Below are 144,179 nucleotides of genomic sequence, written 5' to 3'. Positions count from 1 at the left end.
CTTCATTGCTTTACTTCTAGACAATCAGCCTTTTTATTGCTGGGCTAGTGAAGAACAGAGCTGATAGGAGTGTTGGAGTGCAGAAGAAGCAGACAGAATCATAAGTTTAGGCAGAAACAAAAGACTTCCTTTTGCTGACTAAAGATTGAAGAAAGTGCTATTTGGGTAATCTCAAGGGCTGTTTGTGAGAGCAGCTGGGATATATTCCAGGTGGGAAGGATGCTGTTTTTCTCCCAATAGTTGGAAAGTGCTCCCCTGGTGAGGACACTCTCCCAATCTCACCCTCTTCTCAATATCCCCTCCTTTCTGGTGGATGACCTATGTTGTTGAGCTCTTTGGAGCTCAAGAAGACTAATTGCCTAGATGTTACCTCCTTTAAGAGGCCTTTCCTGATTTCCTTATTGTGTTTTTCTATTTTTCCTATGTACTATCTGTACACATATTTTATCTCCCCACCATGACCAGGAGAAGATAAACTTCATGAGAATAAAGAATGTTTCATTTTTGACTTTGAATCTCCTGCCCTTGTCACAGTACTTAACACACAGTAAGCACTCAATAGGGGCATAGCAGTGGCCTGGTAAATAAAATGAGGGATCCATTGTCAGGAAGATTAATATTCCTGAGTTCAAATCTGGCTTCAGATACTTACTTACTTGGTATAAGACTATGGGCAAGTTACTAAACCCTGTTTGCCTCCGTTTCCCCATTTGTAAGGTGAGATGGAAAAGAAAATGGCAAACCTCTAGTATCTTTGCCAAGAAAACCCCAAATAGGGTCACAAAGAATTAGATATGCCTGAACAACAATAATAAGCAGTTAATAAATCTTGTTAAATTAAATTGAATTTAATAAGCCTTTATATCTGTGAAGATGTAAATTCCATTCTTACTTGGGTTACAAGTAAAAGCGTCCAATCACTTGGACATTTAGTACAAACCAAAACAAGGAAATATGATGCCTCAGGGCACATTTGAACTGGTCATCTGTGAAAAACATTAGGAAGGCCATGTGAACATGAATAGAGAAACTTATTTCCCTTGGGCTGAGGCTCACCAAGGTTATAACGATTCATATATCCATTCATTAACATGAGATTAGCTCATAAAAAAATTAACATCCACATTCATATGCCTGAATTTATTTTTTTCTTCTTAATGGAATAGTGAATAGTGAGCATAAGCAGACTGCAATAATTGCATCGAAGGAATTTTCCAGAAATGGTGTTAAGGATTTCATCAGAGAAATGCATGACCTCCCTCTCCTTCTGTCAGATATGAGTCTCTCATAGTGAAAGCTATATACAACTGATGGATAAATTGCCTGTTCTGTATGTATCTGTGCAATGTCAGAGAAATATGAGGAATTTCCCTGCTTTGATGACTGGATTTCTTGGCGAAAATTTATGAGTTGGGAGATAGGGGGCACCTAAGTGGCTCAGTGGATTGAACGCCAAGCCTAAAGACAGGAGATCCTGGGTTCAAATTTGACCTCAGATACTTCCTAGATTTGTGATCCTATGTCAGTCTTTAACTTACCCCTCATTGCTTAGCCTTTACCACTCTTCTGCCTTGAAACCAATATACAATATTTATTCTAAGACAGAAGTAAAGGTTTAAGAAAATTAATGAGGGGACATGGATAAGAATCTCACATGATCAAGACAGATTGATAAATGGTTGATATCTACACTAAGCAAAGGAATACCTAAATTGACAAGATCACAGATCCTCTGGATTTTTGGAATTTACATGAGACTATGACCACACTGAGGCAAGTAGGGACCATATCCTACTTGAAGAAAATGTAAGAGAGAAAGGGGTGTGAGCAGAGGAAATAGTCAGAGCCTCAACAACCTCCTGTGCTGGAGCCCTAGCAAAGACCCCAAAAAAAGTCCTGACCAGTGTGGGATCAGTAAATTTATAGACCAGCCCACACCAGGACATAACACAGGGACACAAGAAAAGGGAACCCTGGGAGGAGCAAAGAACTCTGGGAAATTAAGTCCCCAGAGCACAAATCCCCAAAACACACATTCCCCCATGAGATTTGTTGGGAGACCAGTCACCACGATGGGTCCTGTGAACAACCAAACTTATAACTTCAACTAAAGATATATACAATATAGCAGTTTCCAAGGGGAAATTAGAACTATCTGGGGACAAAAGGAAACAAAAGAGAAGATGAAATAAAACCAATATTAGGTGCTTTGGTACACACAAACAAACAAAAAACAATTGGGTGCAATCCCTTTTAGTATAAAAGTATATGTTTTTTAAAAATGAAATGCATTCAACCCCCCATGGTTCAATTCAGCACATTTAAAAATTCACTCAAGATCTTTTGGTGCAGCATATCGTCTCTGCAGGCATCTTCAAAGCACCTTCTGCAAGCAGTTCACTTTTCTGGACTCTGGGAGGTAGAAAGTTTCTTATTCTAAAATTTACTCTCAAAAGAAATTAAAGTTTACAAAATAGGATAATAAAACATTTCCCCCTGAAGAGGATATTGAAAAACACAGAGATAACACAGGGATACATGGCAAGGTTATGAGTTATATGAATCATTTGCTAAAAAATATCAAAGACATTACAAAAATCCAAATAAAAGAGAAAAAAGTAACTACTGAATAAATACAAAATACCTAAGTCTTATATGTAAAAGTCCTAAGTAAGGAAAAATAAAATTATAAAAGGTCCTTGAATCAGGACCCAATAAAAGTTATTAATGTCAGATAACATTATAATAACAATCATGCACTTACTTGCTCAGCAGCCAGTATTACAATAAATTGCTACAGTATGAAAGGCAGGAACTAGATTTTTTGAACCAGATGGGAAATATCATTCCCTGGTCTGATCTTTCCTTATCTCTAAGGGATAGGGGAGCCAGAACAGCCAATATTAAGTACTTGATAAAAAGTGTGGTACAAGGAATATAGTATGAGGAGTCCTGCATCTAACATATGTCAAATAGCTGCAACTTTGAGTCTCACACAAGGTTCAAGTCCTCTTGTATTGATGCAGAATCTCATTAATCCCACCAGAACTGTTTTGTCTCTTTGACTTGTGTACTCATTTGGCACTATGCAGGTTAAGTCTATATTCCTTTGTGATCTCTTTTCCTGGAATCAGACATATTCAGCAAGCAAATCCCCATAATATTTAAACAACCAGTGACAAGTTTCCACAATCTAAAGCTATTGGGTGTAAAGATTAAAATTTAGGGGAGACTGAGGCAGGTAGAAATTAGTTTCTCTCTGCAAGGAGTATTATATTTTATGAGGTTTATTAAAGGTTGAGAATTTAAGAATATACAAGTAAGAAAAAACACATGCCTAGGCCAGAGGCCTAGACAAGACCTCACCTACATTATGGAAAGAGCCATGTCTGCCCCAAAACGGAAGTCCAAAAGAGCCCCAAAAGCTTTTGCAATCAGATTAAATACCTTCTCGATCTTGGTCCAGGTGAGATTACAAAGCATTCTGGGGAAGTGGAGCAAGGAATTGTGGGGATTGTAGACCTGTATTCAAGTCTATTTTTTTAAATGGGTATGCATTTACATTTAGGGCTAATGGACATTCTAAACCTATGCTAGTGTAAAATCAAAAAATATTTTAATACTGGTGACATGTGCTTCAAGTACAAAAAAAATGGGAGAAAGAAAAAAAGAAAAAACTTAAATTCTATATTGCACAAGCAAAAGAAAAACAATAATAATAATATTTTAAAAATCAAAAATATATTGTTCCAATCAGTGACACACTGTATCAGTCAAGCAAAGGTGGAACACAAAGGTTTCTCACGCAAAAAAATGAGATCCATTTCCTTTTTAACTTAGCCATGACGTACAGTGTGAGGGCAAATGATTTTTTTACAAAGTAACAGCTTTATAAAACAGTAGTACAACAGGTAATGCACATTCAAAGAAAGTACCAAAATTCTCAAAATACATAATAATCACATCAACTTATCTAAAGGCTACTAATACAAGTTTTGTCTAACTAGTTTATGGACTTTTATAAAGGTATTTTCTCAGGTTCAAGTTTAGAATGGTACAAATAAAGAAAGTACAACAGAACATATATACAATAGCAAAAATACGATATCTGAAAATAACATAGAATAACAGCAATATATAATAGTAGTCTCTCGGTAACCAAGGATGATGATTGTCTTTGTGCATTTTTGTGCACAAAAACATTTGTGCGTGAAGGAGATTTAAGTGGAAAAGCCGATGCACAGAGACAGTCCCACTCTCTGGCGTTGGAAATCTGGGTCCAGTGGCACGAAAAATTGTTACACCTGGAGACTTCCTCAGCTGCATTGGATGGCCGTGTTGTCTTTTGTGCTCCATCACGCCCTAAGCACTCCACAGTGCTTTGCTGCATCATCCTCTCAGCCGTTGAACCTTCTTATTGCCTTCTTATTGGTTTCTTCTGTCTGTTCCACCGAAGCAGTCTTCACATGCTGGGTGAGCAAAGCCTTAGTTCACCATGGGTTGATGACCCAATGGCTACCCTCACAAGGTTTAGCCGGCCTGTCGAAGCCGTTGCCCGGGGTGTGGCCGCTGCCGCATGCTAGCAGCTACTGGGAGCCACAAGTGAGAGCTGGGTGTCAGGTGAGGGTCAGAGGCTGGAGAGCTGCCCTAGGAGGGCACGACAAGCCCTCCATACCAGAGATACTACTCCTCCCTGAGCACCCCATACACCCCAATATATATTATATATATACTATATAACAGCAATATATATAAATTTAAAAACAAAATTAAATCTCAAAGCAAACAATCAGTAATTATTATAGGATATAGTTACTCATCATCTATAGAAGGTGCTCTCTTTACATGAGAGCAATGGATCCAATTTTCTTCAATTTTAATAGCTGCTGGAATCATTAACAGGACTTGGAATGGATTGTCATAGGCAGGTTGAATTGTCCCAGTATGCTGGAAGTTCTTTATGTAAACTTTGTTACCTGGGTGCAAAGACCCAAATAAAAAGCCCCTCCCAGCATGGGATCAGTAAATTTATAGACCCACACCAGGATGTAACACAGGGACACAAATAAAGAGAACCCTGGGAAGAGCAAAGCATTCTGGGAAATGAAGTCCCCAGAGCACAAATCCTCAAAACACACAATACCAATCTTCTAGGTTTGTGTTGGCAAACCTATGGCACATGCGCCAGAGGGGGCTTCTCCCTTCCTTGTTTCTAAACACACCTAAGGACATTTTTCTCATTATCAGCACCTCTGCCCAATAGCCCAATAGGAGCACTTCCTCCCTCTCTTGTATGGGGTAAGAGGAAAGTCTCACATGGGGCATGAGGGTTGTAGTTTGGGCACTCTGTATCTAAAAGGTTTGCCATCACTGCTCTAGGTAAAGGTTTCTCACTGGTCCCATAGAAAATTGTATTTTTTTTAAATATTTAAATATTTGGGGAATGGAATTTATAGCTTAGGTTACCCAATACTGTTTCTGAGACCTCAAGAGTATAACTTCTGTGTATAGTTTTGGGTTGACATGGACAATACTGAGTATTCAAATAAATTCAAAGAAAATTCTTTAAATTTAGTAGTTTGATATTTTGATTAAACTGCCAAACAAATCTGTAAACAGGTATTAAAATATCTCCAGGAGGATTGGAAACTACATTTGGAATCCTACCTCAGGCAAGCTTCTCTTAGAGTTGTGTGCAAGCCTAACTTGCCAAAGCTGTGTTCACCTCTGCATCAGCAATCAAAGGCACCAATCTGCTCTGCAAAGCCACGAGTTCTCAGGCTATTACTGAGAAGGGGCAAACCTACAATTATGACATTCATAGTTCAGAAAAAAGCAAGGTGCAGGAACAACACTGATGAGCATTCATGGCGCCAGATGGCACTCTGTGTCAGAAAAATCTATTGGAGTCTTTGTGTTCTTGCATTAGAGCCAACAGATTCTTAACCAGAGCAAAGGACAGAAAATGTACTTTCTTATCTGACCTTGTCTGGAGAAACATATCCAGGACCCAGGGATCCAAATAGTGATTGACTTCCTAATCTAGGTTTTTGCTTTGTTTTGCAATGGGACATGTCAATCACTGAAAATTGGAAATACTGCCAAACTTGCTGCAACAATTTGGTAGGTATGCTTGAAAGTCGTGCAATCAGAAAGACTGCTATGACATTTATTTGCCTGTTTAGTCTCGCAACATTTTGAAGATATTTGAGGAAAATTTCTTCAAATAATTAGGAAAATCCTTTTATTTAAGAGGTGGGGCATTGGGTGTGTTCCCTAGTCTGATAGTCCCATAACAATTAGACATCACTGATGTCTCAATCCTTTGGATGATTATCTTTTTCTTTGTTATATGGGAAGGTTGGAATGGTGGAGTATATCTGAAAATGATTGTGTCACAAAAACAAAAGGCAAAAGCAACAATAAAACACTTTTGGAAAAAAGTAACAAAGGGGGCTGCCGGGTAGCTCAGTGGATTGAGAGGCTACCTAGAGATGCTCTCACCTCTGTCCTGGGTTCAAATTTGGCCTCAGACACTTCCTAGCTGTGTGACTTTGGGCACATCACTTAGCACACATTGCCTAGCCCTTATTGCTCTTTTGCCTTGGAACCAATACACAGTATTTATTCTAAGACGGAAGATAAGGGTTTAAAAAAAAAAGTAACATCCAAGGTATAAATCGAAAGTGAAAAATATTTAGCACATTCTAGGAAAAATTGCTGTGATGGGTTATGTTGTGGATACAATCAAGAATCAAATCTGCCCTCTGCCCTTAAGGAGCTTATTGACTGATCCAAGAGTCAATACAAATATGTGAAATACTAAATATAGGAAGTCTCCTTGCTGAGAGGCAGCATGTCATAGTAGACAGAGCAGGCATCTCAATAAAATCTTCAATACAATTCCTATCTCTGATATATACTGGCAAATCACTTCACTGGGGGGGGGGGGGCATAGCAATTTTTTTACTTTATATGATAGTTATAATATATCTATATAATATATAGTATATATATGATTTATATTACAAATTATAAAGTGGAAGACTGAATTGGTAGAGGGAGCTATCTTACTGGAAATTCCCTATACCAATGAAATTACAGGTCTAGTCCCTATCTCTTTCCCTTTTATCATTGCACATTTCATTTATCCTTTCATATGATTCTGCTAACATGACTTTAATAGTAGGATTTTGAGTTTAATCCAGATTAAGAGGGAAAGCAAACTTATTCTGAGTAAAAGACTAGTTCTACTGTTTTTCTCAGTTTTCTAACTCATCAAAATCAAATTTTCTAGGCTTAATTATATATTAAGTGCCTTCTAATGAGTTCATTGTTTATCTTGCCATGTTTATTTGAAAATGATTTTTATCTCTTCTTTACCCATTCACTTTATGGCAAACCAATACATGTGTGTGCCATCTTGTGGCAATGGTTCACCACTGCAAGAGTTTTTAAAAGGAAGGATGCCAGTTTGGGGTGTGACTGTTTAGGTCTGTGAAACTGATTTTGAATACCTTTGCTTGATTCAGGGAAATTTATGAACTCTGTCTCAGGTTTTCACAAGTTCATAAGGCCTAGTTTAATCTTACCAAACAAACAGTGCTTATATTGACTCAATATTATAAACAAGCAAGAGATAAAGGAGAAAAAGTCTAAAACAAGGGATGGGGGAGTTCTGACATTTCAGCGCCTCTTTAGAGTCTATATATTATAAAACCAACTTGATACTGGGGGAAAGTAAACTGAACCAAGAGTAAGAGAGCTTGAGCTTCAGTCCTTAGCTCTGATGCTAAGTGCATGATTTGGGGTGAGTTCTTCCACCTGACTGGGGTCTCAGCTTTCTCATTTGTAAAATAAAAGAGTTGGCTGGAGATAATGTCTAAGGTCTCCTTTGTCTTTAATACTGTTTATTATTAGCTATGCTATGCGAAGGGATATATTTAAAAAAAAAAAACAAAAATAGGGTCTGCTTTCAAGGAACTTTCATTGGAATGGGGGAAATAGTACCTGCACACAAAAGACATACAGAGTAGGAAAAAAAAAAGGTAATCTTAAAGGGCAGATAATAGGACCTGCAGAGAAGTGTGATAAAGGCTGATTTGAGAAAGGCCTTTTGCAAAAGGTAATAATTGAGCTGAATCAAATGAAATTAGAGATATTTAAGTGTTGATGTTAGGAAGGAAAGCAATCTAGGTTTAGGAGGACAGCCTGTAGCAGCGATGGTGAACTTTTTAGAGACCAAGTGCCTAAACTGCACCCTCACACTGCATGTGAGTCCCCTCCTTTTATCCCAGACAGGGGAGGGAGGAAGTGCTCCCATTAGGCTGCTGGACAGAGGGGCAGGTCATGTAAGAAATATCCTCAGGCATATATAGAGGGGGAAGGTCAGATGTGGCTCAGAGGTATGATGGTAAATATTTAACAATTGGCACTCTGGAAAACAATGTACAAGACACTCTTTTAAATTTAATCTACATTATTAACATTTTCTCTATAATTTTCTTAAGTCTAATCAACAAAATAATAAATCAAGCTCTGATTTGTAGCTTTTGATGATTTCCATGGTATAAGCACTCAAAATGAAAATTTAACCATGTCTCTCATGGATCTATTGAGTTGCCTTCAGCACAAAAAACAGAATGAGAAAAGAGCAATATGGGAGAAGCCTAGAAAAATGGGGAGGGTCCAGGTTGTGAAGAACATTAAATGCTACGCAGAGCAATTTATATTTGATCCTTGAGGAAAATTGGGATTTATGTATATATATATATATATATATATAGAGAGAGAGAGAGAGAGAGAGAGAGAGAGAGAGAGAGAGAGAGAGTAGAGGGGGATCTGCTATGGTCAAAATTACATTTAGAAAAATAATTTTTTTACATGTAATTGGGGAAAACAAAAACATTTTTTAAAAAAGAAACAAAATCACTTTGGTAGCTCATGTAGTGGATGGATTGGAGAAGGGGCAGACAATTCAGGAAACCCAACTAGATGAGTAGTAACTAGTGGTGGTAGTGTGAGTGGAGAGAAAGGAATGTTTGTGAGAGATATTATAGAGAAATCTGCAATGACAACATTTAGTCACTGATATAGAGCAGGGGCAAATCAGGATGAGGAGTTGAAGATAACCAGTTGAATATCATTATTTGACTGAATAGCTAGAGATGGGGGGGGGAGCTGTTGCCTTGACAGCAAATTATTTTAAATATTGGAAAAACAATTATGTCACAAGATTATCATCATTGGGCAATTTTGCTCACAGTCCCATATTATATACTCTTTATATCCCCTTATTTCTCTGTTCCTTGATACCCTACTCATCTTTCAAGGTCCAGCTCCAATATAACATCTCAAAGCAGCTTTCCCTCTTTCCTCTCTTAGGGGCAATTTCTACCTTTTCCAGTCTCATAGTATTTCTATCTTTCCTCTGGTCAAATTATTTTGTATTCTTTATATGGTCCTATCCCTTTTACAAGATGGCAAATTCCCTGACCCCAGTGACTCATCACTGAATCATCTAGTGCCAACCACAGTGCAATACCCATTATTGGTGCTGAATTCATATTTTTGAATTATATTAAATGTATATGCATAAATGACTATCAAGTAGTGATAATGAGGCAAATTGAATATCTATGCTCTTTCATTCATTTCCCCTTTTGATTAATTGCACTCTGATCTATAAATAAAGTTTGTTGACTGACTGAATGCCTATAAAGATGGTTGAGTTTAAGGATGCTATTTTTTGTTATGAAAGAGCTATTTTTCTCTCCTGAATGGAATTAACTCCATAGCTTTGCAAACTGAGAGATCTGAATAGAACAAATTTGTTAATTAATAATCATATAGAATCTAAAACTGAGGAAAGAATATACTGCAACACCTGAAGTCTTTATTTTTTAATTGTATTTAATTAGTTAATTTAGAATATTTTTCCATGGTTACAAGATTCATGTTCTTCCCTTCCTTCCCCCCATCCCCCTCCCATAGCTAACTAGCAATTCCACTGGGTTTTACATGTGTCATTGATCAAGACCTGTTTCCATATTATTGATATTTGCACTAGGGTGATCATTTAGAGTCTATATTCCCAATCATATTCCCATTGACCCATGTGATCAAGCAATTGTTTTTCTTCTGTGTTTCTATTCCCACAATTCTTCCTCTGAATGTGACAGTGATCTTTCTCATAAATCCCTCCAAATTGTCCTGGATCATTGCATTGCTGCTAGTAGAGAAGTCCATTATGTTTGATTGTACCACAGTGTATCAGTCTCTGTGTACAATGTTCTCTTGGTTCTGCTCCTTTCACTCTGCATCAATTCCTGGAGGTTATTCACACCCGAAGTCTTTAAAAGGATATAATGGGGGCAGCTGGGTGCCTCAGTGAATTGAGAGCCAGGCCTAGACAGGAAGTCCTGGGTTCAAATATGGCCTTAGACACTTCCTAGATATGTGACCCTGGGCAAGTCACTTGACCCCCATTGCCTAGCCTTACTATTCTTCTGCCTTGGAACCAATACAGAGTATTGATTCTAAGACAGAAGGTAAGGGTTTAAAAAAAAAAAAAGGATAATTGCTTGGGGGTGAGGAAGGGAGTGGAAGGGGTAAAGGGTGGAGGCAGAGCAAAATCAGTCAGACTAGTTAGTTGAAGAGATCCCAAACATTCTCCTGGAAACCTGCTGCTTGCTGACAGATTTTAAACTCAACCATATATTTTGGCTAGCATCTCACAGTAGACCCCAGCACAAATAGGACAGTTTTGTTCATAGTTTTAAGCTGGGACTTTTGCTACCTCTGAGTAGCTTGGATTCTATGTGGTGGGTCACACTTGTACTCTCTAGGCTTAGGAGAGATTTGGAATAATGGATCACTAAAACCTCTCCCTTCTTAGGCATATTTCTATCCTAGAGAAAAAGAAGTAAATAACTTCAAAAAATATTTTGACATTTTTGAGGAAAGAGAGGAACTCATGAATTGTTGGTGAACCTGTAAAATGGTACAACTATTCTAGAAAGCAATTTTGGATCATGTAAATGTATTGGCTAAAATTTTTCCATACCCTTTGTTAAGAGATTTCACTGCTACCCATCCACTTCAAGGAGGTCATTAACAAAAAGAGAGGTTCAATATATACTAAAATAGTTGTAGTGGTAGCAAAAAACTGGAAACAAAGTACGTACTCATCTATTAGGAAATAGTAAAAGAATATGTCCTATAAGAATGCACTCAAATACTGTTATAAGAATTGATGAATACAGAAAAGCATACAAAGATCTATATGAACTGATACAAAATGAAGTAATAAGGTGTTGTTAGGGATTTTAGCAGGAGCTAAATTCCAGAATGCTCAGGAGACTATCTCTCTGGAGGACAGTTGGTGGAGTTGCTCTGAAGAAGGAGATTTTTGAAGCTTCCAAGAGACTGGGACTTTCCTTCAAGCAAAATCATCTTCTGGAAGTGGTAGAGAGAGTGGTAACACTCCACACAGGTGGACTGTGTAGGTGAAGCCATTTATCCTCGTCCTGATCCTGTGTGCTGCTAGTGATTTTCTACTGGGATATCTCCAGACACAAGAGGACATCAGTTGAGAGACTGCCTTTGGCCTTGTTCCTCTACCCACAAGCCCTCCCCTAAATTTAAGTAGTAATTAAGGAATACATTAGAATAGTAGAGAAAGTAGTTAGTGGGTTTAGTACACTGACTTTGGGGGTTAAGATTACATCTTTCCAATTCCCTTATTTTAAATAAAGTTAGTTTAATATAATTACTAATTCTACCTGGTGTTTTAATTATAGTTATTTCAAAAGTGAGTTAATTCAACTGGTCAGATAATATTTATTAAGTACATCCTCTGTACCAGGCATTGTGCTATATATTTGTGATGCAAAGAAAGGCAAAACAGACCCTCCTCTCAGAGAACTCAGTCTAATGGGTGAAACAACATGCAAACAATTATGTATAAATAAGATATACACAGAACATACTGGAGATAATATTCAGAAGTAAGAAGCTAAAATAAGAACCCAGTATACCCAATGACTACAACAATGAAAATGGAAACAACTACCACAAAATAATCTAAAATAAATGTTAGGAAATTGTGTTTTTTTTTTTAATTTGGCCTCCAAAAAGACATATAAAAAACACCTTCCCTGATTCCTTTTGAAAAGTGAGAGTCTACAGGTGTGGAACACTATATAATATCATGTTAGTTTTCCTCAGAAAATTTTTCTCTTAAAAAACCCTTTGTTATAAATTATACTATTTATTTCTTCTAAAAACATTATGAATCTTCATAATTGTTTTTTTCTGTGTGTCTCAAAGGAATAAATATATTCTTGGGCATTTAGGTGGCTCAGTGGACAGAAAGCCAGGCCTAGAGACAGGAAGTCCTGGGTTCAAATTTGGCCTCTGACACTTCCTACCTTTGTGACTCTGGGCAAGTCACTTAATCCAGTTGTCTAGCTCTTACTACTCTTCTGCCTTGAAACTGATATTATATATCAATTCTAAGACATAAAATAAGAGTATTTACTTTGGAAAAGAAAGAAAGAAAGAAAGAAAGAAAGAAAGAAAGAAAGAAAGAAAGAAAGAAAGAAAGAAGAAAGAAAGAAAGAAAGAAAGAAAGAAAGAAAGAAAGAAAGAAAGAAAGAAAGAAAGAAAGAAAGAAAGAAAGAAAGAAGAAAGAAAGAAAGAAAGGCAGGAAGGCAGGAAGGCAGGAAGAAAGAGAAAGAGAGAGAAAGAAAGAAAGGAAGGAAGAAAGAAAGAAGAAGAAAGAAAGGAAGAAGAAAGAAGAAAGAAAGAAAGAAGGAAGGAAGAAGAAGAAAGAAAGAAAGAAGAAGAAAGAAAGAAAGAAAGAAAGAAAGAAAGAAAGAAAGAAAGAAAGAAAGAAAGAAAGAAAGAAAGAAAGAAAGAAAGAAAGAAAGAAAGAAAGAAAGAAAGAAAGAAAGAAAGAAAAGAAAGAAAAGAAAGAAAGAAAGAAAGGAAGGAAGGAAGGAAGGAAGAAAGAAAGAAAGAAAGAAAGAAAGAAAGAAAGAAAGAAAGAAAGAAAGAAAGAAAGAAAGAAAGAAAGACAGGAAGGAAGAAAGAAAGAAAGGAAGGAAGAAAGAAAGAAAGAAAGAAGAAGAAAGAAAGAAAGAAAGAAAGAAAGAAAGAAGAAGAAAGAAAGAAAGAAAGAAAGAAAGAAAGAAAGAAAGAAAGAAGAAGAAAGAAAGAAAGAAAGAAAGAAAGAAAGAAAGAAAGAAAGAAAGAAAGAAAGAAAGAAAGGAAGGAAGGAAGGAAGGAAGGAAGGAAGGAAGGAAGAATGAAAGAAAGAAAGAAAGAAAGAAAGAAAGAAAGAAAGAAAGAAAGAAAGAAAGAAAGAAAGAAAGAAAGGCAGGAAGGAAGGAAGGAAGGAAGAAAGAGAAAGAGAGAGAAAGAAAGAAAGGAAGAAAGAAAGGAAGAAAGAAAGAAAGAAAGAAAGAAAGAAAGAAAGAAAAGAAAGAAAGGAAAGAAAGAAAGAAAGAAAGAAGGAAGGAAGGAAGGAAGGAAGGAAGGAAGGAAGGAAGGAAGGAAGGAAGGAAGGAAGGAAGGAAGGAAGGAAGGAAGGAAGGAAGGAAGGAAGGAAGGAAGGAAAAAAGAGAGAGAAAGAGAGTGAGATAGAGACAGAGCAGAGACAAAGAGAAAGAGCACAGGGTAGAGGAAGGGAGGAAAAAAGAAGTAGATGCCTATAATACTAAGACTGTGTCTAAAAAAGCCTTCCATGACTAATTTGTACTAATTCTTCAACTTATGCTGATTTAGCTAAATATACATTTTTTCTTTAGTATTATCTTTGCAAGGCTTTTAGTATTCAAAGTGACAAAATTATTCCCTTAAGCAATTGTTACTGATGAATAGAAGTGTGGGTAAGTTCAAATAAAATGTTCTTGAAATGGAGTGAATGAGCCCATCCAATGTTTATTATTCTAATCTAAACCAAGATGCAATGTTGTCACATGACTTTGTCCTTAACCACATTTCTTCATATAGATCACAAGAAGCTGATGAGTTGTAGGGTATCAGTAGAATGTAAACTCCTTAAGGACAGAGCTTGTCTCGGTTTTGTGTTTGAATTAAGAGTTTTTCGTATAGTGCTTGGCACATAGTAGTTGCTTTAAAAATACTTGTTAAATGACTTGGTTACAAGTAAAATCCCACTATTACATATTCTGCCCTGATACTGAGATTGTTTCTTTATAGCAGAATTTTGTTAAGAATAGAATTAGTTTATCAAGAAGTAAGCCTTTATACCTTATAAAAATATAATTATATCTGAGAGAAAGCATGAAATAGGAAGAAGAGAGTAGAAAACTAGAGAAGGAAGGAAGGAAGGAAGGAAGGAAGGAAGGAAGGAAGGAAGGAAGGAAGGAAGGAAGGAAGGAAGGAAGGAAGGAAGGAAGGAAGGAAGGAAGGAAGGAAGGAAGGAAGGAAGGAAGGAAGGAAGGAAGGAAGGAAGGAAGAATGAGAGAGAGAGAGAGAGAGAGAGAGAGAGAGAGAGAGAGAGAGAGAGAGAGAGAAAGAGAGAGAGAGAAGTTGAATTTTGAACTCTGACATGTTCCTGGACTAATTACTTAAGTACTAATAATAACAATAGCAGCAACAGCAACAATAATTGTTAACATTTATATAGCAGTTACTATGTGTCAAGCACTCTTCTAAGTGCTTTATAATTATTATCTCATTTGATCCTCAAAAGAACTCTGGGATGTAGGTACTTTTATAGATGAGGAAATTAAGTTGAATAGAGGTTAAATAACTTCCTTTCAAATAGCTGGTAAATATCTTAGGCTGGATTTGAACTCAGGCCTTCATGGCTCCAGGCCCAATGCCACCTGTAGTTGTGATAAGAAGAAACAATACATAGCTTGTTTAGATTGGCCTTTTCTTTTCCCAACTTTTTTCTTCCCCACTCCCTCCATTTTTTTTTTGCTCAGTCATTAATGGATTGTTAATAAAAGTCTACAGGGGAATACACTTGTCAACATGGAATCTAGGAACCTCAAACTTATGGCCCCGTGGGATCTGATGAACCCCAAGTTTCAGGATTAGCTTATAGGTTGGAGACCCCAAAGTTTGTACTTGTTCCCTTTTCCAATGGGAATCCCAGGCTGGCAGTTTCAGACTGCGTGGGAGGGACTAAGCATATGCTATTGTATCAGACCCTTTCCTAGGAAGATTCACACCTGGGCAGGAACCGTCCTTGAGTATCTTTGTAAGTAGCCCCTCCTCTTCCATCCTAGCCTCTAGCCATGAGTCCTTTCCCCAGCTTGATTGTATCCAGTCAACACTCCCATTTCCTTTATAGCTATAGTGATGTCCATCATCTTTCCCTGCCCCTGGACTCCCCAAATGGTATAGAGGGTCCCCAAATTCTTTTGTTCCCTGGAGTCCATCTAGCCTGGTGGCACCCCCAGGGGTCAGTGACCAGAGCAGCCAGAGTTCAATCCTCCGCCTCTGTGCAGCAGCTTTGTTGTTGAGGTCTACCAGTGCGGAACCCCTTTTTGCCCTTGATTAAAGAATGATTTTGACTATTTAATAGTTCTGTGCTTTTTCCAGTTAACACACTTAAGGGGAAATTTTCAGAATAGCAACTTAGCCCAGGACCGTTTTTATCCCTTCCAGTTCTTTCTATGATCCTATTTGCTCCATTTAAAAAGATGAACAAAATCAGATGAATTCCAATAATAGCTCAAACTTATATTGTAGTTTAAGGTATACAAAGCACTCCATAGGCATTATTTCACATGATTCCTTAACGCCACTGTTCCCATGCCTTTTGGGAGTGCCATCACTCTCCTGAGTTTGCTCTCTCACTTATTCCCTGATGGTGTTGTTCCCTCCTGGACAGGAAGTGCATGGCCTTAAGGTTTAAGATTTGTTGCTGTTTCACTCCCTTCAGCACCTAGGATACTTCTAATTGAGTGTGTGGGGAAGAGCCGGGAGGGGGAAGCTGCTCAAGAGCTCTTTTTGGCAGCTGGATCATTGAGAGAGGAGAAGGAAAGTGTACTCTGGAGATGATTAGGGGGTGTCTAGTTTGGGTATGTAGCATGAGTTGAATTTGTAAGAAAACTTGGGAATCATGTCGTAGAAGGGTTCTTAACCATTTTTTTTTTCTGTCATGGAGCCCTTGCCAATCTGATAAAACCTGTGGACATCTTCTGAGAATCATGTTTTTAAGTGTATCAGGTAAAAGAATATGAAGGAAAACAATATATTGAAATAGAGCTATCTCTACATGTATGTATGTATGTATACATGTTTGTGTGTACACATACCTGATCTCAGAACCACCAGCTGAGAAGCCCAAATGTGGTCTATACTCCTCATTTTGTACATAAGGTAACTGAAATCTAAAGAAATCAAGAGACTCGTCTCAGCAAGTGAGTGGCAAAACCTGAATGCTCAGTTTAGCAACCACATCAGTTCCTCAGCTCTGGCAACCAGAAGGACTGTGTGTTTGCCCAATTAAAACCTTTTGGACATAGTAGACATGTTCCCACATATTCCAGAGTTTATGTGAAAGCATCATTTGACACTGGCTGTCTCTAGTTAGAATATATTTTCTTCTGTCTCCCAACCCTGGACTCTTCAATCATAAATCTTCAGTTTGGGGCTGAAGCCTAAATCAGGGCAAGATATGTTGGGTCAAACTCCTATGACGGGTAACATATCACTGGGCAGTTTCCAAGGGTCCTAGTTCTCATTTTTTAGCAGCTCTACAAATATGTACTGTTAGATTGCTGATTGTGAAATTCCTCTTATTACTGCCAACATTTTTAATGAATACAAATACTGTTTTTTTTTTTTAAAGAAACACTGATTCATATTGTAAATACCTTTTTCCTGCTATATTAAGCTGTCATAATTTTCCTTTGGCATCAGATTCTAGGGAGTAGATGTTCAGCTGATATTTATCAGATGATACATTTAGCTAGTTGATTAAATTAAATGTATACGAATAAAAAGTAAAGGAGTCAATGTCATAGAATATGATGTTATTTATTCTTTTATTTCTTGTATTTGTAATGTGGAACATTAGTTCTTAAAAGTTTGGAAGTCTACTGAGAATTGTTTATTCTTGTCAGTTGACTAGTTTATACACTGAGGGAGTGGTTATTAGTCTTATAAATTTGTGTTAGTTCCCTATGTCATGGATGTCATACACTTATCAGAAAAATATGATAAAAATATTTCCCTATATCAATGGCTGCCTTATCTTAGCGAAATTGTTTATGTCTGCACAAAAGTGTATCAATTTCATATGATCAAAATTGTTTGTTTAATTTTTTTCTATCTTTTCTTTGGTTAAGAACTCCTTCCCTATCTCATGCTGCCCGAGGCATAAATGTGAAAGATACCTGAATTCCTTTTGATATTTTTAATGGTGTGACCATAAAATGGTGTGCTATATAAGATGTCCCCAAAGCTTTAATGAATTTTTAAAGATATTATGGCTTAAAATGGCTTAAATTTGCACTAAAACTGTTAGGACAAATTTTATTTAGCTTGTATGATCATTTTAAATTTATTGTGGTGTATGGTATAAAGTGAAAGTCTAAACTTTATGCCATTAAAAAAAAGAACACCAACGTGATTTTCTAAGAACAGTTTTTTTCTTCTAATTACTAGGGAAGAAGGAGGAAGGTGATTACTTCTTTTGTATCTTATTATTCGCTTCTCTATGTCATAATGAAATATAAAATGATTCTTTTGGAAGCAGAGATTCAGTTATACTCTACATCCAACTGAAATAAAATGAATAGAATGAAAAAAAGAACACACACACACTCTTCTCTCAACTTTTAGTATGAGAAAAGTATTTCTAACAGAATCCCCCTAGCAATTTGCATCTGCATGTAAATAAACAATAAGGACAAAAGCAGATTCTTTCATTATGGACAGCGACCATTTCATGTCAAATAGAGAATCTGGATGGTAGCAGGACAAGCCAAGTGAAGCTTGGTTGGTGTGTAAACATTGGACAAATCTAAGGATAAAGGCAGGTGACTTAGAAAAAATCATGTGAATAATAGGAGAAATTCTGAAATGTGAGTAAATATTTGGGGTAGTTTTATGGCAGGACTAGACATGAAGGCACTCAGTATCAGAGAGGGAAATTTAGAGGGAAATTAAGGGAAACCCACACCAATAAAACCATAGATCTTGGAAATATGCATGTAAGTGTTTTCTCTACAGAAGATGTAGATGGATAGTTATATCCACTTTATAGGGGAAGAAACTGAAATTCAGAGAGGTTTATTCACTTCCCAAAGTCACACATAGCAAGTGTCAGTATAGTACTTGAACCCAAGATTTGTCTTCTGATTCCAAAGTCAGCATTCTTTTGAGTGATCCATACCATTTACCTGGCATTATTAAAAAGGACATCTAGATCAGTGTCTTTATCTTAGACTGGGAGGTCCTAGCAGCTAGAATTGGGACTCTGTGCACTTTTGTGTATTGGTCAATTCTTGCCTATTCTCACTGCCACCACTTTTCTTCAGACTTTTGATATTTCATGCCTGGCCATTATAAAAGCATCCTCAATAGTTTTCTGAATCTAGAATTAGTACCCTTCATTCCAATGTGCAGAACCACCAGATCAATTTTCCGAAAACACTGTAATTATCATGTCACTCTGTTGCTTAAGAACCGTGACAAACATATTCTTCACTTTTATAATGAAACAAAAGAGAAAATATAATTTTGCTTAGAGACAACTATTCAGGGTCATATTTCATAAAATCATAATAGCTAGCATTTATGTAATTTTGAGGTTGGCAAAATGCTTCAAAAATCTTGTCAGATTTAGTTCTCACAATAACCCTGAGAGATAGGTGATATAACTCCAATTTTACAGATGAAGAATCAAAAGCCTAGCTAGGTCAAGTGACTTGTCTAGGGTCACACAGGTTAGTGTTTGAAACAGAAGTTGAAGAACATTTGGAGACTATTTTTAAGGATTATATATTTTTATAAGGATATTAGAAATAGGTTTATATAGATAGAAGTCAGGGTTTAAAGCTAGGTCCAGCACTCCATCTGCTGTGTCATCCCAAGACACCCTTGCCATTTTCCTTCTGCCAAATTTTCTGTTACATTATAAGAACAAAAATTACTTTCATAATTTTAGTTCTTTGTTGGCTGGGGTTTTTTTGGTATTTGAGTTTTCCCCCACTTAACCTTTTTTCCCCCTCTCTCTGCTGAAGGTCAAGTAATAGTTTCTTCCTTTTTTTTTTTAATACATCCTCTTCTAATTGTCAATTCAATCATTATGAGATATATGGATGTATGCTCTCCTAAAGATAGATCACTTGGGTACAATAAAACCCAGTCCTAACATAAAATGTTAGTATGTACACCTTTAGAGTTTCTTCTTTTGTGCCTTGACAGCTATATATGTTCAGAAACAGGATTGAGAAAAAAAAATGAAATAAGATTGAGTCTACACTATTACCATACCAGAATTGTGAAAAGATTGAGCAATTTGATCATGTGGTTTTAAATTTTATAAGAGAATCTTTATAGGATCCTTATCCTGTGACCTCTGAAGAATAATCTACTGTTATCATTTTGTATCTATTAGCCTCTTTATTTTATTTTATTTTATTTTTTAATAAACCCTTACCTTCTGTTCTGGAATGATTCCAAAGCAGAAGAGGGGTAAAGCCTAGTCAATAGAGGTCAAGTGACTTGCCCAGGGTCACACAGCTAGGAAATACATTAGCCTATTTAAATTATTCCACTGGCCTCTTTTCCCTCTCTGAGGAATATAATATTATGCTTTAGAAGGTATACATAGCCTTTGTCTCTGTTAGTGGAAAATATTATTTCTTACTTAAAATTCTTTGAAAATTATTCTCAAAGTAATAGATAAAATATCATAGAAACTAAATTAAAACAAACTCTACATGAATTTCCTGATTAACTTTGCGTAACTAAGATTTTAATGTCTTTGTGTCGTTGGGAATATTATTGGTTTGGAGTTTTAATTAAGAGATGGGTGACTGAGGACAGAAGGAGAGATACTGCCAGACCAGTCTGAGGCCCAGCTTAGAACCAATGAGCAAAGGTTCCTCCTGGAATTCTGAGGCACTGAAAAGGGTTGGATTTGCCAACTGTCACTGTCTCTCTGGATCTTACCTTGGGTCCTGGAGGCTGACTTTTTCCTGGCTCTTCTTGTGTTTCCTGTGAAAACTTGGGAATTCCAGATTGGCAGTTGGGAAAGTGAGAACATGACTATTTTGCAGTGGCTGGAGAGAGGAGACTGATAGAAAGAAGAAAGAAGACTTTTTCTCTGATCTTTGTAAGACAGCAGAGTGAAGACAGGCTCTGGGCCTATCCAGGCTGGGAGGCCATCCCTGCCTCAACTAGACCCAACCTTAACTAGGCCCGCAATGTAGTAGTGACTGGAAGAACATTTGGAGACAGTATTTTTAGGATTATACATTTTTATAAGGATATTAGACATAGGTTTACATAGATAGAAATTTGGTTTATTTAGAGTTAAGGAGAGAGCGAGCAGTCTAGGATTCCCAGATGGAAGGGGTTCTCGTGAGAGGCCTTGAGTTGGGTGTGTTTTGAGTTAGTGCCCCTGTTTAGACTCAGGGACTCCTATCCTTTTCCTGTTACAACTATCCTTCTATTTCTTCAAAACTTTAAGATATTAAATAGAGGTTTACTTTGTACATCTGTCTACTAGACTTTTTTACTGCCAGCCAATTTTACTAGGCCCACAACCTCTGCCCTCAGCTTATAAGGCCTCAACTTCAATAGAAGGCCAGCTGGCCCCTTTCCTTATCAACAACAACTTACAGAGACAAATAAATAGTTTTAAATTATTCTCAACAGTCTGTGTTAAAAAAAATATCCATAAGAGTATCTCATTTTCAGAATTTAGATATAATTAATCAGAAAGATTTTTAATTTTTGAGGTTAATGGATATATGCACTTATTCCAAGCAATAAATCATATTCAATATCCTTTTCTGTCCTTTAACACTTGAAACACAATTTCTCAACACCAACACCAGGAAGGAAGTCCGGTTGGCAGGAAGGAAGTGCTAGTCACAAGACCCAACTGCCACTCCCAGTTGCCCCTTCCCCCACCAACTGTCAGTCTTGTTTCCTTTCCACAGTATAGATGCCCTAATACAACTCTCTCCTACACACATTATTCTTCTCAGAACAACCTCTATACTGATCTATTTTCTAATATCTGTAGAAATATCTAGTATCTCACAGTTTTATCCTCATTTCAGAAACTAAGATCCTTCATCATTTCTCTATAGACTGAGTATGACTTGCTTCATGCAGATACATTTATGCTTTTCTCTTTTTTCACAGTTCAGTGAACTTCTCATCTCTTATATGGTATGTTCTTGCCATAGCATCCTATTTGCCTCCATTCAAAAGAAAATGTGAGGCTTTATCCAGACTTCATTTGTGGGTATCCCAACAGATAATGTTTTCTCTTCTTCCCATTTTATCTATTAATAGATCAGAAATTAGCATTGTAAGCCTTAGTGGTCTGAGAATTCTTGTTTTGTGTTTGACTATCCTGTTTCTTGTGACCCAAGTTTTAAAAGGCAAAACACATTTCTACATTTATTGTAAATTAATCTAGTACCTTGGGATAATTTTTTTATGAAATTTCAAAGTGCTATGTAAACATGAAATGCTTATGATAATGATGTGGCTAATTATGATGATAATGATGTGATGATTAAACTCTTTCCCTCATAGACATTATTGATCTATGAAATTAAAATGTGATTTCCACGCTATCTTGAGTAGCCACTATAAGGATACACAATGAATAATTATATTACTAGAATTTAATCATTTTCTGAGGAAAAACAATGTAGTATATAGAGATGAATAGATTAGAACCATACTGGCAAACCTATGGCACATATCCCAGAGCATGATGGAGGGGGCTGCTTCCTTCCCTCTGACCACAGTCTGCCTGACCCACTCCTCTGTCCAGCAGTCCAATAAGAGTGTTTCCTTCCTCTCTTTTCTGGGGTAAGGTGGGGGGGGGTTATATATGGTATGAGGGTTGTAGTTTGGGCACTCAGTCTCTAGAAGGTATAATAAAGGGGAGAAGTAAAATTATAGACTGAGGAAAAGTAGCAGATTCCTTTTAATTTTCAGCAATTGCTTGTTTTTTGTGTACAAGGTCTATCACAAGTTTTGTAGATTTGCACGCTATTATTTTTTCACTGATACCTTATTTAACAATGCTAACTTGTGTTTAACTTTCTTGAAGTTCTAATTCATATTTAAGCATATTTCTATGTTTTTAACTTTCTCTAGTTCTTGGTATTTCTAAAAGCTTATCTAAGGTATTTTATTTCTCTTTCCCTTGCAGATTTAAAATAAGGGAAATATTTCTCCCCCTGTAGTATTGACAAATGTCTTTATTCATTTAATTGGAAATCACTTTAAATAGTTCTTTTAGAATTAAAATTTGTGGGGTTGTTTCATAGTTCATTTGTTTTGACAAATAATATACTCCTTATGCTTGACTCTATAAACTATCCATGTTATCTGTATTAATCAGAGGTAGACTTTTCAATTATTTTTCATAAATTCTTGACAACTAGCAGTTCCAAATTATTCTTTTTTGGTGGGGCTTTCAGAAGATAACTTTATATTAAAAGTTCAGTGTGGTTTGGGGAAACCAACCGTTCATGGCTTTTTTTTTAAAGTAGGTAGTAACACCAGTCTTTTTGAAAATCTACCAATAGGATAAAAAATGTCCACATTAAAAATGTAGAATCAATGTTTTCAGACATTTGGGGAAGCCAAATCAGATTGTTGTGACAAGGAAATCACTTTAAAAGACTGATATATATTAATTTAAGGTCGCCAAGGAATTCAGCTATGTAATTCCTTAATGAAAACTCAAGTCTGCAGTCAATCTTTTATGGAGTTTAATTACAATAGGAGGAAGAAAGGAATTAGAGATAGAGAGAGAGAAAAGGGAGAGAAGAGAATAGGGCTTAAATACCCCTTCTGTTTAGGCTGGGCCAAAAGGCCCAAGCCCTTAGATAGCTGGGGCAAAGAAAGGAGATCAGTCCCTATTACTCATGTGACCAAAAATGGAGAAACAGTCTCAGGGCCCCCACCTTCAGCTTCCTTCAGCGCAAGCTTCTCAGAGCACACTGCAACCACTCCGGCAAACTCCTCAACCCCCTCAGTCCTCACATCTACCAATCACGTGTCCATCAATTTCCCTGTGCCAATGGAGGCTCTAGCTTAACCCAGGACCGCCCAGAGGTCTGGCTTTGCACATGTCTGTTGAAGGTCATATTTTCAAATAATTAAATCTTTGATCCTTTGCTACAGCCCTTTCTAAATCCTGTTAACCTGAGTAGGGTAGAGATTGGAATAATTTTGATCTAGGCTGCAGCCCTTACTCAATCCTGTTAGGACTGAATAGGGTGGAGATTGATTCCAAGTATCTCCATTGTATCAATTCTAAAATCAATCATGACTCAAAGAAATTCCTGTTCTATGCTTAAGCATAGGTCAAAGTCCTTTCCATTGTTCAGCAAAAGGTTTCTGTCCTAAAGTAATCTTAAGAAGGAAAGAGAAGGAACCTCCCATGCCAATGGGGTTCACATTCCAATAGTCAAGACCCACTATCAATAGGAAATTTTTCAAGTATGCAATTTCCCAATGGTGAAATTTCCAACATTTATAAGTCTAAGAAATTTTGAGGAATAGGGTGGAGATTGATTCCAAGTATCTCCATTGTATCAATTCTAAAATCAATCATGACTCAAAGAAATTCCTGTTCTATGCTTAAGCATAGGTCAAAGTCCTTTCCATTGTTCAGCAAAAGGTTTCTGTCCTAAAGTAATCTTAAGAAGGAAAGAGAAGGAACCTCCCATGCCAATGGGGTTCACATTCCAATAGTCAAGACCCACTATCAATAGGAAATTTTTCAAGTATGCAATTTCCCAATGGTGAAATTTCCAACATTTATAAGTCTAAGAAATTTTGAGGTTTACATTGTAAAACTCATTTTAGACAGTAAAATTACATGCCAATATATATCATTCATCTTCATGAAAATCTTGCTCTGATGATTCATTGGAAGATGGAGATAGCCTTGTATTTTCAAAAGCAATGAAAGTAGATGTCAAAGCTGGTTCTACCAACCCAGGAAGGTATCAAATGTGGTCCCTGGTTACAGAGTTAGATGTGGCTAAGGAGATTCATTACTTACTATGTAAGAGATCATCTAGCCACCACAACCCATAAAATAAAGAAAAAATATAAATTGACACTCAATTCCATGTACTGTGTCAGAGCTACAGCAACAGGAGCAGATTAATGGAAAGCAGAGAAGATGGAATTAAGAATTAAACCGTTTAGTCCATCAATATTTATTACTTTAAAAAGTTTTACTGATGTGTTTTGTTTTTTTTTTACAATACATGCATGATTAGATCACTCCTACTTGTAAGAGATCTCTTGTAACATTGTAAAAAGAAAAGTTAAGTAAAAGTAAAAATGAAATGGCCTCATCTGGACATGTATACAACCTTTCTCATTTGTAGCATCTCTCCACCTTTTAATTTAATTCTCTATTTTAAAAAAAAATCAGCAGAAATCTGTTTTCTCTTCCTCTTTCTCACTCCCAACCTCAATGAAAAGAAAAAAAAAACAAATTTCTTGTGACCCAAATACAGATTCAGACAAAACATTCCCTCAGTGATTGTATTAAAAATATATATCTTTCAATCTGCAACTTAAATTTAAATTTAACATGTCTCAGTAACGGGTAGAGTGCTTCATCATTCTCTGCAGATATGAAGAACCATTGCACTGATTATAGTTACAGCTTTCAAAGATATTTTTAATGTGATTTCATTATATCAGTTATTCTTAGTTCTGCTCATTTCATTCCTCATCAGCTTCTAAAAGCCTTCAAAATTATCCATCTTAAAAATACTGATGATGCATAAATTGTTCTTCTGGTTTTTGCTTACTTGACTCTGTATCAGTTCAGATAACTTTCTACATCTTTTTGAAATCATCTGTCTCTCAACTTCTTCCAGCACAGCTGTATTCCATCACTTTTGTATATCACAGCTTATTCAGTCATTCTTCAGTTTGTGAGGAGTAGGCTTTGTGTTACTCTCGGACTGTTTCTCAATCCCCCCACCCCAGCCCCCAGATGAGCACTGTGCTATTTCCAAGCATGCTGACAAGTGTGTCAACCCCAACAAAAGATGTGGGTTTGGCCACTCACAAAGGTTAGTAAAAGCAGAATGTTGTCTCTGCTTAGCTCAGGCTCATAGGGCAAAATGGCTACCTTCAGTCCTGGAAGCCTTACAAACACAATCTGACTGCTGTACAGCTGGCACAAAAACTGATTTAATGGATTAAAATTAAAACAAGGACTGGGTGTGGGATGGAGGGCCAAGGAGTTCCCTAAGCTAAGAAACTACACTTCACCCACAAACTAGGAGGCTTGCAAAAAGCCTGCCTTCTTTGTCTTCCAAGCTGTCTCACCCCCTGCCCTGACTGGGTTGTCACCCCCAAATCCCTGTCCTGGCTGCACTAATCTGTGGCCTATCCAAACCAGTCTTCAGAAAAAGTCACTGGATCAAGTTGGACAGGTTTTGATGACCAGGTTTAAGGGTCACCAGGGTCTAGACACATCAGTTCAGGTTCAAGCTGGGTTTCCCCTTCAGAGTCATACAGATAGATTTAAAACAAGACCAGGAACAGGCTGGAATAATGCAGGGACAAAGAGGACCCCAAAAGCAGGACCATACAAGGAACAACAAGCAGGATCACCTAGAGAGAAATAGTAGTCCCAAAGCTGGGACCTTCTCTCACTGCTCCTGAGGGCTGGCACTTAATTCCCAGAAGTCTCCTCGGAGTTCTAAGCGACCCACTGAGGAACTCTCCAGCTTCAGCTTCACCTCCCCTCTTTATCCTGGTTTTCCATTCTTTCCTAGAATCCTTCGCCTTTGCATTGCAGCCAAGAGCTGGCACTTTTCACACTGCACCTCTTTGCAATTTACCTTACCTCTCACTCTGCTCTCAACTCCTAAACATGGTCACACCCTCACTGCTTTTGCTAGGCTGTGCCCCTGAGTGTGCCCCAGCATGATACAGGTGTGGTTATACTATTTGCTAACTGGGTCAAGCTCCTATCCTAAGCTACAGGTGTGCAAAGGAAGTTTATCCTCGTCCCTTTCTGGAGTCCAGTGGGTGATGTCAACTACCTGTGAACCTCGGGTGCCTGAACTTGACCCAGAGGCAAGGACTGTGTGAAAGAAATCAGTGGGTGAATTGGGTCACTAGGAAAAAAATGGCGGGGCCAGGCAGCAATGGAGTCAAGAGATCACGAGACAGGGGGCAGGGTGGATGTCCCCTGCAATGTCCCCTAGACTGCCTCCCTGGGCAGCTCAAGCGAAATAGGAAGCCACAGTTGGCTCCCAAGTCTCAGAAGAGTGAGATTTAGTGGGCAGAAAAAAAGTTTGGTAAACTGAGGCAAGAGGGGATTTCCTGTGCTCTTTCTCCATGTTTGTGCTAGCTGGACTTCCTTGTGAGTGTGACTAGGGGGCCCTGATGGTGACCACAGAATAGCAAGATAAATGGAGCAGAAAGTAAAGTAATTATGTCTCTCTCTTATTTTTCCATCTTCTCCCCCACCCCCCACTACTTTTGATTTAATGCAATTATTAATTTACGGCCAGTCTCATATTTTCCCTCTTACACAGGTGTTATAAATTGTGGCTGTGCTATTTTCTGATTGGATAAAAGCTTAGATTGTAAATCTTGGCTCACCAGTGGGGCGGGGGGGGGGGGGGGGGGGGGAAGGAGGCAAGGAGGGGCAGACAGGGGAAGGAGGAGGGGAAGAGGGAGGGCTTGCGGTTAAAGCCTATAAAAGACTAGACTCAGCCAGAAGAGGGTACACTTGCCCTTGATCAGACCTAAAAGGTGGTGCCTTTTTTCATGAAAAAGAAATAAAAACTGCCTTTTCTGCCTATACCCTCTACCTCTGAATTTCCATTGTGAAAGGTGGTCTCCACCCTACCACACACAAGCTGTTGGCAAGCACAAAAACCTGTAAACTATAAAGATTAATTTAACTGTTGGTAGTTTAAATGTAAAATTCTGTTAAACCATAAAGAACACATATACTATAGGAGGAACTGAAGCATACCAATATTAACATTCTCATTATAAATGAAAAAATATAGGACACTGTAGCTAAATGGAAGAATGGTCCAAAGGCTGCCCTTAGGAAGTTAAATAAAGGAATTGTAGAATCAAAGTTTCATAACATCTAAACAATATGGGAAGCTGTCTCAGAGGTTGGCTAGTCTGAACAAAATCTGAACAAGATCCTTTCTACAGCTACCCTTTCCTGAATTTCCCATTGGTTTTCTAATTGCCAAATCTAATGGCCTTTTTTCAGTTCTAATTTTTTAAAAATTGTTTCTCCATTCTCATCTTTCCTCACCTCCCAAGAACGTGACTCTGTTAACAACTCTTTCCTTCTAGATAATCTCTCTCTTTTGGTTTTTATGACACAGTTACTTCTCTTCCTACTTCTCTGATTAATTCTTCTTAGACTCTTTTACTGAATCTTCATCCATAGTACACTTCCAAATTATGAGTAGTGGAAAAATTAAAATTAAATCTCAAATATTAAAATGTTATATTTTAAGGGATTTATTAGTGATCATTAGAAATAAAGGAATAAAAGGGAAACAAAATAAAGACAATGTGCCCATGGCACTCACCACCACCACCATGTTCCCCGACAAGGCCAAAAAGGGGGCAGGACCCTCCACATCCCTGCCTAATATCCCCTGTCTACCTACAGGAAATACATAAGGACAGAAAGTCAGTGGGCTCCCAGGAAATGTAGTTCTTTTTTAGGGTAACAGATTTTCAATTATACAGTAGAATCTCTTAGACTCTGCTCTCAGCTTTCTACTCTCTCTCTACAATTTTTTGGAGACCTCATCAGCACCTGTGATTTTCATTACCTATGCAGATAATTCTCAGATTTGCATATCCAGCCCTAGTTTCTTTCTTGGGTCTTAGTCTGACTCCTACCTATCCTCTTAGGAAGGCCATTACTCTTTTGGATAACTTTTATTGTGAGAAAGTTTTGTTTTGTTTCATCAAACTCAAATTAGTTTACCCAATTTTTACCTGCTGCTTCTAGTTCTTCTCCTCTAGGTCTAAGTTCAATATTATTCTCATATTATGGTTCTCAACATGTTGAAAACAGTTATCTTGTTCCCTCTCTGATTCTTTTCTTTTGTTGTTGTTCAGTCATGTTGGACTCTTCTTGAATCTACAGACTTGTTCATAGAGCTTTCTTGACAGAGATACTGGAGCGGTTAATGAATCACATTTTGTCTGAATTCTCCACCACAATCTGCCTTTAACCCTGCATGGCATAGCACATAGTTTCATTGAGCTAGGCAAGCTCTTCTTCCATGACAAGATGGTGATCTGGAAGGGACTAATTTTTCTCTTCTTCAGCCATCTATCTCCATATGACATGTTTTTCAGTCCTCACTCATTCTATCATAGTTACACTCTTCTGTGAAAACCCAGTTTATCTAGATCTTTTTAAAATGTGATACCCAGCACAGGGTACTCCACATGTGACCTGAAGAGAGAAACAATTATCTAACTCATTCTGAATGTCATTCTTCTCATAATGAAAGCTCATGATAGTGTTGGTTTTGCTGACTACCTTTTGAGCCGTCAGGCTGCTAAAACTGTCAGATAATTTTTGTAAGATAAAACTACTGTCTTTTTTAATCTCATATTTGAAAAATTGGATTTTTGAACCCCAATGCAGATACAATTCATCTTACTAGATCCTGTACAATGTTCTTGTCTATAAAGTTTATTTTTATTTTATTTTTTACATCTGGACTTTGGTATTCAATTCTTTAGCTTATGGTTTTCCAAGTCAATAGGAGTCCTGCAGAGGTCCATTTCTATTTGATCTCAGTACCACTGATTTAGTCCATATCTATCCATATTATCTATAAGCATAATATGACTTCTGATGACATCTTTACAAACTAGGTTTGTAGCATTCCTCTTGTCTGCCAGTCTAGTTACTCTATCAGAAAGGGAAATGAGATTTGTTTGGCATGGTCAGTAATTGGTGAAAGTGTTCTAGATTTCAGTGATCATGCCCTTCCCTTTCTGGGTGAACACTTGACAATGGCTAGACAACAACAAACTTTGGGTGGTATTAGTTTTGTCAGATCTAGGTAATGATATTTCTCCTTATCCCTTCCTTTTAAGCCTCCTTGATAGCATTTATATAAGATTCTAAACAAATACATATTTTACTGTTGGCTCTCTCACTGCATAAGAGCACATCTTTCCTATATGTTAAGCTATGATATGAAAGTCCAAATCCTGTTCTCAGATATTTTCTTGCTAGCTAGTCACTTCCCATATCCAACTCTTTCTTTTATCTTCTCTACCTTCAATTAGCAGCAATGAAGGCACCATCTGTTCCCTGAAGATTTTCAGGTTTGGGAGTTTATGATTCTTAGCTATGTTTTCTGATGGTTACCTTAGTGTTCATGGAGTCCGTTTGTTTTTTATCCAAAGAAAACAAAAACAAAATCCATGGTACTTTAGCTTCCTTCTTTGAACTGGTTATGATGAATAGAAGCAGAGGGAAAGACTACAATGGAGATAAGGATAGCTCATGTGCCAATTTGTTCTTACAAGATGAGATGATAAAGAGAGTCTATGAAGAACTCCAGGAGTCCCTTCAGACTAAGTCAACACTTAAAAAATAAAAAACCAAAACCTAGTGGCATCAATACAAAGATGGAAATAGGAGAAAGGAATGAAATATAAGTCATGAAAGTATGATTCAGCTTTACTAGAAGAAAAAGACAAAAGACATGAAGACTATATAGAAATCCCAGAAATATTTATCATACTTTCTTTGAGAAGCAAGATAGATGCTTACTTCCTGTCTAGCATTGAATATCACACATGTGCGTACACAGGAAACCTGATGAATCTTGACAGGAAACAGGTTGATTGCAAGTGTCATTTTGGAATCGATTATCTAGATGTAGTTAGACACTGACTTATAGCAAAGATCAAAATGATCATGAAATTATAAAAAAGAAACATTGATGAGAAAACAGTGGGTGCAATTTTAACTACTCTAACTTGACCTACTCAAATTGTACATTTTGACATTTATGAAGAAAAAGACAATCACAGGCTATCACCATTTTCTATAAAAATTTAATTGATATAAATAATTGTTGAAGTAAAGAGACTAAAAAAGCCTGGGAACCACATCAACCAGAAAACACACCATATTAGCTTAAAATGTAAATTCAACTGCCAAATGCTACAGAGAAAGGTCAATCTAAAAGCAAGTTTTTATTAAACATCTATATTTACCATGTATACTATATACCAGGCTCTATTAGAAGTAATAGCAGCACCAAAATAAAATAGTGCCTTCCCTGAGGAAGTTTATATTCTAGTGAGAGAGGCAACATGTATATATAGGTATATACAAGATAAATATAAAGAAGATGCACAAGTAGTCTTGAAAGAAAGGACAGTGTCCCCTGAGGGTTGACATGGGAGAATAGGAAAGATCATCCTCAGAAGAATGAGTCTGAGCAGAATCTTGAAGGATATCAGGGATTCTAAGAGGTAGTTATGAATAGGGAGAACAGAGTAATCAAGGCTTTTAAAGTTGTAGAGATTGTACTATGGGGTCCAGAAGAAAACAATATTGCTGATGTAGTCTTACAAGGACCTAAAATATGGGAAGAATGGAAATTACTGTTGGAAATTATACTTTTGTTAATGCAATGTTTTTTGGCTTGTCAAAACCCATTATTGACTCATGCTGTTAGAAACCCATTAAGATTTTTTTCAGAAAAACTCTGATTTAACTATCCCCTATCTTGTACTTTATTTAAAAAAACATTTTATGAATATCTTTTATTTTTAATCTTATTTTAATTTTTAATTAATTTGGAATATTTTTTCCATGGTTACATGACTCATGTTCTTTCCCCCCCCCTTCCTTCCCCCTTCCCGGAGCTGACAAGCAATTCTACTAGGTTATACATGAATCATTGTTCAAAACTTATTTCCATATTATTATTATTTGCATTAGAGTGTTCATTTAAAGTCAAAATCCCTAATCATATACCCATCAAACCACATGATCAATATGTTTTTCTTCTGTGTTTCTACTCCCACAGTTCTTCCTTTGGATATGGATAGCATCCCTTCTCATAAATCCCTCAGATTTGTCCTGGATCATTGCGTTGCTGCTAGTAGAGAAGTCCACTACATTCAGTTGTGCCACAGTGTACCCATCTCTGTGTATAAGGTTTTCCTAGTTCTCCTCCTTTCACTCTGCATCAATTTCTGGAGGTCTTTCCAGTTCACATGGAATTCCTCCAGTTCATTATTCCTTTCAGCACAATAGTATTCCATCACTATCAGATACCACAATTTTTTCAGCCATTCCCAGTCAATGGACACTCCCTCATTTTCCAATTTTTTTGCCACTACAAAGAACACGACTATGAATATTTTTGCTTGTACTTGATTTTTAAAAATCCAAGTATAAGGCATTTATCCCAATTGCATTTCATTAGCTTCAGCCTAATCTTTCATATCAAGATACTTTTGGATTCTGATTGCTATCCATTGTGTAAGCTATTCCACCCAATATGTTTTACTTGCTAATGTGAGAATTATATCTGAGTCACATTATCCAAATTTCCTACCCTATCCAGATCCTGGTGGTTATTATGTTTCAAGCCCCAGGACATATTCCTTTCCTCAACAAGTTTAGTGCCTAGATCAAAGTCTTTACTCTACAATTACTGCCTCATACTAGAGGTCTTCAGCACATGTCCTGGTCCTCCTTTAACTACCCTGATTTCCCAGTTCCTCAATCTACTCACTTCCCAATACCTACTCCTCTACTCAACCTCAGCAAAATACAAAGATGATTATATTCTTGATCTGACCCCAAGTGGTCCATTTCCATGTTCATGAATTCCACGATTAAATCCCTTTACCTGATCATAATATTTAATCATTTTATCTTTATTATGTATTAATGATAATAAAAGCAAGAATCCATTTAACATACATTATTATGAATACTAAGAACTAGAATTTATATATCAATTTAAGATTGTCAATGTGATTCACAAATATCTGATTTGATTCTCACAGCAAAAGTGGGGAGTTAGGTGCTATTATTATCCCTATTTTACAGAAGAGGAAACTGAGTCAGAGAAGACTTTCCCAGAGTTACACAGATAGTATCTGAGATTAGATTCGAACTGAGGTTCTCCTGACTCCAAATCCAGTACTTTATGCACTGTACCACCTACCTATATTTTATAACTTTCTTATCCCTACCTAATTTTGTCCTTCATTTTCACCATGACCTCCAATTTCTCCACCACTTGGTTCTTCCATAGATTATCTTCTCTGTACTGGTTACATTATTTTCCCTTCTTTATCTGTGACCTTAATTGAATCAATTCAATTCTACATTATCCTCTATAGTCTAGGATTACTCATTGTCCTATCCTTGCTTCTGCCTTTCCAAATATCCAACCCTGGACTATTGCTACTTTCTGTTTCTTCTTTCATTCTTATTTATTCACTGCTGAACAGAGCTGGGGAAAGTCATGAAGCTGCCTTTTCTGGGTCCATACATATTTAAGCTATATAATCTCAATTGGTACCTCACTTCAGCAAGTCAATCCTTTTCTACCTCACTAACTGATTCCTTGTTCCACTAACCCTCAAAACTTTTGTAAACCTTTTCATTTGCTCTCAAGCCCTCCAAGCCCTAGCCATTTGTATAGAGTTCCTCCTTTCCCCTACTACTTATCTCATATCATTTAGACTTTTGTCCCCATTACCTCCCATTTCCTGTCTCATATAAGGTTGCTTTCTCTTTGCCAAGGCAAACCTCTCTACATGCATGCCATCCCTACACCTACATTTTCTCTAGTAATTTGCCCCTATCATTCCCACATCTTTTATCTTCTTTCTCCATATTGACAATCTCCTTCCCTGCTGCCTACAAACACTGCCTCCTCATCTTAAAAAATCTTCATTTGACTCTACTATACCTTACATATTGTATTATATCCTTCCTTCTCTTCATGGCTAAACTTCTTAAGAAACTGATCTACATTCGGTACTTTCATCTTCTCTCAGGGAATCTGGCTTCTGATCTCATCATTCAGCTGACACCATCTCTATAAGCCAAGTTATCAGTGATCTCTGCCAATATTTCTCATTCCTCATCCTTTTGTCTTCTTTACAGTCTTTGACATTGTTGATTACTTTCTGCTTCTTGATACTCTCTTTACTTTAGTTTTTTGTGACATTGCTCTTTCCTGCTTTGTCTGTCTGTCTGACTGCCTGGCATAAAGTAAAATATTTGTTAACATAGCTTTTAGATTCTGACTCTATTATACACTGTGTTAGCTATCCCTCTCAGCTTTGTGTCATCTGTAGATGTAATAAATATACAATTTGTGCTCTTATTAAAATCATTGAACAAAAATAGCAAAGTTCAAATTTTCCCAAGCATTTGATACTTTTTAAAAAAATAAAGCAACTGAGCACTGATCCCAGAAGGGCCTTAAATTCATATTGTTTCCAGCATAGACATCTTTTCTGTATTTCAGCTTTAGAACTGCTTTTCCCATCTTTGTTTTCTTTGATGTAATTTCTTTTTTCTCATAAAATATAAATGAATGAATAAAGTATTTAGTAAACACTATGAACAAAGCACTGGACATATAAATAGAAAAGTGAAACAGCACTAGCTCTCAAAGAGCTCACATTCTGATGGAGGAAAGAACACATATAGAATCTAGGTACATCAAGGATGTCGATGTCAGGTTCCAAATGTGGTGACTCCAAAGTCACCACTGAAGAAAAGAATTTATTATTAAAATAATCTTAACAGATGTTTTCCATTTGTATCTGTTTGTTGTCTTTGTTCCAATTCCATCCATAAATTCTTTGGGATGACTCTACTTACTTGGGTGTATGTCTTGCCAAGCCTCTGGAAACTCACTTTTCCTTCCACTGCTTTTCAATGTTTCTTCTACCATCTTCTTCCATAAAATATTAAAAATGAATTTATAGTCTAAACCAATGTTGTCCTTGGCCACCACTTCTCTCTACTTGGTAAGGAGAGCAACTGCAATAGTATGTCCACTTGTGGAATACTAAACAAGGATTTCACATTTAGAGAACCAACAGCCAAGTTAATTTTTGTAGATGGTCAAGAAACTATGTGAATCTTAGAATCATCTTCCTTTTTTTCTTTCTTTGGACACAATCACTAGATTGGCAGAAGGAAGTGTCAGAGAACTGAGGGAAAGTTTGTATTTTTCTTTTTCATAAGTTGCTGTGGCCAAAGAATTCTTCAATAAATGGCCAGCATATTGGTTATGAATCTCTCCATATTTGTCTAAGTGGTCCTCAGAAATCAGACAGAGTCTCCCAGAGCTGTGCATCTTGGAGCCTTTTCTGCCTGACAGAACCACAGAGGATTTGGGGTCAATTGCCAAAACCTTCAAAAACCTAGTAACCTTCATACTTTGAAAATTAATAAGAATAGAAACTTGTATATTTATGATTATGTAAAGCCATGAAGGAAAATTATTCCTTGAACGTTGGGAGATCTGAGGATGATTAATTGTTGCTTAATCTGGATATCCATTTCCTAGTAAAATAAAATAATGATTACAATGCTGGAAAGTCCAAACTCCAATTTTTAAGAATAACTTCCAAATTTTAAAAAGGAAACAATCAAAAGTGGGATTAACATGTTCTATTTTGCTAGAAATCACAAACAATAGTTTTTTATTGTTGTTGAAACTTTTATATTTCAGGGCTAGAAGACAGGATTAATGCCATCTGTAAAACATGTGAGGACTCTATATATAACACTGATCGAGATAATGATTTGGTCTGTAGCTAAACCACCACAGAACAATGAGGAATTTTTTTAAACCACCTTCTTAATTTAAATTCCATTTAAATCCATTGGTAATGACCACTGAAACATCATGACTGTGGTATGACGGGAAAGTGAAAAAGAATAAGATTAGTCAAGTATGTGAATTTTTTCCCAAATAAGGGTCTCTTCATACATTTCCATTACTCCATGTTCCTGAAAACTAGGAACCTTAAATTTCATTATGTGAACCAGGGTATTCATTAACCTTGGAAGTCAAACTTATATTAAACTAAAGAATCCTATTGTTAACAGCTATTTTTCCAGTTTAAATTTTGGGTTGGTTTTTCCTAAAGTGAAGTATAAAATACTGAAATCAGAGAATTGAGAAGACCAACTATATAATTAGACTCTGACCTGAACAACTATACTTTGGTTTTTCACATGAACAAATATTTATTCAATACCTACTTTGTGGCAAATACTGACAGAAAAAAAAGGAAATTATTCTTATCATCAGAAAATTTCCGTTTTCCTAGAGGGATGGTTTCTGAGATGGCTTCTCATTCTAGATCTATGATCTTAAATCTAGGATAATGAACATACAAAATTACATATGAAGGAAGAATGATCTGAGGAGAGGGAGGAGAAAGGGAGATAAGGGAAATATTCATGCACTACTACTGTAGCAGTGAGATGTCTTGAAAGTTTTTAAGGATTCCAAAAGGTCAAGGGTAGTTGTATAGGGAATACATTGGAGGTGTGGGAAAGTCCATGTTACAATACAGAAGCAGAAGATAGAATGCTGGGTTGAGGGAAGAGCGCGTTATCCAGTTTGTCTGGAGTACAGAGTGTGTGTGAAGTCAAGTCATGAGAAATGAGGCTAGAAAGGGGAAGGAAAGCTTCAAGAGACATTGAGAGTAGTAGGGATAGAGGGGAAACAGTATCCAATAAAGCACAGGTTATCTTGTAGCTTGGTGTCCCTCCCTATCATTTTTCTATGGATTCATGTCTTTGTTACTCTGGCCTATTTCAATCTATCTACATTCTTTCTATGTTACTATATCTTTCTTCCTATGACTTAAGAAGCTGAATGTAAGAAAGTACTTTACAAAACGTTAGAGCCACATAAATTCATTATTACTTGTTTTTCAGTTTTAGTGGTAGCTTTCCTTCCTCCTCCCAGTTCCTTTCCTTCTGAATCTCCTTATATCTTGAGACATGGCAAATATTCTTTGAAGCATTCAGCATAGATGGATGTATAGCCATTAAATGGGATAACAAAGGACAAAACACTGGCTATTACACCCTCTCAATAAATGTTTAATGTTCTTCCAGTAGTAGTCAGTAGCCAAAATGATCATTTACATAAAACGGATTGAAACAGAAAGGTCATACAACATTTTTCAAGGTCTCTGAGTCTGAATATACCTCTTTTGAAATAAGCATTTAGATTATAATTTACCAGTTTAGCAAAATAAGACTGTCTCATTGCAAAGAGTTTGAAATCTGGCCCTCTCTCACCCATGAATTCTGTACAATATTGTAACAATTGGAATATTTTTTTAAATCAATTACCCTTGTAATATACTCAAAACAATTTCTTTGGGTGTCTTTTTCTGAAACATGAAAATACATTTCTAAAAGTTCACCATCCAATAATGCAGTTGCCAAAAAGAAAACTAAGTATAATATCCAAACTTCATAAGCAGTCATAACCGCCCCCCCTTCTTTTAACAACATGCTTAGTCAAATGCAATTTATGTTAGGGAACTTGTTACATCAAAATGTCTAATTAATTAGAACAGAGTCATAGAGTTGGAATATAGCTTCAACACATCATTCAATTTCCTTTATTTTAGAAACAAAAAAAATCAAACCCCAGAGTGGTAATTTTCTCCGAGTCAAATAGAAAATTAGTGGTACAGTACAAAAGAATTATATTCTCTAGACTCCCAGTTCAATATTCTTTAGTTCAAGCTAAGATCCAAATGACTTAACTAATAATATTCTGAAAATAGCAGTTAATTTCTCAAACTTACATTATGGATGTTAAATATGTATTTTGTATTGTGACAATTTGTTATTTATTCTGTTTACTGTAGCCCAATAAAATACCCTTTATGCACTGTACCAAAAATATCTTGGAAATTATATACATTTTTATACCAATAATTAGTTCTTAAAGTCCTAAATATAAAAAAGCTCAGATCAAAGGCTTTATTTCATTTTGTAGATGTTGGCTTCTGAAAGTCAATTATTTTATAGGTTGAATGCTTCAACTATCTTAAAATTAGATATCGTTTCTTCATTATACATGTGTGTATGTACATGTTTATGTGTATATGCCAAGCACTGCAGAAATGTAAGGAGTAAGCTGACATTATAAAAAGACCATTGGCTTTTTGTAATTAAATAGTCATTTGTGACACTGGATGAATTGTGTATATGTGTAGATACATCCTATATGTATGTGCACACACACACACACACACACACACACACACACACACACACACACAATTCATCCAGTGTCATCCAAAGTCATAAAAATGACTTTTTATTGTAAAAAAAAATCATTGGGTCTTTGCAATTAAAATTAAATTGAAATTGACTTTTAAACAGAAAAGTCCATTAGGTTTCTGCAATTAAGAAGTTATTTGTGACACTAGTGAATTGTGTGTCTGTGTATGTATATATAGACTTGAAGAAAGCCAAGGAAACCAAGAGGCTGAAGTGAAGAGAAAGGCCTTTCCAGGACAGCCAGTATAATGGAATGGAGATGGGATATGAGAGTTCTGTTTCAGGAAGAGTAAGTAGGTCCATGTATGTGGATCACGAGATAGTGGATAAAGAGGGATAAATGTTAAGTAGGCTTCAGAGGGCTACAAAGGGGCTAGCATATGGAGGCCTTTAAATACTAAGTGAAGTTCATATTTGATCCTGGAAATAATAGGGAGCTGTGGGGGATTTCTTGGGTAGAAACATGGAGGAGAATGTGGTCAGACATTTGGTTTAAAAGAATAATTTTAAAAGATGAGAATATATTAAAGTGGGATAGGGCCTGAGGAAAGAAAAACCTTTAGAAGGCTATTTCAGGCTAGGTGAGAGGCTTTGAGGACCTGCTACAGAGTGGTAGCTATATGAGTAGTTAGAAGGAAACATACAGGAGATGGGAAGGTAGAAACAATAAGATTTCACAACAAAGTGGATATGTGGGATGAGTGAGATTAAAGAGCTGAGAACAACACCTAAGATGACTAGGAGGATAATGGTGCCCTCAGTACCAGCGTTGGTGAAGGTGTGGCATGTGTGCAGAGCTGGCATTGGAGTAGCTGCTCCATTCCCCCTCTTCCTAGAATCTGAGGACATTTTTGCATGTCTTGCCCCTCTGTCTAGCCACCCAAAGTGAGCCCTTCCTCCTTCCTCTCTAGAGTAATGCCACGGTTGGCTCACAGGCAGCCTGAAGTTACAGTCTGGGCATCCAAAATCGAAAACCTTCACCAACACTGCTCCATACTCAAAGGAAATTTGGGAAGAGGGCTGGGGTTTAGGGGGAAAATAGTAAAAAAAAATCACTGGATATATTGCATTTGAGATATTAGTAGAACTCCAGATTACATAATTCAAGAGGTAACAGAGATGCAAGACTGGAGATCAAGAGAGAGATATTAGAGATGGATATTTAGATCTAGGAAGTATCTGCTTAGAAATGAAAAATTAACTGGTAGGAGCTGCTGGTATTATCATAAAATATGAAAGTATAGATCCAAAGAAGAATAGGATCCAGGATAGAGCCTTGGGAAATGCTCACTAAATGTTAAGATGGCATGTATAAAGAATGAGCAAGTGGGAATGAGGAGTGGTCAGACAGGTAGGAGGAAAACCCACTGAGAATATTGTCACAGAGACCCAGAGGAGAAAGTATATGCGAGAATGTGGTCAACAGTATCAAATGTTGAAGAGAGGTTAATAAGGATGAGAATTTTTAAAAGATTATTAGATTTGGAAATTAAGACACAACTGGTAACTTTAAAGAAAATAGTTTCAGTTGAATAATGAGGTCAGAAGCCTTATAAAAGAAAATACTATAAAGAGAAGAAATAGAGGCACCTCATTTAGATTACTTTCCCCAGAAGTGTATCTATAAAGGGGGAGGATATAGGTTGATAGCTAGAGAGTAGAGTGGGATCAAGAGAGAATTAATAAGGGAGAATGGGGAAAATAGTGGTTAAGGAAAGATTGAAGATAAGAGACGTGGAGATAATGATTAGGGCAATCAGCTGGAGAAGATGGGAAGAGATCAACGATGTGTGAAGAGGAACATCCCTCTGTAAGAAGGCAATTGCAAAACTTTTTTTTAAACCCTTACCTTCCATCTTGGAGTCAATACTGTATATTGGCTCCAAGGCAGAAGAGTGGTAAGGGCTAGGCAATGGGAGTCAAGTGACTTGCCCAGGGTCACACAGCTGGGAAGTGTCTCAGGTCAGATTTGAACCTAGGACCTCCTGTCTAGGCCTGGCTCTCAATTCACTGAGCTATCCACCTGCCCTCCAAAACTTTTAATCTAAAACTAGAATGAAGGAGATTAGTTGGAGAATATGTCTGAACAATGTGAAATGAGGAGGAGGGGACATGGTGCTCTCTTGAGAGGAATGAAATATAAAGCAAAGTCCTCAGCTGAAGGTAGGAAGAGGATATATTTAGCAGCATGAAGGAGGCAAATGGTGGGAATAATCCAGCATTGAAGGTTTGCTATGATGATAGGGCAAGGGATCAAGGGGCTCAAGGGTAGAGGAAAAAGCAGAGTTGAATTGGTTTCCCATCCTAGAATTCAGATATATTTACAATGCCTTACATGCTTCTTTTACATCTTAGAGCTAAGTGTACAGCATTACTGATAATCAGCCTATTCAGCATCATGAGAAGAAATCTTCATTGTCCTGGTGGCAGTAGTCATAAATAAGACAAGTAGCATCTGTGGACAGCTAATTGGATTGTAGGCCAGCTCACAGTTACAGAAGTCGCTTGTTAAAGGAGTTAGCAATAATATCATAGAGCTGAGCTTACTGCTGTTCACATTGGAATGGGCAGTACTGCAGTGGTTCCTCGGTTGAGGACGTTCAGTGACAAAATTAACACAGGAATTGGGCCAGTCAAACTAAGTTTAGCTCCTGAATTAAATGACAATATGCTAAAAGACCAATGCTAAATTTTGCACTTGCTAAAGAAATAAGGATTTTCAACATGACACCTATTAATAGCTATTCATTTTAAGGACATCCAAGTCACATTTATAAGTGAAAATAACTATGAAAAGTTTCTAAGAATCAAGAAATTTAGATTCTATTCCAAGAACAATGAGTTTGTATTTTTGTGACCCTAGGCAAGCGATATAACTCCTCTAGGCTTGAAAGTCCTTACCTGTAAAATAAAGAGGCTAAACTAAATGATCTTTAAAATCCTTTTGGCTCTAATATTCTAGTTCTAGAATCCTCACCAATATATTTTTAATCTTTTACATTTTATTTTCAACTTCATCTTTGATACAATAAAGCTCTATTCAGATACTTCTGATACCTATGCTAACAATAAGTCAAGAGGCATTTAGGAAGCTATGTTGTAAGGTAAGTTAGGAAACTGAATCTGGAAAATTTAACTTCCAATCCTACCTCACATTTTCCCTAGCTCTGTAGTCTTGGACAAGTCAGTTTCCTCATCTATAAAATAGTTTTAATAGTGCTTATCTCCAATGATTGTTGTATGAATCAAATGAGATAACCTACATAAAACACTCTGAAAATCTTAAAGAACTACATAAATACTAAATATTATTTTGAATTAAACTTTATTTCACCTAATTACATGTAAAACGTTTTTAACATTTTAATAAAAATAATGAGTTCCATATGCCCAAAGGGCGACAAAAGAATGTCTACCCTTTGACCCAGCCATAGCACTGCTGGGTTTGTACCCCAAAGAGATAATGGGGGAAAAGACTTGTACAAAAATATTCATAGCTGCGCTCTTTGTGGTGGCCAAAAACTGGAAAACGAGGGGATGCCCATCAGTTGGGGAATGGCTGAACAAACTGTGGTATATGTTGGTGATGGAATACTATTGTGCTAAAAGGAATAATAAAGTGGAGGAATTCCATGGAGACTGGAACAACCTCCAGGAAGTGATGCAGAGCAAGAGGAGCAGAACCAGGAGAACATTGTACACAGAGACTGATACACTGTGGTGTAATCGAACGTAATGGACGTCTCCATTAGTGGCGGTGTAATGTCCCTGAACAACTTGCAGGGATCCAGGAGAAAAAAACACTATTCATAAGCAAAGGATAAACTATGGGAGTAGAAACACCGAGGAAAAGCAACTGCCTGAATACAGCGGTTGAGGGGACATGACAGAGGAGAGACTCTAAATGAACACTCTAATGCAAATATTATCAACATAGCAATGGGTTCAAATCAATAAAACATGTAATGCCCAGTGGATTTATGCGTCGGCTATGGGGGGTGGGGGGAGGAAAAGAAAATGATCTATGTCTTTAATGAATAATGCTTGGAAATGATCAAATAAAATATTAAAAAAAAAGAAAGACAAAAATAATAATGAGTTCCAAATTCTCTTCCTGCATCTCCCCACCCCCATTTAGACAGTAATCAATCTTATATATTTTTAACATGTGTAATCAATGTAAAAACTTTTTCCATGTTAATACTTTTGTGGAAAGAAATGCAAATAGAAAAAATAAGAAAGAAGGTGAAAAATTGGCTTTGGTTCAGACTCTATCAGTTCTTTTTCTCTGGGAGCAGATGGCATTTTTTTTTATCATAAATCCTTTGTGATAGCTTTGGATCATTGTATTGCTGAGAATAGTTGTTATTCACAGTTGTTCACTGTACAATATTACTGTCACTGTTTATAGTGTTTTCCTGGTTCGGCTTATTTCACTCTGCTTCAGTTCATGAAAGTCTTTTTAGGTTTTTCTGAGCCCCTCTTGCTCAACATTTCTTATATCACAAAAGTATTCCATTACAATCATATACTATAACTTACTCAACTATTTCCCAATTGATAGGTATCCTCTCACTTTCCAATTCTTTGCTCTCATATATAGGTTTCCTTTCCCCTCTTTAAAAAAAAGCTTTTGGATAGAAACCTAGTAATGGTATTGCTGAGTCAAAGGGTATGTACTATTTTATAGCCCTTTGGGAATAGGTCCAAATTGCTCTCCAGAGTAATTGAATTAATTCACAATTCCTCCAACAGTGTATTTGTATCTCAACTTTCTTATATAGCCACCAATTTTTGTCGTTTTTCTGTTATAATGAATAATGTGATAGGAGTGGGATGGTACCTCAGAGTTTTTAAATTTGTGTTTCTCTAATTAATAGTAATTTAGGGCATTCTCCCCATAGAGAGCTTTAATTACTTTGAAAAGTGCCTGTTCATATTCTGTAATCATTTATCAATTGGGGAATGCCTTGTATTCTTATATATTCAACTAATTTCTTAGAGAGATTTATAAACATTTTTTGATTATTATTATTGTGTATTATTCTCCATTCTATTTACTCCTATTTAGTTTCTGACCTCTCCTCCCCCAATTTGCCTTCTTTTCTATCAGTCCTAACCCCCTTCTCTTATCCCTTTCCTCTCCTACTTTCTTGTAAGGTAATGTAGCTTTCTAAACCCAATTGATTGTGTATATTCTTCCCTCACTGAGCCAAGTCTAATGGGAGTAAAGTTCATATGCTCATATTCCTTCTTCCCCTATTTCCCCCTCTACTATAAATGCTCTTTCATGCCTCTTTTACATACAATATTTTACCCCATTCTGTTTTCCCCACTGCCCTCCTCCCAATGCATTATTCTTTCTCATACCTTAATTTTATTTTATACCATGCCATCATACTCATCTCACACTTTTGCTGTCTATGTATACTTCAACTTCCCTAAAAATGACAAGGTTCTTAGTAGTAGTAACAAGAATTCTCTCCCCATGTAGTGATGCATATAGTTTAACCTTATTTTTGAATTTCTTTTGATTTCTCTTTCCTGTTTATTTTTTTATGATTCTAAGTCTTATATTTGAGAGTTAAATTTCCCATTCAGCTCTGATCTTTTCATCAGGAATATCTGAAAACCCTCTATTTCATTGAATACCCATTTCCCCCTTAAAGGATTATGCTCAGTTTTGCTGGGTGATTCTTGAAGTCCTTGTTCCTTTGCCCTCTGGAATGATGTAGAAGCTGCTAAATCTTGTGCTGTTGTGACTGTAATTCCATGTTACCTAAATTGTTTCATTTTGGCTGCTTGCAATATTTTCTCTTTGACTTGAGAGTTCTAGAATTTGTTACAATATTCCCAGGTGTTATCCTTTTAGGAGTTTTTGTAGGAGGGGATCAGTGGATTCTTTCAATTTCTATTTTGCCCTCTGGTTTTAGACTATTAGGACAGTTTCCCTTGATAGATCCTTGAAAGAAAATGTCTAAGCTCTTTTTTTTATCTTGGCTTTCAGGTAGTCTGATAATTCTTACTTTATCTCTCCTGGATTTATTTTCAGGTCAGTTATTTTTCCAATGAGATATTTCACATTTTCTTCTGTTTTTTTTTTATTTATTCTTTTGACTTTGTTTTTTGATGTCTCATGGAGTCATTAGCTTACACTTGATAATTCTTAAGGCATCATTTTCTTGTGTGAGCTTTTGTATGTCCTTCTCCACTTGTCCAACTGTACTTTTTAAAAATTTCTTTTCCTCAGTGAATTTTTGTACCTCTTTTTCCATAAGGCAAGTTTTGCTTATCGAGAAGTTCTCTTCAGGGTATATTTGCATATCTTTTCCCATTTGGCCAATTCTACTTTTTAAGAGGTTATGTTCTCTATTAGATTTTTGGGCCTCTTTTACCAATTGGCCTATTCTGTTTTTATGTTAATTTCTTTGATTTTTTTTTGTGCCTCCTTTAATGACCTATTAACATTGTTTTCCATGATTTTCCGGTATCATTCTCATTTATTTCCCCAATTTTTATTCTACCTCTCTTATTTGATTTTTAAAATACTTTTTGATTTCTTCCATTAATTCTTTTTTGCTTTGAGAGCAATTTATATTTTTCTTGGAATCTTTGGGTACAGCAGTATTGACTTTGTTGTCTTCTTCTGAGTTTGTGTTTTTGTTTTCCCTGTCACCATAATAACTTTCTTGTTAGTTTCTTTTTTGTTGTTTTTTCATTTTCCAGTCTTTTACTTTTCTTTTAATTAAAAATTAACTCTGTAACTGTGGTAAAGAGCACACTGTTCCAAACTTTGATTTCTTTGTGTGGTTGTTTTCAGAGCTGGCTCTAGAAATCTATCTGCTTTCAGTTCTTCTAAGGTGGTACACTATAAGGAGAGATATTTTTAATATTCTCCTGGCCTGTACTCTTGTCTGTTATTAACCACAATCACTTTTTTTCTGCCTTGGAACTATGACCAGGGTCCTCTCCTCCCTGTGGCCACAAGTGCTGGAATGCACTAATGCTCCTCTACACCCTGAGATCATACCTCAGACTGAGACCTAGTTGTGCATATAGACAATGAAATAAGAGGCTTGTACCCAGAGTCAGTAAAGGGACCTCTGTAATCTCCTTTTAAGCAGTTTTTTGACCCCCTTACCATCTCCAGCCAAGAGTTCTGGAAGTCTTTCTTGCTGCTTCAGCTGTACCCAAGGCCTGTTGCCACCATGGAGCCTGCCCTGGTGCACTGAGCTCCACCTCTACCCTGATGGACTACATACCTTGTATCTGCCTTCTAAGTTGTTTGGGGCTGAAAAATTACTTGTGTGTGTGTGTGTGTGTGTGTGTGTGTGTGTGTGTGTGTGTGTGTGTGTTTTATGCTGTGCCAGAATTCTTTTTGAGGTGTCACATTATAGTAATTTGGTAGAGACCATAATGGTCTATGTACCTCCTCTGCCATCTTGACTCTGCAACCGTATTTACAAGACATCCATTTAAGACCTTTAGGAAAGAGAACTAAGAGACACCCAAGGCAATCCATTTCTACTTTGCCTAACTTTAATTCTTAGGAAGTTCTTTAGCTCTATACTGAATTTCTCTCTTTTCAGCTTTTACCCACTACTTGTTTCTACTCTCTAGAGACAGTTTTCATGCTATCCCCCCTCCCCATCCCACCATTTTCTCTTCTCTGGGCTACACTTTTCCTCCTCCTCCTCCTCCTCCTCCTCCTCCTCCTCCTCCTCCTCCTCCTCCTCCTCCTCCTCCTCCTCCTCCTCGTCCTCCTCCTCCTCCTTCCTTCCCCCACCTTGTGTCCTAGAATCGGTAGTTCTTCTAAGGCAGAAGAGTGGTAAGGGGTTGGCAATTGGAGTGATTTGCTCAGGATCACACAGGTAGTGTCTGAGATTTGAACCTGGGATCTTCTGTTTCCAGGCCTGGCTCTTAATCCACTGAGCCACCTAGCTGCCCCCATCTGTAGCTTCTTTAATCAATCCTCATATGTATGGATTTGAGAATCTTTAGCATCCTAATTGCCCCACTCTGGACACATTCCACCTAATGAATATGTTTCCCAGCTCTTAGAACCAAATCCACAACTTACCATAATGCTATGTCTCTGTGAATTCAGCCTAAGATTGCATTAGCTGGGCAGTTACATAGCATAGAGGATAGAGGGTCAAGACGAGTGTTGGAAGGACCAGGGTTCAACTCTGGCCTCAGATACTTCCTAACTGTGTGACCTGGGGCAAGCCATTTAACTCCATTTGCTAGCCCTTGTTCTTACTAAGACAGAAAGAAAGTAAGGGTTTTAAACAAACAAACAAAAAAGATTGTGTTAGCATTGCTGGCTACCATAACCTGCTACTCATTGATAATGAACCGATGGTCCATTATGAAATCCTGCTCTTTTTCAGACTGCCATCTAGTAATGGCTCTCTCACTCCTTCCTTCTCATACATATTGTAACCTCCTGTAGTTACACATTAAAATTCTCGTGGGTGGACACATGAGAAGGAGATTGAAAACTGAGGGAAATGGATAGAGGAGAGAAAGAACAAAGGAATAAAGACTCAGAGACAAGCAGTTAAAAAATATGGGCTCCATTGTCCATGCCCCTCTGATGGTATTGAGAGAGAGCTTCACATGTGCCCTCAAACTTTTATTGGAGAGTTTAGGAATGTGGAGGGGGAGGTACCTAATGAACATGTGACATGGCATAGGCTTTAACATTGGCTCAGTTGACAATCATGTAATCAAACAGGTGACTTGGTAAGGAATGTGGTCTTAACAAGGTGGGAGCTAGGACCCTGTGACAAATATTGTCCTGCTCAGGAATTCCTTGGTCCTTTGGAATGAAGATTTGGAAATACAATAATCAATAAGTAACATGACCATGAGGATAATATCAATACACCAATCATACTTCTAAGATGCTAATATACCTGGTATACTACACATATCAAGGGAAGTTTTAATAAAATTTAACACTGATCCATTTTAAATATCACATTATTAGATAGGGATACATATTTGGGTCTAATATGAATTAATCCTGTTGTTCAGTGTGTTGGCTATCCCTCCCAGTTTGGGATTATCAACTTGATAAGCATTAATTACATTTATGTTTTTATTCAAGTAAATGAATCAAAAAATAAAGTGAATATCTTCTGACATATATCTTGACCAGTTGTCCTTTCACTAAATGTTACAAATAAAATTCACATATATATAGTGCATATATAATGCATGTATATACATGAATATAAACACATAATTTATATTAGATGCATGTCTAAAAAGATGCATATCTTTTGTGTGTATAAATCCATAGTGCTCCCATGTATGTTTCTATTTTATATATAAATGTGTGTGCATTTATTATAAATATATGTAGATACTATTTATCTATATATATATATGGGTATACAAATACAAATATTTCACGCTATATAGTCCTCAAGCTGCCAATGGCTTCCTTCTTTCCCAAACACTGATAAGTGGAGGCATCTTGGCATAAGAGATAGAAAGTTGATCATAGAGTCAAGAAGGCAGAGTTCAAGACCTGACAGTCTGAACCAAAATCAATGAACTCACAGTACTTATTCTCTAAAAATATGATAGAAAGTAGCTATGCGTGGGTATGTGGCAGGTCATTATTTATTCTGATGAGATTATAGTCCAGTAAAATAAAAAAATTAATGAAATTGTCAAGCTTCTTCAAACAACAACTTTAAAGGCTGCCCAGCTTACATCCTGCACACTTTCTTCAAGATTATAGTCAGAAGGCGTCAAATATAGCAAACACTAAGTGACACTGTAACAGATAGGAAACAAATTAGTTACAGGTATACTAAGTACTTCAGAATCAATTTTAGGTAATCAGTCAGATGAGTTCATCTTTATATTAACCTAATTATTTGCTCATCTGACTGCACACATACAATTGATCTTGAAGAAAGAATGCAGGGTGCAAATTCAATAAATATTTATTAAGTATGGTGGGAATTTAATATAAATTGTGCCTCCTTATTCCACCTGAAAACTCATTTTGATTGGTATCAGCCCCACCCTTTACCTGGGCACCCATACATTCTATGGGAGGATGTCAGAGGTCTCCTGGCTTCCTGGCTCCAAGAAGAGACTGCTCCCAACTCCCAAGTGACTCCCAGCACCTGAAGCCTGGGCTCTGACCTGGACTGAGGTGGTCTATTCAACCAGAGAGAAGCAGAAGGAGGGACATCATTGGCCTTATAAAAAAGGGGGGCTGGAGGCACTTGGTCTTTTTCTGGGCTGGGAACTTGCTAGTGGAGCAACTTTTGACTGACAAAGAGAGCATAGCAAACAGATGAATTAGGAGTGGTCAGATGATCATGTGATTTTTCTCTCTTTCTCTTTAACTTTTACTAATAGATAATCATAAATTAACATTTAGTCTCCAAAGTATTTTAATCATTAAAAAAAAAACCACTATATGCCAGGTACTGTGCTTAATGCTGAAGATACAAAAAGAGGTCATTAGAAGTATAAAATGAGAAGATAGTATAATGGATTAGGCAGCTCAATCCAGCCTAGTTTAGTTTCTGAAAAATGATAAATGAATTAAAGATCTTGACTTGAACCATTACCATTTTAGAGATATTTAGTTGACTTGACCTATTGCTACTTCCTAGGTAATGTTTAATTAGAGTAAAAAGTCATCACAAGGAAAAGCTTTGTGAATTGTCTTTCAAAATGTAAGCTAATTTGGAGAAAACTGTAGAAAAGGAGAGAAGTCTATAAGTAAACTAGAAAGGGGAAAAGACTATGAACAGTACCTGTTTAAAAAAAAATAAAACAAACAGTGGAGAAAATGAGCCTATAGAGTTTGGCATTAAATTCAGATCATCCCTGGAGTATTTTTAGATTAAACCAGGAAGATACAAAACAGATGCATGGTGGAACAGAGCTGCTGGCATTTTTATAGTGATCTATTATTTTAATCAGGAGTGACAGTGGAACTACATTTGGACTCTGTCATTTTTGATGATGAAAAACTGACAACAGTACTTAAGAAAATAAAGTGGAAAAGAATGGTTGGACCTGAACAAATCTGTATAAAAACTGTATGCATAGGAGACACAAAATCACATAATTTGAAAGCTAGAAGGGATTATATAGCAAAACTCCTTCATATTATACTACAGTAAACAGAAGTGAAGTGATTTGTCTGAGGACGCCCAGTTATTAAGCAGTAAATCTGTGCTTCAAATCCAGGTTTTTTATCTAAAAGCCTTTTTTTTCCCTATAGGCTTATTTTCCACTATATTAGGTTTCTTATAAGACTGATCCTCAAAAATCTCTCCATAGGAAAGTTAAAAAAAAATAAAGGTGAAAAATTATTAAAAGATTAAACCCCTCTCCAAGAAAAGCCACCTAAAAGTACAGACAATAATTTTATAAGAAAACATAAGAGATTAATAACTATCAATTATAAATGTATAAATATTTTTCATTTTGGCAAGGAAAATTTCAGCCTTGATTATGCATTAATTGAGGATATGCTCAAAAAAGATATGAGGGTGGGAGTGGGACTGGGTTGAAATCTGTCCTCAGATACTTCCTAGCTGTGTAACCCTGGGCAAGTTATTTAGCCACAATTGCCTAGCTCTAACCTTTCTTGTGCCTTGAAACAGATATTTAGTATATTGATTCTAAGATGGTAGGTAAAAGTTTGGAAAGGAAAGGAAAGGAAAGGAAAGGAAAGGAAAGGAAAGGAAAGGAAAGGAAAGGAAAGGAAAGGAAAGGAAAGGAAAGGAAAGGAAAGGAAAGGAAAGGAAAGGAAAGGAAAGGAAAGGAAAGGAAAGGAAAGGAAAGGAAAGGAAAGGAAAGGAAAGGAAAGGAAAGGAAAGAAAGAAAGAAAGAAAGAAAGAAAGAAAGAAAGAAAGAAAGAAAGAAAGAAAGAAAGAAAGAAAGAAAGAAAGAAAGAAAGAAAGAAAGAAAGAAAGAAAGAGAAAGGAAGGAAGGAAGGAAGGAAGGAAGGAAGGAAGAAAGAGAAAGGAGGTCAGGAACCAGAGACAGAGAATGAAAGTATTCCAGGCATGGAGGAAAGACTCTGAAAAAGGAAAGAAGTAGGGAGATAAAGTAGGAAGGGGAAAAAACATTTATATAGTGCCTATTACATGCCAGGCACTGGGCTAAATATTTTACCAATATATTTGTAAATTATTTGATCCTAACAATAATTGTATGAGGTAGATGCTGTCATTGTACTCATTTTACAGTTGAGGAAACTAAGGCAAGCAGAGGCCAAATGACTTGTCCAGGACCATAATGTCTGGGGATAAATTTTTTCAGATTAAGGACTTCCTCACTCCAGTGCTCTGTCCACTCAACTGGGTTTTTAGAATTTGTTTGTGCCAAAATTCTCAGCTGACAAGGTAGAGGGAAAAGTGCCATGGGAGGGCTGAAAAATTAGGAAGAATCCGTTTTGGCGAGTGAGATAGTAAATCAATTAATGAGTTATACACATTATGTTACCACAAGAACCCAGTAGCTTCAGACACTGGCCCTCCAATTCACTTTCCTCATCTGTAAAATGAGGATCCTAATAGCACATATCTCACCAGCTTGTGAGGATCCAATGAGATAACATATGAAAAGTACCTGGCAAACTTCAAAATTATATCTAAACGTTAGCTATTACTCTTGGCTATTACTGAACAAATTTGTAGTGGTCCCAGTCAACACAGTTTTATGATTTTCTCTGGCTCTACTCAGGCACACACAAACAGGAGCAAAGACAGCAGATGATGGAAGTAAAACAAAGGTGGGGGACAGCAAAACTTCATTGAGTCTAGGATAAGGGGACAAGCCACTTGAGTGTCCAAAGTGTTGAGATAGGGAGGAGAGGACAATGAGAACAGTGGAGATGGCCCAGAAATGAACCAAGCAGACATTAGTGGGCTTGACAGATGTGGTGAGGATGAATAGGGGTTAGGATTTTTAAGGAAAAGGGAAAGAGATTGTGATAAAAGATTATGATCAGATAAAGAGAATTTAGAATTCAAAGTAGAAAACTTGTGGATTGGGACAAGATATATGTCTGTGGCTGAGGTAGGGTTAAAGTACTGTATATCATAGGAAGTGAATCAATTGAGGAACTTGGAAGTTCAAATGTTTAAGGGAGTATTTGGTATATTGAAGTCCCCTCGTATGGGAACAGGAATTGGGGAGGAAAGACCATTAGCCAAACACTGAACTTACTGAAAAAGAAAAGGGTTAATAGATAAGAGCTATTAGAACCTTGACTGGGTAGTTAATAAATATGAATTGAATAAATGTCAAAGGAATATAAGTGTGACAATGACTAGGAATATTCTTATTCTCCCACCCCAGCTAGGGAGTAGGAATATATGAAAATCAACCAATAATGGAAAAAAGGTGCCCAGAGATACTGTCATCAAGAGGCAGCCAAGTCTCATTGCGTTCCAGAAATCAGAAGGGTTGGGAAAAGAAAAACTTTAAAATGAAATCAAGGGGGAAGCTGGGTGGCTCAGTGGATTGAGAGCCAGACAGGAGGTCCTGGGTTCAAAATTGGCCTCAGACACTTCCTAGCTGTGTAAGGCTGGGCAAGTCACTTAACCCCCATTGCCTAGCCCTTACTGCTCTTCTGCCTTAGAACCAACGCACAGTATGAATTCTAAGACTGGAAGGTGAAGGTTTGAAAAAAAAAATGAAACCAAGTTTGTAAATTATGGAGCAATACCCAAGAGAGCACTAAGGGAGTTAGGAGAGAGGTAGAAAGGAATGGGAATAGGAAAGAGGGTTTGAACAAGGAGAGTTAAGGGGTTCAGAATGACTGGAAGGGGAGAATATAAAGAAGTGCAAGTATGCTAAAGATTAAGGAATAAATTCAGGCAGACTATCACTAACCAGAGAGAAGTCCATTGAGGGAGGGATCTGATTAGGCAGGTGGTAAAATGTTGAGTCCTATGAGGTCAAGGAGGCACATTCTCAGTAGGCAAAAGCAGAGAAAGATATTGTCATGAGGTAACTGGGACAGAAGGCAGGAATTGGAAATTCAAGGTGGGTCTAATCCAAGAAAAACTTCTGAAGAACTGAAGAAGGTCCAGGAAATGACAGAGGCCTAAGAATTATTTATGAAGATTAGAAAGTATTTAATGATACGTTATATATGGCTTTGATTAGCAGGGAGCTCAAAGCACTAAACAATAATGTTCAAAATGTATATTAAAGCAATACAGGTAGAATTCCATTTCGTGGAAAAGCACCCTAGTCCTTTAAATGAGCCTGAAGATGAAAGAACTACTCAAACTTTGATAAGCAACCCAAAGAAACTTCTTCTAGGAACACATTGTGTATAACATAGGCAAAAGTGAGAAAAATGGAAAATCCTTCCTTTTGAATAAAAAAGTATTGTTTTTTTTTCAGCAAAAAATAATGATCTTATCAAATTTTAACTTAAGAAAGCAAGAATGGTTAAAAGGAGCTAGTAGAATTGAAAATGTCAGCACTAATTATAAACACTTGCACTATTTTTGGCAAAGCTGCAAGTGGTTGAGGATAAATTTTACTCATTGCTCAAAAAAAATTACTCTAAACTCCCCAACACTTTAAAATGGGATACTAAAGAGGTTATTGCAAGATATTGCTTACGTGATAGCAATAAGCCAATTCTTATTGGTCTTTATGTCAAGCCATATTGGATAAAGAGTCTGCCTCATGGGCTTATAAAGACCAAATGTTGGATAATATCTGTAGCAGGATTTAATTAGTAAATCATGAATCACTTGTTTACATTTCCAACCCCAAAGCTAATTAAGAGGTTGTGTCATAATTACAGATCTAAGTAAAAGCTCCTTAGATTTCCCAAATCTTGATTTCACAACAGGAATCCTGGTTTATCAAGAAGTTCATGTTGTAACTTTGATTGAGATAGGAAGCTAATAATTAAAATAGTGGTCTTAAAAAAAAAAAAAGACTAAATAAGAGTCCTTATGAAGAAACTTACAACGCAGGATCTCATTACTATGGTTAGAGTTCTTTTCTCCATCGTTAGGGAAGTAACTCATGTGAAGAGGCAGTCCTGCTCACAAGCTGCCACCTACTGAAAAGGTGCGACTCCAGGCAGGAACAAGGCAATGTGAAGGAAATATTGGGGAATCTTGGTCCAAGGGAGCCTATCACCACCTTCCCTCTGATCCCAGTGGAGATAGCTCAGGACCCTGAGTCCCTGGGAACTACAATTCTCTCTAGGCCACCAATCTATGGCTAGCCTGAGTCCTCCAACCATCACTGAGGATAGAAGTAACTATGGAAGAGTCCACCTTCCTTGGTACTACCAAAACCAACTGGCACCAATTGTCAGATGAGTCTAAGAGCCCAAGGAGTGGCAGCATTTCCCATACCAATTTTTGCTTCCAGCCTACACCTAGAAGCCATCATGGTAAGAATTCACACCTAGAGAATCTGGCAACAATTTCTATGGGTGCTGCAGTCAGGACTATGGGGGAGGGAATAGTTTTTGCCACCAAAGTCTGGGCATTTTCAAATTGCTCATCATAAGAACTGGTATGATTTTATCAGTGGCTGTTATCTGCTTTCCTACTGTGCCCTGACTATGGAACATTTCCATTTAATTGCAGCTGAAACCTGTTGTGTCATCTTCTCTATTAGGTGAGTTCTTTAAGATTATCTATCTTTATTGTTATATGTTCCAGTGCTTTGCACATAGTAAACACTTGGCAAGTGCTATTTTATTCACTTATTTCTTCCTTTGTTCTCTCCAAAAGCAGCTGGCTCTGAGATCACTATTGCAGAGAATACCATTAAAAATAGTACATGCACTTGATTCATCATCCTCTAGTTACTATCTTGATCCCCTACAAGAATGGTCCTTCTCCTGTAATGCTGAACAGACTATAAAACAACTTCCACTCAAACAGACCCATGATCAAAAATAGTGGTTTGGGACTATTATTCAGACTTAACTGCCCAAGCAGCACAATTTAAATATGTCCAATATTCCTACTAGTGAAATTATGCTAACCTTTTCAAGTATTTTTATAAATAATAGTTTAAACTTTTTTTTCCTGTTTGAAGCATTCATTAAATGTGAGATTTTTTTAAAAGAATTTACCAAACGGGGGATAGGAATAGTGACTGAAGAATGATTATAAGACAAGAAAAGCAAGAAATCAGATGGGTAATAGAATACTGGATCCTTAAGTGGGAGATGAAATTACAGCTACGTTGTAATTGTCCCCTTTGCTGAAAAACATTATGAGATCCTATTTAAATACATCAGTGATATTATCCTCTTGGACATACTAATTACAGTACATGCTCAACTGTATAGTAAGGTCCTAAATGGTAAAGAACATACCTCTAGTTTGTCTTACATAGTCTTGGTAAATGTTTTTTTGGTAAAATTTTGGTAAAATGAATTAAGAGTGTTGCATATGTAATGTTCCACAGGAGATTCTTTCTCAAGTACAGGCTAGACTAGCTGGCCTCTGGGATCCTTCCAACACTTGCCTTATCATATTTGTGATAAAATGGGAAAAGAGGAGCTCACAATTTAGGGAACTTGGATATTAATGCTAGTATCATTTATTCAACAATCATTTCCTATACTTTTTGTTACATGCAAGGCAATATGATTCTATGAAAATCCTCTCACAAAGTATAAATTGTTAGATGCTATAAGACACAATATTACTTAAGTTCACAGATGAAAATGAATACTTTACTACTTTATTTCAGTTGAACTACTGGTCTCCTTTAAGAGTTTTAAAGCACTGTATAAATTGTCCCAATTCATTCTTTAAAAAATCTTATGAGATGGATGTTACAATTCCTATGGTAAAGAATGTGAAGGTCAAAGAAGTTAAATGTTTTTGCTTAAGAACACATAGCTAGTGTCTGAGGACTTAAAACCTGGTCATCTTGAATCTAACTCCAACACTATGACAATGAACAGGATAAAACCATTCATAGTAGAATCTTTATTATCAAAGGCTAATAAATGAAATTTTGGAAACTAGTGAATTTGTGAACTAGTTTACTCTCACTGGGAATAAGTCTTTACTGGTCATTTTTCCCCCACATCTTAATAATAGCAACAACAACCCCCCCCCACTATAATAACACATATTTCTCAAGCTTTGAAAGTAATACAAAGTTTTGTCTTCAAAAGAATACTGTGAGGTTGGTAGCACAGATATCATCCCCATCCTGAAGATGATAAAGCTGAGGCTCAAAATTGTTATCGGACTTGTTCCAAGTTCTATAGATGGTTAAAGTGTTGGTGTTGGGTTATATCTGACATTTTTTATAGTTTTATCTAGCATCTGAAATTGATTACGTTTCAAATGGCATGGGGCAGCAGAATGTTATCTGGGAGCCAAATGTTCTGGCCTTGAATTATGGCTCTATTTATTATCTGCCTGATCTTTCTGGTCTTACCTAGTTCTATGTGTAAGATGGTGGGAGTAGAGGGGATAGGAGATAGACAGACTCTCTTTCTGGTCCTTTCCAGCTAATTCTATATTCTAACCAAAATGGAAAATACTATAAAATTTAGCACAAAACAAGAATATCAGGTAATTTATGTATATATATATATATATATATATATATATATATGCATATATATATATTTATGTTTAAAGAAATGCACAATATTTGGAGAATAATATTTACCTTAATTCTAAATTTTGTGGTTTCAGTTCCAAGCACTACAATTTTGAAATGATTTTGATGATCCATAAATATGATGACAAAGGGATTTGAAATAAGATATGAAAAGCTATTGGAGGAACTAGGGATGTTAACTTTGAGATGTCAAGAGCAAAAGAAGAACGCAGTTTAATAGCTAGCATTTATATAGCTCTTTTATGATTTCCAAAGAGCTTTACAAATACTCTCATTATATTTTCACAACAACCCTGAGAATTAAATACTTTTAAAATTTGTTTTTTTCCAGATTATATATCAATACAATTTTTTCCATCCAACAAGTAATGATATGTCATATATGTGTTACCAGTGTAACGATTAAAATTTAGGAATATGGGGAGACTGAGGCAGGTAGAAATTAGTTTCTTTCTGCAAGGAGTATTATATTTTTTAGAGGTTTATTAAGGATTAAGGATTAAAGAATATACAAGTAAGAAACATGTGCCTAGGCCAGAGGCCTAGACAAAATAACCTCGCATCATGGAAGAGATGCCTCTGCTCCAAAATGGAAGTCCAAAAGAGCCAAAAACCTTTGCCACCAGCTTAAATCCTTCCTCGATCTCCGCCCACCTCAGAATTCCTGTGAGATTACAAAGCATTTTGGGGAAGTGGAGCAAAGGCTTGTGGGGATTGTAGTCCTGTATTCGAGTCTATTTTTTACATTCCCCATTTGATCCTCTGGGAAGAAGTCCTTCCCCAAAGGATCATAAAAACATAATCAATTGAAAGATTACAATAATTTGAGGATAAGAAAAAAAAAGAACAAAACCAATAATTACTGGACGCATTGACAGAAAGCCAGTTAGGGGGCAGTCCCCTTTGGCATAAAAGTTTACATAAAGATAAATGTTCAATCAACCATACCCAAAGTTCAATTTTGTGTAACTTGTGGTCTGGAGGCTTCTTCATGATGGTTTCTCCAACAGTTCAGTTCTGGATTCAGAGAGGTAGCATCTTCTTTACCTAAAATTCTTCTCAAAAGGAATTTAAACTTTGCAATTTAAATAATGATATTTTTTACATTACCCCCGTTAAGAGGGTGATTGGCAAATACAGGATCACTTAGGGATGCATGGCTGAGGTATGAGGTATATGAATCAATTGGCAAGAGATATTAAAAGACATCAGAAAAATCGAAATAAAAAAAGAAAAATTTCTGGATGAAAATATAGACTATCAAAGTCTTATGTGTAAAAATTCCAAGTAAAAGAAAAATAAATCTATAACAGGTCCTTGAATCAGGGCCCAATCAAAATGATCTAAGCAATGATGCATTTGCCCAGTCAATAGCCAGGACTACAGAAAGGTACCACACTATGAGAGGCAGAAAAGAAAGGGACCAGATCATAGAAGCCAAGTAGGAGCCAAGTTTGGGGATACTTGTCTGTGAGTATCTTCAGAGTGAGTGTGGACACAAGGAAAGCCTATGTCTAGCAATGATAAACATAGTAACCTTGAGTCTTCACACTAGGTTCAAGACCTTTGTATTGGCCAAGACGTGCATCAATCCATCCTGGATCCAGCCTTTCTTTGGCTCTGTGCAATGGCTCTTGTGTGTATATCTTGTCCTGGAATCAGACAGAATCATTAAGCAAAGTCCCATAATTTATTTAAATAATTAGTGGCATTGTTTTTATAGTCACAAGCTTTTTAGGGCATGCATTAGCAAATGTATTTCAAACTTGTAGCACTGAAAAGTCAAAAAGTTAAAGAAAATCTTAATGCTGGTGACATGTGCTTCAAATATAAAAAGGAGAGAAAAAATAATAAAAAACCCTGAAAAAGTATATTGCATATGCAAGAAAAATATAATAATAAAAGGGCTTTAAAAATTCAAAAAATATAGCTTATAATCATTGACACTCTGTGTCAGCTAAGAAAATATAAAATGCAAGGCTTTCTCACCAAAAATGAGATCCATTTCCTCTTAATATCTGGCCATGATCACTGTGAGTAGAAGGCAAATGAATTGAACAAGGTTAACAATTTTTTCATTTTTAAAAGTACAAATATGTAGTTACCAAAATCCCCAAAATTCTCAATAGCCCAATTAATTACAATAGCAAACAAACACACTTTCATATTTCACACAAGTTGCTGTATGACATTTTTAAAACCTATGAATTGATGGACATTTGTCACAATTTTTACAAAACACAGCAATCTTTCAACCTTGGTATTTAAACATTTTTTTTAAACAAAGCAAAACTCATCTTGGGTTAAGAACATAATCAAGAAATCTAGATATCATTCTGGTGCAAGTAAAGTAGTGAGCTGAAGAGTATAAATAAAGGGGTGCTCCTTTTTTTAGGGATACAAATGCCCTGAGATTAACTGCCCAACTTCCATTCACATGTGGGAAGGTTGGGGTTTATAAAATGTATTTCACTTCAGCTACTAGAATGGGCCTTACCTCGTGGTAGGGGCAGGCAAGAATAACCAGATTGTTAAAAAAAAATTCCAAAAATCATATTTAAAAAACCCTTAAAATCAAATCATTTGAGGTATTTAGCACATTAAATTTTTCCAAAGGCTGTTATACAATTTTAACCAGTTCTGATGAAGTCCATCTATTTCTATGACAATTTTACAAAGGCAAAAATAGAAAGGCTGTTTTTTCATATATGGGCTTAATCACTAATATTTTTTTTTGCACAGTTATAGGGGAAAAACAACAGAATTTCAAAACTCAGTACATTCAAAATAAATTCAATCAACCTTCAGTGTAACATAATAATATTCAATCCAGTAATATATGAACTTAAAATCACAAAGTTAAACCATAACAAAAAATGCAATAGAATACAGAGATTTTTATAAACCATTGGAGTCTGAAATGCCTTAGAACATAGCCTTTAGTCTCTTCAAAGTTCCTTGGGTTCTTATCCATTTAAATGTCTATTGTCAGAAGGCAGAGTGGTAAGGGCTAAGCAATGGAGTTTAAGGGGTCTGCTCAGGGCCCCACAGCTGGGAAGTATCTGAGGCCAGATTTTAACCCAGGACCGCATGTCCTCAGGTCTGGCTCCCAGTTCGTTGAGCCACCCATTTGTCCCTTCAAAGTTAAAGTTGAATCTTTGAGCTGAATCTGCTCCCTGACAGGCAGGTAAAATCAATGAAATTACCAGAAGAGTCAAAAGGTATCCTTTTAAACAGCCCATTGCTTTTTAAATTTCTGTTTGAAAAAATCTGTTTCTTCTCCTCTCCCTTTTCTCTCTCCCCTGATCTGATACCTCCTCCTGCCCCAGTCCATGTGGAGCCAATACCCCATTTTGTTACCAGCTGATAAAAATGAGTCCTGAGTGATCTGCTCCAAGGAACTGGGTTTGTTGGGCAGGCAGGGCACTAGGTGATTGCAATCTTGGTTGAATCAGGTGGGCCAGGTAAGTGAGAGAAAGTATGGGGATTGTAGTCCTGTATTCGAGTCTATTTTTTACACCAGACAATCCATATTTCTATTGTCATGTTGTGAAAGAAGACACACAATCACTTTACACTAGTGAAAAATTCACAGAGAGAATAAAGTGAAGAATGGTATGCTTCAATCTGTCTTCAGAATCTTTCAGTTCTATTTATGGCAGTGGATAGTCTTTTCTGTCATCAGTCTCTTGGAGATGTCCTGGATCCTTGCATTGCTGATAGTTTAGTCCGTACCATTATTCTTTGCATTTTACAGATGCTAAAACTAAGGCACAAAGAGATTAAGTAGTAAAACAGCTGATAAATCAGAGTATCTTAGAAGGGAACAAACTATTTTCAAGAGAGAATAGGTGTTCCCTCTCTGATAATTTTCAGACAAGTATTCAAAACACCTTAGTACTTGTCTGCTGTGTTTTGGAGGGGTTTCCTATTCCAGAAAAGCTTTTCAGGACTAGACTTTCTGTAAGGTACTTTCTAACTCTAAGATTCTGTGAAATCCCATATATATATATCTTCACTCTAGTCTCCAATTCTCCATTCAGAAATGGGGTTCAACAAAGATTAAGAATTAGAAAGTAAATTTAAAAAAAAAGTAAAAGTGACACATGTGGTATAGAAAGGGGATGGAAAAAACAGTAACACTCCTGCTAATCAATATAAACAATATTAACTGTAGGCCTTTAAGAGTGTTTTGTAAACTAAGAAATTTAAAGAGATTTGAAAGCACTATCTGACCCTGAACTATAACAAATATGTTAAATCTATGCCCTAGATACCATTCAAGTAACTCCTAATCTATGCTTCCACTATACTAAAAATACTTGCACCTTTTCATTTTTTAAGAAAATGTTATATTTCATAGTATCTAACTTTTACAGGTGTTTTTACATCCAAACAACACTAGGCTTCCGGACAAAAGATCTGGAATTGAAGTTTTCACTCTAACACTTCCTAGCTCAGAGAATTTGGGCAAACTAATTTCAGTATCTATAATTTTTCCTCTTCCTTAAATGGTAATAGAAGTATTTCAACTACCTTTTGAAAGGGGTTGTAATGTAAGGGTCCTGTAAATTTAAGACAGCATTATTTATGTATCATATATAATATAAGTTACTACTTTTTATCAGTCAGAATAGGTGATTTGTTTAAACATACAAGTAATCACCTAAAGAAGAGGTCCTAAAACCCTTATTTCTAAGTTCCCAAATTCTTTATACCAGATCTTGCACTAGAGCAGGCACTAAATAGAATTCTATTGGTCAGGGAAGTGGAATTCCATTCAAATTCCCTACTATTAGCATTCCAATTGGCTAGGCAGCACTAGCACAACAAAAGGCTCTACTAAACCAAAGTATCTGGCTAGACTCTAATAAAAAGGGTAGCTCAGAAAATTCGTTCACTGGAGATGAGCCATGTTCTCTTAAATGTATTATTCGGCTTTCGCTCCTAAAGCTTGGGTCGAGTTTCAAGGCACAGGAGAAACAGGAGATCCCTTCTAGAGGAAGGATCTCTGCAGAAGAGGTGTCCGAGGAAAGGTCCCATCACTAGACAGAAAGGTGAGAAGATAACGTGCGGTCCTACCCTGGCAGGAGCAGCCCCAACCAGCCTAAGGTTTCCCTTTGGCTCCGCCCCCAAGTTCTGCGGGTTTCTTTCCCCGCTCCTGTTTCTTAATTGCTGGTAGAATCCTCCTCCTCCAGATCAGCGATCACCCTGGGGGGTCATGGGAACCTACGCTGGGCTAGGGGGCTAAGCCTCCGCACCTCGGGCTTCGGGAAGCTACAGTCGAGGCTTCCCCGGAGAGCCGGGGCCTGGACCCGCATCGGGGCTGCAGGGAGCACAGGGAAAACTGTCACTCCACGGCCCGTGGGCACTGTTCGGGTCCGGAAGGCTTCACTCCCCTTCATAACGAGGTTTGGGAACTTAAGACACCCAAAAGGAACCACCTCTCTATGGGAGACGCCACCGACCACAGAACCGTCCAACCTCCACTGGTGAGGACTTCCTCGCCCCCCGGCAGAGACGTGCAAGCGCGCGGACCCCACCTCTCCTCGCCCCTGAGGCGCGCGCCTGAGCTCCTTATAAGGGTTTGATGGGTGGTGTCGAGGTGTAGCCCCGCCCACTATCTCCGATTTCCCCCACGGAGTCAGTTCTGCTCTTCTCACGGCGGAGCAGCATCCTCTCATTTTTCCTCCAACTCCTAGTTCATAGGAAGGCAAATCAACTTGAGTTACTTTTAAAATGCCACTCCCTCACTGCCCCTTCGACGAGAAACCACGTTTCCAGGCCACCTCCCCCGAGCACACCTTTCACGTTCCCAAAAAGACCACATTCTGGATAAAGAAGATCCCCCTCCACAGAGATTTCCACATTCTTCCAGCCGACGATGGAGCCCGGAGCAACCCCAGTCAGTCTCATTCTAACAATACTGCTTCCTCCCCGCCCAGCTCTACAGGGAGGTCACCATCCCCACCCTGCCCCATCCACCTCGCGGTAAGGTGGAGCTCCGCCCACCCCCACGTCCACTCGAAGTCGCCCCCTCTCGAGAAGCGCGCGCACGCTCTCCAGGGCGGCGTGCGATTCGCCCGCCTCGCCCCGCCCCGTTACGCCGTCCCCGCCCTCTTTACACAGGGGAGGGGAGGAACTTTCTCCGCCCCCCCCCCCCCCCCCCCCCCGGCGTCTAGAGAAAGTGTGTAGCAGCTGGGGTGGCTGGCGTTTAGTCTCGCGGACTCCGAGGCCCCTCCTCCTCCCTTCCGCCCAGTCTCCAGCGGGAGGCGATCTACATCTTTCTCTCAGTCTTTCGCCATCCCAGGCCCCGCGCTTCCCCAGTGTGCGACGCGCACGCGCGCGCGCTCCCGGCCGTCCGTTCCCCCTTCTCCGCTTTCCCTCCTCCCCCTTCGGCTCCTCTATAACTTGGCTGGTGTGGAGGAGGCGCCGCTGGAGTCGGACCCAGCGGAGGGCAGGGAGACACAGGGGGAGGGAGAAGAAGAGACAGAGGAGTTGGTGTGGACAAGTGGCTGGGAGGAGGAGCTGGAGCCAGCGCTGGTTCCTTTCTCTTTCCTTCCCCGCCACACTCCGGTCTCTCTCGCCGCGCTCTCCCCGCGCTCTGCACACACGCGCGGCCGGCCACCCGCCCGTCTGCCTTCCCTCCCTCCAGGTCGGGCTCGTGGGCTCAGCGGGGGGTCCCTCCCCCGGGGCGGGGCTGGGGGGGGCGCCGGCGGCCCCCGGGCGGGATGTGGCGCCTGGTGCCCCCGAAGCTGGGCCGCCTGTCCCGCTCGCTGAAGCTGGCGGCGCTCGGCAGCCTGTTGGTGCTGATGGTGCTGCACTCGCCGTCGTTGCTGGCGTCCTGGCAGCGCAACGAACTGGCGGACCGGCGCTTCCTGCAGCTCAATAAGTGCCCGGCGTGCTTCGGAACGAGCTGGTGCCGCCGCTTCCTCAACGGGCAGGTGGCTTTCGAGGCTTGGGGCCGCCTGCGCCTGCTGGACTTCCTCAACGTGAAGAACGTGTACTTCGGGCAATACGGCGAGCCCCGCGAGGGCGGTCGCCGCCGCGTCGTGCTCAAGCGCCTGGGCTCGCAACGCGAGCTGGCGCAGCTCGACCAGAGCATCTGCAAGCGGGCCACGGGCCGTCCGCGCTGCGACCTGCTTCAGGCCATGCCCAAGACGGAGTTCGCCCGCCTCAACGGCGACGTGCGGCTGCTCACGCCCGACGCCGTGGAAGGCTGGTCCGACCTGGTACACTGCCCCTCGCAGCGCCTGCTAGACCGCCTGGTACGCCGCTACGCCGAGACCAAGGATTCGGGCAGCTTCCTGCTCCGCAACCTCAAGGACTCGGAGCGGATGCAGTTGCTGCTCACTCTCGCCTTCAACCCAGAGCCTCTGGTGCTACAGGTAGGTGGGCGGACGGGCAGCTGCGCAGCCGAGACGGGGCGGACGGCCGCCACGGAGGATGAGGCTAAAATGGCTCAGGGGGTACAGAGAGGGGGAAGAAGGGCCTGGTCCTCGGACATTACTCGGCTACTGGCTGAGAATTCCGTCTACACTCTGGACCCTAATGTCGTCTGCACCACCAGAGGGAGTCTAGTCCCACCTCCCCTTCCCCCGGGTCTCTGCTCTAGAGTGTCTTTTTCAACTCTTCTCTGTAACTGTCCCAGAGAATGTCTCTGGGCTGAGTTTTATTCCTCTCTTTCCTATATTAATCTTGGAGAATGTAGAGTGATTCTCATGCCCTTTTCTCTTCTTGTATCTCTAAAGTGGGGAGTGAGTCTTCTGCACTGAAAGTCTATCTCTGGAGAGCTGTCCTCACCCCGCAACTCCGCCACCCCCTCTTGTCCTCCGCTGCTCTTGGTGTAAACCTAAGTAGACTCGTTTTCTACTGGAAATCATATACTTATCTTTGATTGAACTGCATTTTTAAGCCTGAACTTCTCAGCGCCTTCCCCAACCTCTTTTTTTAAAGTTTCTTTAACAGATTCCCCCAAAGAGGAAGACCAGTTGGAGAAGTTAAGAATAGAGAGGAAGGGATGTTTATTAAAGTGAAAGTTAAATCAACTATGATGCAGATGCTAGTAATATAAACTGCTGAATAAAATGAAAGGACTAGAGAAAGGTGCTTGTAATTGGATTAGGGACCAAAACGACTCAGAGTTCAAGTGTTATCTTCCTCTCTCCTCCATGTCTTCTCCTTTTGTATAGGTAGGAATGCAATTGCTGAACCAAGGCAGATTTCTTATACTGAAGTAGAGGAAAATGAGTTCCATACTCCGTAGGCATTACTGTTGCTTTTCCAGCCCTTTGCAGAGCTTTTTAAGTGGATACTGTTTACATTTTACATAAAACAACAGAAGTGTTCATTTTGAGCTATTATTTAAGCTTCTACATAGGTACCTTTCACTGGTGACTATAACGTTTTAAGATTATGGTAGACTATTTATTTGGAAATAAATGAAGCGATGGGACGAGATCCTGTGCTGAGTCACAGTTTCAGAGCAAGAAAGTGCCTTTTATGTGGATGTGTTCCACCCCCGCCCCCTCCACTCCCTTTTACTATCATCCAAGTGTTAGGAGAAAAACACTTAAGGCCCAGACATAGGTAGTGTTTATATGTCGCACTGTGTAGGGCTTCTAGTGATTTGGGGGTGGGAAGCAATTTGGTTCTAAAAATGTTTTTAGCTAGAACATGATGTAAGCAGAAACAGGGTAAAGATTACCATGGCTAGATGGAAATCATATTTTACTCTTTTAAAAAAAATCATTTATATAAATCTTAATAATGAACACTAGTAGAGGGAGTGTCAGGTATGAAATTTCAAAGCAAGGAAGAATTTCTCAAATTCATCTGTAGCTTTTAAGTTAAATCTCAATCAGGACTCACTCAAAATCTTCAGTAATTGTAAAAACAGGTAGCCTAGAAGGGATAAGGATTTATATTCTTGAATGAAGAAATAGTCAATTCTTTTCATTTACACTGTTAGTGAAATCGAAATTCTGATGATTCTTTTATATAAATATGTTTTCTGAGAAAATATTTGCAGTAAGCATACTGCAGAAGACTTGAGGCTTTTATATTTCTGTCTAAAAAGAAAGATACACTTTGGCATTTGAGGAAAAGGTAAAATGATGATCCAAATGATTTTTATCAGGGTATAAGTTTAGAGGATTGGCGTATTAGAACCAGTCATCACAAAATAGATCTCTTAAGAATGTCAGAAATTTAAATCACTTGTTATGTCATGTTTAAGTCATTATTATGACTATCATAGTACCTCATATATCTATTAAAAAATAAGTTTTACAAGTTAATACTAAGTGATGCTTTCTTTGCTCTAGTTCTTATTTCCGCTATGAAATTATTTCCTAAACTCTTTATAAAGCACTCAGTGCCAGGACTTGGGACCTGGTTCTTCCTCCCCACCCCCCTCTTGTACCCTAACTGGCTTCATTAAGTTCAAGTTGTATGAGAACTTTTAACAAAAAAACTTTTAGCTACAAGAACCAGAAAATTAAGTCTTCACTTAGATTATGTCTTAGATTTTTTTCCTCACCTTATACATTTGTAGAGCGACAATTTTTATCAGAAATATTGCTATAAGTTGCTATTAAACCCAAAGAATTTCAATAATTGTTACAAATGCATAATTAAGTGAATAGGACATAGGGTAATAGATAAGAGCTTACTGTACAGAACATTCTATATGCTGTTTGCTTTTTAGATGGGTGGTGTTTTAAGTTTTTATTATGGTTAACTCACATTATTAGCTGCAGTGGTTCTAAATGATGTTGTTAGTACTGCTAATTCGAATCCAGCATTACTGTACTAATATTTTGTAATATTGCAAATGGTGTAGAATGGAAAATGGAATCATTTAAAGAAAACATTTAGGTTTCTGTAACAATTTATGTCACTCATGAAATTGGGCTGGTCAGTCATGAAATTTTTACCTGTTACTGTTTAGGTAGAACAAAAATGGCATATTTTTTAATAAGATAATACCCCTGTGTGAGTAAAGCCAAGGTCAATTTGATCAAGATTTGTGAGATTTTTTTAATAAGGGGAATTTTAAGTGTAGTTATGTAGAGTACCGTTTATATGGCACTTGTTGATCACAAAATTCTTAAGCACTTTAGTCTGGATACTGTCAGAGAATGTCTTTCTTACCTACTTAACATACATAGTGATCTATAGAACATAGGATCAAAGTTCTAAAAGCTGGAAGACCTGCAGGGTCTAGTCCAACCATCTCATTATATAGACAGGAAGAAATAGGGGAGAGACAAGTTAATCCATAAGGTCCCACAGCTAGTAAGTGGTAGAGCCTTTGCCTTTTTTTCTTTTGATAATAAAAAAGTCCATGTTGTCTCAGAATCAAAATGGGGTTCTATAAAACTAGGTCTTTAGTGTTTGGTGATCATCTGAACTTGAATTTGACTAAAAAATCTGCATTGCCAACAGCTCTTATGAGATTCCCATATACATGGGGTTTCTTTTTATTTATTTAAATTTCATTCATTTTCCTTCAAGGCAACTTATACAACTGCATTTTTGGTCTTGATAACAATTCAGAAAATATTCCAGGAGAGGGAGCTACTTAGTGATTAAAACAGGATGCCTCCTCTTGAGTTCATTATAAAAAATTGCCCAACCCCATGAGAAAGTATTTTCTTGATTAAATTAGATTTGCAGTTAAAAAAATTTTTTTATACTAGTAACCTCATCAAATTGTACCAAAGTTTCTTGACTATAAAATTTCTTGATTTCCCCCACTTTAGAGTTCCATAACATAGAATGTAAAAGTGGTTTAGTGGTTTAGAACTTAATATTTTGGTTAGTCATCTGATTTTCTGTGCTTATACAAATCAAATAGTTAATTTTTTTTTTATCCACAAAATCCTCTTGTAGGTAGGAGTGGTATGTATTATGAAAGTAGTACATTTTGACCTGCCAATCAGGTCCAAGGTATTCAACTCTTATTTTCAGAGAAGGATAAATTGGACCAAATTACATTCATATTGTTAACTTGCTTTTACGCTTCTTAACCTATCTAGTTTGAATAAATATTCTCTTAATTGCAATTCTGTAAAAAGTTTGTTTCCTTTAGATAAGGAAGGAAGTTTGAGAGAGACAGAGATAGAGAGAGACACACTATCTAGAATGTACCTGTTTCAGAAATAACTAGAAATAATTTACTAGAAATTGTGCTTTTATCATCCTTCTGTTCTTGCCTCACCTTTTCCTTGCCTTTGCCTTTCCAAAGCTTTCATGTGATTTGCCCAATGAAACATCAGTCTCTTGAGGAGTGTTCTGTTTGTATGGTGCATAATAGCATTTTGAAAATCAGAAGAATTGATTATTTGCTATTGATGATTGTATGTCTTCAGATAACTTAAAGTTTTCTGAGTTAATAGCAGCATTTTAAGAACAGGAAAACTACAAAAGGTAATAGGAAATTTATCTGAAAGGACTCAAGAAGCAAAGCTTTTACCCCTGTCTCTGCCAGTAACTTCTGAGTGACCCACTTGGTGAATCACTTTTCTACCCCTCCATACCAGTTTCCCATTCTAGATAGTTTTTATGAGAAATATCTATTTCATCTCTTCCATATAGGACTATGAGTAACTAAATCTAGAAATAGATTTCTAGAGTTTGTGTGTCTTGACCATACGGTGATTTTGTGCCCGTCTTTAGGACTTAAATGTTAAGAGAGGACAGGGGTGGGGTTAAGTATTAGTTTCTTAGTAGTCTGGAGAGAAGAAATCAATACTAGTATATTCTGCATAGGAAACAACTTGGCATTAAATTCAGTGCTTACTGGTTATCTATAAAGGGAAAGAAGTGACTTTAAATTGATGAGCACAATGATTTTGTATTGAAATATTTTATAAGAGCTTGGTAGATTAATTTGAAACTTGTTTAAGGTAAGGATTATCTTAAAATAGCAGTGAGTCTAAAATCAATGGCAGAATCTAGCTACATTTAAAGGTTTTGGATGATTTTTGACGAATTTTGAATTTTTTTCCTTTTACAGAATAATTTCTCTAGGGAACTACATTTAGTTATTTAATTATTTGTTTATTTTTAATGACATCTCACCATATGGAAGTTCTATTTGCTGAATTCAGATCCAGCCTCACATTTACTGGCTGTGTGGCCATGGAAAGTACTTAACCTTTGTCTGGCTTAGCTTCTCATCTCTAAAATGGGGATAATAATTCACCTACCTCCCAGAGTGACTATGAAAATCAAGTGAAGATATTTGTAAAGTGCTTTAGTAGGTAGGGTCAGCCTCAGTCACTAGTTCAGTGACCCTGGGCAAGTCACTTAATAATCACTCAGTCTCAGCTTCTGACTTGTCTAAAAAGGGGAATTAAAAGCACCCACCTCACAGGGTTGTTGTGGGCCTCAAATAAGGTAAACACTTAAAGCCCATGTAAAAGTTAGCAATAACTATTACGCTGAAATCAGGCTTAAATAAATGTCAAGGGCAGCCTTGAAGGTATAGTATGAGGAGGAGAAAAAACTATCTTTTTACCTAGGTTTTGAGTTTGAGGAATTGTTTTAGCATTTGCTTGGAGAATGTAAAGGGCAACTAGGTGGTGCAATGGATGGAGCTCTAAGTCTTGTCAGGAATACCTGAGTTCATTTATCACTTCAGACACTAACTTAATGGTGTAACTCTAGGCAAGTCACTTAACCTCTTTGCCTCAGTTTTCTTATCTGTAAAATTATGTTAATCACAGAACCTACCTCCCAACATTGCTATGAAGATCATAGTAAAATACTAATTGTAGTAAACCCTATATAAATGTTAGCTATTATTATTGTTATTTTCTCACAGGATTGCTTCTGGCTAATTTTTCAGCCTGCATTTTGAAATTAGCTTTGAATTAGATCTGACACTTTGACCAGTAAGCTTGAAAAATTTAACCCTGACTTTAGGCCAAAAGGTCCTAGTGCCTAGGATGTTGTTGTAGCTCAATATATATTATTGAATTCTGACATTTCTTAAACTAATTGTAGCCTTTTTGTCATTAACTCACTCTTCCAAGCAGTGAATCATCAGTGTGATTTAACTGCAAAAAAAAAAAAGTGAAAGGCATATCTTCCAGGAACAAGGAGCCTTAGAGATCTGTTGTACCAGAATTGTACCCCACACTGGGCACAATGTTTTAGGAAGGTCCTTGATAGCTGGACAACCTAGAAAAACACTTGAGTGCGGTTTTTTTTTTATTTGGAATCCATGAACCTTTTTTTAAAAAAAATTAAATAATTTCAATATAACTGGTTTTATTTGCAATCCTATGAATTTTGTTTTGTGCATTTAAAAACATTCTAAGAAAAACCTCTTTATGTATTGGCTTCAGTGCACGGGTGCCAAAGATGGCACACAGAACACTCTTCCCTCCCCCCCCCCCCCAGTTTGTTACTAGAAAGGCAGAGGGACTTGGGCAGAGCTGCTCAGCTGCTCCCCTCCCCCTCTCCATTGTGCCTGATGACATTTTTTTACATTCTCTGCCTAGCAGCCCAATGGGAGTCCACAGGGAATAAAGTGGGCAGCTCACAGGAGGCAGAGCTGGAGGGAAGTGGAGCTCTCAGGCCACTTGTCTTCCCCTCTCTACACTGGCCAAGGATATTCCTCACTTCACTGGCACCTGCCTCTCCACCAAGCAGCCCAATGGGTGCGTTTTCTCCCTCCCCTGTGTGGAGTAAAGGGGGTGGCACCCAGGATTTGGTGGGGGTAAGGGGCCCAGCACTCGGCCTCTGGGGGGACAGGCATGGCACTTGGTCTGGGGAGGGTCGGATGGGGGGTGGGTCTTGGCACTCCATCACTAAAAGGTTTGCCATTGTTGCTTTAGAGGATCCATTTATACAAAGAAATAAGAGCTCTTGATCCCGAGGAAAGGTAGCCAGAATGTTGAAAGACTTTGAATCCATGATATAGAATGAATGATTGGACAACAGGGAAGCAAGCATATGATAGCTGTCTTTGAGTATTTGAAGAGCCATCTGTTGTTTGGAAAAAAAATAAAAGATAGGGACAGGGAGATGACACAGTTTATTAAGAACCAGGCCTAGAGATGGGAGATCCTGGGCTCAAATATGACCTCAAACACTTCCTACCTGTGTTACCCAAGGCAAATTGCTTAATCCCCATTGCCTAGTCCTTACTGTTCCTCTGTCTTGGAACCAATATACAGTATTGATTCTAAGATGGAAGGTAAGAGTTTTTTATTAAAAAACAAAGTAAAGTATTAGACTAGAACCATTTGATGATGAAACACATTAAGGTGTGATATCAAGAAATAATTCATAAAATTAAAGTGGAATGATATTCTTGAGGAAGTAGCGATCTTTCTTCATTGGAGGTCTTTAGCAATGATAGAGTAAGCACTTATTATATATGTTGTACTGGATTTGGATTAACAGGCCCACGAGTTTCTTGAGAAGTAGCTCCTATAAAGACAGATTAGCTATCCCACCCACCCCAAATCACCTTCCAATGAACTGTTTCTTAAGGGGAAGGCAAGTCAACCTTATTGACTCAGTAGGTCATAGTGAGGGTGGTAAGACAAGAAACAACATCTTTTGAGCAGATCAGGTCTCCACCTCAATCTTGACCAGTCATCTACCCTTTGACCTTGATGTAGACAGTCTAGGACCCTGAGCCCAAGAACTGTGAGAATGATAATGCTTCAAGTCTAGGACCTTTAGACATCCTTCTGAGAAGCAAACCTCTGCAGGGATGCAGCCTGGCAGCAGCTTCTGCAAGTGGGACAGCCACAGCCATTGAAGACCCAGAAGAGAAGGTACTTGTCCTCAAAGGCCTTGGAACTGTCCAGTGGTTCAGGATCTGAAACTTGATGTAATTTCATCAGTGTAAATGACATTAAAAAGAGGTGTCACTGTCTGCTTTACTGTGGCACTTGAAGTACCATGACACCTTCCATCTGACTTGGAGCTAAAACCTTCTCACATATTGTCTTCCCCATTTGAATGCGGACTTTTTGAGAATAGGAATTTTTTTCTGTGTCCCCATGATAAACCCTGACTAAAAACTTCCTTAATCCCCACTCTAAAATTTTGAAATACCTCAAGGAACCATGATTTCCTTGAATTTGTTTTCCCTGTAGATCACACCCTCTCCAATACTTAGGAGATTGTAGTGGCACCAAACTGATATTGAGTCTTTTTCAGTTTTACTAAATGGGCCTGAGAGTGGAACCTTGGCCTAGTTCTCTGACCTTTTCTGGAACTGTGTCCTCATCTGCATATGTGTGGGTTGGACCAGAAAACTTGTATGGCCCTTTCTGGCTCTTAAGTTCTATGAACCAAGGGAGCATTTATTTGCTTTAGCTAATTCTTTACTGTATCTTACAGCATTCAGTCCTGGGACCCTGTCAAGTACAAAACTCTAAAGATGATTAATTGAAATGACAGAGGGGACATAGTAATCATTTTGCTATGTTTATCAACCTGTAAGTGGAGATGAGAGGGACTCTGCCACCCAGTGATGCTTCTGGGGTGTTACAGCAAAGTCCTTTGACTTTTGGGTCTTTTGCTATCTTTTCAGCAGCTCACTCTAGATATTTTTTCACTTTGGAACATTCTTCTTTAAAAAAATTATAATTAATTTTTTTCCAGAGTACATGTCAATACAATTTTCTAATACTTGTTTTCTGATATTTCATAATCCATGTTCTCTCTCTCTCCTTCCCTCCCCTTTCCAAGGAGACAGATAATATGATAGGGGTTGTACATATATTACCAAAATACATATTTCCATGTTTGTCATGTCATGAAAGAAGGCACATATTGCTTTCACTAGAGAAAAAACTCATGGAGGAAATAAAGTAAAGAATAGTATGTTTCAATTTGCATTAAGACATCTGTCTTTTTCTTCTATGGTGGTAGATACCCTTTTTTTTTGGTCATGAGCCTTTTGGAGTTTTCCTGGATCCTTGCCTTCTTGATAATAGTCAAGTCAATCACAGTTGATCATCATATGTTATTGTTGTGTACAAAGTTCCTTTTGTTCTGCTCACTTCACTTTTCATCACTTCATGTAAGTTCAGGTTTTTTGTGTTCCTCTATTTTGAAACAAACTTTCATAACCCTTGTCTTCTACTTTTCTCTGCTAAATTCTAGATGTACTACTGTACTCCTCTCTGCAAAGTGCCAAAGTCAAAGAGTAGAGAAAAGAAATGAGAAATGATTTTTCAGTATTTAAACTGGACAGTGTCAGAGATTTGGTCACAATTTGTACTTGCTTATCCCAAAGCTGCCACCTCCCACATGTGTTGGTTATGAGTTGTGTTAATAGCTATGACCATCAAGTTCTAGATAGAAGGGGATGGGGTGGAATGGAAAGGCTTTGATTAAGCACTTGCAGATCTATAATTTTAGTGGAGTTTTTTGCCCTTTAGTCTGTTGTATGTAAAAGCAAACGGGCATGCAAAGCTTTGATATCAAATGAACCATGAACTTTCACAAGTTCCCTTTGGGGCATGCTGTGTGAATCTGGTTCATGCATAAATCCTTGTATGTTGTCTGTTCCTTTTATTTTCGTTATATCTCCAAAGTTTAGCACAATTATTGACCACATGCAGCTTAATAAATACTTTATTGACTTTGCAAATAAGGTAATTCACCATTGTTCCCCTTAAAAGGTTTGAGACATCTGGGATTCATAGAGTTAGAATGAACTTTTAAAGGTAGATAATTGAGCATTTCACATAATGCAGAAAACTCTGTCTACCTTATGCTTTACAAGTATTTTAAGGTCTTTTGCATTTAATTTCATAGCTGTTGTGTCTGGAACAACCCAAACTCACTGTGTGTATTTGTGGCCCTGTTAACCTCTCAGGGCACCTACAAAACTTGGAGTCTTTTAAGTTGCAGAATAGTTTCATATCTGCATTGTTGGAAATATTTCTTCACTGTAACTTCTCTCTACCAACAGAATCACGGGGTTGGGTGTGTATTCATTTTCTTGGGAATTTGCTTTTGGGATCAAACTTCTTAGGATACCTTTTATAGACATATACGTGTTCATTTAGTTAAGTGAATTACAAAGCAGTTAGAATATATGAGGATGGATAGGAAGAGGATAAATTGGAATTGATATATGTATATTCACCACCCATTTTGTGGATTTGTTCATTAAAAAAGCATTAGTTTTTTTCAGAAGCCTTTTTCTTTTCAGTTGGAATTAGGTGAACTTATTTCTCAGTATACTTTTTGACAAGGAGTTTCCATTTTAGATATAATTGTTTTAAGTTATGGTATAGAACACATATTTCTTTATTTTGCTTGTGTTCTTAAAAAGTTTAAAATTGTTGGAATCTAAACAATGACCTATGTAAAGACTAGCATTTGCTACTTAAGTGGGGTAGAAGGAACTTGTTACTAGAGTTAAAGGTTGAGGTTAATGAAGAAGGACTGTCTTTTAAGATATTTCCTGACATAAGAGACAGTTCTTAGGACTTGTCTTTTGGTTTTTGTTATGATTATAAAGTATTTGGTCCTTGACTTAGCAATTTAAAAAAAGCCAAGTTTCTACTGAAATTTTAGTAAAACTTACATAAACATTAAATCATCCCTCTAATTTTCTACGTTCCCCTTCCAGACAGTTCATACAATTGTGTGAACACATTACATTATTCTTCACCAGCACAATCCACTAATCTCGATGAACAGCTGTTATAACATGCGTTGCTACAATGGGATTTAGATTTAAATTTGGACTGGCCTTACCCTCCTTCCCCCCAATGTACTTGGGTTTGTGTGTGTATATTTTGAACTTTTGACAACCTTTACTTTCCAAGAACATTCAATATTTGCATTTTCGTTTTCAGAAATACTAATTTCTGTCCAAAATCTACCAGATTTTTAGGTTTTCATTTTTTAACAACTAAATGAAGATAATTTTTTCCAAAGTATTAATTTCTTTTGGTTGGAATTTTGCTTTGAATGAAGAAGGAAAGAAATAAACTTCTATGCCTACTTGTTTTATGATTTAAGCAAATTATGATTATATTTCAAATTTTTTATTGGAATAGTGTAAAACATTGTAAATGTTTTCTATTTCTTGGATAAAAGGAATTGTGGATGTATGTTAAACTTGTTTGGACTTGATCTATTAAAAATGTTTGTACAGATTAAAGTGGGGTAGGCTATAAAAAGTTCCAAGTAAATTGACAGTTTAAATTTATCTTATTGATGCATATGTGCATTAATATTTTTAATGAGAGATTTAGTCTAGTTCCATACAAAATATTTATTCTTGGTTTTTAATATGTAGCCTAGTACCCTTTGATTTTGATCCACAGACCTGATTGATAATTTTAAATTAATGGGTATCTTCTGTGCTTTTAAAAACACTGGTAACTTATTTTGAAGTTCCACTACTACTTAGAAAACTTAGTCATATGTCCTAAACTAATAACAAGTTTTATAGACTTGGTTTTACTTGGTATTGTAATGCATGTCATATATTTAATATCTGATATTTAATATTTCGTGTAGTGCTCTGTGTAACAAGGGAATCACTTTAAAAGACTGATATATATTAATTTAAGGTCGCCAAGGAATCAGCTATGTAATTCCTAAATGAAAAACTCAAGTCAGCCGTCAGCCTTTTTTGGAGTTTAATTACAATAGGAGCAAGAAAGGAATTAGAGATATATATATATATAGAGAGAGAGAGAGAGAGGGGAGAGAAGGGAATAGGGCTTAAATACCCCTTCTGTTTAGGCTGAGACTCGGCATCTTTCCAGTGAAAGTTCAGTCATTTTTAGGTTTGGGCACAAGTTAGAAATCTTAAAAGTTCTGTAAAAAAGAAATTGATGTTCTTTACAAAGTAATGTTATTTTGCTTTATATGGAAACTTTTAAAAAGGCAATATATGATTTATACTTTTTTCTTTCCTTAACTTTGTTAAGCATTGCTAAACTTTGAATACTCTAAAATCTCATTCTTTTATATTGCTGGAAATTTAAATTTCTTTTACAGAGCATCTTAAAAATGTCAACATTTTCAGACAACTATTAAAGTAAAGATAAATAAACATGAAACATATAAAACATACTTATACATTATCTTAAGCTAATATTAACTTTAGTAAGTTACTAAATATTAACCTGTTTTTATGATAGGCATTAAAGCCTGATTAAAAAACCCAGAACAATGAGATGGCATGCCTTTGATATGATTAGGAATGGAACAGGTCCAAGTTCATTTGACTTGTCTTTTAATTTTTATTTACTCAAAATTGTTTTGAGTAAGTTATATATGATAATCAGATAAATCATTTATATTAACATCATATATCTATTAACCATATATGCAATGTTATATAGAACCATATTTTAGTTTTAGTAAACTATATTTATTATATTCTATAAACTAGAATATAGTAGAGTTGGGCAATACTGACCTTATGCTTCCATGTCATTATAAACTGTAGATTGTAGGGAAGAAAGGGAATGACTTAGTCTTAATGTGTAATATCTTTTAAATTTAAGCCGTAGTTTTCTTTTAAGTTGATTGTTTCTTTGAAATTCCTCATGACCATGCTAATTTGAGTCCAAACCAGTGTTTCTTTTCATCTAAGTTGTAGGTCTTTAAAAATACTACTGTTTTGAATATTCTCTTAGCTGAGTTACCCGAGTACCACAGTGTATTCAATGAAATTTTCTTCTTAGTGAGGCTTGATTGCTCTGATTAGTTAATGAAAAATTATTACATCTAGTAGAATATGAATCCTTTTAATTAAGTGCCTCCAAAAGTAGCAAGCTATAAAATCACATTTCAGAACTCCTCTTATAGGATAGCATATCTGAATTTCAGTTAACATTGTCAGAATCATTGTAGGAATATAAAGTTGCTCAATGTGACATTTGTTCATATATTTTATCCTCTTCTGCTTGTGACTTGGGTAATGAAGTGTAGATATGGCTGTCGTTTGCCAGTTGGAAAGTAGCCAAAGACGAGGCATTTGTACATGTGCAGATGTTGGCAGGGTTCCCTTTACTCTTGTTGTCAAAGACCATTTTATTGCCACAAAGATATATTTGTCTCTGTTTTACAATGTGGTGTGTGAATATTATAACAATATTGTGCAGGGGGAGGTTTTTGTTTTCACTTTTATATAATAAACTATATTTTTAAATATTAGATTACTTGTACTTTTAAATGGATGTTTATTTTCATAGGGAATATTACAATCTCTTGAATCCTTTTAATCTTTGGATTTATAAGGCAGAAGAATGTAGAAAAAGTAGGTCTACTGTAACTGTTGTGTTCTTATTCACTTTAAAATCAAAACCTATTTGTTAAGTGCAATTTGATTGGAACTATTCCTGGCACTGCACATAAGACATAATGCATAATCTTCTCTTTTACTCTGTCCATCAAATAAGAAAAAAAATCTAAATCTGTTATCAGTAAAACTTGCTTAACTTTTGTAACTTCTACCAGAGGATCAAAGACTTACCTTTGAACTCGCTTTCTGATTCTTAATTTATAAACAAACTCATTTTTAACTCATTTCAGTAAGATTTCAAATCACTAAAGTAAGGTATAAGGTATATACTCTCTGTAACATTGCCCTTAGCACCAATATCTTGTAATAATTTGCATTAAAAAACCCTTAAAATCACATTTGTGGTTTATTATTGATCTAGTTGCTGAAGACTTGACCATTACTAACTAGAGCATTCCACTATATTTTTTTCTTAGAACAGAAGTTCTTTACCTTTATTATGCCAGTCTTTTATCTTTTTGGCAATCAGTGAAGTCTGTAGGTCTTCTCTCAGAATAATGTCTTTAAATGCATTTTTTTAAAAATGCCAAGGGAGCAGCTAGATGGCTTAGTGGATAGTCAAGCCTGCTGACCAGAAGTACTGGGTTAAAATTTGGCCTCATACACTCCCTAGCATTGTGATACTGGGCGAGTCACAACCCCATTTACCTGGCCCTTATCACTTTTTTGCTGTGGAACCATTACTTAATATTGATTCTAAGGCAGAAAGTAGAGATTTGTTTAAATATATATGTGTGTGTGCGTGCATGTGTGTACATGTTTATAGGATTACAGAGGAGCCACTAATTGAAATTATCAAAATTTTATTTAAAAAAAATTTCTTGGACTCTGTGGCCTTCACTAGAGCCTAGTAGCAGAAACATAGCCACGCAAAATATTCATTTGAGTCCCTGGTTAACTTCTTGTCTCATCTCTCTCTCCCCTAGAAATACTGCCTCTTTGGGAGTATTTTCCCTCTTTATAATACTTCCTTTAATGCAAAATATTCCCTCTGACTTTTTCATCTCAGGATGTGTTTTTGTAAAATGCAAATGTTGCCAAAGGCAGTGTGTTTTTAAAGTGATTCAATTCGCTTTCTACTACTGAACTGGGGGGGGGGGTGCCCCCATAGAAAGCTCTCTGTGTGCCATCTTTGGCACTTATGCCATAGGTTTACCATCACTGGGTTAGGCAATGAGGGTTTAGTGATTTGCCTAGCGTCTTCCAACTAGAAAGTGTTCAAGGTCATATTTGAACTCAAAAGCTCCCATCTCTAAGCCTGACTCCCTAAGCCACCTATCTGTCCCCAAGGTGCCTTTATAGACCAGATGGCAAAGAGTGGACTTTTGAAGGATGTAATGGCAGGGAAAATAGTAAGGCTAAATGGTTCTCTGTCTTTGTAGAAAGATTATAATTGGTGACTCTGTCCTCATTCAAGTAGTTTGAATAACCTTTTCCCCCCTAACAAGAAGGGGTGGAAGTGGAACCAGACAACCCATTTAACCATCAGTGGGAAGGGGAAAATGACTAGAGAACTGGAGTGGAGTCTCTCTCTCTCTCTCTCTCTTTCAGGGTTGGAGAGAAGGATTCAACTTCCCTTGAGTAGGGAGAAAATAGAGGGAGTTCTGCTAAGCAGATTAGAGGGATAGGGCATCCATTGGGGCTACTACTACTGGACCCAGAGCACTATGGGTGCTTGCCTTCCAGAGATTTAGCAGATCAGACATGAAGAGAAACCAGAGACCTGGGAGGAACATCAGAGGTCCAGAAGAGAGAACAATGGACACATATCAGAAGAATTTCATGAAAACTACATAAAAGGGCTTCCAAAAATTAGAAGCTTATGTGACCATTTGTTATGAGACTTAAATGAGATAATATTTGTGAAGCTCTTAGTTGGCACTTATTAGGGTACTATATAAACATTAGTTGTAAAGTGCTTAGTACAGTACTTGGCACATTCTAGGTACCATATAAATGTTGTTGTTATTATTATAATATGCTTGCCATTTCCTTCTCTACTGTAGCCTTTTGTTAGGCAATCAGAGATTAAGTGACTTGCTCAGGGTCACACAACTAGGAAGTATCTGAGGCTGCATTTGAATTCAGACCTTCCTGACTCGAGGCCCAGTGTTCTAACCACTGACCCAAAGCTGCCTAGAGTTTGATTATTTAACAGTGTACTGAAATGGATAGTGAGTTAGCACAGGCTCAATAGCTTCTAGGAAATTCTTCTATGCTTTTAATGATTCTATTTCTTCCTGAAACAAAGGACGGTCTTTTAACACTAATTATTCTGTCAGTGTTATATGGCTGAGTCATGGAATATAGCAGTCTCTGAAGCCTTAAAGTTGAAAATCACCCAAAAGACAATGGAGAGGTTTGTAGTGAGATTAAACAGCCTGCAATGCATTACACCAGAAGTGTCATAAGAGTTGACCAGAAAGAAAAAAGAGACAATGAAAACAATTGTCATTGGATATGTCTGTTCCTGGTATCATGCAATGTCAAAAGAATCCAAAGAAGGTCTTTCTAGCACATGATAGTTCACCCTTTTCTGTGAATTTTTGTAAGAATAAGCATCAGAGTTGCCCAGTGTAGATAGTTACAGATGTACTGTAATTAGCTTTGCTAGGCAACTGTTTGGCCCAGGGGATAAAACACTGGGCCTGGAGTCAAGAAAGACCCAAACTCAAATATGACCTTAAACATTTACTAGCTTATGACTACCTTGGGCAAGTTACTTAGTTTCTGTCTGCTTCCATTTCCTCAACTATAAAATAAAGATAATACTTAACCTCACAGCATTGTTGTAAGGCTCATGGGAAATAAAATTTGTAGAACACTTATTAGCACATTGCCTGGCACATTTTAGGCACTTAATTATGATTCCTTTTCCCTTCCCTTCTTTAGTGGGCATGCCCACTGTGAGATCACAAATTTTGGGGGGTATGGAGAGGAAGAATATTTCTGTCAAACAGATGAAAGAAATTATTGAAGAATGAAAAAATGATGTTTTATGTACAAATAATATAATTTTTGTGATCAAAATCAGTATTTCTAAAATTTAAAAAAAAAATGGGGGAAATATTGTAAATAAGTAGGATCATAGATCCTAATACTGGAAAAGGCCCGGGAAGCCATATGTTCCAAACTTCCTATTTTACAAATGAAGAAACTGAGGCCTATGAATGTTTTGGCTTGTCCAAGGTTACAAGTAGTATATAAAATAAATATCCTTCACCTAGAATCTATAAAAAACTAATATATATGCATATATATGTATGTGTGTGTGTATATATATATATATATATATATATGTATATAATACTAATATTCCCCAAAGGAGCAGTAGCAAGAAGAAAAAGTAAATTATTATCCAGATGAAAAGTTGTTCATATTCCCCAATCAGACAAATGCAAATCAAGGCAGCCTCAAGATACTACTTACAGATTCTCTAGTTAACAGAAATAAAATTTAATGTTGAATCTATAGGAAAAAGCTGTTCTAATATCTTATTGTTAGGATTAGATAGTATTTTGGACTGCATCTTGGTAGTGTATAAAATGTCAAAAATGGATCCTACCTAAAAATCTCTTTACCATAAAGATAATATGAAAAGGAAAGAAATGATAAAGTAAAAAATATCCATTGTCTCTTTCTATTATAAAACAACTGGGATTAATCCACATATCTAAAAAGTGTAGATTGGCTTAATACCTTGTGATACCTTAATATAAAGGAATACTATTAAAGCTATCCTTCTGGGACCATTCTCCCAGCTCCATTTATTTATAGTCACCAAGTTCCCTGAGGGAGATGATGGCTAACTACTCCTACTGATTTTTATTGTTGAGTAGCCCTGCTGGGATGGGTTTCTTGTACTGTTGTTCACCAGTCCCTAGTGGTGTGCTTCCCATTTCAATCAACCAGTAGCCTCAACTAGCTTTTAGCAAAGGATATCTATGAATCAGGTATACCCAGAACAGTTGGTATGAAACATTTCTTAAAATCTTTCTCCCCTTGTTACCTTACAAGCCCTTGCAATAGAAGTCCTTTTCTTCCTTTGTGGAGTTCTCATGAAGTTTCCTCTAGGTTCAGCTCGTCACTGAACTCCATGGATCAATGCCTTTATAGAGACCATAGTTGTCACTTTTTTTCCATCATAATCCCTGAAGTTACTGCTGTCTTTGAATAACTTTCCACATCTCTCAGTAGGTGCTTTCTTTGTGGTTAGCCACTACTCCTCTGGTGACCACCACTCCACCCTCTGCAGTTTTCCACTGTATTGCTGGAAAGACTTATAATAGATATCTAAATTCATATAGTTTAATGATATACTTAGAGCAGATTACAGTGGTAAAAAATCAGCACTGCTAGCTTCTGTTCCACTGTTCTGTTTCACTCCTGTCTTTTATCTTCTTAAAAATCAAATCATTTATACCCAACATAGTGTTACAAAATACTAGAGGATTTAATTTTTTTCACAGACATCTTTTTGAATCCTTTAGGCAATTCTTAGTTGTTACAAGGGACAGGGTAAAGAAGTGCTGGGGGTGATGAGAAGAGTTTTTGGTAATTTTTTTTGGCAAAAAAAAAATCCCATCTTTTTAACTTGTACTGAGACTTCCCACAAATCAGGAGGTTAATTGGTACAATTTTGCAACAATTTTATCTTTCAGGTGCCTTTGACCAATAGTGCTAAAATACATATTTAAGAAGTCAACCTGGGGGGAAAATAGGTACTATTTAGCAATATTAAATTGATTTATATTGCTAGATGGAATTTTTTCAGGTGGATTTCTATTTCTAAATGACATGTTTTCTCTAACATAAGAAATGTCTTCAACATGAGAGTGGCCAGTGCCTTAAATGATTGATTTTACCTTGCACAGATTTTACTTCATTTCATCTAATAACCTGGTCATTTATCTGCATAAGTACCTAGAGAGTTAGGTGAATAGATTAAAGGGCTCTTGAAATATAACTAGAGTAATTTCATCAAACTAATGCAAACTTTAGATTAGCATTTTAATACGTAAAATTGTTTGTCTTTTAACTATTATTCACTGAAGTACATGATTGTGAATTTTATCTCATGCCCTTATATTTAAGAAGAGGCTTTATCAGGTAATCACTGCTTTAACAGATCTTTTAGGCTGAATTGGAATATCCTTGTAAAGTAATGATTACGAAATAATTGCAAGATAAAAAATTTTACTAGTTGTTCTTCCTCTAGAATATTAAATGGTATTAAAGAAATTTGCTAGCATTTATCATGTATGGCATATGGCTGTCTGTTTATAGTCAGAGATGCTACTCATGAAGATTGCTGTTACTACACTGGGAGATAATGACCCCTCCATTTCTTTAAGTATGTGTATTATGAAAAGATAGTTGTCTCTAGGCAACATTTTTCTATATTTATATTTACCTCTTCGTTGTCTCCTCCATCCCTTATGCTGTCTTCTGACTGTTCAAAACCCTTCTCCACACCTAATGCTTTAAAATCATTTTTATCCTACATAAAATTTTCCTGTTTCTCATCCAAATATCAAGGAAAGGGAGCAAAAAAACTTAAGGGTTTATGTTAGTGCCTTTAACCTTATTGGCATGTAAAAGTGCAAGTTGTTAATGTAAATTATTCTCCAAAACTGGGAATTATAGGAGAGATGCTTGAGGGGCTTCCTAATAATCAATCCTACCAATTTTCCCCATACACTGGAGACAGACCATGCTTGTGACCCACCTTGTCTTATCTCAGAGGGCAGAATCTCAGTCAGCTCTGACTGTGGGTCCCTGATTGTTGTTCACTTGCCCAGTCTGTCACCACTTTCCCTGCCCATCCAGGGCTAAACCACATATTTTTGAAGCTGAGCTTGTGTGTCTACTGATGAAAATCAATCTTTTTCATTGTCTTCTTTTTGAAAAGGTCTATCCATAAATGCAAAAACTCCTTAAAATGTTAGTATTACACTTGTCTTTGCTCCATACCTAAGTCTGTCAGGCACTCACTGGTATTCCACAGATTCTGGTGTTGTTTTGCTTGGCAGCAATTTCTACTACTACTAAGTTAATATGCTGGAAGAATTGAGCCTGTGTTACTGCCTTAAAATGTTTACCACTCAGACAAATCTTGCTTATCTATATAGTAAGTTACTAGTATGCAGTATTCTCTGTCCTGTTTGATGGTAGAAAAAGTTATTGTGACTATGAATATATTATGCTACAAACAATTTTACTTATTGTGATTAGAAAATAGAGTTCTGGTATATGATCAGAGTTGCTGCAAAGGAGATTAGGTAAGAGAATAACGATCTAAGAAAAACTCAAGTGCATACTGTGTATAAAAAAAGCAACTGCTCCATATCCTTTGCAGCACTTACAAACTGTATTTGATCCTTGAGAATATTTACAGGAAAGACCTTTAATTAAGGCTAACAAATGAATTTATTCAAGTTGTTAAGGCAGACATAGCCTCATTTCATACCATTCTTTCCCTTCCTTTACCTCCCCTTTTTTAGAAGGCTTTTTATTTTGTCTAGGATGTTTTTATTTGTGCAGCTTGCTGCTTAGGACAAGTGCTTTTTCCTTTGGCTCTAGCAAGGATGATCAGAGATTTAGAGCTGGAAGAGACCTCAGATGCCAATTAGTCACACCTTATTATTTTATATTTGAGGTTAAGTGATAAGGTCACACAGGTAGTAAATGGCAAGGGCAGGATTTGAACTTGGGTCCTCTATCAGATTAAATACCTTTTCTGTTATATGATAGTGCCTGTCTAGGAAGATAGGTATCTAGTCTTCCTTATATTCTAGAGATCACAGCTTTAATTACATTAGAATTTTAATAAAGTTTAAAAGGCTGATAGGGAGAAAACTTTAGGATCATAGGAGCCAAGATTTAGAGCTAGAAGCACTTTAGAGATTGTCTCAATGTTAATCCAAATTCTTTAATGGCACCTTAAATAGTCAATAATTAAAGAATATTATGAAGAAGTATATCACATTACCCCAGGGGAATGGTTTACAACATTTGTTTTGTTGAAGGGGTTTATAGACTAATAACAGGATTAGGCCAAGGTGACAAAGACAGTAGCATGTGGTAGTGCAGGTATTGGAAGCCTGCTCTGCTGCACAGTGCTGGCCAGTAGAGTCTGGGACAATGTGTAAGACTTTGTGCTAAGGGCATTCCCAATAGATATTGCATAGGACTTTCAAGTGCACCGTGTCCCAAACTCCACCCCAGTTCTAATGAACTGTTTCTATAGAGGCACCTGTGTCTTTCTAGACACCCAAATCACAAAGTCAGAGTCATCCCACATATTCATTTAGTTGCCAAACAAGTCTTGTTTTTTCTGTCCCCTACGGGGGGTTTTGATTTGCCCCCTTCTTTGCACTGATCACCTCCTCTGACTCGGATAGGTTCTACCCTTCCTGATCCATTCTCCTGTGTACCTCCTGTAGGAATTTATCTAAAGCGTGGATCTGACCAGGTCAAACTCAGCTCCAGAATTTCCATTGGCATCATTTTCCCTCAGTAAACCCAGATGAATTCCTCTAGCATTTAAAGCCCTTTACAACCTGACTCTAACCTACCTTTCTAACTTAATAATTGATTCATCCCTTTTCTACATTCTCCATTCCAGCCAGATGGGACTGTGCTCTTCCTCACTCAACATTCTATCTTCTATCTTTGTACCTTTGCACACGTGTCTCCACTATCAGGAATCCATTTACCTCTTCATTTTTTGCCTCTTAAAATTTCTGGTTTCCCTCAAAGCTCAGCTCAAGAGCTAACTCAACATAAAACCTTTCTTGATGCCCATCTCATGTGCTAGTGTCTCTAGAATTCAGAACATCTAGATTTAAATCTTGACTGTGACCACTAACAATGCCACCCTCCCATTCTGGTCTACAAGTTATTTCTTGTGTGAAGTGAGGTTTGGGCTACATGATTTCAAAAGTCCTTTTTAGCTTTTTTTTTTTACCTTTTCTGACCTAGAATTGATACTAAGTATCAACTCCAAGGCAGAAGAGCAGTATGGGCTAGGCATTGGGGGTTAAGTGACTTAACCAGGGTCACACAGCTAAATCTGAGGCCAAATTTAAACCCAGCATCTACTCTCTAGACTTGCCTCCACTGAACCACCCAGCTGCTTCTTCTCCCTCACCCACTTTTAGCTTTAAATCCCTTGTTATTTAGTGCTCCATTAGCGTTTGATCTTCTTGTACATGAGCTCTTTCTTGTGCCCAAATATCAGTGCTTTAGCATTAGTACCTTTAGCACCTCCTCATACTAAGCTTAATAAATACTCCATTGATATATTAATGTGACAATTTAAAGCCCTTTCCCCAGTAACTATCACTTTAACCAAAAATAATAATAGTAATAACTGTATTTAAATACATCTTTGCTTTTCAACCTGGTTTTATATACAAGGTTTGACCTTAGTAGTAATCCTTTGAAATGACTAGAATAGAGAGTGTACATTTTTTGCAGGTGGGAAGTATGGGGCTTCAGGGGACTTAATTATTTGCCTAATGCCACTTAGCTGTCTGGAGATCCTCTAATGATGCCAAGTTTTCTGACTCCCAATTTAGGGCTTTTTCTACTCCAAAGCCCTAAAATATTACCTATTCAGTAACTAGAATCCTAGCAAACTGGAACCCTTCCATTCCTTCTCAATTGGCATACTTCTTAGCCATGTTAGGCTTCCTCATGACAGACTTATATTTCATGGATACCAAAGGAACACTCAGGCCTCCACCTTACCAGTCAACCTTCCTGATTATATTGATCTTTTATTGATCCCATAAACTTCTTGGCCATCAGTCATCATTGGAAATACGCTTCTTTTAGCCTTCACTAACCATGTCAGTAAATTTAGTCTGCCCATTACATGTTGATCTTAAGGTGCTCAATACTTGCCCCATCATACCTATATATCTCATGTTACTATGAGGGCCAAGAGAACATGTATTTCAGATATATTGGAATGTAATTAATCTACTTTTTAATAATTTTAGTCCATCACATTAACATAGTTTTATATGAAATATTAGTTTCTATATTTTAGTTCCAGACAGGAGTAACAAAACAAAAATATCCTAGTATAAATTGATGTGTCAAACAACAAATTAACAAACCCTTTTACTACTTAAGGTAGAAATCTTTATTAGTAATATTTACTTATTTAAGTTAATTCTCAGATCTTAGTACATAAAAATAAGAGATTCTTAGAATCCTGTATAAAATAATACATTTCTAAGAATACCCTTTAGATATTATTCTAAGATGGCATCAAACCATGGTATTTATAAATATTCTTTGAATTATGTTTGGAGATTTTCCAAGTCTGAAAACATTAATGTGACCAATTTTAAGCTGTTAACCTCAAATCAAACTGTAAAGGTATAAATTTGTAAGTGGTTTTAGTGAATCTTTTTATAATGTTTATTCCTTTCAAAAATATTGAATACCTTTATGCTTTAATTTCTGCATTTTATTTATTACTTGCTACAGTGAGACACTATCCCAGAAGTGTCATTAATTAAACTTGGTAATTCCTTTATACGCAAAATCTACTACTGCACAATACTCTTTTGCTCATTTTAAATCCTATACTAATCCTCAACTGAAAAATATAAATTTAGTAGCAATATATATATATATGCCACCAAGTAGCTATCTGAAGCAGTTTTTAAAATTTCGGGTATGTAATTTTCTGGCATGTTGCATTTTAAGCTTTTGTATTAAGTTCAATATTAAAATTATAATTCACATTTGCATATTACTTTACACTTGACAAAGTTCTTTTTAAATATTCAGTCATCTGACTCAACTTTAGATGTTAAATGCCTATTATATGCAAAGCTCCATGTTGAGTAAGTAGGAGAATTAAATAAGATAAGGTTCCTTTATGAAGTTAACAATGTATAAGGAGCTAAGACACCTACAATATGAATATTATTACCACCATCTTTAATATTATTAATAGGGAATATTTTTATAATACTTCCTGTGTTTTAGGCACTATGTGAAATGCATAACATTATTTAATCTGATCCTACAGCAACCCTGAAAGGTAGGTGCTGTTATCCCCATTTTAAAGTTGGGGGAAATGAGGTAAACAGGTTAAGTGACTTGTTCAGGGTCACATATCTAAGTGTCTGAGGATAGTCTTCTTGACTCTAGGCTCAGAGCCTATGTAGCTTGGCACCACCTTGCTGCCAAAACTTAGGAGGCTGGTAAAGAAAAGTAAGGACAGCAGAAAAGTGGAGTCTTATTTGTGTGAAGTTGTATGGGGGGGAAAAGACCAGAAAGAAAAGGACTTAATGAAAAAGAAAGTAACAGGGCTCTATTCTTATTTTTTTCTCCTGTCTCCTTTGTCAAGGGGAATCTTTGGACAGGAAAGGAAGAATATGTGAACCCATTATCAGGAAAGCTTTGCTAGAAGTAGTCTCAAACTTTTGGCAAGTGTGATTTATGTTAATAGGAAAATTCCTTTAGAACTAAATACTATCACAAAGTTATTTCCTTGGTCCATAATAACAGTGATTTTATCTAGTGAAAAATATCATTTATAGTACATAAATAGACAAGTGAAACATGAGTTTTCATGCCCTGTATAAGGTAGTAGCCACTCTATGACAGTACCTAAGTTGTATTTTGTTTGAGCTTCTGACCTAAAAACGTGAAGACTTAACTATTTTATATAGTTCTAACATTAATAATTGACCTTGAATGTCTTTATTATGAAGCCATCAGAAAACTATTCCATGTGTGAGTAATATCTTTGTGATGCCTTTATATGTTGGATTTAAAATGCTTTACCTCTTTTACAGAGTTTTCCATCTGATGAGGGCTGGCCATTTGCAAAATACCTTGGAGCATGTGGGAGAATGGTAGCTGTAAATTATGTTGGTGAAGAATTATGGAGCTACTTCAACGCACCCTGGGAAAAACGTGTAGATTTGGCTTGGCAGTTAATGGAAATAGCAGAGCAGCTTACCAACAATGACTTTGAATTTGCACTCTACCTCCTAGATGTCAGTTTTGACAACTTTGCAGTTGGTCCTAGAGATGGAAAAGTAATCATTGTAGATGCTGAAAATGTTTTGGTTGCTGACAAAAAATTAATTAGACAAAGTAAGTACTTTTAATTTTATTTCCCTCTTCCTCAAAATTCAACTAGATACACATAAAACATTTTTCTCATTTGGTCTGTAGTTAGAACTCCTTAAATTAAGAGCCATTCTTTTTCTTGCTTCCTTTTTTTCCCACTTGTTTAAGATGAGTGGTATCAAACTTGCATGGGCACATCCCATCCACAACGCAAAGTGCTGCTGGGACCAGATTAACATGTAATTGGGAAACATTTAACAAAGTAAATAAAAATGCAGTTAAAACATAATGTTAATATATAATTTTCTAAGTCAATATGTGGCCCTTCTTGAGTTTGACACTTGCTCTTAGAAGACTACAATGGGTACTAAAATGGCTCCCTACTACCTGTGGTGGAGCTGATGGGTATTTGGATTTCTAAGCGGTTCTGCCTTTCTTCAATATGAAGGTTGTGTCGATTCCTCTGTACTCTTTAAGAGACCTTTTTTAAAAAAAGAAAAAGAAATGTAACCATATTGCATATCTGTGTGAATGAAGGAATTAAAATGCACAGAAAAATGCACTGAGCCCCTGTTCAGAAGTTAGAAGAACCAAGTTCCCCTTCTGGACCATACTAGGTCTTTGACTGCTCTGAGGCTATTTTTCTCTGGGTTAAATAAGGGACGTGGCTTTGAAGACTTTGGATCCCATTGAATTTGTACCATTCATTGATGATGTATGACGTGCAGGTTACAGAGCCTCCTCCTTCAAGCCACTTCTTGTTCATCTCTACAGTCTTTTCCATTGCTGATGTTTTTCAGTGTTCCAGTGAGGCATTTCAGGAGCTGAAATCTTACATCTTCCATGTTTGCATCTTGTGATCTAGTGCTTCCAATCCCCTCAAGAGGACAAATGGGAAAAGAGACTTTTGGAAGCCTATTGAAGGGAACTTTGATATATGTACGATACCTTGAGAAAGGCATTGCATAATTTTTAAAATTCCATTAAATATTTCTATTCAGGATATCATGGATCTTAAGTATAGATTTAAAACAGAAGGAAACCTTAGAGGTCATCTAGTACATTCCTTCAGTGTATAAGGAGAGAAATGAAGACCCAGAGGAGTCAGTAATTTGCTCAAGACTCATTTACGGCAGAATCAGAATACAAATTCTACTTCTCTGATAGCAAATTCATTAATCTTGTCTTACTATATCATGATGCCTATCATATTCACACAAAGTTGAATTCCTATCATAAAGAAACCTTGTTACCTCTGTTTTCATTTTTCTCATCATTTGATTAATCTTGACTTTTTTTGGATATTGTCATCTCCTTTTGCTTCATCTTTCCATAGGTGTTGCTTTTCATATAAATGCAAACTTTTGGCATAAAAGTAATAATCATTAAACTATTTTAAAACTTCTATAATTTCTGCCATTTAATTTTTTTTAAACTCATACCTTCTTTCTTAGAATTGTAAGAGAGAATCTTAAATTGTTGATACTTTTGGAAACTGTGTCCCAAAGTTTCCTTGTATCTGTTGATGTTTGTGAGGTAAAAACTAGTAGACTGGTTGCGAAGCTTTTTACCTCAGGGCTGTGCACAGTAATGGACTGGCTTTGGAGACATCTATCTATCTGTCTGTCTATCTATCTGTCTGTCTGTCTGTCTATCTATCTATATATGTATAGGTGTGTATATATATATATATATATATATATATATATATATATAGAGAGAGAGAGAGAGAGAGAGAAACTATTTTATTAATATTATAGAATTTGTAAAAGGTATAAGGATATAAAAAGAAGAATTTCCTATCACTAAGGGAATTTCTGTCTAATACCACCCACCATCTGATGCCACAAAGCTACACTTCAGTCCTGGAAACCCAGGCTACACTGCTCTCCTTATTCGAACTGAAAACCCAATTCTTCTAACTGAATAACCTATAACTAATATCCTTATAAAATGTATATATCTTCCTTAAAGTAGGTCTCCAACAATGATAAGTTTCAGTGTTAGTCAGTCAGAGTTGCCCTGACTAAGGCTTGACCTAAGCCTGCCTACAGTCTGGGTTAAAAGTCAAAGGAAAAGGTCTTTTTTTTCTTCTGTTAAGTTTAACACTGCTCATGAAGGCATTCCTCTCTCCAGAAGCTGTCACTCCAAAGTATTTCCAAAGGTTAGAGGAAATGTCTCAGAGATGATTTGGAGCAGCTCTGTCTTGGACCAGGCTCAGTCACAAGACTCGTGAGAAACTGCTCAGAATTTTCAAACTCAGAATAGTTAAAAAACAAAACAAAACAAAAAACACCTGAGGATTCTTAACAGAATCTCACAGAGACTCGGGCTCCAGGGCTCCAAACTGGTCTTTAAAGCAACTTGGTAAAGTTCTCAACTTATCAGAATTAATTACTTAATAATAATAATCCTAATAGAATCAGTGCTAAGTATTGGTTCCAGGGCAAAAGAGTGGTAAGGAGTTAATGCATTTAAGGGATTAAAATACATTTGGGGGTTAAGTGACTTTCCCAGGGCTACACAGGTAGGGCATATCTGGGGTCAGTTTTAAACCCAGGATCTCCTTTATCCAGGTTTGGCTCTGTACACTGAGAGACACATAGCTGCCTCTTCTGCCATTTAATTTTAAATTCAATATTTAAAATTAAAACTGTTCACATTGCTTTGAAGTATTGAGTAAATCTTCTTTGAAAAGATATCCATGTGTGTACATATGTGTGTGTTAATCAAATTCTGATTTGTAAGATACAGGTTTTTTATTTTTTAAAATTGCCTAAAATTTTAAAATTGATCATTATAACTGCTAGTAGTGATCTGAGAATAAACCCATTAGTATAACCTAACTTTTTATTTTTTAATTAAACCCTTACCTTCCATTTTAGAATCAATATTGTGTATTGGTTCCAAGGCAGAAGAGTGGTAAAGGCTAGGCAGTGGGGGTTAAGTGACTTACCCAGGGTCACGCAGTTGGGAAGTGTTTGAGGCCAGATTTGAACCCAGGACATCCCTTCTCTAGGCCTGACTCTCAATCCACTGAGCTGCCCCCTATAACCTTACGTTAGAGCTGCCCCCTATAACCTTACTTTAGAAAGGCAGATGTTTGGACTTATAACAAAGAATTTGGACTTGATTGATGTCTTGGCCAATATTCCTAAACTTTTTTTTTTTAACTTTTAAAATTCTTTGTTATAAGATATGGCCCACTGGGAGAAGGGAGAAGGGAGGAAGCATATATTGGGAAATGGATGTGGTGTAATGATACTAGAGATTTAACTTTTAAAAATCTATGTGCCTGGAGTCTTTATAAGACTTTTATCTTTCAAGAGAAGCAGAAGAATTTTGAAAAAAATTCCTATTCTGGATCTGATTCTGAAATAAAAGAAGGAACAGATTACTGTAGCAGAAATGATGGAAACCTTGGAGGACAGTGACCACCCAGTCTTAGAATTTGTGACAGAGAAGAAAAGGAAAACTTGTCATGTTTTGACATGCAATCTCAGTTTTTTGGAGTGCAGCTTTCGATGTTCAGTAACTCAATATCTAGGCTTAAAATTCTGTAATGCAAGTATAAATTGGGTCCAAAGATGTCATGTTTTGTAATTGAATTCTGTGAGAGCAAAGAATTACAAGGAAGAAAGGAGGGGAATTGGCTAAAGAAACCAATCTAGATACACCGAAGAAGTTTTACTATGGAAATGTGGTATAGCTCTTGAAGAATAGATCAGTAAAGACCAAAATGAACTGAATCTGGTTGATAAGAGCTAACTCTAAAATGTCTAACGTTTGGATTTCTTATTTTTGTTGTTTATGAAAATAGTGTCAGTGAAGGGGAAAATGGTATAGATATTCATACATACTTAATTTTTCCACCCTTTTTCTCTTTCCCTTTTCTTAGACTTGTAAACTTGGCTTCTTCTAAAACTTTCAATGAAACATGTACATGTGTCTAACTGCACACAGATGTATATAGTTTTTTTGCCTGTTCAAAAAACGATGTTACCTTCTTTGCCATAGAAGATGCGTAATCCCTGAACATTAAATAGTTGATAACATTTCACAGCATATTTTCCTTTTCCTTCTTTCACAGATAAACCTGAAAACTGGGATGTATGGTACGAAAGCAAGTTTGATGACTGTGATAAAGAAGCTTGCTTATCATTTTCAAAAGAAATTCTTTGTTCTCGTGCCACTGTGGATCACAATTACTATGCTATTTGTCAGAACCTCTTGTCTAGACATGCCACCTGGCGTGGCACTTCTGGAGGACTACTTCATGACCCACCAGGCGAAATTGCCAAAGATGGCCGATTAGAGGCCTTGCTTGATGAGTGTGCCCACCCAAAGAAGCGATTTGGCCGATTCCAAGCTGCAAAAGAACTGCGGGAATATTTAGCACAATTGAGTAACAATGGGAGGTAGTCCATGCCAATTTTCTTTTTCCCCTTTGACTAGCACTGGCTACAACTAAAACATCGCTTTCATGGAGAAATGAAATTTGCAAGATAACTTCAAAAGATAAAATTTAGTCTAGTAAATCTAATATGTTAACAATTCATCAAATGTGGAATTTCAAAAATATAATATGATGCTTCTCTGCAAAAAAAATACGTATCTTTCTTATGAAGATTTGAGCTACCATTGACTTTCTCCCCTGAATATCTGAGGGGTGGATTAGTAAAATTTGTAAAGCTATTGGAGAAATCTGATAGTTTAATTGGCTTGTGTATCAAAGGGTACTTGACATAATCTGCATTAGTATCACAGTTTTGTGAAGCTCTTGCATTTACTTGGAAAGTCAAGTTAGAATGGCCTGTTTTATAGGCCTCTTTTCCTCCTGATATGTGGGAGTTTTTTTTTTCCCTTCCGTTTTATGTTCATCTTATTAAATTTATATACATGCAGCTAAATGTAGGTATTGCATTTTTAAAAAAAATCTTTACTGGTTTTCATTCATGGCTGTGTGGTTCATATTTACTATGAGGGCAGGATTCCCGTGTCTACTGTCTTTTCAATTGGATATTATGTATATACCAGTTTGTTTTTTAACATTCTGAATATGTTATGAACTTTATTTTTCTTTCTTGTGTTTCTGTCATTGCAGCTTTCATAAGAGTGCTTCAGGTCAATTGGTAGTTATACAAATTTCTACCCACTATGCCAATAAGTATAATTGAGCAGGGAGTTCTTGGCATATGTTTCAAAATGTCTAAGTTAGATTGACTAGAGGCTTTAAGAAGAGCTTAGTAGGAAGCTACATTTTAAGATCTGCTTTTTAGCAGGGGAAGGGGAGAACCCTGAAATTTTTTTTAAAGGTGAATTAGTCCAGTGGAGTAAATAAAGCATATGCCAAAGAAACATTAGTCCCTAGGCTAGATTTAAAAGAGCATTTTTAAGTTCTTTAACTGGCTACCCCTAGATTCATTAGTCTCCTAGATATTTTATTTTTAAGATGTAAATTTTCTTCATTCCTTTTTAACTTTTGATAACTGATTTCAAAATTATTCTAGGGCTGTACATTTTAGGGTCATTTTGGTTGTTTGTGATTTTTTTGTGTGTGTATTTCCCTAAGATAACAAAATCATTTGAAATTACCAGTGTTTAATGTTTATCTAGTTCAGGAGTAGGCAACTATTTTAGTCATGAAGGGACTGCTGTAAATTTTTACTGTAGAAGTAAATTACATAATATGATTTAGGCTATTTAGCCAATCTGCCTACTCTCTCAACTATGGTATTCATTGCTTATATATAAGGATAATAGCTCCTTATATCACAGATGATAATGCTGTGTGGGCCACTTAAGACTGATAATCATGCTGTAAGTTGCCTACCAGTGATGTAGGTAATTTTAGCTCATTTTTGTTTACAGTACAATTTGGTACAGTGTCTGATATAAGATTAAATTTATTCTAAATGAGAAAGTGATTGAAATATGCACAACCAAAATAACTTCTTGAAAATTACAAGAACTTGGTTTTTGCATTCTTAAACAATTATCATTAGAGCTGTAATATTAATAATGAAAACAGTAGCCACTGTGTTTTTTACAGTATACTGCAAAAGCATGGAATTAAACCAAAATTGTGGCTTCATGATGGATTATTTTTGAGTACTGTATTGGAAACTTCTTTCAAACCAAATTAAGGTGTTTTTTTTTGTTTTGTTTTCTTTTTAAAGAGCAGGGTGAAATAGACTTGATAGTTCTGAAAATTTATTTAAATGTGAAAAATTAGATCATATTTGCCAAATATAAAATGAGTATCAATTATGCAAGTTTAGACTTTAAGTTTTTAAAATGTCATGATCTAGCTCTGTAAAACATTACTTAATTAGAGAAAATAATTTAAAAGCTGTTTTTGAAAATTCTGGAAGGTTTTATCATAAGTAAATTTACTTTATCTATGGCAGGCATTCACCCCATACTCAATACTTTTAAAAGTCTTCAAATAACATCTGCATTCTTGAAACAAAGCACCTTTTTGTTTGAAGAGTCTGTATCAGAAACCTTAGAATACCAGTGAAAATCAGGAACAAAAGAACTTGTCTTAGCATTGAAATTGATGTTCATTTTACATTTTTCCCCACAATTGATTTGAATATATGATTACTGAATGGTATATGAGAACACTGCCAGAAATGGTCGATAGTAAAGGTAGTTTTTCATAACTGCCATTTTCCCTTTTAGATTTGATGTGGGACTTAGTTCCTTTTGAAATAGGCTGATAAAGCAGATTATGAAAAGAAATTGGAATTTTAAAACTACAGGGAACAACTTGTATGTGAAAAGCAATAAATATTTTGTTCAATTTGCACCTATCAGATATTTATTATACAACAGCAGTTTATATTTTTAACCATTGCCCATTAATAGACAAACTCAGTAAAATATTTTTGAATGAGACATTTGGGATTTGTATGTGCATTAAAATTGTCTTTTGTACTGTTACTGTTTAATTTCAATATTTTACCAGAACTGTCTCCCTGTGCCTTTATATTACAAAGTTGTTTCTACAACTTTTAATGATCTTAATAAAGAATACTTTATGAATCTCACCTTTTTCAGGTTCATTATTATTTATGTTAAACATCTAAACTTAGTTTGAGTAAAAATAAATTATTTTTTCTTGAACTATATAAGGGTTTAGTGTTTAGGGTTTTTTCTATTACCTGAGCAAATAATTTAAGGGGAACTGTCTTTTAAAATAACTTTCATTTGTTATTTGCTTCTATTCTTTGAAAAATTTCCCTCTGTTATACACACACACACACACACACACACACACACACACACACACACACACACGCACACACGCACATACCAGTGATGGTGAACCTTTAAGAGGCAGAGTGCCAGGTCCCCGTCCCCCCCCCCCCCCCCACTGAGTGTCGTGCCCCAACCCATCCCTTACCCCAGATAGAAGAGGAAGTGCATGCTCCCATTGGGCTACTGGGCTGAGGGGTGGATGATGTGAAAAGATGTCATCAGGCATAGTGGAGAGGGGGAGAGGAGCAGCTCTACCCGAGTCCTTCTCCCTTTCTAGTTACAAACTGCCCACAGAAAACGCTTTGTGTGCCACCTTTGGCACCCATGACATAGGTTTGCCATTACTAATATATATTCTAAATATTAAAAAAGGAAAATTCAGAAACCTTTCTTTTTACCAATACATTTAGAACTTCATTGCTGTAGGTTAGAATTAAATTATACACCTTTATAATAAAGGTGGGATCAAGGAAGTTTGGAAAATAATTGGGAAAAACCCTTAATTTTAGATTTTTAGATTTCAAAAATGATTCATGAGTTATTTTTCTAACCCTTATCTTCTCTCTTAGAATTGACTGGGTATTGTTTCCAAGACAGAAGAGCATTAAGAGTGAGGCAATGGGGGATATGTGACTTGTCCAGGGTTTTATAGCTTGGAAGTATCAGAGGCTGGATTTGAACCCAAGACCTCCTATCTCTAGACCTGGCTCTCAATCCACTGAGCCACCCAGCTGCCCACATAATAGAGTTGTAAGAAATATAAAATATAAGCTAGCCTTACTCCTCATTTTTCTAATGAGGAACCTGCTACCTATAGAGATCACACGAATGGTGCGAGCAAGGTACATAAAGTTTTTAGAGTAAATTTAACTAAATGAACATTTATTTTACACTGGGGCAGTTTAGAGAGGAAAGAAGACAAGAGGCAGAGTAGTAGCACTGCTGGAAACACTCCATGAGATTGAATCCAGACTGGGTTTTGTAGGATGAAGTGGTGAGACATCTAGGAGAAAAGGGATGGTGAAATTTCTACTAATTTTTCTAATTACTAATTTCTTAAACTAATAACTAATTTTAGACAAATTGGATAATGAACTGAAACAAGCAATTTCCTTTTATCTTGCACCCTCTGAACTGTTGTAGGGTAGGAAGTGCTGTTCTGGGGAGCAATAGGCCAAGATCCTTCCCCTTATTTACTTTCAGATCTTAATCAAATCACTCTAGGATGAGACGTATTATAATCTTGTTACATATAATTAGACGTATTTCTGTCTGTACAAATATATAATTATAACCTATGCCAATTTTGAGATTTTTGTGCATTTTCATTTTATTTCTTGGGGCAAATTGTTCTGATCTGTGATCCTTTGACTTTCTTTCCTGTCCTATCTCTTTAGGATTACATTTTGATAAAAACTTTTAGATATAACTTCCATAATCTTTAAAATAACTCATATTTAGCAATAGCATAAATAATAAAAAATTTATTTTGTAGTCAAAATCTTTTCTGCCATTATCCTTGCCTCAAGCATTAAATCTACCTAAGTGGTCACTTTGTGAAGTAACTGAATTGTCTTAGTAACATTTTTCTTATAGAAGTAACAAATTTTGAATAGGAGCTCCCATACACTCTGCATCACTCACCATGGGTAGCTTAAAAAGAATAGGTGGTGATATAAATAATACACAATTTTGATTACAGAGCAAATAAAACTAGAAATAAAATTTTGGTCCTAAGGTTTTGGGGATTGACTTAATTCTTTGGCTAACATTTTTTAGAATCCAGTTAAGAGCAAATTAAGACTATGGTCATTTTTGAACACTTGTAAAGAGGGGAATGAGGTTGGTTCTTCTTTAGTCTAAAAACCAAAGCTGCATTAGTGAAAGAATAGAAAATTAAGCATCTCCTCTGTGTGCATCATTGAACTAGATACCATTGTGGATACAAAAGAAATGTTAGGTATTAACTTCTTTTAGAAGCAAATAATCTATTTGGAGTGGAATGGAAAAAATGATTTCTACAAAGATAATCCTTGAACCAGATGATTACTATGGATGTATTTTGGCATTCTCTGGAATAGGTAGTACTTATAAAACTAAAGGCCTTTCCATGATCTAAGCTCTGCCTTCAGGATCCTGACCCCCAATTCTGGATGACCTGGCCCTTATAATTATCCAAAAGATAGATCATTATGATCTAAAAGTGACTTAGCTACAATTACTTTCTTTCCTTTTGGGTGCTGTAATGGTAAAGTCCCTGGCCTGGGAGTCAAGACCTAATACCTAGTCCCACATATGCCACAGACTAGCCTTGGGATTTATTTCAAGTCTTTAAAAACTCTTAGGCTCAGGGCCTTGGATCCCGACTGATACTTCTAGCCCTAAAATCCCATGATTCCTATGAACTATCTTCCCTCAGCAATGTTCTTAAGCAGTTTGGCAATGATGTTTCAGTTTCTCAGATAAAGATCTCTTCTCAAATAAAGAACTTTGTCAAATTTATAAGAATATGAGTCATTCCCCAATTGATAAATGGTCAAAGTTTTTTGAATGAAGAAATCAAAGCTATATATAGACATATTAAAAATGATCTAAATCATTATTGATTGGAGAAATGCAAATTAAAACCACTTTTGAGATATCATCTCATACCTATTAGATTGGCTAAAATGATAGAAGGGGAAAATGACTAATTTTAGAGGGGATTAGAAAAAAAAATGGAGCACTAATACATTGTTGATGGATCAGTGAACTGATTTAGCCATTTTGGAGAGCAACCTGGAATTAAGCCCAAAGAATTAAAAAACAATATTCTTTGGCCCAGCAATACCACTATTAATTAGGTAAAGAGAGAAAAAGGAAAAGAACCTATAAATATTTCTGGCAGCTCTCTTTGTAGTGTCAAAGAACTGAAAATTGAAGGGATGCCCATCAATGGAGGAATGGCTAGACGAGTTGTGGTATATGATTGTGATTGAATACTACGTGGAAAGACTTTTGTGATATAATGAAGAATGAAATAAGTAGAACCAAGAGAATGTTGTACACAGCAAGAGAAATATCATGTGAAGAATCAGTGTGATCCACTAAGCTCTTCTGAGTATTATGAATATTCAAGTCAACTACAAAGGACCTATTAAGAAAGAGCTATCCACCTCTAGTGAAAGAACTGATGAATAAAAGTATTCATAATATGTTTATATATACGTGTGTGTGTGTGTAAAATGGGGTACTTCTCTAGTGTAGAGTGGGGAAGGGGGGAGATATCTGAGAACTTAAAAATATTTTTAAATTACATTTTAAAATTATTTTAATAAATATTTCAATATAGTTGATTACCTTTGTAATTGTATATATTTTATTTTGTACATTTGAAAACATTACTTTGAGAAGGGGTCTAATAGCTTCACAAATGTGCCATACTACACATAAAAATGGTCAAGCACCACTGTGCTGGGAGGTGCACTCACATTCAAATTTCTATAAAAGGAGCAGAAGGAAGAATTGTACTTTGCTGAGAAAAATATTTCTGAGAAAGAACTAAACAGTGTTTTAGTTGACTGTGCATACAAGAAAGTATTGTCACCCTTCCTTCAAGGCTATACATATTACATTCTCTAAAATGTAAAGCTCATGAAAATGATTGATAATCCTGCTTTCAAGGCTGATATTGTGTCCCTTGTTCTTTGTTGTAGTGTTTTTTTTTTTCTTGCTCCAATGCAGTTTTTAGAAATTGTGACTATTATCTCATTGTTTGCCAATTATAAAGTCCCTTTGTTCTTACTCCTGTAACTAATAAGCCTCACAGTCTCTCCTTATTTTAGTTTCCTGATTCTTCAGAGGCTATTTGAGGATGATGCTGTATTGTGTAACTTTCCAATCCCTCTGTCAGATCATAAGCTATGAAAAATACAAACTGACTTCACAGAGTTTTGATTTGTCCCATCTTTTTTTTAGGTTCACTAAATTTATTTTACAAATCATAAAATATTTCTTACAAAAGAGTATTACATTTTCTGAATGGATGCTAGGGACACAGACTATTGATACTCTCTCCCCTGTCACGACCCTCCCCCCCCAAAAAAAATATGAGCAGTTACCACAAAACAAGGCATTCACAATAGTTACAGTAGGGGGAATATTTCCTTTTACCAATAGCAGCGAACAAAATAAAATTCACTCTCTGCTCTTGTTTCAAAAATTTAATGTTAGTTTTGCGTGTTCTTCCCCCCAACCCTGTTTGTAAGGAACTAAAACATTCCATCTGGTGAACAGCAAAGATTTCACTACACTTCAAATGTAGAATATCTATGAAGCAGAGGAATGTTGACTTTTTAAACAGAAGCAGATTTTTAAAAATGCAGGTCTTATTCAGTTCTTCATTAATCTTAGAAAAACTTCCCAGAATACTGCTTCACACTATAAAAAAGAACAAATCTTTTGCATTAGACTCCTTCAGCATCTGCCTACTGCTTCCCACTGTTTTACAGTAAATACTGTGCATTCTGCATCTAGTCCTCTGCTTCTGTAATGGCAATAATTCGAATCCTCACTTCCTTCCAAAGGCCCATTGATTTTGATTGATGAATCCGATTCATGACTTGTTTCATTCACTGACCACCTTTGCCAATAATAGATCCAACCAAGTCTTTGGGAATATTTATTTGTGTTGTAATAATGGGTCCACCGGGATCACTGAAAGAGTCTTAGCCCTCTTGCATAGGAATAATCCTATCCAGAACCACCCTGTGGTTCACAAGTCATCTGCCATTCAGAAGGACTCCAGATAGCTATTGGAGTGTCCCAAGTCTCCTAGCACTAAAATCAACCATGCCATCCTCACAGTCACCAGATCTTCCTCTTCTACAATAAGCCATAAGATGTCCTCCTTTAGGTGGTGGAGGAGGAAGAGGATGATTTCAACCTCTAATGCCAACTCTGCCACACATCAGGAAGAGGTGGTGGGGTCCTCTACAAAGGTTCACTCTCCTTTTGATGGCAACAAAATGTGCTGATGACCACCTGAGGACGTTTTATCAAAGCCTTTTCTTCCCAGCATGGGAAATCCCACCGTGTGTCCTCCTCAACCATCCAACATCATCATGAAGCCACCATAGCCATAGGTTTCATCATAGCCATTGGGATCATAGGGTCATGCATGTCCTTTGATGGAAGACTCATATAAGATTCTCTTATGATCTTTCTCCACTCCAAACTCTCTCAGACTTTCCTCTGATGAGAACAACTCTCAGTGGAATGAGGATGGCCTTCCTGACAGAGCTTGATGGTTGTCTGAGTGTCCTCTTGAAGTTCTTTGATTCGGACACTGTTGACCCCAGTAATTCCTTTGATGAATCAACAGTCTTGACTCACAGTCAAAGTCACTTCCTTTAAAGTGTTGGTCATGTAAGCATTCCGCAGGATATTATTCGAGCAGGAGCTGGCTGTGATTGCAGTGAGTGATGACAACTGCAGGCTCTCTTCCAAGGAAGGGATGATTTTCTTCAGAATTTCTCCAGTTGTTTCAGTATTTGCACTCATACTCTGTATGTGCTTGGGGGCTGCTATTGTCTGGGACTGAAACATTGGCATGTAGTCTTCATGAAATGCTTTAATATTTAATATTTCATTATTTCTTTATATTATATCCTAGTATAAATAATATTTATTAATACTAACACTTTCCTATTTGTCTTCTTTTCTAATTATTGCTCCAGAATTCTTGCTTTGAAGCAAAATGTAAGATTCGACCATCTCATCAGTGTTTCAAGATCTTTTTAAAGGTCTGCTTCCTCTCCGTATCTTCATCGGGATACTTCTTTAATTCGCCGTTGGTTTCAGTATTGGGGGAGCAGACAGTATTCTTCTGTCTGCTCAGCCTCCATTTTCTCAGATTAAATGGGTGGACAAACTACAGAACTGGAGTGAGTGTTCTAGTCAGGATCAACAAATGACCCTCCAGTACTGCAGTAGCTAGGATCCAATGGGAACCACCCCACCTCTTCTAATTCTCTTCTGTTATTGATGTTCTCCTGGGTACATCTGGTCTCAGAATTGCCATCTTATGATTATTCACGTGCCAGAAGACTTAAGCACCTACATTACATATGTTTTACATGTTAACCTGCATGCTGAATAGTCAGAACTGTAATCCACCAGGAGGGAAGAGTTGGGGAGGGAAATTACCTATTATAGGGGGAAAGCAAAAGCCTTTCCAAAATGGTGCAGTGGATAGGAAGACCTGGGGCCAGTCCAGGCTCAGACACATGCTCTCTATGCACTCTGGGCAAGTCATGTAACCTTTGTTCACCTCCGTTTTTTCTGTAAAATGGTGATAATAATTCCTGCCTCCATAGCGGTGTTGAAAGGATGAATTGAGATAACTATATGTAACTTTGGATTCCTCAAAGAGATTTATAAATGCTCATTATGACTACTGCTTTTGACTTTTCTCCTGGACTCTAGAAGAAGTAGGTATGTTGATGTAAAAATGTGCTTGGTTCTTTGGAGTATTCTTAAATTTTGGACCTTCTCTTAACATCCTGTCATTTGTCAAGCTTGAAAGCACCCCATCTATACCTTTGTTCAGATATTTTATAAAACTGTTAAACAGCACAGGACTGAACACAGTTCTCCCCTAAAACCTTTCCCCAAGCTGTCATAGACCCATTAATGACAACTTTGGGGAGAAATCCATTTAATCATTTCTAAAACCAACTATTTATGTGGCCCTCATCTTTCTACCTTTTTGATGTGAATAGCAAAAGAAAGTTCTCAAATGTTTTATTGAAATGTAGGTAGAATAGATCTGCAACATTCCTATGATTTGCAAGTATAGTAAATTTGTAAAAAAAATGAAATTACTATCGACTGACATGATTCATTCTTTTTAAATATATATATATATATATATATATATATATATATATATATCCGTACCTTCTACCTTAGAATAAATCCTGTGTTTTGGTTCCAAGACAGAAGTGTGATAAGGGCTAAACAACCGGGGTTAAGTGACTTGCCCAGGGTCACACAGCCAAGAAATATATGAGGTAATATTTGAACTCAGGACATCCTGTCTCTAGGACATCCACTCATCTGCCCCATCATTTTCTATGATTTTTAAAGAAAACTGGCAGTGACTTAGCAATTATATCTACTAATTTTTCAGGACCTGGGACAGTGATCATTAGGGACTAATGACTTATACTTAAGGACAGATTGGTATTATCTTACTATCTACCCATTTATCTTCCCTCAATTTATCTAGCCATCAACAAATATTGATTGAATGTTTCCTGTGTGTCAGACATCATGCTAGTTACTAAGAGATAAAGACAACAATGAACTCTTTGGACCATTCATTCTATAAAGGAAAGCAAGATATATTGTTTGTCGTTCATTTGTCTCAGTCATGTCCAACTCTTCAAAACCCCATTTGGGGTTTTCTTGGCAGAGATACTAAAGTGGTCCGCCATTAACTTCTCCAGCTCATTTTATAGATAAGAAACTGAGGCACATAGGGTTAAGTGACTTGCCCAAGATCATAGAGCTAGGAAGTATCTGAGGTCAGATTTGAACTCGGGAAGATGAGTCTTCCTGACTAGATCTAACCCTCAATCCATCCTGCTGTCCTGCGCAACATATCTTAGTAGATATAAAATAAAGGTAATTTGGTGGGGGTGGATGATGATAGCCTTTAGCATCTGGAGGCGTCAGGAAAGATTCGTGCAGAAGGTGACCCTTGAGATAAAATTTGAAGGAAATTATAGATTCTCAGAGGGGGACACAAGAGGGTGCCTTTCAGACATGGGGACCCACCCAGGCAAAAGCATCAAGAAAGGCGATTTTATGTGTGAAGAACATCACAAATCCTAGTTGGGCTAAAACACCAAGAATGGGAAGGGCAAGTAATGCCTACTGTGACTGGAGAGGCCAATTAGAGGCAGGTTGTGATGGACTTCCAATGCCAACAGAAGCGCTTGTTTTTGATCCTGGAGTTCATAGGGAGCTCCTGGAGTTTCTGAACAAGGGAGTGACACCATCAGACTGATACTGTGGAAATAGCTCTTTGGCAGCCGTGTGGAGGATGGATTAGCCACTCTGACCTGCCTTTTTCTGGCCTCACAACTGTTCTTGGTCGAGAAAACAGGCACAATAAGAACCCCACAGTTCTGGAGAATAGCGAGCTTTTGTGGAGAGCCTCGCCTGCTGGCTCTCACACTTCCTGGGCTGGGGCATCTCCATACACTTGGTGGCAGCCCAGATTAACTCCTTCCTGTGCCCCCTTTGACTTGAAAATCAGCACCGCTCTGAGGATGGGGAAGGAGGAAGCTGAGACCTCCTTGTAGGCTGCTCCTCCTCTCTTGATGGCCCAACAGTCACCTAGTAAATTGTTGACCAGGACCCCCAGGTTCCATGCAATCGATTTTACTGGTTTTGAAAACCGCTCTGAGGGTCCTGACCATCATATCTGTAATGAATTAGACTAGATGATGCCTACAGTCCCCTTCAGTTCTAAATTACAATCTTTATAATAATCTCTACTTAAAACAAACCCCAAACCCTTCAGAGACATCTACAGATTAAAGTGAAAAATCTGCCTGACCTTCAAGGCTTTCTATCATTGACTACTTCTTCTCTTTATCAGTGATGCTGTCCTCTTCATGTCCTCTCTACTCTTATCTAACTAGACTATTCTCTGTCCTGTTCTGCTTCTTGAGGTCTTGCGTGGCTTTCTTTATCCTGCTTCCTATGTCTCCAATGCTTTTCCTTCCCCTTTTCCTTATTCTATCAGACCCTGAGGGAGACAGTCCAGGATTCAAAGCCCAAGAGCTCTGGAAATAGTAAATAAAAAGTAAGAGTCTTGCAGCCCCCATTGCCATTATTGAGGGGAGAAATCATTGTGGAGACAGGGTCAACTTTTCTCACCACCACCACCACCATCTCTCAGTAAGAGGAGGAGTGGCTGGGTACCCAAACCCACCCCAGACTACCATTGCTGCTTCCAGAGAAGCCCTCAAAGCCCTCAGTCATCTGGGGAGGCCATTCCTGTGGAGACAGCTCCAACCATCCCTGCCTCCTGCCAAGGAACCACTACCTACAGGGCAGAGAAGCCCATCCAGCTAAAACAACAAGACTCTTAAAGAGGAAACTGGAGGCACTATGTGCCAAGTACGCTGAATCACCACCACTCAGACCACTATCTCCCTTCTGACCATTATGGGGCTGGTTCAGGACTCTGAACTCAAGAGCCTTGAGAATGGCGATTCTTCTTTCGACCCAGAGTCCTCAGTCATCCTACTGAGAAGCAGCCCCCTTGGGGAGGGAACCTGTTAATTGTTCCTGTAGGTGCTACAGCCAAATCCATTGAAGACCCCCAAAAGAAAGCTCTTCTCAATAAATTCTCTGGCATTGTGCTCAACATCAGAAACATTAAAGAAGAGTTTTCTGCTGCATCGTAAGGACCTTGGGACCTGTCCATCTTACTTGCAGAGGAAACCTTCCTTAGTTGTTTTCCCCACCAGTAAAATGTGAGTCCCCTGAGAGCAAGGAAAGTCTTACATTTCTATTTGTATTCCCAGGGCTTAGCACAATCATGGGAACATATTAAATACTTAAGAAATGCTTTACTCCATCCTCTTTACCTTTTGGAATCATATCCATTCTTTAAATCCAACTGCCAAAAAGATATAAAGCAAGGAGAAGGTTGCTGACAATCATTTTTGTTAATTTTTGTTAACGCTCTAATCAATTTACCATAAATATTATTTTTTAAATACTTGCCTTCTATTTTAGAATCAATACTAGGAATTGGTTCCAGTAAGGGCCAGGCAACAGGGGTCACACAGCTAGGAAGTATCTGAAGTCAAATTTGAACCCAGGACATCCCATCTCCAGCCCTGGCTCTCTGAACCACCTAGCTGCCCCTACTACATAAACTCTGAACATCATGAAATCAGAGGCATATCTTACCTCAACTTTCCATCTCTCCCAGTGACTATTGCATCTATGAGAACTTGACAAATGTCCTTTACATTTGGAGAGAGACGCAAGGACTTGGCCACTGGTTCATAGGAGAGCGGAGTGAGATTCAAACCTCTTCTGTGGGTTGAGAGTACTTTCTGTTACATCATACTATTCCTGTCTTTGTCTTTCCTACTCAGCTTCTCATTCTCTGAAGACCTTTGTGGAATAGTGGCCCAAGAGCTGCCCTTGGGCTCAAAAAAACGTAGGCTCAGGATTATTTAGATTCAAGTCTTGCCTCTGACCCTTACTGTCTGTATGAAACCTAAGTGGCTCAAGCATCTCTCTAAGGTCTGTATAAATGGAGATTTTGAACCTTTGACTTAGTTCCCCAGAAGTCCTTAGTATTTCCCCAAATTTCCTACCAAAAAAAAAAAAAACCCAGTTCATTCAACATAATACCTCAATCTTTATCTAAATTTTCAATTTTTTTGAAATTACAAAACTTTGGGTAACTCATTGTAAAGAAGGCATGGAATTCAATTCTATCAAGTTAGCTTTTTTTTTCAAATGATAAATACTTACCTCCAGAAAAGATATTTAAGGCTGCACTTAAAAAAAAAAAAAATTAGTCGTCTACACGTAAGTCCTGAATCCTGTAAATAAGCCCTGAATTATGAATGTGTTGTTAGCATATTTAAAATAGAGATGACTCTTGACAATCACCAAGAAAATTGCTAGGCAGGATAGATCTTTAGCAACGCTTTTGTTATTCAGACAAGCTGTCCAGGTTGTCAGAAACACATCTAGGTAATTTGGTCCCTTAAGAAAAAGTTATTCACATCATTCCTCTGGATGAAAGGGCATCAGCAGGCTTTCCCATCTATTGTAAAGACTCATTCTTTTCTCTGCCTATAGCCCACAACACCAGAGTTCTGGCTCCATTTCTAATTTTTTCGATTCTCTTTTCACATAGATGTTTTCCTTAGACACAAGCTATTGCAGTTTTGATCTATTGGTTATAGTTTCCTCTTTTATCTAGTCAATCTAATCCAAGTAAGCAAGCCTTTATTAAGTGCCTACCACATAAACAACTCCTTAGGCGCTTAGGATACAAAGGCAAAGATTAAAAAACAAAACAAAACCTTACCCTCTGTTTTAGAATTGGTTTGTAAAGATAAAATTTAACTCTTCCCTGATTGTGAAAATTAAATGAACTCCCCTGTCCATTTTTAGATTTAATCACAAAAAGTGTAAACAACCTACTTACAGTTGTGGGGAGATCTGTTCATTTTTATGACTAATCACCAAAAGTTTAAACATCCCACTTAATCATTAAGTGGGGAGGTCTGTGATCCACATGTGCAATAGTGGGTGACAAATCAGAATCAAACTGACTGCCCTGTGGGCCGTCCTAAGCAAAGCTTCAACTGTGATTGGTAGACATAAAATTAGGGGAAGGCACAGGAAGTGATGCAAAAGAAAAGTGTCTTTAAAGGGAGTTACAACTTCCTGAGTGGAGTGGAACCTGAACTTTGTCTTCTTCTGGAGTTCTGATTTTGAGTTGGAGGCTGGTGAAGGATCTGCTGACTTGACCTGAGACCCTGTACCTGGTGAGACTGTCTTTGAATCTCTCCCTTTGAACTGATATATGTTGAGTGAAAAAGCTGACTCCTTTCCTGGATTTTCTAAAGAGACTAGCCTCAGGAGAGACATCTCCAGGTCCTTGGCTTTGCTGAATCCTCTCTGTCTAAGGACTAGCTCTCCCTGCCCGGGTTGAGCCAGGGGCCAGGAGTAAATTACTTTGTGCTTAGGCTAGATATCTTACCCTATCCTGTCTCTGATTTGCTTACTTTACTCTTTCTATAGTTTGTAAATAAATTGTAAATAAATCTCTTTGGAATAAATTAAATTCCTGGCAACCCTATTCTTAAATAATCCAGTCCAATCTTTTTATAAATTAACCCCCTTTTTACCCCTATAGGTTCAAGGCAGAAGAGTGGTAAAAGCTGGACCATTGGGGTTAAGTGACTTACCCAGGTGTCTGAGACCACTTTGGGAGCCAGGACCTCCTGTCTCCAGGACTGGCATTATATCTATTCTGCTACGTAGTTGCCTCAAAAGCCAACATGTTTTTGTTTTTTGTTTTTTTAATCCCTATCCTCAAAAAGTTTACATTCTACAAGAAGACCCTGATGTACAAATGATGCTAACATATACATGTTCACAGCTGGAAGAGGAGGAAGAACAAAGCATTAGTAGCTAGAGTAGTCAGGAGGGGCTGCCCATCTGAGAGGCATTTGAGTTGGATTTTGTGCTTGTGGGCATAGCAGAGTGACTGAGTGTTATTCGTTCAAACTCTCAGCTTTGCCTTCATGTCTGATTTTTATAGATGTCTAAAACTAGATGTGAGATTATAAAGGTCCCAAGGTGAGGCGACTATTGGTTTAATTTTAGAGCAGTAGGGACATCGTTGGACTTGAAATCAGAAAACTGAGCTTTTTTTTGGGGGGGGGATTTGCCACTAATACCAGAAGGGGGAGGAAGGAACAATTATTAAACTCTTGCTATTTTTTGGTCATCATGGTAAGTACTTTAAATATTATTTTATTTGTCCCTCATGTCAGCCCTGTGAGGTCAGTGCTATTGTTATTCCTATTTTTAGCTGAGGAAACTGAGGCACAGGGTAACAGCTAGGAAGTATTAGAGGCAGGATTTGAATTCAGATCTTCCCAATCTCAGGCCCTTGCTCTATCTACTATGTTGCCTCACTGACTTCGTGACAGACAATTCTTTTTCTGAAGCCTCTTTCTCTTCCTCTTTTCATTCATCCTCTTTTAAAAAAATCCTTCTATTTTGTTAGATATTAGAATCAGTACTAAGTGTCAGTTCTAATGCAGAAGAGCAGCAAGAGCTAGGCAATGGGAGTTACGTGACTTGCCCAGGGTCACACAGCTAGGAAGTGTCTGGTCAAGAAGATGGACCAGGAAAGCTAAAGTTTTTGCCCTGTTTAATACTGATATTATGATTCAATTTTTATGAGTATTTTCAAAGGTTTTACATTCTTTTCACCTTGTACAAGTGTAGAAACAACACGTCTGATGAGGGTAGCTTAAAAGCGTCTCTCCCAGTTTGTGAGATATGGGCTTATTCTTGGCCATATTTAGTGTTACTGCCAAAAGATTTCCCGGCTCTTCAGATCTTTCATCACTGTGAAAATTCTTGACACCTTTTTGTGGAATGTTTGTTACCTCCTGACATGTTGTTGACAGCTTGCTGCTAGTTAAAAATATACCTGTGATGTAATTTTCAATACTTGTTCCATGGCATTTAATCATCCTCAATAAGATACTTTGAACTGTAGAAAATGGAGACAGACAAAGGGTTGTTTGCAGGCAAGCAGTATCCCTCTATTATTTTCAAAAACATTTTAATTTATCGATTTTAATTAGTCATACATGTGAAGTAAAAATAATGGGAAAATATGGTTCAATATTTAAGAAATGAAAGTGACCAAAAGACTTATGCATTACTGATAAACATCATATCCTTATAGGATGACTAATTACTTCTAAAAGAATATATTAAACAAGATTATTTTTTTTCCCGTCCAAAACCCTTACCCGCCATCTTAGAATCAATATGATGTATTGGTTCTAAGGCAGAAGAGTGCTAAGGGCTAGGCAATAGGGGTTCAGTGACCTGCTCAGGGTCACATAATTAGGAAGTACCTGAGGACAGATTTGAATCCAGGACCTCTATTCTCTAGGCTTGGCCCTCTATCCACTGAGCCACCCAGCTGTCCCCTATTAAACAAAATTTCTTAAACACTCACTACATTGCTAAAAGGAAAAGTCTTTGTTTAGAACTCACCCTGATTAATATGGAAAATTGAGGATAATTAAGACAAAAAGGAATTCATTGCAGCAACAACTTTGGTCACAGCCTGGACCCTGCTTTTATGGACAGGTGCAAATAACTTCCATAAACAGGTAAGATAATCCTAATTGATGCACATCTCAATAAGGAGATGGAGTAGTGCAGCCTTGGCTCATCTCCTATGACAGCATTATGGGCAGATGGATTAGTGCTACGGAGATAGGACTCTTGAGCATGCTGACACCCTCTCCTGCAGACTGGCCACAAGTAGCCAAAGTCAAGCAAGGTTAAAACATAGAATCACTTCAGAATGGCTCCAGATTAGTGACTGATTTTATACAATATTTTAATGGAGAGAAAATGACTAGTTATAGCAGTAGAAGGAATTTCCAGATTCGTTGTCAGTATTCAGGCAGACCAGTTAGTTAATTTCAGCAAAATTCAAAGTTAGCAAATTATGAGGAAGACCGAAGATGAGAAGAAATAATAAATTCAAGTTGATTTCTCTAAGTAAACTGAAAATGGAGAAAAATGCAGTCTTAGGTTTTTGAGGGATGAAGAACCTTGGAGATGACGTTGTCCAAATAGAGGAGGAAAATATAGACCAGAGAAATCAAATAACTTGTTTAAGATTACATGAGGGATCTTAAATTAAATTAAATTAAAAATTAAATTAAACAACTGGGATTCCAACCCACATCCTTGGTTCTAGAGTCAAGATGCTTTCTACCAAACCATGTAGGTTCTATTGACTCTGGTTATCACTGTTTCTTGGGGGGAAAGGCTCATATACTGGACAAGCACAATAGTTATACCCCAGTAAAACAATTCTGGGAAATTGGATGGCCAGATGAGGTTGATGGTAAATGACGAGCCTCAACCCCATGGGTGAGTTAGTGGGAATGTCTACCCCAAGCATGTGAAGACCCCCAAGAATGGACAGACAAAGACAATTTGTTTTGATGGCCATGAAGGTGACTGAAGCAGGCACTATGGAGTGCTTAGAACTGGGTCAGCCATTGAAAAAGCTAAGGTCATTACTGCAACCTAGACCAGTCTTGTCTGTGGATTTCAGTGGCTGGAAGAAAGATGGAGACTGATGGCTCTGCGCAACTCTGTCTCTTTCAATCTAATTCAGGGGCAAATCAAGACATCCCCCTCTGTTGTCTTTGGTCCTCTTCAAAAGAGGGATGAACAACACTGTTTCTTAGAGAAGTTTAACCAATGGAAACCAGTTACCACTTGAAAAAGCCAGAATACCCCAGAAGCTGCCTCAGTCAGCTACAGTTTGATTTGCCTGTCAAACACAGAGATACATAGTTCCAGGGCAACAGCGGGTTCAGAATACAAGCTCACCTGCAAAATGTGAAGGAAATTTTAAATAATTGTCTCCCTAGGAAAATGTCTATTGCTGATCACTAGAGATCATATCCTAGTCGGAGTAGGAACAACTGAATTATTATTTAAAGATCATCTAAAAAGTGTGCAATTCTTAGCCCCTTAGGAAGCAATTCTCAGTACTTTTCCAGCTTCTTTTCAAAAGTAGAAGGCTTCACAGGTCTGAGGATCATTTTCTATTTTTTGTTTGTTTTTTGGGTTGATGGAAGCAAAGAATTCATCTGCTTGTATTCATCAGCTTCCTGGATTATGATGATAATGATAGCATTTATAAAGCATTTTGAGGTTTGCAAAACACATTACAAATATTATCTCATTTATCCTCAAATAATCTGGAGAAGTAAGTTTTATTATCCTCATTTTTTAGATGAGAAAATGGAAGCAGATAGAGGTTTAATGGCTTGCCTAGAATCACATAGATAGGAATTGCCTAAGGCTGCATCTGAACTCACATCTTCCTGATTCCAAGTCCAACAGGCTTTATCTCTGAATTTACCTGGCTGGTCTTCAAAAGGCAGACATAGCTTATTGATGGGGACACCCATAAAATCTTTCTGTCATGCTAAAATCAACCATGATGTGAATTTTGATGGTAATGTTTTTAAGAACATAGGTGCCCTCTGACCCTCAGTGAGACATTTCCTGTCTTAAGGAAGGTATGAAGTAAGATCAGGTAGGCTTTCTTTAATTATTATTAATTATGAAAAAGCTTTTGCCTTGGTAGATCAAAAAAGTTTCCATAATGGCTTCTTTATCAAAGTCTCTCCTCCTAGGCAAATATAAAAATAATATAAAATTCCTTAAAAGAGGTACCAGTAGAGATAAATAGTTGTTGGATAACTCATTGGTAGTTAATATAAAGAGAAAGAAGGAAAGATGGACCTGGAGTCAGGAAGATCTGAGTTAAAATCTGACCTCAGATACTCATTACCTATGTGGCCTTGGGCAAGTCACTTAACCTCTGCCTTAATCCAAGGGAAAAGGAAATGGCAAATCACTCCCGCATCTTTCCTAAGAAAACTCCATGGATAGTATTGGTGTATTGGTGTGTTCAGAGAGGACTAGCACCTCTGGCATCAGACTATTTAAGGTATAGAGACCTTAAATATATATTTAAAAATAAGACATCCCTGATTTTCAAGATAAAATAAAATTTATTAATCTTCTTTCTCTAAATGAAAAGATGTTTCTATTTCTATACATTGTCTTTACTGCCTTTTAGTTTGAAAGTAATCCACTGACAAATATTTCTAAAGCAACTTTATGTGCTAGGCACTGTTCTTGGGCACTGGGGAGATGAATCCCATTAACTTAAAAAAAACCCTACTCTCAAGAAGATTATGTTCTGAGGAGAGAGAGAATATTACTCAAATAAACTGAATCTTTGCAAATAACATTTTGCAATTAATACTTTAATTTCTAGACATTGCTCTGACGGCTTTTTTGCATTAAATTTTTTTTCAATCAATGAAAATTTGTCTCCTACTTTTCTGCCCCTACAATATTATCAAGATTTTAGTATTATTTCAATTTTAAATCTTGAAAAACCATGATAAAGAAAGAGGAGAAGATATATAAGATTTATTACTTTTTTAATTTTATTTAGTCAATTTAGAATATATTTCCTTGGTTATAAGTCATGTTCTTTCCCTCCCCTTCCCCCAACCTGTCCTATAGCTGATGCACAATTCCACTGGGTTTTACATATGTCTTTGATCAAAACTTATTTCCATATTATTTGCACAAGGGTGATCATTTAGAGTCTACATCCCCAATCATATCCCCATCAACCCATGTGATCAAGCAGTTGTTTTTCTTCTGAATTTCTGCTCCCACAATTTTTCCTCTGGATGTGGATAGTGTTCTTTCTCATAAATCTCTCCAAATTGTCCTTGATCATTGCATTGCTACTAATAGAGAAGTCTATTACATCCGATTGTACCACAGTGTATCAGTCTCTGTGTACAGATATATAAGATATATTGACCCAGATTACTTTCCACCATTCCTCTTTAAAAAGAAAAAAAAATCCTTACCTTCTGTATTAGAATCAATTCTAAATATTGGTTCTAAGAGCAATAAGGGCTACCCAACTATGGCTAAGTGACTTGCTTAGGTCAGATTTGAACCCAGGTCCTCCACATTCAAGGACTGAATCTACCCCTTGAGCTACCCTCACCATTTATTTTAATAGTTTGGATGTAAGGAAGAATCTAGAAGTACAAAACTAAAATTCATACAATTTCTGTATATATGTTTTCCTTTTAAGATATGACTTGTCTTTATCTATTTAACCATGTTTGAGAAAATACAATAATAATGTGTTTTATGTTCTAATCTCTAAGTAAAACCATAGTACAAATACCAGGCTACAAACATATGGGGTATAGAAAGGAGCTATTTTTATGTGGAATGCCAGATTTCTCAAAAAGCGTTTAGCGAGCGTTATTTTAGTAGCAAGAATAAGCAGAAACCTAACTGAGCACTTGAAAATGACTTCTCAGAGGTGCAAAATACCCTCCATTACAGTCATGTGTGTTCTTCCCCTTTATAAAACAGTCTTTTAAAATTCTTGCCTCAGATGGAATGATACTTCATGACTGAAAACTATTTTGGTGGCGCTATTAAGACAAGAGTAAGAGTAGGAAAGGGATTAATTCACATAGCCATAGGAGTTGTCCATCATCTGTAAAATGGGGGGAAACTGGAGTAAGAAATGGCAAACCACTCCACTATCTTTGCCAGAAAAAGCCCCATGGACAAATTCAGTAGGATCACATGGAATCAGGCATGACTGAATGACCAAAAAGAAATGGTTGGTTATTCAGAATCAGCTGTCAGAGAATAGAAAGATCACCAAATGATTAGAGCAAAAATCAAAGTCAGTTTTCCATTAGATGAGAGGATAAAGATGAAAAGATACTGTGAGTTTATAGAAGCTCCAGCCTAAATTGAACAAAAAAAAGTTAGCTCAGAAAAATGAGAATTGGATAAAAAGATATCAATGGCAACACCATTAATTAGAGAAGTTCAATTGATTTAAAAGAGATCATGGAGTCAGCAGACATGAGTTCCAACCCCATCTGTGATGTTTACTACCTATGTGACCCTGGATCAATCACTTTGTTTTCTGACTCCTACGTCCTTAACTATTAAATGAAAGAGTTTGACCTAAATATCTTCTGAGGTTAGCTCCAGATCTAGAACTATGATCCTTTACACAACAGGGAAATCCAAAGAGCCTAGAAACCCCCTGGTCAAAGAACATGACTTTCTTGTCCAGTGAAGAGACACAGACATAGTAAGGAGTAACCTCAGAGGAGTATAAACTCATTTGGAAAAAAGGATAAATAACAGAAGATTCTAGTCTGTGTAGCCACTTGAGACAGTGGATAGGGACAGAAATAAACCCAGACACGTCTTAGTGTGAGATCCAGATGAGCCAGACTATATCACCTGGAGAGAATTTATAAAACAAACTGGAAGCAAATCAATAAACAGAAAGGAAATGAAGGAGGGGGAAAGTAGCTTGATAAGTGTTCCAGGGGGGAAAGTCTGGGATTTTTAATGCACCATAAGTGAACAATGAGTCATCAATAGAGTGGCATAGTGACCAAAAGAAGGTAGTGCTATCCTAGGCTCTCTTACAATAACTATCATAGATTTATAGCTAGTCAAATCCCATCATTTTACAATTGAGGAAACTGAGGTCCAGAGACTCATCTATTTCTTAAACCCAGAACAGTAGTTCACCTTTAAAGAAGACTACATTTTCATTGTCTTGTTTAGAATTTTTATTCCATCCTGAAAGGAAGAGGGGTGGTATATTGGCATTGAGTCAATAAACATGTATTAGGGATTTTCTGTGTTTCAGGTTTTGTGATACATGTTAGGGATACAAAAAAGGGGCAAAGGTAGTCACTCCCTCTCAAGGAACTCACAATCCAACAAGGGAGACAACAAGCAAACATATGTATAAAGTTATATAAAAATGAAGAAAAACTATGAGCAGAGGGAAAGCTTTAGAATGAAGGATTAGGAAAAGATAGCATAGTGATTAAGGTGGCTATCTCTCTGGTCTCTTAAATCACTCTTCCCAGGGTCACATAAGGAAGTATCTGAGGCAGGCTTTGAACCCAGCTCTTCCTGATTTCAACTCCAGTTTTCTGTTCACAACACCATGCTGCCTTTAGACGTGCATAGCATTCATACTGACCATGGAGGTGAAGGCAGCAATAATTACATCATATTCTGCCCATCTGAGATTATGGATTAAATTGTAAGCCCACCATCTTGAGAAGGTCAAAGGCAAATTAGAATCTACCCAGAGAAATGGATGACCACAGATGGTTTATACCTTGTCTTCAAGTAGGGTCTGGATGACCATTTGTGTGAGGTGTTGTTAGTCATAAGAATGAATTCCAAACTCTGAAATACTTTTAGAAAGAAATTTATTAGGACATCTGGTAGAGGAGAGTAAGACAGAAAGAAAATGTGACTCCTCCTCTAGGCTCTGGAAGGTTTACATCATATGGAATTTAGACAAAGGTACCAGCACTGGAAGCACACCTAAGCAGTTAAAGATTTTGCCTGTGAGGGTATCTTGGAAGCAAAACGTATTGAGATCAACATCAGTAAATGCAAACATTCAATAAAATTTTAGCAAAGCCGAAACACCTAGGAAACCCCAAACAGAAGCTTGGGTGGCCCCAGAACAAGACCTGGGTGACAGGATTAAAAAGAAGACTTTGGGTGAGACCTATGCATTCCTCACAACTATCTGGAACACCTCTGAGATCAACCTGACTTCTCTATTAAGCTTTTTGGGTTAGATAACTTTCCAGCTATATAAAACTAGATTCAAACTATTAATAAATAATAAATGATCCACACTGTATTTCTTTATTCAGGTTCAGGTTGAACTAGGTGAGTTCTGAGGTCATGTCCTACACTGAGAATCAGTATATCTATTCACCACATATGTTTGGAGCAATATTTGTTCTTTACTCACTTGTTTTTTCCAGAGTGAATAACTAGATATTATAGATAAAGAGACTAGATTCCTTCTATTTGTCCACAGATCTCCTAGGGGAATCTCTCCAACCTTTTAGAGATGGATGAAATTTAAATAATAGACTTCTAAAGCTTTTTTTCTCACCATATATCTCTAATTCAATCTGCCCCTTGGCAAGAACTTTTGATCTCCCAATATTAACTACCTTTAATATGCACGTCATTGTTCCAACAAGGCTGGTTGAGAATGTGCTGTGTCTAGAATAAATCTATCACTGCAAAGGTAAAATAATTCAGTGCCCATGCAATGCTCATCCTAGTTGACAAAGGCTAGAACATCATTATTATTACTTCCTCATAGCTGCTAGGGTCCTTATAAGCAGCATATTCTTTTCCTTTGCTTCAGAGCATTCAAGATTTATGTTCTATCTAAGCAATGCTCTCCCACGATAACTTATAACCACTTTCATCATTGCCCAAGAGACAGCTACCTTAATCACTGTGGAGAGAGCCTCTCATGCTTCGACGATGGGTCAAACTATAGAAAACGCTCCCAAGAAAACTTAACATCCTTTAAGGGGGAATTAACTTCTTGTATTTAAGACAGAGATTTTTGTTATTACAGAAAGCTAAAACAATGTGTATCTAAATGTCCTTATGCACTGGAGCCACGATGGGCAGGCGGTACTGAAGATGGTGGGTTTGGAATACATGTTTGGAACATGATAAAATAGTTTTTTAAAAAATATCAGTTTGGATTTGTAAATTTAAGCTGCTGCACCTTTAGATTAGGAATGAGTAATTATTTTTGCCTCAGTATTGTGGAGAAGAGAGAAATTATAAGAAAATGCATGCAAAGGACAGAAGCTGGAGATGGACCAGCTGTCAATCAAAAGAAAATTCCATTTGGAATGTTACTGGGAAAAGCAGTTTGGAACCAAGCCAACGGCAACTGTTTTGAGGGTTTTGGGGCTGATGGTGGTGACCCTGAAGGAAGAAGCTGGGTTTTATCTCTGGGACCTGGGATAATCAAGTTGGAGATGGCCTGGCCGATTTGAAGGCAGAAGAAGAAGGACAATAGTTCATATCTCTCTCTCTGACTGGCTCTGTTTCATGCTAGTGACTGAATTGCCATTTCTCTCAATATCCTCCAACCTAACACTCAGATAATGGGGAAATCCCACCCCTCTTACCTTATCCTCCATCTTTCCTGTTTTCCCCAATAAACCCTTACTTCAGATAAAGAAGAGAAAGAGTATTTCCTCTGAAACATCATAGCTCACCCTGAGTGACTTAGAAGGATGCTGAAAAAGAAAGGGGAAGGGGAAACTGAAGGGAAGAAGAGGGGAGGATGGGAGATTAGAAGAGGGGAGGAAGGGAAGTATAAAAGGGAGAAGGGTAGGCAAAAAGATGACAACTACCTGATACATTAGTTATCTAGTATACCATCAAATATACCCTCCAAATATCATCTATTACAGTATGGGCACATCTTTAGATATACTTTTAAGATTAAAACTGCACTAAGATTTTTGGGACGTGTAATTAAACATAACACATAGTAGCCAATTTTTAGATTTGAGATGTCTACCGATGGCATAGAACACAAAATAGTGGGCTGGAATGTCTTCTATCTAGACTTCTTCTTCTGACTTTGTCACTAACAACCTTCTGGTTCTGATTCTGAATCCTCATTCAACCTCTGACAAAGAAGAAGCTGGATTAGATGATCTCTGTCGGTTCAGATTAATGCCATTTTGCTCTGTGCTCTTTGACTGTCTTAGTGATCTAGAATAATAATGGCATGAATTATTCTCTGCTGAGGTTTTCCACTGATAACTCATCTTGGTGTAAAAATGATCCTAGGCTTTTGAAGGTCACACTAGAGTAGCAGAAGCATGAGGAGACCAAAACCATTCCATCTTCCAATTCTAAGCATTTTCACAGGCTGTCCTTCGTGGCTGGAATGTTCTCCCTCCTTTTTTCCACCTTCTGACTTCCTTGGCTTTCTTTAATTCTCCAATAAAACTTAACCTTCTACAAGAAACCTTCCCTGTCCTCCTTAGTAGCCTCCCTTCTGATATTAGCTACGATTCATCCAGAATATGTCTTTTTTTGTTTGTATATAGCTCTTTGCGTATTATCTCTATCATTAAATTGTGAGGCCCTCAAGGGGAGGGACTATATTTGGTATTTCTTTGTACTTGCCCAGTTCTTGGCACATAGTAAGTGCTAAACAAAGGCTCATTGATCAAAGCAGTGAGGTTATGGAGAATGGTCTAAGCGACACATTCTGTCTGCATCCTAGCTAACTTCATAGACTTCCCATCAGGTTGTCCACATTGGCATGATTTAATTCTGCATGGAAACTCTTGAGATGTTAGTTTCCAGTAAGGTTGTGATCTGCATCAGTGTAGAGAATGTCCAGACCAAAGAAATCTCAGATCCTTGAAATTTAGGGTGAGTAGATTTCATTCTTAAACTCCCTCTATGTCTCTAATCACAATAATACTACAGAAATCTCCAATCACATTTCTTCTTATAAATCATTACGGTACTTTGACCAGGATAGTCTTTTGGGATCGTCATGACAAAAAAGGAAAAAAAAATCACTTGGCAGCCAACTTCTGTTAATGAAGCTTCCCAACTTAGCTGAGCTATTCCTGAGAACTCAGATTTGTCATCTCTTATCTATGCAGCCCTACAAGATTTTCCAGTTTGGTAGGTCCTGACAGAACTTGTGCTCAGCTGGATCAGCCCTTGAGATGCCAGGGTGGCCTCCATCATGAGGCCAAGAGGAGAACCTTAGGAAGAATATAAGGAACATTCATTTCAAGTCCTTCTGTGAATTGTCACTTTGTCAATCTGAGTACCTATGTGGGTGTGTTGTGACCCCTCAGTAAATTAATGAATCACTCAGTTAACGATCTGGATGTGAGGATATAAAGAGAAAAAAAAAAGAAAACATTTCCTGCCCTCATTTTATTGGGAAAGACAGCATGTTATAAATAAATATTCAAGAGGCATACAGAGCAGATTCAAGGTAACTCTAGAGGGAAGCTTTAGCATCAGGGAAAGTCTCTTGAAGAAGATGGTCTTGATTTTTTGGAGCCAATCTCCATCACCTAGTGCTTAGCTTGAGGTGGAAGCCCTTTGAACTCATTACAGACTTGTAAACCTGTGTTACATGAGGTGAGCCTCTGTGTGTAGAAATAATAACTCTGTTCTCTTGTTGGTGAAAAGTGTTTTCTTTTAAATGGCTCCTGGTTCTGGGTAATTTAATGATAATATATGGCTTCAATGATTTTTCTTAGTAGTGTAGAGGAACGGTTTTGATTTATATGTTTTCTTGTCCTGTGCAGACTCAAGAGACCTTTCCATTTGACTTGTGGCTGAAACTTTCTATATAATTCTCTTTTCCATGAGAATATGAACTTCTTTTCTACTTATATCGCTTGGTCTTTACTTAGCACATGGTAAGTGCTTAATAAATACTTTCTTTTCATTCTTCCTTCTTAATTTCTTCCTTCTCAATTCATCTCTTTTTTCTTTTTCTTCCTTCCTTAATTTCTTTATTTCCCCTTTATAACCTAGCCCCTTCCCACTGGAAACTTGTTACACCTTCATTCTCCATGAAGTCCTCTTCAGTCCAGTGACACTGGTCTCCCTATTGTTCCATGAACAATATATTTTATCTCTTGGTTCCAAACATTTTTACTGATTGTTCCCAATGCTTACAATATTCTTTCTTCTCACTTCTGCCCTCTTGCTTCCCTGGCTTCCTTTAAGTCCCAAATAAAATACCACTTGTTCTAGGAAGCTTTCCCCAACTCCTTTTAATTATACTTCCTTCCCTTTTAATTATTTTCTATGTATTCTGTATATAGGTTATACCTATTTGTTTGCTCATTGTCTCCCCAATTAGATTGTGTCAAATCCTAGAAAAAATTATCTTTCACTTCTTTTTGTATCCCTAGCACTTCACAAAGTACCTGACACATAGATAGTCAGTAAATGTTGATTGACTGACACATCACTTCTAAGCACTTCAGGGCTTCTCCCTCAATCAGAAGTTACATTTACATGGCTAAGACTTTTCCCTCCTCAGTCTTTTAAAGTTCTAGAGGGTTGACTCTTCTTAATGACTTGCTCAGAACTCCCCATCCCCTGAAAGTCTGCTGTTTTCCTTGAACTGTCAGGACCAGGACAGTGTCTGGTATATACTAGGCACTTAATAAATGCTGGTTAGTTTTTTGAAAGATGCTTTTAGACTCAAAGTCTTATTCCTTGAGGAGCAGTCTCTACACTATCTTCTAGGAACATGTGTGTGAGCTCAGAGTACCTGGCTTCAAAAGAAGCTGGAATTCTAATGTTAATGAGATTCAGGGTTGTATAGACTGAAGAGAATCCATTTTGGACTGATCATAGATGGACAGAAATGGAAAAGACAGAGGCTAGGCATTTGTCTGAATGGGAGGGTAGATAAACATGGGAGCAGAATAGCTGGAAAAGAGGAAAGCAGTAGAATTGTGGGTAGTATCATAGGAATATATTTAGGGATAGTCTGGTTTCTAGGGTTAGCTGAAAGAAGGAAATTTTTAGATAAGCCCTGGGAGAGGACTCTGGGTAGGAAAAGGAATTGTGGGCATCTGAACTGAAAATAATTGAAACTGACTTCTTTCTTGGATTTCCTCTGAGCTGGAAGTAGGTTTTTGACTCTCTGCCTAAATTTCCATCAAGCCAAAGGAGGGATTTTGCTCTGAAAGATTCTCCTTGGATAGTTAAGATTTCATGGAGAAATCTTTGACTTCTAAGTTAGAGAATCTATTTAGAGGAAACCAATTTCCCTGAGTCCAAAGATTATCTGTCAGTGGTCCATCTGCCAGAATTCCTCTTGGGCTAAGGTAATCCAAAGCTTTCCATCTATAACTTTGGATTACTTAGAGCGAGCGGCAGCCAAACCCAGGCTATTTCCCTTTCTTTATTAATCATTAGTGGAAAGATTAGGATAAGTCAAATAGTGTGGGAAAGGATTTTAGGTAGCACAGGGAGCTGCAGGCAGGACCCAGAGAAGAAACAGAAGGCTTCCCTCAAGCAGGGGACTTAGAAGTTGGGTGGAGGTAGTTTGAGGAATGCTAGGGTCCTATCTACTAGTTTCCCTTATTCCCTTTATTAAAAGAAACTTTGTTTCCATGAGCCAAGGGTTTTGTGCTTAACTGGCCTATGGGAGTTCCAAGGTGGGTTGTAACATCTAACTTCCCTCTAGGATAGTTCCCCATTACAGTATAAAGGATCATATGAAACAGAATTGCGTTAGCTCCTGATGAAATGAAAGCAGAGTTGGCATTCCAGGGAAACAAACCACAAGAGTCTGAAGATAACACCAATAAGACTTCCCTATGAATCCCTAAATGCTGAAGTGTTTCATTCTCCTCTTCCCTGTGCTTGGAGTTCAGCGATTAGTGGAAGCTGAGGCTAATTAACTCCTGGGAAACCGTTGGGGAGAGGTAGAAGGTACAGTTAATACTTGATCTAATTCCTAGTCATTTACCGTTTACCTGGCACTCTGTTTTATTCTGTTTATACATAACCCACTGGATTTATGTATTTGCTGGATTGGCCTGGGAGATTCATGGAACAGAGTTTGGGGAGCTGTGGATTGGAATAGATAATGGAACCCCAAAGAGGCAGGAACCTGTCTGTAAATCTCTTATGCCTCCTCTAAGGTATTGAAGTCATTATTTAAGGGAGTTATTTAGTTGAGACCTCCATGGGAAAGAGAAAGAATTCCTTTGTTTTTCTATACGGTTTCTCACATGACCTTTTGGGGCATCTTTCAGCAGTGCTGATTCTTTTTTAATGTGTGAGCCACTCTGCTCCTCAGGCATTTTTTTTATTCATGGGAATAGCTATCCAGTTCTTAACCACTTCATGGTTTTAACAATATATTTTCTTCTTGAATTTTATGCTTCTGAGATCACAATTGTTGTTTCACTGCACATAGCATTGCCAGAAGCATTTTGGTGTTAAAAGATGTGTTTTTTTGGCAGTGAAGAGGTTGAGGTCACTGAGGTGACTGAACAGTGTAACAGATAGAGAACTGGACCTGGAGTCAGGAAGACCTGAGTTCAAATCTCATCTCAGATGTTTACTAGCTGTGAGATAATAATTAAATCACTTAATCTCTCTTAAATCCCTTCTCTGTTAAATGAAAGTAATAATGAGTGAACTTCCAGGATTATTGATAATACCAAATAAGAGAACATACAAAATGCTTTGCAAACCTTAAAACATTACTGACATTAATGTTAATTAATGTTAGTATATAATCATGTGAATTATAACATTAATATTATGTTAGTTAACATCACAGTAATTATTTTTATTTATTTTGAGAACCCCTCTGGCCTGATTTCCTCCTAATCAATTGTCAGACAACCTCATTGTTCTTTTGTTACATCTGATCAAGATTTATATATTGATGGACTAAATGGACTGTCTATCCATCGCCATGAAATCTAGATGATACTTTTTCTTTTATCCACTTCATTTTTATGCCATAAATGACTGTCACAGGCAGGCACCACAGGGATAGTCTAGCTCAATCCATAACTCCATGAGATTCCTCTCTTTAAGATCCCAAATAAGTCTTCATTCAGTCTTTTCTTGAAAGCTTCAAATAAGGGCAAGGCACTATCTCCTAATCTTATCTCAGTTTTATATATCTCTAATTGTTAGAGAGGATTTTTTCTTCCATTGAACTTTACTAATTATAACATGAAATTTAATATAGAAAATGTAAAGTTTAGGTTTAAAAATCCCCTACAATAATGACCAGGCAAGCATTCATGTAACAGAGAAAAATAAGCATCGGTTTTGGTCTATTCTCAGCACAGTATCAAACAGCAATGTTATGTTCCAGCCATAGAAGCCAATTCATTCAAAGGCGCTGCAGTAGGAGAGACAGTCTAGAACAAATGAAATGATGGTCATATTGTTATCATCCCTTCCAAGATTAGATTTGGACTTTTTGAGTTGAGTTCTGGGAGCCATGATGATGATACAGGGGAAAACAGAGCAAGACTATCAAATTACTAAGAGGAGGGTCAGGAGAATAGTTCACCAATGCAGGAGAACAAGATGGTGAAACAGTTTCAGGAACTTCAGGGAAGTGAAGAAGGGATAGGATTGAGAAAAGGACACTGAGTTTCACTAACAAATGATACTGGCATACTTGGAGGCAGCTAGGTGGCTCAGTGGATTCGGCACCACTGGAGAAGACAATGGCAAACTACTCCAATATCTTTGCCAAGAAAGCACCATGGACTATGGTCCACAGGGTCATGAGGAGTTGGACATGGCTAAACAACAATGACAAAGGTATATACTTGAAGAGACAGTTCCAGTCTAGTGTTAGAGGGGAAAGGTAGGTTGTGAAATTAGTGGGAGATCAAATAAAGGCATTAGGTGAAGGTCTGTCTGTTTTGTTTTGTTTTTCAGGCTAGGGGAGACTTGAGAAGACAGTGGATTGAGCAAGTGGATGAGAGATAAAAGATAGGGAAATGATTAAATGAGTGAACTCCTGGAAGAGAAAGGAAGAGAGAAGACCAAGGCTACACAGTTAGAAGTCCATGTCTTTGTCAGACTGAACAAAAGTAGGAAAGAATGTAGCAAGAGTTTGAGGGATTTTGAGGCACTTTACTTGAGAAGAACAGGGTCATTGAAGATAGCCCCTCTTTTCTTTGTAAAGAAGGGTGTGAGATTTTCTGGGGAGAGAGAGGGGGTACTAACTGATATAGATGCCTTGAAGATAGAAGAGTTTTTGGAATAACTTGTGAAGAGTCAGATAAACAAGCCAATTAGGGAAGAATTAAGGGATTTCCTGGCCATAGATGATTCTAGATAGCCCAGGATGGCTGAGATAGCACACTTGGGAATTCCTCCAGGGATAGTCAGCAGAATAGTGAGTAGATCAGCTAGCACTGCAGTTTGATAAGGTAGGAGTGGTGATAGCTCTAAGTCTGGAGGGAGGCTGAACTGGTTACCTTTTTGATGTCAAGATTGCTCAGGAGAAACAGCAACTGGACTAATGGACCCAGAGAACAGGGAAGGACAGCAGCAGGGCTAGAGATTGAACTGCTGATAAAGAAAAGGTTGGGGAGGAGTGGGATAGTAGGAGAGATGGAAGTCTAAAATGTTATTGTCAAATAGATTAATTTCAGGGTCTTCACTTGTGGACATGGTTCATAGTGGGTGATAATGATGAAAAGACTGAGCCATAAAAATGTGAAATGACTTGCCCAAGTTTGTACAGCTAGTAAAATTCCCACCCATGTTGATATTGCACTTTTTTAAAAAACAATATTTTATTTGGTCATTTCAAAACATTATTCATTGGAGACAAAGATCGATATTGCACTCTTACAGAGTGTCTTTGGGGTAATGGACTGGGGAAAGTATCTACATAGCAAGGCACATAGCCACTTTGCTTTCCAGGTAGAATTTGAATCCAGGTCTTCTTAACCTTAAGGCCAGCTCTTTCCAACTACCTAGCATTAAAAAAAAAAGGCAAGGATGATTCTATCTCATATTAAAATGTGACTTTAAGGGAGTAAATAGCCATAGGGTAGCCCCCCCCCCCAAACACTTACCTTCAATCTTAGGATAGATACTAAGTATTTGTTTCAAGTCAGAAGAACAGTAAAAGGCTAAGTGATTTGCCCAGTGTCATAGAGCTAGAAAGTTTCTGAGGCCATATTTGAACCCAGGACATCTCATTTCCAGGACTGGCTTTCTATCCCCTGAGCCACCTGGTTTCCCCTAGTATAGCCTTTTAAAATAAAATGTGTAGTTTGTTTCTTAGGTTGTGTAATCCTTGACACCAATAAGCTAAAACAGATGCGTAGGTCTAGATAACCTTCCTTTAGATGAAATCATAGGTGGGACATTTTTCTTTCAGTTTTCCCAGATCAAAGAATGCTGCAGGGGCGTTTTGTTCCACTGGACACACTGAGAGGGCTGCTAATGAGACCCAAGCAAACATCCCCAGGAGGTGCTGTAAAATATTTACCCCCCCAAAAAGACAGTAGGTTTCAGGTTTCAAAGCTGGCTTTAAGAGAGCTATGTAAACAAGACCGATAAGGCACCAGAGGAGGAGCAATGGTTTATTAATAAATATTAACAGGCATCCCCAGCAGATGAAAGGGACAAACTAGACATTTCGAAGACTAAATGCTACCAGCATAGGATTTGGTAAATAATACTTATCTTCCCAACTGATTGCCAAGCCACAGGTGCTCAGAGCCTATAGGCTGAAGCAGCTGGGAAGAAGCAGCTTGTCTCTTGTCCTTGATCAGGAGGTACCAGTGGCAAGATGGAGTTAAGGGGAAGCTGGGGTCTGCATAGACAGAACCTTGACCTGAGTCCTCTTCTCTGGGTCGGGAAGGCTGAGGGTGATTCAAACCAAAAGAATGTGTTTCAGCCCCACTTCCACCCACCACCCACGCACACCCAGAGGTGGACCACTGAGTCAAGTGAGAGATCCGTGTACAGACTGGGGTTTGATGGTGGACTCCTGGTGTCTCTGCATAAAGCAGGGCCATTTCACTAGACTGAATAGATGGCAATTTATTTCCATTTAAAAAGAAGTTTCTAGGAGGAGGGGGGTTTGAAAGAAGTAAAGATTGGAAGATGATTGGTACTGAGTTTGTGACTAACCTTTTTCTGTTAATTGCAACCCACAATTGCAAATCCAGTTAACAATAGGTTTGACTGTTTTCTAGGTATGTGCATAATACACCCTGCAAAGAACCTTTCTTTCTTTCTTTGGAACTGGCATTTCCTTCAGTGTTTTCCTAATAAGGTAAAATATTCTCTTTCAACCTCTTTGTCTCTATCTCTCTTTCTCTCTGACTTTATCTTTCCTCCACAATCTTCATTCATTATCTATTCCTTCCTCTCTTCCTCCTTCCCACCCCTCCCCTCCCTCCCCACCCTCCTTTCTTCTTTCCCTTCTTCCTTCCTTCCTTCTTTCATTCGTTTGTTCATTCCTTCTTTCCTTTCTTTGATCCTTCATTCATTCATCCCTTCCTTCCTTCCTTCCTTCCTTCCTTCCTTCCTTCCTTCCTTCCTTCCTTCCTTCCCTCTTTCCTCCTTCGTTCCTTCCTTCCCTCCTTCCCTCTTTTGTTCCTTCCTTCCTTTCTTCCCTCTTTCCTTCCTTCCTTTCTTCCCTCTTTCCTTCCTTCCTTCCTTCCTTCCTTCCTTCCTTCCTTCCTTCCTTCCTTCCTTCCTTCCTTCCTTCCTTCCTTCCTTCCCTCTTTCCTCCTTTGTTCCTTCCTTCCCTCCTTCCCTCTTTTGTTCCTTCCTTCCTTCCTTCCTTCCTTCCTTCCTTCCTTCCTTCCTTCCTTCCTTCCTTCCTTCCTTCCTTCCTTCCTTCCTTCCTTCCTTCCTCCCTTCCTTCCTTCCATAAGAGAAGAAATACTATTCTAAAGTGTTCAGTTTCAAAAATCTCAGCCAAAACATAATAAAGGAAACTGGCTTTTCCTCCTCCTTTCTCATTCTAAAGTTTCCCAGTCTGGTTGAATTTATTGAAAAGAATCTCTTATATCAAACAATCCCCTCCTCCGTACTCCTTTTGCCACCAATCTAGTATAGACCCTCATTGCCACCCTTCTGAACTACTAAAACAATGTCCTAATAGTCCTTCTTGCTTCTACTCTCCTCCCAGATACCTGCTCTAATAATTCTTCATTCAGGTTCTAGCTTCATCAATCTTAAGAATACTTTTGGTATTATCACTTCTCTGATCAAAAATCTTCATTAGTTCCCCTTTCTTTATCAAGTTTAACCATTTTCCTAACTTTCAGGACCTTTTATTATTTGATGCCTCTTGCTTTCCCTTCTCTGTTATTACTCCTCTCCATGTATTCATTCTCTGTTCCAGACAACTGGATTTATTGTCTGCCCCACAAGTATATTCTCCACACCTTAGTTCACACTGTCCTGGATCATCAAATTCTAATGCTATCACCTCCACAAGGTCTCCACTGCTTTCTTTGGTTAGTAATGATCTTCCCTTCCAAACTTCACATAATACTTTATCTTCAGTTCTTTAATCCCTTGATCTTCTAATATTATTTATTATATTCATGTGCATATAACATCTTGTACTGTAACTTCCATGTTTGGTGTAACTATGTTCCCTTTCTAGGGGCAATTATATAAATGAAGCACACACTTGGTTGTTGTTCAGTCATTTTCAATCATGTCTGACTCTTTGTGACTCCATTTGGGTCACGTCTTTGCCATCTTGGCATCTTGGCAAAGATACTGAAATGGTTTGCCATATCTTTCTCCATCTCATTTTACCAATGAGGAAATTGAGCAAAAAGCTCATTAAATAAAAAAAAAAGCTCATTAAACAGCGTTAAATGACTTGCTCAGTCACACAGCTCATAAGTGTCTGAGGCTGGATTTGAACTCAGGAAGATGAAAATTCCTGACTTCAGACTCAATGTTCCTTCTACTGTGCTGCCTAATTGCCCATAAGCACACAGTAGAAAAGCTTAAAATATTTGCTGGATATTGAAAAGCTCGTTATATCTAAGCTGGAGTGGGGGAAGCTAGTCAATTAAAGTTATTTTAAAATAATTAAAAATTACTTATAAATGTTTAACAAGGGTACTCTGAGGCAAAATAGCACTTCAAAACAATATTTCAATACATCAAATGAATAAATGATCTCACAATAATTATCACTTAAATAGCACTTTAAGGTTTGTACACTATTTTTCATATTTTAATGACAGCTTTACAAAGTAGAGCTATTATTATCACCCGTTTACAGGTGAGAAAAGGAAGCAAGAAAGGTTAAGTGATTTGCCCAGGATCATATAACTAAATATCTAAGGCAAGTTTTGAACTCAGGTCTAGCTGACCCCAGGCTCAGTACTTTGCCAATGAGCTGAACTCATTAAAATCACAACTCATGTAATACCACAGCTTTTTGTAGATCTTCCATGGATGTTTCTATATAACACACTAGAAGCTTTTCACTGCTTCTTTTATGTCTTTCAAATTCCTCCAGAGAGAAACCATCGAAGGGAATAGTAGATCAGCAGTCTCCATCAGGAATACCCAGACTTGGTAAAAGGGTATGGATGGTTTTCAAAGGAAGGACTGCAAACTATTAATAACTATTGGAAAGAATGCTCCAAATCACTAATAATAAGACGGATGAAAATCAAAACAACCTTGAGGTTTTTTCCTCACACTCAGAAAATTGGCAAATTTAGCAAAAGACAATGGTAATAATCTGTATTGGAAAGATTGTGGAAAGATAAATGTGCTTATACATTATTGGTGGAATTGTGTCTCGATCCTTTATATACTTTGCCTCAAAGATTCCATGGGGAGCGTAACCCTGCCTCCCCAAACATTGATTAAAAAAAACATCACCTCACATAACATAATATTTGTAAAGAAGTGTCTGGTACATAGTAGATGTCACATAAATAATTATTCCCTTCCCCTTTCCAAGCTTATTCATCCAAATATTTATAATAGTCAATTAACCCCATTCCTTGCCCTTTGCCCTTTTCTCTCAGATTTGTTACTAAGACAAAAAGTAATGGTTTTAAGAAATATAAATTAATAAAAATGAAAACAAAACAAATATATATTGATTAGCTGGGGTGAATCCCCCCCCCCCCCACTTTAATCTTTTTTTGTCTGTTTTCTTTTCAAAAGACACGTTTATTCGATGGGATGGTTCTCTAGAAGACAGAGAGAAAGTATACAGAGGGAAATAGAGGCCATTTTAAAACAAAAGATAGCAATTAAAAATTCTTCTGAAAATGCTCTGTGCTCACTCTGTGCCCACCACCTCTTAGTCATAACAAAAAGAAATATAAGATATCTAGAGGATCAATACCGGATCTGTGATTTTACTGGTATAAGGCACTCCCAGAGAAGGAAACTTTCTATCAAGGCAGATCATTCCTTTCTTTAAAACTTATTGCCTTAAGGGGTAGGCTAGGCTTGCTCAGTGGATAGAGAGCCAGGCTTAAAGATGGGAGGTTCTGGGTTAAAATTTGACCTCAGACACTTCCTAGCTGTGTGACCCTGGGCAAGTCACTTAACCCTTACTGCCTAGCTCTTACTACTCTTCTGCCTTGGAATAAATCCATAGAATAAATTGTTAAAACAGAAAGTAAGGCTTAAAAAAAAACAACGAAAACAAGCAACTTACTGTCTTTTGGTCATCCAAAGCACTGCTAGTTTCAGTGCGTTGGTCAATGTCACACAGCTAGCACATTTCAGAAGCAAGACTTGAACTTAGATTGTCCAAGCTCTGAGGCCAAATCTCTAGTCCTGTTCCCCATCCCCCCCCCAATAAAGACAACGGAAAAAATGAAATGTCATCAACTTTATAAAAACATATGCTCGATAATCTTGCATTGACTCTTCTCTGTGATGCTTGCTCACACACCAATGGCCAAGGAGTCTTCCAGAGCGTGGCCAGAGATTGAGAAGGGCAGCAGCTTTCCAGAAGTGGGCACCCTTCTTTTCTATTTACTTTGGATCTGCATTCAAGACCTTTTAGTTAAAAACTGGCAATAATCTGGACAAATGATTTTGCTGAGCTCTTGCCTTGCCTTATTTAAAGAGCCATCACAGGGAGAACAGAAAGAATGATGCAGGGATCCCAGAGCTGACTCAGTGGGGCTTAATCATGACATGAATAATGGGCGCTGAGTAAGGCTGACATTTGTAGCAAAAACGAGGGTAGGGATTTTTTTTGTAAGTGGGTTTAATGTCATGTTGAATATAGGTGCAGTGGCATTTTAAGCCTGGGTTTGCCAACAGATGCTTTTTCAAAGGTTGGGATGAGTTATCAAAACACAACCGAGTGCACAGATAGAATTTCACTCTTTTTCTGTGATATGAAAACAACCTGTCTTGACTTTTCAATAAACATCCACGAAGTAATTTATAATACAGGGGAACATGGCAGATCCTTCCTTGTTAATCTGAAGTAGCTTTCAGGGTCTTGAGGGTCTTTTTCTTTTTTTTTGAGCTGTCATTCTCTTTTGGGTGTATGTTTGGGAAGTGGTTTTTTTTTTTTAATTTAAAACCCTCACCTTTTGTCTTGGAATCAATACTGTGTATTGGTTCCAAGGCAGAAGAGTGGTAAGGGCTAGGCAATGGGGGTCAAGTGACTTGCCCAGGGTCACACATCTGGGAAGTGTCTGAGGTCAGATTTGAACCCAGGACCTCCCATCTCTAGGCCTGGCTCTCAAGCCACTCAGCTGCCCCCTGGGGGTGATTTTAAAATGTTATTCACTTGCAAAAATGAATAATATGGAAATGTGTTTTGTATGATAATCTATGTATAACCCAGACTAAATTGCTTGCCAGCTCTGAGGGGATAGAGAAGAAGGGAGGGAGATAATATGCATAATATAACTTCAGAAGATTTATGTGGAAATTTGTTATTACATGTAATTGATAAAAAATAAAATAAAGAGTCCTAGGTTCAAATCTGACCTCAGACACTTCCCAGCTGCGTGACCCTGGGCAAGCCACTTGACCCCCATTGCCTAGCCCTTACCACTCTTCTGCCTTGGAGCCAATACACAGTATTGACTCCAAGACGGAAGGTAAGGGTTTAAAAAAAATAAAATAAAATAAAGAAACACAAAATAAAAAAAAAATTAATTGAGACTTTTGCTTCTCTTCTTCAGATTTTCCTTGATTTCTATATATTTGCATTCCCAATCTATTGTTCTTCCTTTTTTCTTCGTGAGACCTGCCATCACAATTTCAAGTTTTGCTATTCTGCCCATTATTTTGCTCTGCAGGAGAAGGGAATACAGAAAGAGCCATTGCACAGTGCCAAAAGCTAACCTGCATAGTGCCAATCAAGCACAAGGTCAAAGAGACCAAACAATACCAGTGTGATTGATGAAATTTTGAGCCAAGACAAGAGAACTTGAACTTGTTTGGGGTTTGAGGTTGCGGCTGTTTTGGCATATGTCAAAGGCAGGTCTTCCTTGTCCCACATTCTACCAAGTATCTCAAATTTGGATCCTACCTGGCTCCTCTTCTGTCTTTCATTGTGTGGCAAAACCTTCTGTAGTCCTGGCTGCTGATTGGGAAAGTGCATAATTACATACATCACTTTAATGGCCCTGATTCAAGGACCTGTTAAAGGTTTATTTTCCTTTCCTTAGAATTTTTATATACAAGACTTTGATAGTCTATATTTCATCTAGAAGTTATCCTTTCTCTTTTATTTGGATTTTTTTGATGTTTTTGTTTTTCTCTTGCCAATTGATTCATATACCTCATCACACAGCCATGCATCCCTAAGTGATCCCTGTGTTTTTCAACACATTATTCAGTGGGGAATATATTATTATTCTAAAATGAAAAGTTTAAATTATTTTTGATAGTAATTTTAGGATATGAAATATGCTACCTCCCCAAATCCAGAAAATGAACTGTTTGGAGAAGGCACCATGAAGGTGCCTCCACAGACCACACGTTGCACCAGAAGATCCAGAGTGAATTTTGGGATGTGGTGATTTGAACTGTGTAGGGTTGAATGCATCTGTTTTGTATGTATACTCTTATGATGAAGAGGACTGCCCCTTAACTGGCTTTTTGTCAATGCGCCAAGCAGTCACTGGTTTTGTTCTCTTTTCCTCTTATACTCAAATTTTTGTAATTTCAAAGTTGGTTATATTCACAAGCTCCATTGGAGAGACTAGTCTTCCATGGGTCTCAGGGTGAAATGTATAATTGAAAATCTGTTACCCTGAAAAAGAACCACATTTCCTAGGAGCCCACTGACTTCTTGTCATTGCGTACTTCCTATAGACAGGGGATATTAGGTGGGGATGTAGAGGGTCCCACCCTCTTTGGTTTGATGACAGTGAGCATGGTGGTGGTAAGCAAGAGTTTGAAATGGCTGATTAGTCATGGGCATGGTCTTTATTTTGTATCCTCTTTATTCCTTTATTTCTAATGATCATTTGTAAGTCTTGAAATATAATATTTTTATTATTGGACATTAATTTAAAATTTTACATAGTCAAGAACAACACCCCGAAATATGCAATAGAAAGAAATTTATTAGGTCTTTTGGTAGAGGACAGAGTTGGAGTCTTCTGGTCCAGTCTCTTCTAGGTTTACATTATCCAAGGATTCAGAGAAGAATACAATACGTCTCAAAGTGAAGCTAAGATCCATGGAGATACATGTAAGCATAAACATTCAAATTAAGGTCAATTAAGATGTGTAAAAATAATCTAATTAAGCAACTTCAATTTATATTTACCATTTTAGGTCTCCATATAACTGTATATTCTCTGCATGCAATCCTATTAGGTAATCTGTGTTTTAATGATACATTGTTTGGAATAAATCCAATTATTAATTGGCTGAATAATTGTGTATAAGAATCAATAATCAATAGTCATATTATGAGCAAAATAACAAAGAAAATCTTCTGAAATGCTTTGGCAAGATTCTTGCCAAGGGGAGTTGTATGCATGCCTACAAGATCCTGGACAGTTTCCAGACATTATGATCCCTCAGTTGGTTTTGAAGATAGAAGAGTGACCTTGGCTTTTACCATATAATGGATGATTACTTCATTGAAAGGAGACAAGAAAAAGACCTCCCCTTCTTCAAGAAGGAGACCTCTGGTTGCCCCTTCTGAGAAGAAATATTCAGAAGATCATTTCCCTTTTTAAAGGGCAGGGATGGGGATGGTTTGTGTAATCTGATTCTATATATGCCAGTTGACCCATGATTTCTGGGTCTTTGGCCAAGCTGGGATGGGCCTGGACCCTGACATTTTGTAATTTATAATTTTCTACAATAAAATGTCAGTGTGGCTCAGATAATTGCTTCCCAGCATTTATTATTTTTTTTTGTTTATACAGATAGAAGCATAAACATTCAAATCTGGGTAACCAAAATATAAGCATTGGGTGGATCCAAGATCTGGATGGTATCTTAGCATTCCCTGAAGCCATCCTACTTCCCCTGTAGGTCTCTGAAGTCAGCCTGATCTTTCCAGTAAATTTTTGGGTTATACAATTTTTAGTCACATAAAGCTAAATTCTAACAATATTACTATATGATAAATAATAGATTATTCTTTCTACTTTAATTATGATACATCAGGAGAAGCAATTATCTGAGCCATGTTGACATTTTATTGTACAAATTTGTAAATTAAAAATGTCAGGGTCCAGTTTTGATCTTTAATTTGTCCATGACCAACATTTGGTTACTACGGCTCTAACCTGGCTGGGATAGCTGAATAGAGAATTATCTAGATCTGGATGAGTTAGAATAGCTTTCTCAAAAGGTTTGAATAGCTGAATGTCCAGGAAGAGGGAAATCCTTCCATTCAAATGGGTTGGAACTATAGCTTGTTACATTTGTCCTCCTTGGGCCCCAAAGCCATGATTCACTTGAGCAGATTATTTGGCTAATTGACATTTCCTCATCAATCAGTTCTGCTGATTAAAATGAATGATTGGGAACTGAGTATTTAAAATACTCCCTAGAAATTTCTGTTCTAACAGTCCTCCATAAGTACTATACTTTTTCCTTTTTTCATCTTGGTCTCTGGTCAATACTTAGGATTTCCTAAGCTACTTTCCACATGGCATACCTTCTAGCATCGTAAGGAAAAATTGGTGATCTCTGATTCATTTCCCATGTCTAAGTCTCTACTATTAGCTTCCTATCTTGAACAACTCATATCTTCCCTTCTACTAATTTATTTTCCTTTTGTCTCTCAAATCTATCTCAAAATCTTTTCTTGACTATCACCATCTTAGAAGTGTAGCTTCCTTATTATTTAGGGACTGACTTATGAAATATGTAGTTATTCTCATCCATATTGATCTCATCTCTCTACCAGACATTCAAGTTCATGAGTACTACATACAAGTGTCATATATGCATTGTGGAAAACAACCATTTGATGATAGTAAGAATAAACTTGGATAGGAACGCATTTCAGACTCCATGCATGCAGTAGACGCTCAAGGATCACTGATGTAATTAATAGGCATTGCTTGACCTAGTGGGAACAGTCCTCAAAATATATACAGATATTCTTCATCTGTGTTCATTAAAAAGTATCCTGTGAAAGTTTGGGATAAACCTACTTTTATCCATCATGACATCATGACTATGTACTGTGTGATTTGTTTCCAATGGGATGTCTTCCAATTCACCAGGGAGCTAGAAGAACTCACTGCTGTCCTAGAGATGGCTGAGCTAGAAATGAGTGTATATACAAATGGGAAAAAAAACTACCCCTTCCTCCTTCTCATTCCAGTGTGGCTGTGAGGAGGTAGGACTACTCTGAGTTGTTTGCAAGAGCAGGGAGGAAGGACGGTGGCTGATCCATCCATCTTCCACCAGGTTATGGTGGCTGTGAGCATCTAGCTGCCTCTCTCAATGAATAGGGAATAGGTGTTTGTTCTTTCCTAATTGCAAGCCAACCGATGTTCTTTGGTAGATGTGTTTAGGAAGCCATGTTGCAAGTTGAGGAGATCCAAAGTTTCTATCAGAGATATTGCATCGGTGAACAGAGGAGATAGCAGAGGCCACTAATGAAATAGTGGCTGCTGGCAGTGGTATCTGCAGAGGGAGAGGAGACAGTCCCCCAGAGCTAGGGCAGCTTCAGGGAATGGGACACTTCACAGTGGAAAGAAATACTGACTAGGAACTCTAGGAAGGTGTTGCTCCTCAGAGCCGCCCTGAGAGCTCTATTGGAGAGAATTTTGCGAAGACTCTAAGGACTTCCAAGGCAAGGAGTAGGAGACACCCCAGAATGTTCTGGTGAATGGGTTCCAATTAGATTACTGAAAAAAAGTACGCACTACACACTTTTAAGTGCAAACTGCATTAATAATATTTCCCCCATCACTTTTTAAAATCTCAACAATCAACAAAACAATAAATCAAGACCTAATTTCTACTGTTTCCCTATTTGTCAGGTATAAGTACTCACAGAAAATGTAGAATCAGCTCTCAAGAGCCAGTTCCAGCTGCTCCCAGCTCAACCTTGGTCCTGCTCTGCAAAATATATTCTCTATACACATCTCACTGCCTTTATACTTTGAATAAAGTAGAGACAACCAGGTAGCACAGTGGATAGAGAGCCATGTCTGGAGATGGTAGGGTCTGGGATCAAATCTGGTCTCAGACACTTCTTTATTATATGACCTTGGGCAAGTCACTTAACCCAGATCACTCTGTTTTAGCACTGATACTAAGACAGAAGGTAAGGGATTAAAAAATTGGGGGGGGGGGAGTAGGAGAGCCAGGTGGCTCAATGGATAAAGAAGCAGACCTAGAGATGGGAAGTGCAGGATCAAATCTGTCCTCTGATGCTTCCTAACTGTGTGACCTTGAGTAAGTCACTTAATCCCAATTGCCTAGCCCTTACTGCTCTTCTCCCTTGGAACTTATACTTAGTATAGATTCTAAGAGAGAAAGCAAGGGCTTAATTTTTTAAGATAAAGTTATATTGGATTTTCTCTTTCTAAAATATAACTTCCTAGTTGTTACATTTTTAGGATTTGATCCTTTATAGTAGGTTTGATTTCATTTTTCTTCTTGTAGAATTTGCCATTTGTTTTTCTTCTACAGATCCATCTATACACATAGAAATCTGATGGGTGGGGATGTATATGCTCATTGTAGTTTCAACAGAGCTACCTTTTTTTTTTTGTCTTCATGGAAAGAAGCATCTAATTTTCACTCTTTCATCTCATTTCTTCTCTTTTTTTTTTCAGAAAAAATACATCCTAACCTCTCCATGGAATGAAAATGAAATCACGATTTAAAAAATCCCTAGCCCGATTTTAGTTATTTAAGCATAGTAACTCACAAGGAACAAAGTCTTACAAAACTCTGTTCCAGTCTCAGCTTTAACACTTTTGCCAAGACTGCCCTTATTTCCACACCCCAATCCCTTCAGGCTTTATGATTTGTTACCATGGAGAAGAAGAAGTTGTGAAGTCTGAGGGGAAGGTGGGCATTCTTTAATCTCCTGAGTTTTCCCTTGCTGATTCCTTCTGATGTGTGCTGTGGGGCACACTAATGTTTTTATTGCCTTGGGAAGGCTTAGTGGATGTGTGGGGTGGGGAGAGATGATGAGAAAAGGGCAGTGCTCACACATTTACAGAATTATCTGGAGTGCCTTAAATGTGGATGATGTCATCATTCTAATACCAGTGTCTACTTGTTTTTCTCCAAAGTGCCAATGGGAAAGGAAGGGAGGGAACGAGCATTTTTAAAGTGCCTACTGTGTGCCAGGCCCAGTGCTGAGTTCTTTCTAAAAAATAATAGAATTGATTTCCAGGTATCTCAGCCCCTCTTTCCCCTCCCCACACTGTATAAGGCATCATCTGACTAAAGGATATCTATCTATCTATCTATCTATCTATCTATCTATCTATCTATCTATCTATCTATCTACCTATCTATCTATCTATCTATCTACCTACCTATCTATCTACCTATCTCTCTCTCTCTCTCTCTCTCTCTCTCTTTATATATATATATATATATATATATATATATATATATATATATATATATCACATTTTTCTTGTTTCCATTTTTCAGTTCATTCTCTGGACACGAATATTCACAAGTTCTTCAAATATTAAATCTGTAGCTCATTGTAATGTTCTCTTGGTTCTACTTGTTCCACTCTCCATTGTCTCATGTAGTCCTCTCCAACTTAAAAAAAATTAATTTGTTCATCTTTTCTTATGACACAGCTAAGCTCTTTACAAATATTATCTCATCTGATTTGAAATAGAATGCTTAGACTTAGGAGGTATTATAACCCTTAGGTATTATACCTTCCCACTAGGGTTGGACTTCAGAGCCATTCCTCTTCACATTCCCCATCTATTGTTGCAATGTAATGTTAATTAATCTCAACCCACTTGGGAGAATTCTTCATTTGCACAAATCAGGAGAATCAAATACATAATGTACTTTTTTTTTTAACCCTTACTTTCTGTCTTACAATCTATACTAAGTATCAGTTCCAAGACAAAAGAGCAGGAAGGGCTAGGCAACTGGGTTAAAAGGACTTATCCAGGGTCACACCAATAGCTAGGAAATGTCTGAGGCCAGATTTGACCCTGGGACCTCCCATCTGCAGGCTTGGCTCTCAATCTACCCGGGCCACTCTAAATTGCCCTTACAATGTACTTTTAAAATTAGAATAAGGCAGAAGTCAGAAATTCATTGCTTCATGAAGGTTATACTACTGTGAAAAAAAAAGGTAAAGATAAAAGGATCTCCCCGCCCCCCCATCTGTGTTTTTAAGTCCCCACTGAAATCCTGCTTAGAGGGCTTCTCAGAGATTGGACTTGACCTGCATTCTCAAAGACTCAGACCCTCCAGGCTCCAATACAAGCTCCAAGCTGTGAAAGCTTGGGAATGAAGCCACCACCAAGATGGTGGATCAGTTGCCCAAGAACCAGCCTTGATAAGTACTCTAAGGCTCATCACCAGAAGGATGTGGTGGTAAGTTTTTTCAAACAACTACAGCAATTCATGAAGGGCATTTTCAAAGCCATGGAGGAAATGGACACAAGGAAACAAAGTCATAAGATAATTGATTTAGAGCTAGAAAGCTTCAGAGAGTAGGTCTAGCCCATTTCCCTTATTTTACATGTAAGAGGCTTTGTTATCCCAGTTAGATTTCAGCAGGAGCTGCTCTCCACAGAGACAATGTAATGTTAAGGGAAAAGTCTTCAGGTGTAAAATAGATGTTCTCCATCTTAGAAAGGGTGGGAAGATTGAATAACTTAATTGCATATAAAGAGGCCAGCCTGACAATGATCTTGCTTCCTGGGCACTGACTGCATTCCTACATTTGTCCCTAGCCATTCATCTATGCTGGGTTTTCAAAGGAGTATAGAAAGTAAAAATGACTGAACAGAATCCACTAACCCCAAGGTGATTTAGAGCCAGGGAAAGGGGCTTCTGAATGTGGAATGTGGAAGAATGTGCCAGACTTCTTCCCTCTTTTGATTGAAGGGAGGGTAGGACTACCTGGCCACTCAGCGACTGACACTGGAAAAAGATGCTCTTGCTCATTTGAGAGTAGACCCAAGCACCTAATCTATCTATCTGTTCAGCAGATCCAGTTCCCTGTGGAAAAGCCCAAGAGGTAAACAGACTGTCTGGCCCACCCTACCCAGGACAGAGTGACCTGCCTGGTCCCATCTGGTAGCCACTGCTCAGGGACTGCCTAACCTAGCTCTGCAGCAGCAAAGCCACTAATTTACCTGCTTGACCCAACACAACTGAGATACTGCACAAGTAGTTCAGAAGGATAGGAAGAACAAATCCAGCTTAGGCACTGCAAAGACATATTACCCAGTGGAGACTGGATCACCTGAGCAGCTACGGGATCATCATTGCTAATACCATGGAGGGAAGGAGAGAGAGAGGGGGACAGAGAAAGAGAGGGAGAGACAGGCAGACAGATAGACGAACCAAGATGCAGAGATAGATAGATAGATAGATAGATATAGAGAGAGAGAGAGAGAGAGAGAGAGAGAGAGACAGAGACAGAGAGAGACAGAGACAGAGAGAGAGACAGAGAGAGAGAGAGAGAAACAGAGAGAGAGAGACAGAGAGAGACAGAGAGAGACACAGAGAGAGAGACACAGAGAGAGAGAGAGAAAGAGAGACAAAGAGAGAGACAGAGAGAGACAGAGAGAGAGAAAGAGAGAGAGACACACAGAGAGAGAAAGAGAGAAACAGAGAGACAGAGAGAGAGACACACAGAGAGAGACACCCACAGAGAGAGAGAGAGAAAGAGAGAGAGAGACAGAGAGAGAGAAAGAGAGAGAGAGAGAGACAGAGAGAGAGAGACAGAGAGAGAGAAAGAGAGAGAGACAGAGAGAGACAGAGAGACAGAGACAGAGAGAGACAGAGAGACAGAGAGAAAGAGAGAGAGACAGAGAGAGACAGAGAGAGAGAGAGACAGAGAGAGACAGAGAGAGAGGCACACACATGGAGGAATGATGCCATTCCATCAAACATTGGTCTCCTCCCCGGCCTCTTATTGCTTATAGGACAGAAAGGCCATCTCATCACTTTCCCTCCACCTATCTCCTGGCCTGACCTGTTGCTGCCTGTCTGGGAAGAACAGAACTGCCATTCCATCAGCTTTCCCTTCTGGTCTTCTCACCTGAACTGTCTCACCCAAGGAAAAAATCTCTGTCTTGAGATGAGGTCCCTCAGGATATTGATAACTTAACTCATCATCGACGATTAACAAACTCCAGCCAGTCATACCCGCCTAATCCCCAAACTTCTGAGTTTCAGGCTGTCACCTGTTCTCCATCCTCCTCTCAACCCACTTCCCAACAATTTTCCACCTCCACCAAGGCCATTTCAGAGTTGCAAGTTGTATTTGTGCCCCTGAGGCTAGAAGTGGGAGAAGTCAAGGGAGGTCAAGAACTGGGCAAATCCATTGGCTGGTTTTTAAGGGAGAAACACACAACTGGGACTTGTGAGCTAGTGTTCTGGAGGATTCTAGAGAAGCTGTGCTTTGGGGGACAACCTGCCAGTGGTGGTGCGAGGTCTAGAGAGGCAAAGGGCATGGCTTAAGGTCTCACTGGTGAGGCGGAGTCTAAGTCCTCTGACTCCCGGTCCAGTACTCTTTCCCAATGGCCATGCCTCTTCCCTTTAAAGGTATGTTTTCAATTTCAATGTATTAAGCACCTGCTATGTGCCGGACACTACGCTGGGTTTCAGGGGTTACGAAAACGAGACTATTCCTGCCCTCAGTGAACCTACATCCTCTTGGGGAGAACACCCCATGTACATTTAAGCACAGACAAAGCTAATACAAGGTAATGTTGGAGCCTCCTGTAGGAAGTGGCTTCTGGGCTGAGGTGTGAAGGAAGTGAGGAAATCGGAGGCAGAGGGAGGGAGGGAGGAAGATGCAATGGCAAGGGACAAGAGCTGAAATGTCAGGTGGGAAGATGATTACGAAAGCTCCTTTGGCTGGGCAGTAGGGAGAATGTTTTCTGTGGCAAGTGGATTTTAGGGTCTCTGAAGGCCGGCACAATGTCCTAATTTTGTACCCCTTCTCTCCCATTATTTAGCACAGGGCCTTACACTTAACGGATGCATAAAAAATGCTTGTTGATGGAATAAATGAATGATTTAAAATAAGACACGAGGGTGATTTTTTATATCTCTGAATTGTGATTATTAAAAGCTCCCATGTGAATTTTCTTAGGTAAGGATAGGGGTAGGGAGGATATACTTTAGTTCTAATTTTAAAAGTCTGGGAAATGGGGCTCAGATAGGTGACCTGACTTGATCAGTCACACACCAAATCAGCATCAACGTCTACATCCGAATGTGTCTTTTTTAAGTCTAGATCTCTTTCTTTTGCGTAACAGCTCTCTCTCACAAGAAATTTCAATATATCTCTTCTCATCCTTACAAAAATCCTAAAATCAATGCTGTTATTGTTGTTTCCCTTTTATTCAAGAGGAAGATGAACCCCAGAATCTATGTGACTTGTCCAAGGTAACACAGGTGGCATTTGAACTCCACTCTCCCTGACCATTCCATTACTCTATCCTCTTTACAATATTGTCTCTGCAAACCTGGGTGGGTGGTGGTATGTGTGACTTTAAGGAACAGGTAAAGAAAAGAAGATACCCAGGGAACCAACATTATTCATTGGGACACATCAGTCCAGAAGTCTAAAATATCAAAAAGCAGCCAGCAACAACTGAATGGCTTTTTTGCTTTATTTATTATTTTTATTATGATTAATTATGATGATGATTATTTATTACTATTTCTATCTAAGCAGGAAGATGATTATCAGAGACCCATTTAAAAAGAATTTGCTTACATCTCAGATGAGTTGCTATTCTGAAAATTGGATTCTTCTTGGAAAGGTCATTTCCCCAGGCACAGTTCTGGCTACTTGAAAAGCACAAATGTAGTTGAGGATGCAAAATGTAGCCTGGACTTGAAAGATACCCATCCAGAATCTGCTTCCTGTCACAAGCAATAGAGACTTCTGACAGACCAGACAACTGGACTGATTAATTCATTTGTTTTCGAGCGTGAGCTCACTGTTACCTTTAACACACTCTCTCATGGTTCCATTGCAGACACCCTGAGTGATTTATCGGCGCCACCAAGACAATAGCTTTCAGGGGGGAGGCAGCCCTGACTCCAGCACACACCGACTATTTTCTGGGTCTGGCATGGAAAGGAACACCCATATTTTTTGGGTGGATTGTACCAGGCTTCTTATTCCTTGCTTTCTGCCAATCAAAACCACTGGCTTCCCACTTTGAAAGTCTCTTACATCAGTTCCTGGGTTCCTGCCAGGATTTAAGTCAGGCAATAGAATTCCTGCTGCAAAATTTGTGTTGCTATGCCTCCCACCGAGCTTAAATTCCTATCAAAGATGGAACGCTTTAATATTGCATCCGGTGGGGGTTCTTTTATATTCTGCTTGAGTTTTAGCCTTTTTCCGGGCACATGGACTACTTTGATAAGCTGACATGGAAGCAATTATAATTTATACAATTTAATGAATGTGGATTTTTACATCGACTCCTTTAATCTTATTAAGTCAGATAGACATCTATTCCTGCTGATTACCGTTTGTCAGATGGAGACAATCTTCAGGGGATCTGTTGATGTTTCCCTTACAATTAAAAGCTAGTTAGGGTCTCTGGAGTATTTTGCTTTAGAGTTTGATAATATCACCCCATGGCATCTTACTCTCAATTTCGAATAGTGCGTGGAATAGTCTAGATCACAGGATCAGAGATTCTGACATGGAAGGCACTGCAGAGGTGCCTCCGATTTTTTTTGTTTTTGAGGCAAATAGGCAAATCAGTCACTTACCCAGAGTCACACAGCTATTAAGCATGTGAGGTCAAATTTGAACTCAGGTCTTCCTGATCCCAGACCTGGTGTTCTATCCATTGTACCACTTCGTGCCCCAGAGGTCCCTGAATTTGATGCCTTCACATTACAGATAAGGAAACAGAGACCCCAGAAATAGGAAGGATTTAGCCCAACATCACACTGTAATAATAAGAAACAGAGTCAGAATTTGAACCTGTGTCCTGGATGCCAAATCCATCAGCTAGATTATTTCTTGGAGTTTAATTTTGTTCTCTTAGATTTCCAGGATCAGTTTCATCTTTGCTCAGATGTTGTAGCTTTTGATCAAACGTTTTGTCAAAGATCGGCTCCGTTTTTAAAACCCAAGAGTTGGAATGTCTGGTGTGCTGGACAAAGGGGCAGGTGGAAAAATCAAAGCCGATTTCCCTTTCCCAGTAATGAGGAATCTGCCCTCCTTTTTAGTAATGGCTTTGACTGGAAAGGATTATATAGTATGTGTTCTCCAAACTGTAATGGAGTGCTTCATTTCCCCATAATTTCTTAAGCTAGAAGCCAAAACAATGTTTTTCTGGGCCTAAGCGCATTGCTTGATCTTGCAAAGTCTATTTCATGGTCTGCTAGATTCTAATGGAGATGGCTGGTAATGAGATAACATTTATTTATATAGAAAATAAATTTACTGCACAGTGCATAAAACTTAGAAGCAAATAGAAGCGACCAGCTTTTAGGAATCCACGGGCAAAATCAGCAATGCTTCTAATTGATCCGTCCTGCATGCAAACCCCAGCCACGTGGTTATAAACATCCAGACACGTCCCCCTCAGTGTCAGTGTGCACCTCTGTGTCCCAGGAATCTCCCACTGGGAGGAAGGGGCAGAGGATGATGGCGGTGAGCTTCAAAACCGCACAACACCCCGAATCAGATTATCTGATGTTTCTTCCTGGGATTTAGTCCTTTTTTCCTGTCACTGAAATCCACTGACAACAAATCTCCCTCCTGCTTAAAGCTACTTCCATGCACCAGGTAAGCCATTTGTGGGTTGAACCCTAAGAGGAGAGGCCAACAAACTTTTGGGGAGTCTCTTGAAGAGTGCTGGAGGTGACCTTGCTCTCCAATGGGTTAATAAGATTTCAGACTGCCAGCTGAGCTGCAGTAGGCTTCCTGCTGAAAGCTATGTGCTAAATTATTGCTGCATTGCAGATTACAGTTTAATTCTTTGGGGGAAAAATATCCCGCACCCTCAGTTCCCTGCTGATGTCTCTGCTACAAAATTCATGACTGCATTCAATCTACTATGAGTAACTAGGAAGACATTTGATTAGCAAAGGCGTCTGATGGCACTGTTTGCTCCCCAGAACATGTACCATTTGGCCTACATTAGTAAAAGGTCTGGAAATTATTCTTCTTTTTGACAATGGTAGCTCTGGTGGATTTTTTTTTTCTTTTAAAAGGGCAAAGAAAAATCCATATGAATCTAGCAAACTTTTTCAAGTAGGCTTGCCTCAAATATTCACGCAGAGCTTCCTTACTGGATCCAAGGAACATTAATTTAGAGGCAGAGCGCTATTTGACCCTGGACAAGTCACCTTACCTCCATTGGCTTCAGCTTTCCTCTGTGTAAAATAAGGGACTGGACTGCATAGCCTTCCAAATGGAGCCATGAGTCTTTGGTTCCACTTTAGTGACCCTATCAATCCACCTGCTCAGTTTTCTGTTGAAGGAACCAAGGACCAGAGAGGAGGAATAATTACTCAAAGTAGAAAGGGCCAAAGCATTTAGGCTTTGAAGTTTGCCTTGATTTTATCCACACTTTCCCTTCTTTCTTAGCTTTGGGCAAACAATTCTCTCTCACTCTCTTTGCTGTCCTCTGTCCAAGGGAATGAATGACCTGAGGTCAATGTACACCTTTGGTTCATGGATTGATGAAGGATGCTTTTGAATCAAATAGTCAATGGGATACTTTATCCAACTTAGAGGGATGCTTGGGAGAGCCTGAGCAGCCTCTGAGCTTTGTATTGATTCTAAGGGAGAAGGTAAGATTTTTTTTTTTAATTCTTCATGGGAAGGATTGAAGCCATCTCTTGGGCCTTGGTACCTTCAGAGTCTGAATGATTATCTCATCATCTGGGGATGACTGGATGGCTGGGAACGACTTCCTTTGTACTGGCCTTACAACTGTCCCTTCCTCAGTCTTTTGGGGAAATTCAGTGAGATTTGGAATGAGAGCCCTGAGAGCAGTCTTTCATTCTGGGAAAATGGAGGTGAGTGAGAGTGAAGACAGTGCATTGGCCCAACCCACTCTAACTATTTTTTGCACACCAAGGAATTGCTCAGTGCCAGAGATGACAGCCACAGATGGGCAGTGGCAAAACTTAGCCCTCCTTTTGTTTTCATCACACTAATCAGGGTTCCCCATATCACTTCTTAAGTGCCTATACCGTGGCAAGTGCTTTATAAATATTATCTCATTTGATCCTCTAGGTGAAGGGCATAGAGGAGTCTATGAACTAATTAAATGATCTTGATAATGGTATTTCAATATAATTGGTTTCCTTTATAATCCTCAGTATTTGATTTTATGCCCTTAAAAATGTCTTTTGGAGAAGAGGTCTGTGGGCTTCATCAGATGGCCAAAGGGGCCTATTATACTGTAAAAGGATCAGAACCTTTAAAGAGTGCCAACATTTGCATTTTAAGCCTTCTTTCTATCTTAAACGATGAGTTGAATATTTTTATTCATACCTAGTGTGCTGTAACAGAAAGAGTACAAAGATCTAGATTTGAATCCTAGGTCTGCTACTTGCTTCCTGTGTGGCTTTGGGACCACAGCTTCTTCACCTCATCCCTCTGCTCTCTGTTTCCACATTCCTAAAATGAGGATTTTACTGTAGATGGCCTTTAAAGCCCTTTCTAGTTCTTTCTCCATGACCATCCATTCTGATCATCTATACTTGCTACCTAATAGATCTCATTCATGATCTGAAAAAACAGGCAATCTGAAGTCTGTGGGGTTTTTTAACAGGAGATCTGATTCTAGGATTACAAAACCTTGAATTGGCAGGACTTTAGACCATTTAATCCAGCCCCTCCCCCCCCATTTTAGGGATGAGGAAACTGAGGTCCAGGAAAGTGACTTGTACAAGGACATAAAAGTAATATATGATGGAGGTAGAATTTGAACCCAGGTTCTATGAATCTCAAACCAGAGTTCTGCCTGTCATCTCCAGTTCCTTTGGACAGGGCTGACCAGGATGAGAAACCTATTTCTAGGAGTGGCAAGAGTCTGAGAAGTCTGTGTTGTCAGCTTCTTCTTGGGCCTGGGATCATCATGGTCCAAGGGCATAGTATTTCAATGTGAAAGGGATACCAGAAGTCAATTATCTCAGAAGAATGAGGTTCAAACACTTAATCACTTAGTTACTGTCATACAGGTAAGTAAAGAGGAGAGGAAGGATTGGAGGCAAAGTTCTCTAACTTCAAATCCAGGACTCTTTCCATGATATTATGATACCTTGGGCAGGGCCCCCCCCTTCCGCACTGTCACCCCCTTTTTTGTTGACCCTCCATTAATTCAGCATTTCCTCTCTACTTCTGCCCCAAGGGGCAATGCCAAGTAAAAGCATATTTTATGAGTTTCAGTATATTTACTGTTATTTTCATATTAATGGTTTCATAATTTCCTTTATCTGATTTCCTGGAACTCATCCCAATGCTTCCCATATCATGTCTATCTCTGGGAATTAACTTTCTAATCTTAAAATGTGCCATTTAAGCACATTATCTTCATAGAGTCTTTACCACAAATTAATTTATTCACTCACTTAACTACCTATCTGCCTATTTATTTATTTATCATTAATATCCTACTGGAAAATAAGCACGAAGGAATGTTCATAGTCTCAAAGGGGATCCCTGTCCTAGCTCTGACACCAACGAGCTCTATCATATTGGCGAAGTCATTACTCCTATAAGCCTCGTTTCCTCCTCAGTAAAATAAATAGGTTGGACTAGGTGAGCTTTAAGCCTCTTCTCAGCTCTAAATCTGTGACTTTATGATT

At 37.7% G+C, this 144,179-nt stretch overlaps 1 protein-coding gene and 2 pseudogenes across 1 annotated transcript; 1 reads left to right on the top strand and 2 right to left on the bottom strand.

Moving 5' to 3' along the window:
* LOC100618153 (mothers against decapentaplegic homolog 9-like) overlaps positions 1 to 64 on the bottom strand; it is a 1,306-nt pseudogene extending 1,242 nt beyond the window's left edge.
* A 61,476-nt stretch (positions 65 to 61,540) lies between these two features.
* On the top strand, positions 61,541 to 93,685 carry DIPK2A (divergent protein kinase domain 2A). The gene is made up of 3 exons (XM_001371975.4): positions 61,541 to 62,595; positions 86,351 to 86,654; positions 90,721 to 93,685. The coding sequence occupies exons 1-3, from the start codon at positions 61,939 to 61,941 to the stop codon at positions 91,050 to 91,052; spliced, it is 1,293 nt and encodes a 430-aa protein (XP_001372012.1). The 5' UTR covers positions 61,541 to 61,938; the 3' UTR covers positions 91,053 to 93,685.
* Positions 93,686 to 98,284: 4,599 nt separating this feature from the next.
* On the bottom strand, positions 98,285 to 102,137 carry LOC100618073 (heterogeneous nuclear ribonucleoprotein K-like; annotated as a pseudogene).
* Positions 102,138 to 144,179: the final 42,042 nt, after the last annotated feature.

Source organism: Monodelphis domestica, chromosome 8 (assembly GCF_027887165.1).
Source record: "Monodelphis domestica isolate mMonDom1 chromosome 8, mMonDom1.pri, whole genome shotgun sequence".
Taxonomy (NCBI): Eukaryota; Metazoa; Chordata; class Mammalia; order Didelphimorphia; family Didelphidae; genus Monodelphis; species Monodelphis domestica.
Note: the sequence above shows the minus strand (reverse complement) of the source record. Positions and strands in the feature narration are given on the sequence as shown.

Excerpts from the sequence above, each read along its gene's own strand:
- DIPK2A (XM_001371975.4), top strand. The coding sequence starts at position 61,939 with ATGTGGCGCCTGGTGCCCCCGAAGCTGGGCCGCCTGTCCCGCTCGCTG. Across the intron at positions 62,596-86,350 it reads CAGAGCCTCTGGTGCTACAG|AGTTTTCCATCTGATGAGGG; the intron begins GTAGGTGGGCGG and ends CCTCTTTTACAG. Across the intron at positions 86,655-90,720 it reads CAAAAAATTAATTAGACAAA|ATAAACCTGAAAACTGGGAT; the intron begins GTAAGTACTTTT and ends CTTCTTTCACAG.